This window comes from Anolis sagrei, chromosome 2 (genome assembly GCF_037176765.1).
Source record: "Anolis sagrei isolate rAnoSag1 chromosome 2, rAnoSag1.mat, whole genome shotgun sequence".
NCBI lineage: Eukaryota > Metazoa > Chordata > Lepidosauria > Squamata > Dactyloidae > Anolis > Anolis sagrei.
Window position 1 is genome coordinate 222,158,464 of NC_090022.1, and position 109,347 is coordinate 222,267,810.

General features: G+C 38.9%; 1 protein-coding gene across 2 annotated transcripts; it reads left to right on the plus strand.

The window, feature by feature from the left end:
• The first annotated feature begins 27,447 nt into the window (after nt 1-27,447).
• Nucleotides 27,448-102,263, plus strand: MAMDC2 (MAM domain containing 2). 2 transcript variants are annotated; one of them, XM_060762216.2, is made up of 14 exons: nt 27,450-27,732; nt 30,013-30,126; nt 63,066-63,340; nt 64,973-65,057; nt 66,164-66,301; nt 74,169-74,425; nt 74,669-74,762; nt 75,199-75,345; nt 77,768-78,033; nt 85,759-85,852; nt 94,480-94,632; nt 96,714-96,973; nt 100,298-100,382; nt 101,353-102,263. In XM_060762216.2, exons 1-14 carry the CDS (start codon nt 27,693-27,695, stop codon nt 101,415-101,417), a joined length of 2,073 nt encoding a protein of 690 aa, XP_060618199.2. In that variant the 5' UTR covers nt 27,450-27,692; the 3' UTR covers nt 101,418-102,263. The 2 variants fall into 2 exon arrangements, with proteins under 2 accessions (XP_060618200.2, XP_060618199.2); XM_060762217.2 differs by lacking the exons at nt 100,298-100,382; nt 101,353-102,263 and having other exon boundaries at nt 27,448-27,732; nt 94,480-94,628; nt 96,714-96,840.
• The last annotated feature ends 7,084 nt before the right edge of the window (nt 102,264-109,347 follow it).

Genomic DNA, 109,347 nt, shown 5'->3' on the forward strand with positions numbered 1-109,347 from the left:
CAACATGTGGTATTATAATTAGTCTACACTTACAGATGGAGCAGTACTGTGTATTTCATTGAGACAGCCAGGGGTCAATATTAACATCTGATATAAATTTGCAGATCCATTGCTGCTGAACTCTGAGTTCCACTCAGCATTGCAGCCAACACTCTTTCTAGTCTCAGAGTCAAATCAGATATCAAGGGGATTGTGTATTCCAAGCAGTTAGCATATTTTCTCCTCCAACAATGGGATTTCCTTAGAAACACATGCCTCAATATTTGGATTTGTAAATTAAGCCAATTTTTATCTTCCCGTGACTAAAATACGTAAAGCATACTGGGATGCCCGATATGAAGGTGAGGAAAAAAATATGAGCCATCTCTTACCTTTTAAGAAAGCACTCCAGCACGACTCCCTTATTCACAGAATCAGTAGCCACTTAACAAACTTAACAATGCACCTACTGGACGTAGAAAGGCCCAGAAATGGCAGGATTTATTGGTCTCTTTAGGTCTTCCAGTGCAATTCTAAGATATGCTTCTGGCTTGAGTACAGTCAAAGTATAAAGTTCGCTATTATCAATAGTATCCATGGAATGTCTTGGAACGTATCCCTCGTAGTCTATTTCTTAGTATTTGTTTAGTGTATCATCTAATTTGACACTCAGTGACAATTACATAAATGTAATTGAAGGGCATTGTCAGTATTACTGATGAGGTCACCTTCTATTAAATACATATTTGCTATAAAATATGGCTAGAATGCCATAAATCAACATTTGGCCTGATCTGGAATTAACCTGTGGACTTTGAAAAGAACCAAGATTTTTAAAGGGAAGAGTGAGAGAAAGAATACACAAAAACTCCACCTAGTCATGTTAAATGTATTTACTTTCAAGATCCTGATATTCTGAGTACTTTCAAGAATACTAAAATTTTGATTTTATGACTGCTGCACCTCATCCACCAAATATTCCTTTGAAAACATTTATCTAAGATTTTTAGGTTAATCTTTCTGAAGGCAATGTACAGCAAAACAACTCTATACAGCACAGCTTTCTAAACATTTCATGTTGGTGACATGCTTTTTAGATGTGCATCATTTCATGTCACAGTAATGCAGTTTTACTAGTAAACTGGAGTTTAAATCAATCCCTTTTAAGAGATACAGACACACACACAGAGTGAAATAATGGAATCTATGGGAAGACAACATAAGAAAATATTTCATTTATATTTTAAAATATATGATTTTTAAGAATTTTGTCATTTCTTGTAACATTTGCGTAACACTGCAACCAACACACTAATGTGTCACGACACAGAGTTTAGAAATAATAATAATAATAATAATAATAATAATAATCTTTACTTGTACCCAGCCACCATCTCCCTTATGGGGACTTGGAACGGCTTACATGGGGCCAAGCCTGAACAACAAATTACAATACAGTGGACCAAAAACACAACCGAAAACGCAAACAATAAACAACATCATAATTACATAGAACATATGAATACATAATAATATAAAAATTAAAATAGACACAGACACAGAGACAATGGGTGGGCTACATGTAATTATTAAAACAACTAATTAAAACTAATTAAAAACCCAGACAAGATAAAAGAGAGAAGCTGATAATATGCGGACTAGTACTCATCATGGCAGGGATTGTGGAATCGAGCTCTGCAAACCTACTCCAATTGTTTGGGCTAAAATAGGAGCAAACTGCATTAGGTAGAAACCTAGAAGTAGTGCAGGAAATTCTAATAATAGTAGTTTTTGTTGGTGAAAAGAAAAGGAACAGCAGGAGGGAAGTGGTTTAGGTAACAGCCGATCATATCAAGATTTTCCTGCAGCTTTATACCACTTGAAAGCTCTTTGCCTGTATAACACATTACCTACGTATATTTTTCTCCACGATGTTAATTAAATGTTTTCGTAATGAAACACAAACATTGTGGGCTAAACTTTAAAAATAGCACTTAGGAAGTGAATCAAACAAAAGAACCTCTGTGTTTTTTGTTTTTGAGCTTTTATTAATTCATGGAAAATCAATTAATTTTATGGAAAAATATTTTAAAGCTGGAAATAGAAAATGAATATCATGCCAAGGAACAACTTCTGCTGTGATGGGAGTTTGAAGTCCACACCGAGTAGCAGGCCCGTAGCCAGGATTTCGATTCGGGGGGGGGGGGGGTTGTTTCCGGGGGGGGGGGGGCTGAGTCTGAGTGAAAGAGGGTCTACCCTAGCAAACCTTTTGTATTGTTACCCCAATACCCCCATGCATATGGGATATATTGAGTATGGTGATCAGATCATGATATGAATAAACATAACAGTTTAAATAATGCACCAGTAAGACCTTTTCATGAACCTCCATGAGAATTTCGGGGGGGGGGGGGGGGGCTGAAAATTCAAACTAGAATTTTATTGCTAATTTGTTAAAAAATCAGAATAATTTTTTAGATGGTTATGTTTTCATTTATTAGACATTCAGAACTAAAAGGTTTTTTTGGAGCGCCATGGCCTTTCAAAAATTATAACCTTTTGGAAAACTGGAATCACTATAACCTTCCGGAGAATAATGGCATTCACAACCATTTGAAAATCATAAGCTTCTGTAAAAGTATGATCTTTCAGAGAAGAGCCAAAAACTCACTTTAGTAAAATCTTCTCTTCAGTGGCATATAATCACATGTACTTATGCAAGTCAATTTGGCTTTCAGTTGTTAGACTGATAACCTGGTTGTCTCTGATCTGTTAGGAACAGAGATTATGCCAACACAAAAACAGCAGAGCTTCAGAAGTGTTATTTTCAGTGCCCCAAAACATCTACTCTCCCATAAAATATCTTGTTTCTATATCATGCTCTTGAGACAAAAATAAAGTAGACTTTGTTGGAAGTAACGTATTTGGTTTACTCACAATCTTCATGTATTCAGCATACAGGTACATAACTTGTCAATCCAGTTACAGATAGATTTGAAGTCGTTTCTCTGTGCAGATAACACAGGACATCTTTCCTATAATCAGCAGCAACATGAGTTTGCTCTTAATAGTCTATAGTGTAATAGTGTATCTCTGACTTCTCCAAAATGGAGTCTGAGCTCTGAGCAGTCCCAGATCTGATCATGTGGTCTGAAGCCCCTCCCACAACCTCAAGAAACAGAGAGTAAAGGGAAAGCTGCGTACCAAAACACATGTACATATACAATACAGTAAGCAAACAGAATCATATACAAAAATTGTTAGTGGAGGCTTGAAGAAAGTTGCTATTTCCAAAAAGAAGTTTACTTTTACAGCACACTGACAGATAGAAACATTTGTGTTATAAGAAGACTCTCTTTTTCAATTGCTTGTTCAGAGCCGGAAATTTAGGCTAAAAAACCTTCAACAAACAGCTGTCTAGTCTCACCTTGAAGTCATCCAGCAAGAGAAAGCCTCCCCTGTCAGTACTTGGTTTTATTCTTGCACTGCACCGTTAAAGCATGTTTACTAGTTTAATTGGAGCAGACCATTTTGTAACTGAACCCAATAAGAATAATATTCAGTACTTAGAAAACTTATTTTTGGGGATACAATTCCTAAGATCATCCTGAAATAATGTTTCAAGTATTGGTGGCAGTAGCAGTAGTGTAGTAATACTAAAACCCTTATTTTATTACTTTCTGCTTTCCCTATCTCGGCAGCCTAAAGAAATTTACAGATTTTAAATTTCTATGCACATTAAAACATGTTTTAAACATAATATTTCATTTTTGTTGAGCTGAAAAGATACACAGAAGGCAAACTTGAGTTTGTTTGTTGGTAGTGGTGGTGAAAATCTCTAAACAGAGGGAGGAACAAGCCTGCACTTTCAGTCTTGTATTTCACACCAAAGAAGACTTTCCATCAATTTAGACGGTAATATGAAGGTGGGGAGAGGAAGAAGATGAAAGGGATCAACACATAAGTCCTAGTATTTCTAAGGGTTGTAACAAGCAATACAAATGCACAGTAATTTCTTCTGATTGTTGGTTTGAGCCTGTGTTTTGCTCAGTTGCCAGAACAGCAAAAGGCAACGCTGTTCCCACCATCTATAGCAACAGCACTTTTTTTAAACGCTAAGAAAAAAAGACAAAAATTTGGGCGGTTCAAAGGTAAATGTAAAATTGACCTTATATTGGAAGAATGGTGAGATAAAATCAAATGTATAAGCAAACTAATAAATTGCTAGTTTTTTTTCTAGTAACTGACTACAAATTTATTTAAATAAAAAATACTGGAACCTAAATGAAGTTTTGAAATCAGATAAGGCCTATGGATAGAACTATAGATAAGATATATAAACCCCTTTTCCCAGTTCCAACAGACCTCACCTCTGAGGATGCTTGCCATGGATGCAGGCGAAACGTCAGGAGAAATGCCTCTAGAACATGGCCATATAGCCTGAAAAAACCCACAAGAACTTAGTGATTCCAGCCATGAAAGCCTTCGACAATACACAGAACTATAGATACTTTCTTGCTCAGCCTCTGGTGTTATCTCAAAGCATCACTTACATAAATATACATTTATTTATTTACCGCATATATATATATATATATATATATCACATGTACTGTTTTCTCACCCCTGGTGGGACTCAAAGCAGTGTACATCAAGTAATGGCAAGATTAAATGTCAACATATATACAGAACTGAAGCATAATGAATAAAACAATAACATATAACTATAAATTAAACTATTAAAATCATATTAAACATAGAACATAAACAAGCATTTAGACAATTAAAATACAGAATTAAAAACATCTTAATATTAACATTGAAATTACACAATCCAAAATCGTAATTCAAAACCATTCCAATTGTCAATTGCACTTATTTCCTTTTCATTTATTTTATGAATTACTTTACTGCCCAAAGGCTTGGTCTCATAGCCATGTATTTCCAAAGGCCAGGAGGGAGGGCACTGACCTGATTTCACTGAAGAGGGAGTCCCTAGGCGAGGGACCTCAACTGAGAAGGCCCTGTCTCTCATCCCCACCAACTGTGCCTGCGAAGGAGGCGGGACTGAGAGCAGGGCCTCCTTAATCTCTGAGATGGTTCATAGGAGGAGATGCATTTGGACAGGGAAGCTGGGCTGGAACTGTCTTTATTTGAAGACATTTGTGGTCACTGTCTTCTATATATAATGGGATCTTTTATATCAGATCACCCTTTTTACTGTTTGTGTTTTTGTGAAACAAAATGCGAGTATCATTTTTATAGATTTACGTTGATAACGAAGAAAACGTGTTTGCCTGAATCAGTATGCAAAGACATCTTTGAGAATAAGACCACGTGATCAGGCCCTATCTATGCTGCCAAATACAATCCAGATTATCTGCTTTGAAGTGGATTATATGGTAGTGTAGACTCATATAATCCAGTTTAAAGCACAACATCTGGATTATCCAATTTGATAATCTAGATTATATGGCAGGGTAGAGCAAGCCTCAGTTAAAGATCCCCTTTAAAGAATAAGGAACTGGAAATTTGTTTGATTTCGGCTGGATCTACACTGCCCTATATCCCAGGATCTGATCCCAGATTATCTGGCAGTGGAGATTCATATAGTCCAGTTCAAAGCAGATAATCTAGGATCAAGTGCTGAGATATACGGAAGTGTAGATCCAACCTCAGACAGACCTTAAATTCATCTTTTAATTGTATGGCCTAAATCTAATCAGACTGTAGGTACTATTGGGATTACGGCCCTTCTTTCTCCCCCAAAATGCAGAAGGGAAATACCTTTTAGTGTTAGAATTAAGAATAAACCCATTCAAGAGTGGGAATAACATTTTGCAGCTGGTGCTGACAGTTGCCAGAAAATAGTCTGGGAAACCAAAATGCCCCTAGGAGCTACAACAAATGCCTTAACCCCCTCCCCTAACCCCCTCCTAATACATTTGCCTTATCTGGAGGAGCTTTCAGGCTGAATTAAGGAGTGAACTCCAAATGTTTCCTATTCTTGGAAACTGTCTTACCTGCCCCCAGCATAAACCCAGCCTAACAAACTGGGACCAAATTTATATTACTGGATGATATTAGGTGCAGATGTTTTTCCAGTCATACGCTTAAACAAGAATGTACAAAGAACGAAGCTACAATTCAGTGATACTGATGGTGATATGGAACATAGCTCCAACAATGCTGATTGCAACTTCTGAAGCATTAGCAAAAAGTAAAGAAAGAAGACCTTTCCTGCTCTCTGGTATAATTCCTCTTTTGCTCAAGAATGTCTTCATCAAATGCAAAAATACAGATGACCAAGTGAAAGTATATTTCCTGTCTATTGCGGCCAAGTAAAAAAGAAATCACATAGGAAAACTTCTACTTTGTATTTTGACAAGAGGTTGGAGTTTTGCCTATACCATCATACTCAGTTCTTTTGATGTTGCAGTTTTTATATTTAGCAACTTATGTAATTCATCTTGTCTTCTTCTGAACCTTATCATAGGCTGTAATAATCTTTCATCTTTTTTTTCTATTTCAAGCTAGTCAAGGAAGCCACAGACCAGTCATTTTCTTGGTAGCTTAAACCTGTTTCCAATGCAGCTCAAGTGCACGCACACATATGTTCTTCCAGAAATGCTGGGCAAGTGCTATTGCTTAAAGGGTGGGGAATTTTGGCCAACCGATGGGCAAACCATGGTTTTGAAGCATCACTGAAAGCAGCTGACACTGCAAACCACAGAGACAAATATAGTGTTGATTTTAGTCTAAATAAAAATAGCCAGAGGAAGCAGGCTGGTCTAGTGGCTAGCCATTAAAAAAGCAAGAACAAGTATGTCCAAACAACGGACCTCTTAGCAATGAACGTTCGTTCTAAGCATATTACTCTAGTATCAGATCCTAAATGTCAAATGTACAAAATAATATACAGTAGACTCTCAGTTAACCAGCACCCATAGAGACTGGTAGATGCCAGATAAGTGTAGTTTCTGGTTGCTTGAGATTTACTCTTAAAAATAGACCTAACTAATATTATATTCCATACTATTGGTGAAGGTAAAGGTTTCCCCTTGACATTAAGTCTAGTCATGTCCTACACTGGGGCCGAAGAGCTGGTGCTGTCCATAGTCCTAGGTCATGTGGCTGGCATGACTATATGGTTACCTTCCAGCCAGAGCGGTACCCTTAACGTTAAGTGTCCTACTCTGGGGGGTGGTGCTCATCTCCATTTCTAAGATGAAGAGCTGCCATTGTCCATAGATACCTCCAAGGTCATGTGGCTGGCATGACTGCATGGATTACTGTTACCTTCCAGCTGGAGCGGTACCTGTTGATCTCACATTCGCATGCTTTCGAACCGCTAGGTTGGCAGAAGCTGGGGCTAACACTGGGAGCTCACCCAGCTCCCCGGATTCAAACTGTCGACCTTTTGGATAGCAAGTTCAACAGGTCAGCGGTTTAACCTGCTGCGCCACCGGGGGCTCCCACAAACTCTGCATTGATATTAATATTGAAACACATTACTTAATAGCAAACAAAGACCAATAAAGACAAACTTAACACAATACAATTTTATTGCTTTACTATATTATTAAAAAAAGCTTTTTATGTATGAAATATTATTTATCTGGTTTTTTGCTAATTGCTTGAGAGTTTCAGTTGCTAGAGTTCTGTTTAACTGAAGACCAATCTATACTGCTACATAAAATCCAGATTATCTGCTTTGAACTGGATTATATGAGTCTACACTGCCATATAATCCATTTCAAAGCAGATAATTTGGATTTTACATGGCAGTGTAGATAGGGCCTGAGAATATACTGTAATCTGCAAAAGTAAGGGCCAATTCTACTGCAACCACAAGTAGCATTACTGCTAAATCCCATTCTCCATTGGGAAATATTTTAGAATACAGAAGGACTGGGAAAGGATGCTTTGCTCCCCACTACTACAAAATTTACTTTTCTCTAATTTCCACCATTTTAATTCATATTCTGCACTTCTGCATGTTATGTAAACACAGTTTTTTTAAAAATGAGCAGAATTCCCCCCCCCCGCCCCCAAACAGCCAGTAAAACCAGAAGTGCAAATGTTGAATCACTTCCAAAGCACACATTAGAGTGATTTTCACCCAAAATGCATAATTATGATCTATCACAGGAGTGGAGGGGGGGGGGTGTAATACATTGACAGCCACAGTTGCCCCACCCGAGTCTCAAGTTATTTTGTTTGGCAGAGCTCCCTGGTCTGTAAAACTGTTTGGCTGACAGAAAACAACAGCTGAAACAGGTCCAGCTTTTCTTTTCTTTAGCCATGGCTTTAGGCTACTTATTTGTTGAATTTCTGCCTGCTGCAGATCTGCTGAAGATCATAGAAGCGTTGCCTTAAGAATAGTGACAGTTTCAAGCACAAATGCCATTTCCACTGTTCTAGAAGTGGCATTATGGAGCATGAAGAAATAAGGTGGCAAGTCCTTTCTCACCAATGCAAATGTACTCCATACAAGTGTTTTGCTTTTACACATTGTTACTTGTAGCATCACAATATTGTTTTCATCAGCTTCAAACCTCCATTAAGGCTTGAAAAGGAGAAAGATATCACTCTATGCTACAGTATCATGCATGGAGTGATAATGCATTATTGTGCTATTGCGCAGAGTAATACAGTGCAGATTGTGTGTGACCAGTAGAATGCAACTATGCTTAGGGACATGTGTGCATTGCCCTGTTTGGGAATCTGCAAAAGCTATAGACTTGGATAAATTAAACACAATTTTTGGAATAACAGGAATGAAACTACAGGGGAAAAGCCTTTCCCTCCTTCTTCATGGACTCCCCTGAAGTCCGCCAATGGACCACATTTGCCATTAGATTCCATTTTACTTAAGAATATCTGTATTTGCCTATACATACATAATGAGATATTTTGGAGATGGGACCCAAGGCTAAGCGCAAAAGTCTAAAAGTTGACATTGGTGTTAAAACTAACATGTATAACAGAATATCCCAAGAGGAAGCACCCAGAATAAACATAGTAAACTCCCAATAAAATGTGTGTAAGACATTGAGCACAACAGTCCAAATTCAGGTTTACTTTGCATGCACCAGGGTTGATTGAAGAATGTTTCCAAGCTCCCATCTTCCCATAGTAGCCCTTCCAGCTGCACAATGCTGCAAAAAATAAGGCAGGCTGACTGTGGGAAATAAGAATGGGTTCTCTAAAAATAAAGGAATAGCAGTTTCTGATAGCAGAGGTATTCTTTTTAGATCTGGCATCCATTCCAATTGGTATATGAATAAAAGTACATTAGATCAGTGGTTTCAAGTAACCATTGATTGTCGTAGACCATATGAACGTGGACGCACTGAATCACGCATATTCATTTTGCCACCATTTGATAATATGGGGCCTGATTATCCATAGATTTATGTGTTGCAATTGTTGTAAACAAATAAAAGGTAAAGGTTTCCCCTTCCCATTAAGTCTAGTCAAGTCTGACTCTGGGGAGTGGTGCTCATCTCCATTTCTAAGTTGAAGAGCTGCCGTTGTCTGTAGACACCTCCTAGGTCATGTGGCCAGCATGACTGCATGGACCGCCGTTAACTTTCGGCTGAAGTAGTACCTATTGATCTATGGTACTCACATTTGCATGTATTTGAACTGCTAGGTTGGCAGAAGCTGGGGCTAACAACAGGAGCTCACTCTATTAGCAGATTTGAACCGCTGACCTTCCAATCAGCAAGTTCAGCAGCTTAGCAGTTTAACCTGCTGCGCCACTGCAGCCCCTGCTAAACAAATAATTAGTAGTCAACTGTGTTGGAAAAAGACAATATGTCTCAAATCTCTTCTCAATCAACACTATTTAGTTGAAGATAAGAAGGTTTTAATGTCTTTTGATGTTTCGAAGATTTGTCCTCACCATTATTTGTTACATAAACAATTAGTTTATCAGTATAACTATGCAGAAGTAAAATTAAAGTATAACTACATTTGATTATGGTTATAATTATACAAGAGACAATATCACTGCTTTGGAAGTATATATAGCAGGGGTTCTCACACTTTTAAAGCAGATGACTGGTTCACTGTCCCTCAGACTGTTGGGGGGCCGGACTATATTTTGAGTAAAACAAGGACAAATTCCTATGCACACTGCAGATATATTATTTGTACTGCAAAAAATATGAAAAAACAATACAGTATTTAAAATGATGAACAATTTTAACCAACATAAACTTACCAGTATTTCTATGGGAATGGTGGCCCGGCTTTTGGCTGATCAGATAGTCAAGTTAATTCAGATTGTTGTTGTTGTTGTTGTTGTTGTTGTTGTTGCGTGACTTGAAGTTGTTTCAGACTTAGGGTGACCCTAAGTCTAAAGTTTAGACCAGGGGCCAAGTAAATGACCTTGGAGGGCTGCATCCTGCCCATGGGCCTTAGTTTGAGAACCCCTGATATACAGCTTTAAAATTACTTTTAAGGTTTGTGAAGTCTTGGCTTTGCCTTCTGCTCCTCCTTTGCTTCAGTTCCCCCTGTTTATAGGCCTTCCCAATAGTATAGACCGGGGGTTCTCAAACTTTTTAAACAGAGGGCCAGGTCACAGTCCCTCAAACTGTTGGAGGGCCGGACTATAATTTGGAAAAAAAATGAATTAATTCTTATGCACACTGCACATATCTTATTTGTAGTGTAAAAAAACACTTAAAACAATACAATAATTAAAATTAAGAACAATGTTAACAAATATAAACTTTAGTTTTTCAATTGGAAGTGTGGACCTGCTTTTGGCTGATGAGATAGGGTTGTTGCTGTTGTTGTTATGTGCTTTCAAGTTGTTTCAGACTTAGGTTGATCCTGAGTGAAGGCCAGTAAATGACCTTGGAGGGCCATATTCGGCCCTCAGGTCTTAGTTTGAGGACCCCTGGTGTAGACCTTCCTTTGTATTAGTTTCTGTTTGGAGCTTAAAACACCCTTCAGAGGCCTGTCTCAGTTTATTATTTTTCCCCAGAGCTCTTGGCTGGACTCTACATTCTTTCGGTAGTACTAAGAAATGCCTGTTTGAATTGCTAGGTCTAAGATTTCCAGACAGTATCCAGGTCTCTATAGCTCTACTTTCGGTAGTAGAGCTATAGAGACTTGGACACTGTCTGGAAATCTTAGACCTAGCAATTCAAACAGGCATTTCTTAGTACTACTGCTGCATTACCACCACTTCATAGGACAATTGAAGCTTTTGGTCAGCCCAAGCTTCATATGGAGAGAAGATTAAGGCAGTTTTGAGCTATCGCTTGGCACCAGAAGCAAAAGAGACTTTCAACCACCCCAGCAAGATGTCTTCACCCAACAAGTGCTCCCTTTGTAATGTATTGTTTTAAGTTACCTCAGGATAGTCACAGGTAGTGTTAACCCTTCATTCCCCTTGTTTCAGTAAACTTATTTTGGTTATCTTTTCATCTCGCCCAAAGTGCCTCTGTCTGCTAAGAGTCTTAATTTTAACAGAAGGTGTCAGATAACCCCCGAGTAAAGCCAGACAATATAGTTTCCCCAAAGGCTCGGGCGTGCCATCACAAGGTTAATGGTCATGAGGACTCAATTAAAAGTAGAGGAGGAAGATCATACCGTTTGATGTGCTAGCTCATGCTGTGAGTCATGCTGATGAATTCACATGGGTTTAGTTTTTAAAATTACGCCACCCATATCCACAGGAGTGGTATATGTGGTTTCATTCATCAACATCTGACAAAACATGCCCTCTCTAGGCATTTTATAAGTCCTCCAGTGGGATTATATGGTATTATTACAAAGCACAGAAACATTGGATTACGTCAGAAATGAAAGCCCAGGACTTTATGAAGACAATAATTCAAGATCTAGAACCGGATCTGGATAAGGATCAGTGTGATTTAACAAGTAATTTTCCATGCTCTGTTTGGTCTTCTAGATTTAAACGCTGTTTGATGAATAAGGAGAGGAAGCAATATTCCCCAGAACTAGTTATGCATTTACCTTGTTTTAATGTAGAGCTTTCCAAACATTTCATGTTGGTAACATACCCTTTTAGACATGCATCATTTCACAACACAGTAATTCAGTTTTATTAGCAAACTGGGGGTTAGACCAACCCCTTATAAGAGGCATGAACACATACATTAATTGGAATAATGAAATGCATGGGACACAGCATATCTCATGAAAGGCTTTTATTTATTTATTTTAATATAAACTCAGAGGTTTCTTGCTATGTTTGTGTGGCACACCTACACACTATAGTCGACACACTAATGTGTTGCAACACAGTTTGGAGAGCTCTGGTTCAATGCTTTGGGCAAGAGAATGGGGATCCTGTCAAGAAACAGTAATTGGCATGTCTGATCACAAAAGGGTGGTGAGGTGGTCTGACATTTGCAATGGTCAAAGTGACACCTTTAATAGCAATCTATGGTTACACTGTTTCCCAGTTAAGCATTAGCTCTTCACCTCAAGGGATTAGTATGGTAATAACTATCTCTAAGTTTTACTGATGTGAATTGTTTTTGTACTTCTCTGTCAACAACACAAACATTGAAACACTTTCTATGGAAACTTCCCCTGAGCCAAGTGTTATCATCAAGCACAGAAGCAGTTCTCCCACAAGCACTCTTTTTTGGCAAATATTTGTCAGAGTGTTTCCAATGGATGTGATCATGATGAAATTCAAGCAACTTCTCTCCCCAGCCCATGTCTCTAATAATAGCATGGAGCTTCATGACAACAGCTGGATCACCACTGTGAGCATTAATCATTATGGGAGTAAGTACCATACATCAAACATCATGCCAGTCACATGTACTCAGCAGTTATAAACAGTCTTTTGCTCTCTTTTTTGGTGGCATATATTGGATGTGAAATTCTCCACTTTCTGTTCACAGACCTTGTAGAATAACATTGACTTTGCACTTTCTGAATGGCTGTCTTGTACTTTTGGGGTACAGTCACCCCTCCATTTTTGTGGTTTTGACTTTTGTGGATTAGATTATTCACAGATTTTATTTAAATGTTCGCTCTAGGAATTTCTGATCCTCCAGTGTGGTTCTATGGACATCTTTCTCCAGTTATGCAGGAGATCCTAGAGATTTCTAAAGAAAACACTTCTCTGGGAACCTCTAGGTCCCCCAGTGTGATTATATGATCTGCAACTAGCAGAAGTTAATCATGAGGTCCCAGAGATATCTTCTTCCAGGTTTAAAAAATAGCAATTTCTTTATTCATTTTTTTTACTTGCATCCCCAACCCAAAAAATGTAGAGGACTGATTGTATCTGGAAGTTTTTAGACATATCTTTACAACAGAAACTTTATAATACTATCAGTCCTATTTTCTTATGTAAATATGAAAATACATGAAGACCATATTGCTTACCATCAGTGGTGACATTTGATTTCAGGCTTGCAGAGCAGTTCAAAGATGGAAATACAGAGGCTTTCCTGATGTAGCAGTTGAAGGTAGAATTGCCAATGGAGCAATAAAGTGACCTGACCCACTCACATGCCTTATACAGAAAAACCTTCCTTCTAATATTATTAATGTTTAGCTTCCTCTTTTTTCTACACCAGACACAGCTATATTGGTCAATTAAAAAGTTAGCAAACCTGGGGATCCACAATACTTATTTAGGTGATCCCTCGTTGTCCAAGTAAGATTGTCCTCCAAGTCCGGTGTCCTTGCGATGGGTCTGTAGGTGACTGTGGAGCCCTATTCTTGACCTGCATGTTCTCCCATAGGGAGGGCATCAGTTTCTAGGTGGAAGGCGGTCCTGGCCGGGGTTGGCTTGACGTGCCTTCCTCTTGGCACGTCTCTCTCTTTCGCCCTCCATTCGTGCCTCTTCAAATTCTACAGCACTGTTGGTCACAGCTGACCTCCAGCTAGAGAGCTCAAGGGCTTCCCAGGTCTCGATGTCTATGCTCCTTATTCAAATAACATTTTTACAGTACTGGCTCCTGAAAACAGTCTCCTGCTATCTCAGCATAATCACATGATATGCTTTATGATGACATGCTAGCACTTTCAAGGCTTGTCTGGGAACATAGACATTTTGAAATGTGTTAATTTAGCCATATATACTTTTCTTAAGCCTGTGTCCAATGATTTATGAAACAAACTTTGACAATGGAATAACTGTAAATCTACAGTACTTAGCACGTCTGAAAATTACATCAATAAGGTCCAGATTATTCTCTTCTATTTTTTTTTAAAAAACCAAAACCTTCAGATGAAATCTGTTTGGCTCAAAATGGCAAAAATGAAATACACTGTGAATCAGGTCTTATAAATCATTCCTGTGCTGGCTAGAGGTCTGTGAGAAAGCAAATGATTAGAAATGCTTTGGGAATCAATCTGAACCTTTTATTTTGTTGGAAATTCCAAGGAAAAGAAGACCTTTTATGCAGCACTACAATAATGCAATTTAAAAGCTGTAATAAATGGGAATACCCTTTCCAATCCCTGAGAGCTATTTGTATTTTGGAATTTTGGCTTCTTTTCACCAAAGAGAACAAATTCAATGTAGTGTAAAACACATTTTCTATTGAAAATCCATCAGCCCAACATTCTCAAAGGTTTTCCAATAATCTTTCAGAAAGTTGTCTTCTTTGTTTGGGAGTCCAATAATAGATCTGACCACGTGAGCTGACCCTCATGATTCATTGACAGTGAATGTCTGCATAGCATTTCCCTTCAAATGTGGTCTTCTGTATATTTATTCAGAAGTAAACCAAACTGTGTCTAGTGGAGCTTACTTTGTAACAAGTAGCCTTAATATAGTCCACTTCTGATATTAATGGGTTTTTGTTCCCTGTAGATTCACCTCTTTGTTTTCTGGCTTCTGGACCACCAGCCGAGAGGCAGCTCAAACTTGGGGAGCTTTCAAGACCTGAGCTTCATACATGCTCTCTTGGGAGCCTTTTAGCTCGAAAAACCACAGGTCTCCTGCTCATCTTTGCCAGAATATTTTGTACAACGAAGTACCTCTTGTGTGAAGCTCAGACTCAGCACTTTGCCAATTGCCTTCCTTTTTCCAGCTGACATCAGCTTGGCCCCTTGACTAAGCATCTGCTTTATCCTGTTAGATAGCATTGCTTCATTCCTTCACTCAGCCAGGAGAATGACCTCCCGTTGATTGACCTCTCAAAACTCTGTTCTTGCCTCTTTCCAGGCACATCAAACACAACTGTCGTCACAAAGTGCATTTGTTTTCCCTATTTGCTGGTATATTGTTTCTCAATGTTTCAGTACTTTGGGAGCTTGCGCTTCTTCTAGCTGTCAATTTTAAGTGTTTTGCTCTGGATAAAACCTGATGCCTGTGACATTTAAGAAGGACACAGCAACCCTATTGTATGAAGGTTGAAATTACTCCATGCTTGACTGATTTTGTTGTCCTAAAACAAACAGACAAACAAATCACAGAGAGGACAGTATATATAGTGAGCCAGATGTTGGACACAAAAAGGAAATAGTTACTATAGCCCAAGACCATATATTCTGCACCGGAAAGTTCCCCTGTGAATGGAAAGATTAGCTTAAAAACAAATAAACAAAAAACAAAAACAAAAAAATCTTCCCATTTCCTTAAGGAAGTATGCCAAGATTCTCCAACTTTTATTACGTTAATACTTGAAATAGGTTAGATAGTGCCCTATTCTTGATCTGCATGTTCTCCCGCAGTGAGGGCATCGGTTTCCAGATGGAAGGCGGTCCCGGTCAGGGTTGGCTTGATGTGCCTTCCTCCTGGCACGTTTCTCCCTTTTGCCCTCCATTTATGCCTCTTCGAATTCTGTAGCGCTGCTGGTCACAGCTGACCTCTAGCTAGAGCACTCAAGGGCCAGGGCTTCCCAGTTCTCAGTGTCTATGCCAGAGTTTTAAGGTTGGCTTTGAGCCCATCTTTACATTTCTTTTTCTGTTCAGCAACTTTCCGTTTTCTGTTCTTGAGTTCAGAGTAGAGCAACTGCTTTGGGAGACAGTGGTCGGGCATCCGGATAATGTGGCCAGTCCAGCAGAGTTGATGGTATAGGAGCATCGCTTCAATGCTAGTGGTCTTTGCTTCTTCCAGCATGCTGACATTTGTCCGCCTGCCTTCCCAAGAGATTTGCAGGATTTTTCTGAGGCAATGCTGATGGAATTGTTCCAGGAGTTGAGTGTGACGTCTGTAGACAGTCCACATTTTGCAGGCATATAACAGGGTTGGGAGGACAATAGCTTTATAAACAATCACCTTGGTCTCCCTATGGATGTCCCGGTCCTCAAACTCTTTGCTTCATTCGGAAAAATGCTGCACTCACAGAGTTTAGGCGGTTTTGTATTTCAGTGTCAATGTTGACTTTTGTGGAGAGGGTGACTGCCAAGGTAGTGGAAATGGTCAACATTGTCTAACATTACACCACTAAGCTGTATTTCTGGCATTGCAGAGGAATTGGCTGGTGACTGCTGGGAGAGCACTTTGGTTTTCTCAACATTCAATGGCAGGCCAAGCTTCTCGTATGCTTCTGCGAAGGTGTTTAGAGTGGCTTGTAGGTCTTCTTCTGAATGTGCACAGACTATGTTGTAATCGACATATTGGAGTTCTATAACAGATGTTGTTGTGACCATCGTTTTGACTTTCAGTCTGCTGAGGTTAAATAGCTTGCCATATCTATCTGTCCGATAGAAGATTTCCACTCCGGTGGGAAGCTTCCCATCAACAAGATGAACTATCATAGCAATGAAGATGGAAAATAAGGTTGGGGCAATAACACATCCCTGTTTGACGCCTGATTCCACCTTGAATGGGTCACTTTGGGAGCCATTGCTGTCCATATGTCATCATGGAGGAGCCACAGGATGTTCACAAATTTGTCAGAGCACCCGATTTTTTGAAGGATGGTTTAAAATTACATTATATTAATATAATAAAATATATAATAATATTAATTACTATAACTATTATTATTATTTCTTACCAGCCTCTCCTCAAGGCTTGAGGTGGAGCACAACATAGTTAAAAACACATAATAGAATCCTAGAGTTGGAAGAAGCCTCATTGGCCATCCAGTTCAACCCCCTGCCAAGAAGCAGGAAAACCACATTCAAAGCACCCCCGACAGATGGCCATCCAGCTTCTGTTTAAAAGCCTCCAAAGTAGGAGCCAATACCACACCACAACATCGTTATAAAACATTATGTAAACATACATATTAAAATGTTTTTGTCAGAGATATGTAACTACAAATAAAAGTTATTGTTGTCAGATGGTTTTCTTTTGTTCCTGACTTGCCATCCTGTACTCTTAATCACAATCCATTATTGAATGCCCAAATCTTATCAATTATTTCAGCTGGGACCCTCCACGTGAAAATATATTCTTTATTACAATGTAATGATTTTAGTTGTTATTTGTTGAGTTGCCGTCTCAACTTGAATTTGCAGTCTATTCAATTCTTTTTGGCATGGTTCACTATTAGATCATACTTGAATTTCTACCAATATTACATAGGAGGATGAGAGACAAAGCAGACGGGTTAATTATTTGCAGAAAGGTGCTAGAGTCTGGTCCCCAGAAAGCCTAAATAATCATAGTTCAGCACATGCTGTCGTGGTGTCACATAGAAGATGGGTGGAGCTCTGGATGTGCTGCTTGTACAATCGATGCATATTTTCCCACTGTCACTGGAGAATTATACAAATATAGACACAAGATCTGGACTATTCTGTGTCAACTACACTGGAAGAGAGGGATAAGGGACTTCTCTTGCTCTCATAAGTACCTATGAGCCTCCTAGAAGCAGGGCTAAGCCAACTTTATCATGCTACATGCCACACAATCTATTGCAAAGAAAAGTTACTATTTTCATAATTGAAGATGGGAATCCTCAGGAATTCTCATAGTTGCTCATGAGTTCAGACAAGAATTAGAATCAGAAAAATATAGAGCTGGAACAGACCACAAGGCCACCCAGTCTAACTCTGCCTTAAAGGAATCAAATAACTCATGGCAGATGGTAATCCAACAACTCTCCAAAACATCTCCAAAGAAGGAGGCTCTGAGCGGTGTATTTCATTGACAAATGGTTCTTATTGTCAGGAAGCTCTTCCTAATGTTTTGGTGGAATATATTCCTGTATTTTGAATCCTTTCCTCTGTGTTAGTCTCTTGAGCAGCAGACACTTTTTTCACAAGCACAATACAATTTGCGTCTTCCATAAGAAGCCTTTGAATAATTCTGTGGCATCTTTTGTATTAAGGTATTGAGACGTTTCCTCTCCTTTAAAGGCCGTCACTGGAAAGTTTATTTCCAGCTGTTCTGTGCCATAGCACAATGGGACCATGATTCAATTATCCCCTATGCCCTAGAGCAGATGTGGGAATTTCATGGTCCATCTTCTGGTTATAGTTATTTAGCTACTGAGGGCTGAAGCCCAACAAGATCCGAGAGACTGACATTATGGAGCCATGAAACCATCACTCTATAGTTTAGGAAACAAATTATTTCTAGAATATTGGAAATAATACACATCCAAGAAAAAAGCAAAAAAAAAAAGTTTGTAAGCCCTTAATCCTTACAAAGCTACATCTATGAAAGAGAAGGCCCTTCATGTGTAAAGATATCATTACACACCAGAGTCCTGTTTCCAGTTTCTGTGTATGATGATGAAAGCTGGGCAGGGAAGGAAGCTGATAAGAAGAAATTCTATCTATTTGAAATTTGGTGCTGAAAAAAATATTTCTAGAAATACTAGAATAGATACAGGTTGAGCATTCCTTATCCAGAATTCTGAAATCTGAAATGCGACAAAATTGAATATTATCCACATGGATGGCTGATACAGTAACAAGTAATTTTTGCTTTTTAATATAGTGGTTGATATAGCATTGAATTGTTGCCAACACTGTGAACTGCCCCGAGTCCCCTTCGGGGTTGAGAAGAGTAGTATACAAATATAGCAAATGATGATGATGATGATGATGATGATGATAATATCAGACTACAAGCAGAGGCATAACACTTTTGCTCAGATGATTCATTGGAACCTGTGCCACAAATACCATCTGCCTGTGACAAAGAACTGGTGGGATCACAAGCCGGAAAAAGTTACAGAAAATGGACACGTCAAACTCCTCTGGGACTTCCGAATTCAGACAGATAAGAGTTTTAGAGCACAATACTTCTGACCTCACAATTGTGTTAAAAAACAAAGTATGGATTATTGATGTTTCAGTGACAGCAGGATTGAAGAGAAACAACTGGAAAAGCTGACACGATATGAGGATTTAAAGATCGAACTGCAAAGACTCTGGCACAAGCCAGTCAAGGTGGTCCCAGTGGTGATCGGCATACTGGGTGCAGTGTCTAAAGACCTTGGCCTGCACTTAAATACAATCGGCGCTGACAAGATTACCATCTGTCAGCTGCAAAAGGCCACCATACTGGGGATCTGCACGCATTATTCACCGATACATCATACAGTCCTAGATACTTGGGAAGTATCCGACGTGTGATCCAATACAACAGCCAGCAGAGTGTTTGCTGTGGACTCATCATGTGGTGTTTCAAATAATAATAATGATGATGATGATGGGTGGCTGATACAGTGACACAACATTATTAAAATATTGTGTATAAAACTACATTCAGACTATGTGTATAGGGTGTATAGGAAACATAAATCAATTTCATTTTTAGACTTATGATCTCATCTCCAAGATATTTCATTAGGTATACAGGCAGTCCCCAAGTTACAAACGTCCAACTTACAAGTGGCTCAAAGTTAAGAATGGGTGTGAGATAACAGAAAATGAGAGAAATCTACCCCTCGGAAGGGAAATTCATCCCTGGAAGAATTATTATGAGGAAAAGCTGTCTCCATTTAAGCTTCCTCACCAATCCTTGTTTCCATAATAAGCAATTTTCTCATAAAATTGACCTCAAAGCTTGATCAACTTATCCATGGATCAATGTAAGTACTGTGCCACAAGTCCTATAAAAAATGGAACAATTTTTCACTATGATGATAAATGAGAGTGTAGTCTATCTCAGGACAACCTAGAAGAAGCAAGGATTCCCTGTCCTCTCTTCCACAGTGCTGGTTTTGGTTTTTGGTTTACAGAGAAATATTAATTTAATTCATTTTACCAGTTCAGAAGAGGAATTTCTGAAGATTGTCATGTTTCATGAAGCTTTTGTTAGAGCTTATAAAATTGTCTTTTAAGACTTCAGTTCTCCTCAGCCATGAAACTGTACCTGGTGTTCTTGGTTAAGTCACACTCTCTCATCCTCAGAGGAAGGCAAAAGACAACCTCTCTTTGAACTCCTGTGATTGAGTCGCCTTAGGGTTATCATAAATTGGAAAACATAGACTCAAGCATATTCACAAAGCAAGTTCAAAGTTCAACTTTTAGTCAGGTTTCAGAATTCAGTTGGCAGAACCGCAGTCTACTTCATTAGAATACACACTATACTGTAGATACTTTTGAAGCATATATCTGTTTTGTTTTGCCCCGAGCAACAACTGGCTAAGTGGGAGATCCAGAAGATATGCCAGCATCATAAATCATTTTAATAATCTGAATTATGAGGGAATAGCTATTAAATTTTTGAATGTAGTGGGGCTGTACTTTAAAAATCACATTTAAATATCTACAATGGTTGCATACAAAGGGGCACTGTTGCAGAGCAATGAATGTGGATTTGTTTTGTAGCTAGTAGAAGACTGTGAATTTAAGACTGGTCAAAAGGCAAGTCTGATCTAGCTCTACTAGCTCCTACCCACCTTCAGTCTCAACAGCTGAGGATATTTTTGTTTCTGCTTTCTTATAATTAAAATTCTAAGTTTTAAGGCAAATAAATACAAGAAATGTTCAATTTTCCAAAGCTGATTAGGAATATTTTTATCTATAATATTAGTACCATGTAGTAGGTTAAAACTGTTCACTTGTAATTCGGGATGAACCTGTGAGTGTTGCTAATTGGGCATGAAAACCGAAAGCTAGAATTTACATATAAAATATACTACTTAATTATTGCAGACTTCTGTTTGGTGTGTCTAGACATTTGATGACTAAATTGCTTTTTGATTAGGCTTGTTGGAAACATGTTGTCATGTAATAATACGGAAATACGGTTAACAATTCTCTTTCAGGCAGATGGATTTTTGCCTACACAGTGGTTTGTATCATAAATCAGCAAAGGAGCAACATGTAGCACCTGAATTGAGGGGGGGGGGGATGCCCATCCATGCACATATTCATAGGGAGAATCATTCATAGGTGTTTGATAAACAGCCTACTTCTCAAGTTTATACATACATACATACATATATATATATACATACATACATACATACATCCATACATACATAGAGTGATTTCAGTGTCGCTAAATTATTGGTTTGAGGACCCGGAATGCCAAGCCTCCTAGAAGGCTTAATGAGGTTTATTCTCAATGGCCAGGGAGGATGTCAGTGGAGAGAGCCCTCTAAAGAACCGACATACCTCTCAATGGATACATGAAGTATTTTGCCCAGAGTTTGAAACAAAGAACTTATGCTTCCCTGGGTGTCAATTAGTTCAGTTCGGGTCCAGCCTGTCTTCATGATCGCATCTCCTCCTATGAACTAGTGTGGGCTCTAATATCTGTCGGGGATGAGGGAGAGAGCCTTCTCAGTGGTGGCCCCTGGGCTCTGGAACACCCTCCCCAGGCAAGCCCCCACACTATAGCACTTTCAGAAAGAGCTAAAAACTTGGTTCTTTCAAGCCCTGAGTCCCTACAGGAGATGGTGGCAGGGTATAAATCAAGTTTTATTATTTTTTATTATTACAGGTTGTGGCAGGCTAGAATCTGCAGGCTGGTTGGCTGGGGTGCGCAGTCATTGCTGGTCTGCCTCTCATGAAGTGTGTGTGAAGGAAAGACTGTGGGTGGGTTTGAGGTAATGGATACTAATGATGGTTGTTCCCTCAGCCTGGGGGAGGACCTTGCTCATAAAACAGTGGGTAACAATGGGTGTTAGCCCATCTAACTGGGTTCCCAGGAGAGGGACGAAAGAGAAAATTGGGCATCTTCTGTGGCCTCTGGTTTGGCTTCATTGTTAGGTGTGTGGAGGCATTGTTAGCGGGTTATGGTAACTGTGAGGTTATTTTCTGAAGTCCTAAGTGTGGTGGGATAAGATGCCAATGAAATTCACATAAGGTTACTAGCAGGCAACTTTCTGTTGGCTGTATATCTCAATGGAGCCAGAAATAATAATGCATGATTTGGGAATCTGATTTCTTGATAACACATACACACATATCGTCACTCACAAGCATATGGATATATAGCTATTTCTGTCCATCATTTCAGTAAGTTTGGGTGGAGAGATTTAAATCTTCTCTCCTTAGGCACTGACCATTTTGTACTTCCTCTCCATGTTAATCAGCTGAGCAAGATAGATTTTTTTTTTGTTGCTAAGATGACTGTGTACAATTTTCTCTATTTTAACCATTTTCCTGACAACACATCAAACAACTATTTGCTATTTTGCTGATGAGCATCACCGGCAACAGCAACTTGGCTGAGACACAAGGTTTCCTTTAGCCACTTCTGGTCCAAAGGCCAGAGGTGAGTTACTTATACATAACCTAGTGAACATATCATAGATATAGATCATGATTCCATATTCTTTTTATTTAAAAATGTTTCCACCATGTTATGAAGGTCAGTGCTATTCAAAGTGGTAGTTTGCAAATTAGTGCTGGCCTGTGAGCCATTGCTTTCAGATCCATTGTGAGTTTCTAGGAAACTGCAAATTTGATAATAATATAGCACAAATATGGTGCTTGTCCTGGTACATGGGGGTGGGTGGGTTGCCAGTTGCCACATCAGATTGTTTGAGAAGAAACACTGGTGTAGGTCTGTTTCACATTACATTGCTTGCACAGAAATTACTCCAGTTGATGTTTCCATTAGATTTGGTATGATCACAAGGGAGAAAAACTGGCATTTTTATATGAATGCCACTTCTCCCATTTCTCAAACATGAACCGGCCTATAGGATGCCCTTTACACAGGGGGGTGCGTGCTTCTGGCTGACACGGCACACATATGAGTTACTTGCCACAGACAGTGGACAATTTCCTCAGTTGATTTCACCCTATCTTGAATAGAACAGTACTTATTTTGCAATGTTTTTCTATATTCTAGTCACTACAGCAGATGTTTCGGCTTTAAATTATATTACCCCTGGCTTTGGGTCATGCTGACAAATGAAAGTTATAAGCACTATTTTGGAAGAAGGCTATATTACAGTATTTGGTTACTTCAGATGTAATAGCCTTTAAGTTGATTCATGACTCTTGAGGACTGCTGAGGCATTGTTTTCACAGTCATCTGAAAACAGAATTAAACACATCGGTAGAGTATGGTGAAAAGTAATTCCCTGTGGCAAGGATCCTCCTGTAATATCTGCCTACAATTAAAAGTTTATTACCTTCGAGATTTGCCCATTTTATTGCATCCTGTGGGTGCAATCTGCACAATTGTCTTTATGCTTGCCTTCTCAAAGCCAGTGTCTGCCTCTTCCAGGAACATTTTCCGTACGCAAGTCTTTATGCTATTCTTCAGCAATCTGATGCCCTCCAGATGCTTTGGATTATCCTGTCTGTTAGCCTTGATAATTTGCTATGCTATCTGAGATGTAAAAAACTGTCCCAAACATCTGGAGAGCGCACCATATTGGGGAAACCTGCTTTATACTGTGCCACTTGCTGAAAATACTATTTCCTATCTGGTGAGGATGAGGGTGTAAAGTCTAGGTTTCTGTTCCTTGTTAAATGTATTTACATTGGCACACCTAGGCACAAGATTGCTTTCAGATATTATTTATACACACTGCCCTTTAATTAGCTATCTGGGCAGCTTTCAATAAAACAAATACAGCAGATAAATGTGTAATACATAAGCTTTGTGTAACACTCTCTGTGCTGTGCACCAGAGTAAGGAGTTCCTATCAGTAGCAAACTGCTCTAGAATCCTTCCAAAAAACTAACTTTTTTAGAATCTTTCCTAAAGTGTGAATGTGTTTAGTTATAGACATGCCTTGGTCCTAATCTAGCTCCAGTCATGTTCTGTAATAGTAATTTCAGGTTATAGTCAGATCTCATATCCATAAGCCCTGTGGATTCAATCTCCACTATCATCACTAAACAGATCAAACTGCCTCCTTTCAGATTTTTTTATTTATTGTATCAGGAGCAAACCAAGGGGAACAATTGTGATGTATTTAAAAACTCAAAGTTTATAAACTTGTCATTATATTAAATGTCCTCTGACCAGTAGCTGGCCACTTGGAGTGCCTCTGGTGTTGCTATAAGGAGGTCCTCCATTGTGCATGTGACAGGGCTCAGATTGTCTTGTAATAGGTGGTCTGTGGTTTCCTCTTCTCTGCACTCACATGTCATGGACTCAACTTTGTGGCCCCATTTCTTAAGATTGGCTCTGCATCTCGTGGTGCCAGAGTGCAGTCTGTTCAGCACCTTCCAAGTCGCCCAGTCTTCTGTGTGGCCAGGAGGGCATCCCTCATTTGGTATCAGCCATGTGTTGAAGTTCTGGGTTTTGGCCTGCCACTTTTGGACTCTTGCTTGCTAAGGTGTTCCTGCAAATATCTCTGTAGATCTTAGAAAACTATTTCTTTATTTAAGGTCTCCTTTTCAGATGTTATTGCATCACAACTCCCACTGTCATGATGTCTAATGATGAGGAATACAGGAGTTGAAGCCCTGCATCTGGAGTGCCATGTAAAATTATATGGCAGGCTGGATTCAGCCCATGGGCCTTGAGTTTGACATATGTGTAATAAAGCGAATGGATTTGTGCTATTAAGCCACCTTCATACTGCATTAAACCATCAGTGTAGATGTGCCCGAAGACATATATATTTTGCACTGAAGAAAAAGAAGATAAAAAAGGAACAAAATTAGTGCTCTGTGTCTGCACCACCAAATTATTTTAAAAAATAATATAAAACAAAACCTTAAATCAGCTAACCAAATTCTGTTGTATTGCATATTCCTATGGATAGGTCAAAGATACAATTTGATGAGTGCTATTTCTGTATCATTTCTGTGTAAACCACTGAAGTAATCCAGAAATAGCATTTTCAATTGGGAAAAGGTCTCCATCTGTTGTATACTCACTGCTGGGAAAATGCAGGGCACGCAGGGTGGGTCCACTGCCTCTGAACAATTTTGGATGTCGGAAAAGTGTAGCTAATTGTTGACTATCCTTTTTTGTTACTGTGGGTATTTACCCCCTATTTCCTTGCAACGAGGAGGAGAGGTATTTGTGGAACATTGTGCTTTGTGTACCAAAAGAACGTGGTGGGCTTTGGGTGCTATGTGCCTTGACTTTTTGAAGAGGAAACACCATTCATGTTTCTGTGGTCAGGCAACCGAATGTCTTGAAGCTCAAGAGATATACTGACTGAAAGTATCCCAACAACAAAAGTGGGGGTGTGCATGAAATGCTGGTGAAGTGGAATGTCATGAGTGATCAAAACTTAGAAGAAGGGAACTTCTTCATGTATTGCTTGTGCTGAAAAAGTGAAGGCTGAGCAACCAACCACTACAGAGAACCATTTAACCCTTACTTCAATTCCTGTTGGCCAAGTGTATGTTCCAAAATCTTCCCAAAAATGTATATACAGGCAGTCCCCGAGCTACTAATATCCAACTAATAAACGTCTCATAGTTATAGGAAAGTAAGAGAAAACTAGCCCTAGGAAGGGAAAATCACTCCTGAAAGAGTTATCATGGGAAAAAGGTATCTCCACATCAAGCAAAAAGTGGGTGCTAGAAACAATATCATACGAAAGCTGACTGGCATAACCTGGGGATCATAACCAGACACAGTGAAGACATCTGCCCTTGCGCTATGCTACTCTGCTGCTGAGTATGCATGCCCAGTGTGGAACACATCTCACCATGCTAAAACAGTGGATGTGGATCTTAATGAGACATGCCGCATTATCACGAGGTGTCTGCACCCTACACCACTGGAGAAATTACACTGTCTAGCCGGTATCGCACCACCTGACATCCACCGGGAAGGAGCAGCCAATAGTGAAAGGACCAAGGCAGTGACATCTCCAACCCATCCATTGTTTGGGTATCAGCAAGCATGTCAATGACTTAAATCAAGAAATAGTTTTCTAAGATCTACAGAGACACTCGCTGGAACACCCCAGCAAGCGAGAGTCCAAAAGTGGCAGGCTCAAACCCAGAACCTCAATCAATGGCTGATACCAAATGAGAGACTCTCCCCTGGGCACACAGAAAACTGGCGACTTGGAAGACGCTGAACAGACGGCTCTCTGGCACCACAAGATGCAGAGCCAATCTTAAGAAATGGGGCTACAAAGTGGAATCCACGACATGCGAGTGTGGAGAAGAGCAAACCACTGACCACCTGCTGCAATGCACCCTGAGCCCTGCCACATGCACAATGGAGGACCTCCTTGCAGCAACACCAGAAGCACTCCAAGTGGCCAGCTACTGGTCAAAGGACATTTAATCAACTACCAAGCTTGCAAATTCAGTGTTTTGTCTGTCTGTTTGTTTGTTTTTGTTAAAAATGTAATACAAATGTCTGGTTGCTGATGACACGATAAATAAAAATCTGAAGCTTTATCACAAATAATTGTTTCCACAACAAGCCCAATTTTTCAGACTCCAATTACCACAGGGACAGAAAGTGAGGTGAAATCTTCTGAATAGGAGTACAAACAGCAAAGGAAACACCTCAGGGATGTTAACTCTCCCCTATGCTATCCAAAGCTTTATATATATATATATCAGAAGTTGGCCACTTGGAAGTGCCTCTCCTGTTGCTGTGTGTGTGTGTATATATATATATGTGTGTGTGTGTGTGTGTGGCTGGAGTTATACTATTTATTTATTGTGTCAGAAGCAAATTGAGAACACAGTTATAATGTATAAAAACTACAGAGTTAAAAACTTGGCATTATGCTAAATTTCCTTTGATCAGAAGCTGGCCACTTGGGAGTGCCTCTCCTGTCGCTGTGAGAAGGTCCTCTCTTCATGTCACTGAACACTTGCATAGCTTGAGCCTGAACAAAATTGCAACGGTATCCAAAAGTTTCATGCTCAGCCATCACCCCTTGCACTGCCCAACCAATCAGCTTCATGCACCTTATTTTGCAGTTGACACACATGCTCACTTATTCCTTGCATGCCCTTGGTCAATGCTATGGAATATATTGGGAGTTACAATTTGGAGAGACACCAGCACTCTTTGGCAAAGACCTACAATTCACAGGATTTTATTGAGCCCTGTCAGTTAAAGTGGTATCGAACTGCATTAAATCTACAGCGTAGATGCCCCCTTAAAGGAGGCGGGGAGTGGAGGGCTCCTTCTTGGAGGCAGCTTAGCTAAGCCCTCCTCCCTCCCTTCTCTTCCTTTCCTTCCCCTCCCCTCCTTCTCCAGCCTTTGCTCTCTGGCTGGCTGCCCTTTCCAAAGCTCAACCCCCCCCCCCCCCTTTGCCTTTAAACTGTGGTTGCTTCCACTCAGTGCTCCAAGTCTTTCCTTGACAGAGCAGAGTCTCTCTCAGTCTCTCTACCGGCGGCTCCATTCCCCAGAAGCGGAGGAGGCGGCAGAGGGAGAAACACCCTGGGGCTCTTGGCTTCCTTCACGCCGTTGCTTTTGCCCCATTGAGAGCCCTGCAATGATGGTCCTCCTGCATCTTCTCATGCTGCTGCTCCACGGTAAGGCTGCCTTGTCCTGCACCTTGGAAGAAGCCTTCTCGCTTTCCCACCGTTGTTTCCAATGGAAGCTGCTGACACTCATCACACTAGAGGAAAAATTCACTTAAAATCTGGTTTCTGCCTCCTGCAGAATTTTGGGGTTTGTAGTTTAGTGAGGCTGTTAAAGGCCCCTCCCTAGACTACAAACCTCAGAATTCTGCAGGAGGCAAAAACCGGATTTTAAGTGGCTTTTTTTCTCCAGTGTGATGATATAGAGATGGGAGGGGTGGACTAGATGGCCCTTGTGTGGTATCACTTTAAACTGCTATGGCTCAATCCGAAGGGATCCTGGGAGTTGTAGCTTTGCAAGGTCTTCAGCTTTCTCTTCCAAACGGTGCCTCACCAAACTACAATTCCCATAACTCAGTAGCTTGGGGTTTGGACTAGAATAGAAAGTCCATGTGGCTGCTTCCAAATCGAGGGATGCATTGCAAGAATGGATGGAGATGTAGCTTTATAAGATTTTCATAACGCTATATAGGACTGTAGGTCCCATCTGTAGAGTGGAATGGAGTGGAATGAATGTAGTTTGATAGCAGTTTAACTGCCATGGTTCAGCCCTAGGGGATTCTGGGAGTTGTAGCTTTGCAAGGCCTTTAGCTTTCTCTGCTTCACCAAACTACAACTCCCTCAACTATATAACTTGGTGTTGGACCAGACTAGAAGGTCCTTATGGCCGCTCCCAAATTGAAGGATGCATTGCAAGAACTGAAGGAGATGTAGTTTTATAAGATTTATAACCGCTATATAGGATTGTAGGTCCCATTTGTAGAATGGAGTGGAAGGAATGTAGTTTGACACCACTTGAACTGCCAAGGCTCAACCTCAGGGGATCCTGGGAGTTGTAGCTTTGCAAAGTCTTCAGCTTTCTCTGCCAGACGTTGCTGGTGCCTCACCAAACTACAGCTCCTCCAACTCCATAGCTTGGGGTTTGAACTGGAATAGAGGCTCCTTGTGGCTGCTTCCAAATCGAGGGATGCATTCCAAGAGTTGAAGGAGATGTAGTTTTATAAGATTTCATAAACACTATATAGGACTATAATGTTGAAGGCTTTCATGGCCGGAATTGCTAGGTTGTTGTGAGTTTTCCGGGCTGTATGGCCATGTTCCAGAAGCATTCTCTCCTGATGTTTCACCTGCATCTATGGCAGGCATCCTCAGAGCTTGTGATGCAGGCAAAATGTCAGGAGAGAATGCTTCTCGAACATGGACATACAGCCTGGAAAACTCACCACAATCCAGCTATATAGGACTGTAGAGTGGAATGAATGCAGTTTGACTCCTCTTGAACTTCCAGGGCTCAAAGTTATGGAAAGTCCTTGTATTGCCTTCTCTGCTAAAGAATAGTGGTGTTTCGGAAAACTACAAATCTCAGGATTTGCATAACATGGACCCACGGCAATTAAAGTACAGTCAAACTGCATTGATACTACAGTGAAGATGCATCCTGTGGTTCTTGAACTCTGCAACCACCTTGGTTGTATCTACATTGTAGGATGAATAACGCAGGTTGATACTACTTTAATTGCCTCTGCTCAATGCTATGGAAGGCTGGGGTTTGTTGCACACTTGGTATCTTATGAAACTATAACTCCCTAGATTCTGTAACATTGAGTCATGGCAGTGGAAAGGGATGTCTTTCATTCCACAGTGCAGATCAGGTATGGGCAAACCTGGGCCTTTCAGGTGTTTTGGACTTTAACTCCCACAATTTCTAACGGTTGGGTTCTTGTGAGTTTTCTGGGTTGTATGGCCATGTTCCAGAAGCATTTTCTCCTGCTGTTTTGCCCACATTTATGGCAAGCCTCCTCAGAGGTTGTGAGGTCTGTTGGAAACTAGGCAAGTGGGATTTATATATCTGTGGAATGTCCATGGTGGGAGAAGGTACTCTTGTCTGCCTGAGGCAGGTGTGAATGTTGCAATTGGCCACTTTGATTAGCATCGAATGGCATTGCACTCCAAAGCCTGGCTGCTTCCTGCTTGGGGGAATCCTTTGTTGGGAGATATTAGCTTAAGCGGTTGAGGGGGGAAAGGAAGGGGTCTGAGACTGTTAGGAATTGTGGAAGTTGAAGTCCAAAACACTTGGAGGGCTGAAGTTTCCTCATGCCTGGTGTAGATGCTCCTGTAATAAATAAAGTTTTGTTTGCTTTTCCTCAAAAGCGGATGGCTGACACAGCCCAGCTCTCCGTGTTCAGTGCCAAGGATGGAGGAACTGAGCTGCTTATTATTTTTTGCCTCTAGTTTTGCCGTTTGCCGGAGCTGTTGAACTCCCTGCGGGCTCTTGTGCTTTTGAAGGCAGTACTTGTGGCTATGAATCAGACTTCGCATCCCTGCCGTGGATTTTGAATGGAGAAGGTATGGATAACTTTTGTTTAAAATGTTGCATTTTCATATTGAACAGGGTGGTCTTTGTTTTCCGGATCTGTGTTTGTTACTCTTAACAAGCATGCTTTCTTTTAAAACACATGTATACACGCATATGTTTCTATGCCAAGCCTGTGTTAATGTTTTCTCCTCTTCCCTTTTGTTTCCAATGTAAAAAAAGCAAAGTTTTACAACTCGGAAGCTAGTTGCAAGCCAAATTTTGAAGGCGGATTTGAAAAATGCTCCAGTGGTATTCTGTTTGATCTCAACTGTATTTATTTGGAATGAACTCCTGTGAGGACATTTCTGGGTTCTGTTCCCAAGTACATAAATATAGGAGCTACAGGGCAGATTTGTAAACAATGGCAATACAGCAGCACCTCTGGCACACAAGTAGGTACATTCATACTCAAAGGGAAGGGTTATAACTCAGGGCCCTTCCAGACAGGATGGACAAAACTACAATTCCCAGGATTCCATAGCATTGAGACGTGGGAGTTAAAGCAGTCTCAGACTGCATTAATTCAAGCCCAAGTGGATTGAATCACGACAGTTAAGATGGAATAAGAGCACTAAACAGCTGAGCTTGCTGATCGAAAGGTCTGCAGTTCGAATCCAGGGAGCAGGGTCAGCTCCCACTGTTAGCTCCAGCTTCTGCCAACCTAGCAGTTCGAAAACATGCAAATGTAAGTAGATCAATAAGTACTGCTTCGGCAGGAAGGTAATGGTGCACCCTGCAGTCATTCTGGCTGCATGACCTTGGAGGTATCTATGGACAACGCCAGCTCTTTGACTTAGAATTGGAGATGAGCGCCAACCCCCAGAGCCGGATGCGACTAGACTTAATGCCAAGGGGAAATCTTTACCATACTAAGAGCACTATAATTCTGTAATGTGACTGGAGGGAGCCTATCTATCTATCTGTCTGTCTGTCTGTCTGTCTGTCTATCTTTACACACCGGGGCTCTTTGAGACAGCCATAAATCAAATTTTGATCACATGTGAGATGTTCTCCTGAGCTTCTTCAGATGTTTATTTTGGAATGACTGAAGCAAGTCAAAGGGGTTTATAGAACAAAAATAGGTTTGTAATATGTAACTTGGAACCCCTGGTTGCGCAGTGGGTTAAACCGCTGAGATGCTGACATTGCTTCAAAGATCGCAGGTTTGAATCTAGGGAGCAGGGTGAACTCCTGCTGTTAGCCCTAGCTTCTGCCAACCTAGAAGTTTGAAAACATGCAAATGTGAGTACATAAATAAGTACTGCTTCTGCAGGAAGCTAATGGTGCTCCATGCGGTCATGCTGGCCACATAACCTAGGAGGTATCTACGGACAACGCCAGCTCTTCAGCTTAGAAATGGAGATGAGCACCAACCCCCAGAGTTGAATGCGTCTAGACTTAATGTCAAGGGGAAATCTTTACCTTACTAAGATCACTGCAATTCTGTAATGTGAATGAAGGGAGCCAGAAATCTGACTATCTTTACACAGTTGGGGCTCTTACAGTCAGCCATCAATCAAATTTTGATCAGTTTTGAGATGTTCTTCTCAGCCTTTTCAGATGTTTGTTTTTGAATGACTGAAGCGGGTCAAATGGGTTTATAGACTAAAAAGTGGTTTATAATATGTAACTTAAAAACAAACTGGAACATCCTGAAAAACAAAGTGAAAAACTGAAGTCAGATACAAGCAACAGCAAAAGTCCTTTTGGAAAAGAGCCTCACATGAGTATGTTTTTTTTTACTTGCATTTGAAAGTTCCTTAAATTAAAGTTTCTTTAATGTTTAAATTCAAAGAACACATATGGACATTCCAGGCTTGGGGTTTCAGGGCTACCACACAGGAAAACTGTCCTCCAATGATATGTCAGCCTAGCAATAAAACATGGGGATTGAATAAGTGGCTAGTTTCATGTGGAAGACAAAGCTTTAAATATGGACCTTTTATGATATATTTTCTTTCTACTGAGGGGATACTACAGTCTTTTCAAGAAATGAATGCTCTTCAGTGTCCTATCCTACATATTTTTCAAGGGGTAGGACAGTGGAGGGTGGCATCTGCTGTAACAAAACTATGAATATTTGTTGCTTGTTTGATCTTAACATCATACTGAGGAACATTTCAAATAGTGAAACGAACATCCTTAGAAACAAGATTTGCGCAGTACTAATACAGGACACAAGAAGAATCATGGGCTCAAAACAAAACATTTGTGGAATGAGAGATGGTGAAAAAACCTTAAAGAAAAATACAAGGAAAACTAAAATGAAGATATCTAGTATTTAAGTGTTTAGTGGATTTTTTTCTACCATCATTGTCCTTTTTTATTTTTATAATAGAAGATATTTTTATTATTAACACAGGTAGAATAATGTCTATTTCATCAACCTTTTCATAGTACAAACAACGCATCATTTGATGTGTCCTCAAATGCTTTTTGGATATAACCAAAGCTCCAAGTTCAGAAGCAAGAAAATGTGAATCTGAGTGCCATAGCCAAAGGTCAGAGGGAGGGAGAACTCCTGATGTTTTGGTATAAATCTTTATAAGATGGACTGGATCTGATGATTCTCCAATAGGCTGTTTAAGGAGAGTGTCGGTGTTTTTAAGGAAGATGATGATTGTATGTGGATCAGATCAAGAACCCATTGATAGACGACAGGTCACCCATTATGTTTTCAGTCACTGTATTGCAACCTACCTCCTAGTTGCTTCAAATACCGGAAGCTAAAAAACTGGGGTGGGAAGGGGGAAAAGAGGCTTATCATGATTCCACTTGATCACTTTACATGGATGAGCCCCTTCTTGGTTTGTTGTGTAATAAGTTCTGGAGGCCTGATATATCAGGTATATACAAACAACAACGGATATTGACAAGCTGGAAGGTGTCCAGAGGAGGGCAACTGAAATTATCGAACGTCTGGAGACCCAAAGGTCTGGAGACCGTGCCCTATGAGGCTGTCTTAAAGAGCGAGGTATGGTTAGCGTGCAGAAGAGAAGGTTGAGAGGAGACATTATAGTCTTGTATAAATATGTGAAAGGGTGTCATAAGGAAGAGGGAGCAATCTTGTTTTCTGCTGCCCCGGAAACTAGGACTTGGAGCAGTGGGTTCAAATTACAGGAAAGGAGATTCCCCCTGAACATTAAGAAGAACTTCCTAACCATGAAAGCTGTTCAACAGTGGAACTCTCTGCCTCGGAGTGTGGTGGAAGCTCCTTCCTTGGAAGCTTTTAAACAGGCTGGATGGCCATCTGTCAGGGAAACTTTGATTGTGCTTTTCATGCATGGAAGGGAGTTGGACTAGATCAGTGGTTCTCAACCTTCCGAATGCTGCGACCCTTTAATACAGCTCCTCATGTTGTGATGACCCCCAACCATAACCCTAACATTATGAATCGCCATGTAAATAATGATCTGCAGGATGTATTTTCATTCACTGGAGCAAATTTGGCACAAATACCCAATACGCCCAAATCTGAATACTCGTGGGGTTGGTGGAGAAATTGATTCTATCATTTGGGAGTTGTTGTTGCTGGGATTTATAGTTAACATGTAAACAAAGAGCATTCTGAACCCCACCAACAACGGAATTGAACCAAAGTTGGCACAGAGAACTCCCATAATCAACAGAAAATACTGGTAGGGTTTGATGGGCATTGACCTTGAGTTTGGGAGTTGTAGTTCGCCTACATCCAGAGAGCACTGTGGGCTCAAACAATGATGGATCTGGACCACAGATACTCAATATGCCCAAATGTGAACACTGATGGGGTTTGGGGAAAATAGACTGACATTTGGGAGTTGTAGATACTGGGATTTATAGTTCACCTACAATCAAGGAGCATTCTGAACCCCACCAATGATAGAATTGGGCCAAACTTCCCACACAGAATCCCCATGACTAACAGAAAATACTGTGTTTTATGATGGTCTTTGGCGACCCCTCTGACACCCCTTCGCGACCCCCTCAGGGGTTCCGACCCCCAGGTTGAGAAACACTGGACTAGATGGTCCATGTGGTCTCTCCCAACTCTATGATCCTATTATTCTGACGATGTATTGAGAAATTTAGTAACAGTGCTAGAAGTCTAAAAGAGCCTTTCCAACTTCTGTGATCTCTATACCAACTTTACAACAACCTTGATATTATAGCATGAGAAGTGACATAGTATATGTATTGACTTTGGATATTTTGTAATTAGACTGTGGTTTAAATTTGGCCTTGGACAAGGATTATGTGATGTTCAGCAAGCCATTGCTCTGTCATCTAAATACATGGGAAAGGATATGAACACTGAAGGATGAGTCTTGCCGGTAAGGGCTCACAAATTCTGAATTAGTTTGGGAGCCAACTCCAAATGAAAAATCTGTTGTCTTTTCTATTTTGGGGCTGATGCTGTACGGCTGTCTGAAATGGGATGCAGAGCTTTCTTGTTGCCATTGAGCTACAGTGCAGCAGCCAAAGAAATCCCTGCTACATTTTCCTTCCTTGCATTCAGAAAAGCATAAAGACCAGGTTTGGGACTTTTTTTTGGCCCTGCATGACTAAAACACTAGGTTGGCTTCAGCAGTGGAACCATTTCCAGCCGTCTTCTCAGACTTGGAAAGGGGCTGGGAATGGATTTAGCATGTCATTGCTTGGACAATCCATGTACAATTTTGAATCTCAAAGACTTGGACAAACACTGAAACGTTTCCCATATGCCAAAAGACAGTAACACACTCTCAGTGGCAAGAGAAAAAATATGGAAACATGTCATTGCTGGGTCAATCCATGTACCATTTTGAATCTCCAAGACTTGGACAAACACAAACGTTTCCCATATGCCAAAAAACAATAACACACTCTCAGTGGAAAGAGCAAAAATATGGAAGCCAAATCCTGATATAAAATGAGAACCATTTTGTTGTATGTTCGTTCAGTCACTTCCGACTATTCGTGACCTCATGGACCAGCCTACGCCAGAGCTCCCTGTCGGCCGTCACCACCCCCAGCTCCTTCAAGGTCAATCCAGTCACTTCAAGAATGCCATCCATCCATCTTGCCCTTGGTCGGCCCCTCTTCCTTTTCCTTCCATTGTCTTCTCTAAGCTTTCCTGTCTTCTCATGATGTGGCCAAAGTACTTCATCTTTGCCTCTAATATCCTTCCCTCCAATGGGCAGCCGGGCTTTATTTCCTGAAGTATGGACTGGTTGGATCTTCTTGTGGTCCAAGGCACTCACAGAATTTTCCTCCAGCACCACACTTCGAAACCGTCTATCTTCCTTCACTCAGCCTTCCTTATGGTCCAGCTCTCACATCCATAGGCTATAGTTGTGTAATTAACAATTACATTGGGTGTTTTGTGGTTTCTGGGCCGTATTCTAGCAGCATCTGTGACTGGCATCTACAGAAGATCTGAAAATGCTCTAGCCACAGGTGCAGGCAAAACATCAGGAGAAAATACTGCTAGAACACTGTCATACAGCCCGGAAACCACACAGCACCCCAGTGATTCTGGGCATGAAAGCCTTTGACAGTACATTGAACCATAACATAAATGCTCATTGTTGTTAGATGGAAGATGGAAGGCTGTCCCATCCCCCAAAGAACACCCAGTGCACAGATTACAGTTCATTAGACAACAGGATGAACAAAATTACCCCATGTCAAATGTGCTTATAATTGGAGTACTTGCCAGGAAACATAAAATTGAAATATGTGTTGGATGGCGAGGTGGGACATACATTCATTTTAGCAACTTCTTTGGCTACAGTGCTTGATTTATCATTATAATCCCTTTTGAAGACAGACTTTATCTTTCCTGAAGACATACTGCTTGACTAGAAGCCATGTATCCAAGTGACATCAATTAATCATAGAGTGACTGGAAGACACTGGGGTAGCCTTTGTTTACTGGGTAAATCAGCAGGACATAACAGAAAGAAAATAAAGCCATAGATTTCTGCTCCTTTTTTGCTGCTGAATTTTGTTTTATCTGAAAACCAATTGCATTTGATACAACTAAGTTTCTGTCATTACATTTTTTTAAACCTGCAGATGCTTATTAAAGGACATTTGATTTATTTTAGTTAATAGGTAGGAGTTGGACCTATTTATATTTCCATTCCAGTTTTCCAGCACTTTGTAACTGCAGTAAATTATTTCAGGGGTATATTTATCCTTCAAAAACCTTTTATTGTAGAGAGCTGTTATTTTGGTTTAGATTTCAAAGATGTAAAACCAAGTTGATATGGATGTTGACCAACTGTTGAAAATACAATAAAGATACAGGCGGCTCTTGATTTAGTTGCATTCCTGGAATTGTGATGTACATTGAGAATATTGTGAAGAGAGTAGTCAATTCAGTAGGGAGCCATTGGAAACAATGTGAAACAAGAGTAGAGACCAATTTTATAGAGGTTTGAAGCCTAAAGAGCATTAAAGAGCGGGGTGAGCTCCCACTGTTAGGCCCAGCTTCTGCCAACCTTGCAATTCGAAAACATGTAAATGAGAAAAGATCAATAGGTACCACCTTGGCAGGAATGTAACGGCGCTCCAAGTAGTCATACTGGCCACATGAGCTTGGAGGTGTTTACAGACAACGCTGGCTCTTCAGCTTAGAAATGAAGATGAGCACTAACCCTCAGAGTTGGACACAACTAGACTGATGCCCTGTATTACCTACACAGAGAAAATACTTCTATTTGTAACTAGATTGATAAGCAAAGTATCTGTATGTTGAATACATTAAGTTTGTTACTTTTAAGGAAGTCTGCTTATTCTTGTCTCGAGAGCATGATTTAAAGGCAAATATATTTTAAGAGAGAGTAGATGTTTTTGGGCAACTAAAAGAATACAGACAACGCTGGCTCTTCAGCTTAGAAATGAAGATGAGCACTAACCCTCAGAGTTGGACACAACTAGACTTAATGTCAGGGGAAACCTATACCTTTACTTGACCTTAAAACATAAAATAGCATAGTATATCTTCTTCAAGGCCCCCTTGGTGGTGCAGCGGGTTAAACCGCTGAGCTTCTGAACTTGCTGACCGAAAGGTTGGCAGTTTGAATCTGGGGAGCGGAGTGATCTCCTGCTCTGAAACTCTATTATATATGTTTTGTGCATTGGCATGTCTTCGTCCCTAACAGTTCAAAGACATACCTAGGTACATCTGTTTGACAGCTGAGAAACCTAGTTGCCTTGCATGAATGCTGGTGAATGCCATTTTCCGAATAGGTTATGACTCTAACAGGTCATGGTTTTTGCCAAGATGTTATGGAATCATTCTTCAAATGATTGAAGAGGGTCATCCCTTTCCAAATATCATAAAATTTCCAAGAGGTTCTGAAGGTTTCCATTTTCCAAAGAACTACTTAGTCTGGCACCGTGCCAAATAGCAGGCATATATAAATATATATAAATGTCAAATGTCCTTTTCTTATAGTGCTATTTTCTTTGAAAATTGTCTCTGTGTTTTATTCCCTTTCTGACACATACTTTTTCTATTTGTGTACAAAGGGGCTGGATCTTAGTCCTAAATCAGTGGCTGACAGTCAAATCTAAATTTTAGCGGTCACTTATTTATTGTGTACAGCCAGTACCCAAGTTGCAAACATCTGACTTACAAACATTAATTAAGAAGTGGGGTGAGACAACAGGAAGTGAGAGAAATCTACCCCTCGGAAAGGAAATAATGGGGGGAAAGGTTTCTCTACTGAAGCTTTATTGCCAATCTTTGTTTCTACGAGCCAAATTTTTCAAAATCCAATTATCACGTGGACAGAAAGTGAGTTTGAATCTTCTGAACAGGAGCCCAGATAGCAAAACAAACACTAGCCTTTCCACATGCTAACCAAAATTTATATATACCTTAAAGTAAAGGTAAAGGTTTCACCTGACATTAAGTCTAGTTGTGTCTGACTCTGGGGAGTGGTGCTCATCTCCATTTCTAAGCCAAAGAACCGACATTGTCTGTAGACCCCTCCAAGGTCATGTGGCTAGCATGACTGTATGGAGCGCTGTTACCTTCCCATTGGAGCTGTACCTATTGATCTACTCACATTTGCATGTTTTCGAACTGCTAGGTTGCTAGCAGGAGCTGAGTCTAACAGCGGGAGCTCACCCTGCTCCCTAGATTTGAACTGCCAATCTTTCGATCAGCAAGCTCAGCAGCACAGCGGTTTAAGAGTTAGGGTATATATGTCACCAGGGGGCATATAGACCCCAACACTTATTAAAAAGAGCTACCTTCCCTGAGTGGAGTGGTAAAGAGCAAGTGCTTAGTCTGTCCTCAGCCTAAAAGAAATACTGCTCCTCTTTCTCCACTTATCCACAGGTTGTATCAGAATCCATAATCTGCCCTGAGCTTATACATGAGGTCAGCTTATATATATGCATCCTGTATATGGTATTTGAAAGTTTCCAAAGAAGCCAACAATTGTTTATGGCTGTTCATATGACTTGTGGAGATAACAAGGGAAGTTCCCTGATTTTGTATAAACATTCAAAACAGTTATTAGATTAGTGAAATTACCTGGGCAGAGAATGTAATTTGGTTCAGTTTTTCAATACAGTTGATTTCCTCCCACTTTCACACTTCAAACTAAAGTAAGATTTAATAGCGACCAATTTGATTTGTTCTGGCTGGAGAAGCTAGGTAACTATTGCAAAATGAACATTGTGAATTATACCATCCATATTTCCCAAGAGTTTAGTGACATAAACCACAGATTTTTGAAATTGTGTGTGTGTGTGTACCTTTCTTCTTGTTTCTAATTTACAGCACAGCTATTTGAAAAATCACTCTAAGAGGTGTGAAGGAAAGAAGAATGCAAGATTTGAAAAGTGTGCTAAGATAATAAAACACTTTTTTTATTTATAATAAAAAAGACAAGCATTTGTGCATTTTAAGTCTTGCTGATGTAAATGATAATTCTGGCTCTGCATTTATGCAAAAACATTTTGCCAGGTCTGTCAAATGAACTTATTAGTCTTCAGCAGTTGTGTTCAACCAGAAAGTTTATTAAGTGTCCGTTTCTCTGAATCAATGTACCCAACACTGCCAGGCCTTATGTAAACTGTGCAGTCTTGATATATGGTGCTGTCTTGGTGTCTTTAAACTAGAAATGCTATGTTGAGATCGTCTCAATTTATTGTATTTAAACAGATTTTGTGTTTGTATTTAATCCGTTCTGAGAACTTTGGTTGAGGAACAGTGTACAAATTTGTAAAATAAATACAGATTCCAAATTTGACATCCCATAAATTGAACCCAAATGACCAATATACACAACATGGTTTGTTTAGGTAAAGGTTTTCCCCTGACATTAAGTCCAGTCATGTCCGACTTCACAGTTGGTGCTCATCTCCATTTCTAAGCCGAAGAGCCAGCGTTGTCCGTAGACAACTCCAAGGTCATGTGGCCAGCATGACTGCATGGAGCGCTGTTACCTTCCCATTGGAGCTGTACCTATTGATCTACTCACATTTGCATGTTTTCGAACTGCTAGGTTGGCAGAAGCTAGGGCTAACAGCGGTATCTCACACCGCTCTCAGGATTTCGGTCAGCAAGTTCGGCAGCTCAGAGCTTTAACCAACCAAGCCACTGAGGGCTCCCTATGGCTTGTTTATACTGGCCAATTATTTTGAGTCAGTCCAAGCAGAAATGCTCCAGACTAATTCTAGGATTCCAAAGCATTGAGCCACGGCAGTTAAAGTGGTGTCAAACTACTTTGATTCTGTAGTATAGATTTTTTGTGTGTGTGTCAGGAGCGACTTGAGAAATTGCAAGTCGCTTCTGGTGTGAGAGAATTGGCCGTCTGCAAGGACATTGTCCAGGGGACATCCTGATGTTTTACCATTCTTGTGGGAGGCTTCTCTCATGTCCCCGCATGGGAAGCTGGAGCTGACAGACAGAAGCTCACCCCACACCCCAGATTCGTACCGCCAACCTTTTGGCTGGCAGTCCTGCTGGCACAAGGGTTTAACCCATTGTGCCACTGGGACCACCTATAGTATAGATCAGTGATTCTCAACCTGTGGGTCATGACCCCTTTGAGGGTCGAATGACTCTTTAACAGGGGTCGCCTAAGACCATTGCAAAACACATTTCTGATGGTCTTAGGAAGCTATGGAAGAAATGGGAGTGATGGAGGTGAGGTTTGGAGCCAAGAGGGAAGAGGGGGGTGGAGGAGGAAGAGGAGGAGGAGGAGAGAAGGGAGAAGATGCTGGAGGGGGTCATAAGGAGGGGGGACCCAGGGGAGAGAACAGGGCTTAGAGAGGGGTGGAGCGGCCCCTCCCCTCCATGGCCGAATCCCATGGAGAAAGAGAAGTAACAATGAAAATACATTCTGCATATCAAATATGTCCATTACCATTCATAACAGTAGACAAATTAGAGTTATGAAGTAGCAATGAAAATAATTTTATGGTTGGGGGTCACATGAGGAACTGTATTAAAGGGTCACAGCATTAGGAAGGTTGAGAAACACTGGTGTAGATGTACTCTTTTGAAATTTCCTGTAGAAAAAAAAATGGTATTGAAACCTAGAGCCCGAAACACCCCATTTGCTTTTGCCTTCTATTTGTCTCGTTCAATATAGAAGTAATTCCAGATAGTTGATACTGCTTACTTTTCTTCAAAAGTGTGTTGCAATGTTTTGGACATGTTTAGCTTGGCAAATATATCCGGAGCGGTGCTGATGGACTGCATTTGGAAACAAAAATTGAGAAATGTGCAGGCCTGTCAGAAAATTCTGTTTTAAGTCTTGATAAGGCACATTATTTTCCACAACAATTGCTATGTAAAGTATTAGCAATAAATGGAACTCGGGCTTATTTTTGTAATTACTCATAGGAGTTAGAGACATGCATTATTCTTTCAGATCAAGAGCTTTGGCTGGAGAAACCAGGGAGCTATAGTTGAAAAAAGTAACATTTCCAAAAGTTGCAAATGATTCTAGAAAAGAGAACTGGAGTACTGGGTTGATGTGAGTTTACCGGGCTGTATGGCCATGTTACAGAAGCATTTTCTCCTGATGTTTCACCTGCATCTATGGCAGGCATCCTCAGAGGTTATGAGGTCTGTTGGAAACTAGGCAAGTGGGGTTTATATCTCTGTGGAATGAATGTCCAGGGTGGGAGAAAGAACTCTTGTATGTTTGAGGCAAGTGTGAATGTTGGAATTGACCACCTTGATTAGCATTTAATCGTCTAGCAGTTTCAAGATCTGGCTTCTCACTGCCTTTGTTGGAAGGTGATTAGTTGGCCCTGGTTGTTTCTTGTCTGGAATTCCCCTGTTATTGAGTGTTGTTCTTTATTTACTGCTATGATTTTAGATTTTTTTAAATACTGGTAGCCAGATTTTGTTCATTTTCATGGTTTCTTCCTTTCTGATAAAATTGCTTACATCCTTGTGGATTTCAATTGCTTCTCTGTGTAGTCAGGGCCAGTTAATCACCTCCCAACAAAGAATTCCCCCAGGCAGTAAGCAGCCAGACCTTAAAACTGCTAGATCATTAAATGCTAATCAAGGTGACCAATTTAAACATCCATACCTACCTCAAACAGACAAGCGTTCTTTCTCCCACCCTGAACATTGCAGATATATAAACCCCACTTGCCTAGTTTTCAACAGACTTCACAACATCTGCAGATGCCTGCCATAGATGTGGGCAAAACGGCAGGAGAGAATGCTTTTGGAACATGATCATACAGCCAAGAAAACGCACAACAACCCAGTGATTTCGGCCATGAAAGTCATCGACAATACATAGAACAGGAGTAAAAAGGCTATAGTTATGGCTTTATCCCATTTCTCAAGCTTTTTGTGTGGTGAAAGACACAAACTCAAAGAAATGATACAGCTAATCTCCAATCCTGATGCTTTCAAATAAATGAAAAACAGTACATGGTTGCTGTTAGTCAACTTTTTTTGGGAGGGCAGTGTGCTGTTGAGACACTGGCATTGGAAATGTTGACATTCATGAGTTTATGATAGGAACAGAAAAAGTTATAGGTTTGCTGATAGAACTAAGGGTGGTGGTTGAATGGAGAGTAAGACTGTGTCACTTATTTTCCAAGGGGAAGATCTGATGTCAGCCTCCTTAGAAAGGAAGTTAGATCAAGATCTCAAGCCGCTGCTCTGTGTTGGTCCAGTCTCAGCTCTTTTTGTTCCCTTAACTTTTGTATCACAATTAAAAAAAACCATTTTGCACTTTCATAGTGTTGAGTATTTTGTGTACACTGAGTGATAATGAAATTAAATCCACTTAATTTCCAAGTGATTATACAATGGCATGTAAGAAAGTCAAAGGGGTATGTGTAAATACTTTCCAAGTGCTTTCTGTTGACAGTTTACCAAAAAATAAGGAGCGAGGCTCAAAATGAACTGGAAAAGTCCCTTTTTAAAGATAATGGATGCTCTCTGCACTGGTGATTTACACGGTTCCTTTAAATGTCAAGCAGACCTTGCCTGCCAGACCCTGCTATTTAGTTAAAAACAGGGGTAAGTTAGGGTTGTAGAGAGATAGTAACTAACTACTAGTTTTGCCATGACGAGAGACTTACATTTTGAAACATAAAAACTGGGAATCTATGCATTTAAAGTGCAAACAGGGAGCAGGTGGTATGGCTAGTCTGAATGTTTCATGCTTGTCTGAATGTTTAAATTTTATGCATGTCTTATGTTTAATGGTTTGTAATTGATTTTAAGTTTAATGATTTTAATTGATTTAAGTTTAATGGTTTTTGGTTAATTTAACATTTAATGGTTTATAATTGATTTTAAGTTTAATGGTTTTTAAATTGATTTTACATAGTTATGTAACTTTTATTATTCAGACGTATACATTATAAACTCTCATTATACGTTCCTTTTTTTTTTTTTTTGCTTAAGCCTTCATAAGCAACTGGACTTGACAACATCATCACACTAGAGAATGAATCCACTTGAAATCCGGTTTCTGCTTCCTGCAGAATTCTGGAGTTTGTAGTTTAGGGAGGACCCTTTAACACAGTGGTTCTCAACCTGGAGTCCCCAGATGGTTTTAGCCATCAACTCCCAGAAATCCTGACAGCTGGTAAACTGGCTGGGATTTCTGCGAATTGTAGGCTAAAAACATCTGGGGACCCCAGGTTGAGAACCACTGCAACAGCCTCACTAAACTAGAAACCCCAGAATTCCACAGCAGGCAGAAACCAAATTTAAAGTGGATTCATTCTCTAGTGTGATGAGGTTAGTGGTAGATAGTTTTGAGAAAGTGAGTGAGTTGAGGGCAACAGGATGTACTAGATGTATTTGAGAAAGCGAGTGGTTTCTTGAGAAAATATAACCAATGGAACAGTTTAGTTTACTGTATTGCACAGGCCATTCAGTATTAAAGAAAATACCTCCAAAACAAAACCTTGGTCAGCAGAAATGGTTGTTCGCTTTTCCTTTTGGGAACAAGTGTTCCTCCCCATAAGAATTATGATTAATTTAGAAATGGAATCTGCAGTAACTTAACATGATTTCATTGGTTCTTGTAGGGAGGACTGTTATTTGGCTGTTGTGGTGTTGGTTTTTCCTACTGTAATTACTAACACAACACTGAGTTTCCTGGATAACAGAAATAACTCCATGACTTTCTTTTGGATGTTTTTTGCATTGGTTTTCACCACAAAAACACAAGGAGGAGGTTTTTACTGGCATGTGAACTCAAAAGGAAGGTTCTGATGTTCCTGCTGCGTCTGGATATTGTCTCTTTTCTTAAAATCACATAATGTCTTGCAGAGTATTATTGTGTGAATTTAAGGTTTTATTTTGACTGATTTTAGTGAGTCCTAACATAGGCATTTATTTATTTATTCACTGCCTTTATGTACAGTGTTCCCTCGCTACTTCACGGTTTGCTTTTTGCAGACTCGCTGTTTTGCGGTTTTTCAATAGATAGGAATATATATATACCTGTTACCTGAGAGGACCCCCATGCGGATTTGGTAGTCATGGTTGGTTAAAATAACCCCCTCTGATGTCATGTTTCCCAGTGCAGCCACCGGAAGGCAATGAAGGCATGCACGAGCGGAGGAGGATGGGAAAGAGGAGGGGAAGGAGGGAGCCAAGTGCGCGAAGAGGAGCCATCGGGAAGTGTGGTGTGCAAGGGGAGGAGAGAGGGGAGGAAAGAGAAGGTGAAGGGATTGAGTGAGCTAGAGAGAGGAGGGGGAGAGAGGAGGGGGCAGTCCTACACCCTGCACGTGCGGAGGCAGTACATATATAGTGTCCTTACTTCACGGATTTTCACTTATCGCGGTGGTCCTGGATCGTAACACCCGTGATAAGTGAGGGAACACTACCGCTTTTCTCACCCCAGGGTGGTGGGGTGGTGGTAGTGAGAAGACGTGTGTGCAACAAGTAATGGCAAAATTCAATGCCAACATATATACGAACCAAAGACTAATAACTAAAATGATAACATGTAACTATAAATTAAAACTTACATATTCTTAAAAATAGAACATAAACAGACATTTAAAATTAAAATATAAAATTAAAAACATCTAAATATAGCATTAAAATCACAAAATCCAGGCAATCACACTGAGAGAGCCTCATTACCTTATTTACTCCTCTGTTCTCATTGTTTCAATGTGTTTATTGATTGCAACCTATTGCAGAATAGTCAGAGCATATTTGGCTCTATGAACTGAAACTATCAGATCCCCAACAGCATCAAAGTGTCTTCTTGAAAGCAGTCTTTTTTGTTGTCTGGGTGGGCTGACAGGAGAGAAAGAGTGCTGATAACAGGTGACACGACAGTTTCAGGTCACAGAGTTTTCTCTTTGGGGAATAATGCATGATAGAGCATGCTGAGATATTACTTGCTTCAACTTGCTAAAAGTTTTGGAACAAGGGAATATTTTCAGATATTAGATGACAGAACTCTATTTTAACACCACAGAACTCACATTGTTTGCATAAATTCAGAAGTTCATGCATGATTATTTTGGAATAGAGTCTTAAAAGTCATATCACACAAGACAGATAAATCAGATTTCTATCAGGATAATAGTGCCATGAGTTGAGCTTATCACATGATGCTGTCTCTATTTCGTTGTGGTCCCATGGGAGATGATTTTGAAGCTGATTTTTTAACTAACTCAAAAAAACCTGTTAATTATCTCTTTTTCTGCTTATGTTATGCTATGATTTCTTGTGCAAAAGTTCAATTGCTCTTTTATTCCATTTTTTGGCTAGTCGAGGGGTTGTCTAGTTCAGGTATGCTTATAATAGTGGGAGATGGAGTCTCTTTATTCAGCATTCCTACAAATGGAAGCAGTGGCTCCAACTAACCACCAAAGGGTTACTGTGAGTTTTCTGGGCTGTATGGCCATGTTCCAGAAGCATTCTCTCCTGATGTTTCATCCACATCTGTGGCAGGCATCCTCAGAAACTCCAATAAGTGAAGGAAGAGGCCATGCCTAGCAAGTACTTCTGAGACTTGAGGAAAGCTCTGATGACTGGGTTTGGGGCAGATGGGTGAGTGTTAGATATAGAGTCGTGTTGGAGGACCTAGCAATTCCTAGAGAGAATATGTTGATCAAATCTATGAATAACACTGTGTAACATGATTTTTGTTCCTGAGTTATAAATGTCATTTCCTAATTGGTTCTATTAAAAATGGAAGTTTATTAAACTGCAAAAAACGTTTTGCAGGATATCCTGCCGCACATTTTGCTGTAGCTTTTCAGTGAATATCTAATAGAGTCTCAAGCAATTCAACATAGTTTGTGGCAGCCACAAAAAAACAAAGTTTCTGGAGTATAACAACTACTTTCAAAGTAAGTATTGCACAATCAGACATGAAATAACACTTTCAAACCAGGAACAGAAGATTTTTCAAATTTTGTTACATAGTGTAAATCAAGTTAAATCCACAGATAGGAAGGTCTCACTGTGAGAGGAATTACAAGTTTCAGGTGGCCAGATAATATGACTGGAAGGCGTGCCATTTAAAGCAGGGTGATGATGAGCTAGGATTCCACATGGAGAAGAGAGTGGAGAAAAGCAACATATTCTTAGATGGTGCCTGAAAATAGGACTCAGGAGTGGCCAGCTCTCCTCTTCTTTTCACTGCAAGGAAGAGGGCAGGAGAGGGAAGTCACCTATAAAGTAGTGGCTCCTATACTAGTGCAGTGTTGGTCTCAGCTAAGTTTCTAGGAATCACAGCTCAACTACAACAGAAAAGCTGTACCTTGACCATCCCAATATATAGTATTTTTTCCATAGCCCCACTAAGACTAATAATTTCCTATTTTCATACATTTTGTTATGTTGCTTTTACAGTGGCCCTTTTGTTTAGAATTGCTCACTCATCCATATCATATCACCCTCCATATTTTCTGTTTTCTCCCCAATTTTTTTATTTATCCTATTGCATACTGTATGGAACCTCTCTTTTCATCTTGCTTCCAGATAATTGTCACAAATTGATGCCTCAGCAGTGCTAAAATTGCTCAGATCTCAAAAGAGTTCTTACAGTAAGCATATTACTAGAATAGGAGTTCATTTGTACATCCATAAATGCAGCATCACAGAATTTTAAAAAATGTGGTTTAACATTCTTCCCTGCATATGTTTAGTCAGAAATATATCCCTCTGTTTTGAACAGGATTTGCTCCCTTTGAAATGAGTTTACAGTTGGAAGCTTGGACAGATAAGTACACACGAAAAGCTACTGCAAAGTATAGTTTAAATTATTCACGATAATTTTAGGCACTTAAAATATGGTAGATAACATTTCCTTTTAAAAAAGTTGATTTTTATGTGAAACATTATGTAATACTATATAATATAACCTAAAAGATAGATTCTATTTTTTAAATAATATTTGCCCATTTCTCTTCTGGCTCGAGAAGTTTATAGAATAGCAGTTGCACAGTTCAAATGTATATTTTTCCATTTAGCACTGGATATTATTTACTGTATGTACTTGAGTACAAGCCTAGTTTTTCAGCGTCTTTTTTAGGCTGAAAAAGCTTCCCTTGGCTTATACTCGAGTCAATGTTATTTATTATTTTACTATTATTATTATTATTATTATTATTATTATTATTTGGTAGTATTATTTTACTCTATTTATTATTATTATTATCATTACATTTATTGTTTTATCCTCTTTATTATTAGTGGAAGGATACGTAAGCACATTTACAGTGAAGTTGGACAGTCTTCTCTTAAATAACAGTTACTGTACATGTAAACATAAACATTGAACCTACTGATGCCTCAATTTTATGGGTATCTATTTTTATTTTAAAATTTACCAGTATCTGCTCCATTTCCCATCTTTGGCATATACTCGAGTCAATACATTTTCCCTGTTTTTTGTGGTAAAATTAGGTACCTTGGCTTATATTCGGGTAGGCTTATACTCGAGGATATATGGTATATACTCATGCATAAAACTAGAAATTTTAGTCAAAAATTGATCCTCTTTCCATGGAATGATCCTTGAAGTCCATGGGTGATATAAAAATCCATAGCTTTGACCCCAAAACCTGCCCTCAACTTATACATGAAGTCAACTTATACACAATTAAGTATCCTAATCATAATTATTCATTTCATGTATAATTTTTGCCATAAATACCTTGTCCTTGTGTCTAGGAAATTCTGGGTTCGTTGGAAGCTATTTCCTTCCTTGGCCGATGAATTTATATATATAAGCATATTCAGAGGCAGAAAATTTGAAGACCACACCGTCTACAAATCCTCCAAAACAGAATATATGATTATATATAAAATTGTAAATAAGATGACAGAGTGGAAAATAATTTTGACATCAACTTTTCCTTTTTATGTTGCTTCCAGGAAAGCACAAAAAAACCTTTTCCCTATCATCACAACCATATAAGTCTATTGTACTGAAACAGCCTTATAAAAATAGATGTTATTATCATAACAATCCTTGCCTAACACTTAGTTTAAAATGAGCACCAAAGTAACTATATTTAGGGAATGATCTGTCACTAATAAAATAAAACTTCCACTCATGTTTCCATTCAGCTGCATAAACATGGTCTTGAGAACAATATAAACCTGCAAAATGTATGTCAGGATAAATTCTTAAATTCCTATTAACATTTACTATGACCTAGCAACTCTTATTTTCAGTCCACATATCTTAAAATGACACACACCAGCTTGCTCAGCTGTACTTGCATAAATGTGCCTGATCTAGTTTACATGAAAGTGTGCCAGTTGAAATGGAAAATTTTCATGGCCATTATTTTACATGATTACAAAGAATATTTCTATCATATGAAGCATGCAAAGTGGTGGAGAAATCTGGTTTTATTCACTATTGCTATAATCCAATGGAAGGAGCTAAAAAAGTCCCTTTAAACAGATAAAAAGCTGATTATGAGAAACAGTAACAGACTGTCTAATGCAGTGGTTCTCAACCTGTGGGTACCCAGATGTTTTGGGTATCATCTCCCAAAAAATTTAACAGCTAGTAAACTGGCTGGGATTCCTCGGAGTTGTAGGCCAAAACACCAGGGGACACACAGTTTGAGAATTATTAGTCTAATGGTAGAGATGTTCACTCACCTCTTGGTGCATCTACACTGTAGAATGAATGTAGTTTGACTCCAGTTTAACTGCCATGACTCAGTACTGTAGAATTATGAAAGTTATAATTTTACAAGGCCTTTAGCCTTCTCAGCTAAAGGGTACCTCACCAAACTACAAACCACATTTTTCTCTTTAATAGCACCAAGGTACAAGAGTACATGTGTATGTGTGATTGTGTGCCTGCACCAACAGCAGTATGGGAACCCTAACCACATCCATGTTTTTCCAGCAAATATGGATTGTTGCACCACATATTTATAAATGGTGGCATATGGACACTGATATGTTGAAGCATATGCATTCATATCACCACCATTTAATCATATGGGACATGAATGTCTTGTGTTTTTTCACATTTTCGATAAGCTATGACATTAGATCTCTGTGGATATAGTAGACCTACTTTAATTTCAATTGCCCCATTATTATCTTGTTTGGGTTGTTGTAAGTTTTTTTTGGCTGTATGGCCATATTCCAGAAGAATTCTCTCCTGATGTTTCTCTGCATCTATGGCAGGAATCCTGCATCTTTGGAGGATGCCTGCCATAGATGCAGGCAAAACGTCAGGAGAGAATGCTTATGGAACATGGCTATACAGCCCAAAAAACTTACAACAACCCAGTGATTCTGGCCATGAAAGCCTCCAATGATACAATATCTTTTTTCTCTGGACATTTTGATTTGTTTCCCTGTGAGAATGATACATTTGCTTACATGTGTATGTGTGTTGTAGCATGGAGGACAGAACACCCTCTTTTGAGGATTTACAATGCAGAATCAGATCCCAAAATAACCAGCAGCCTTTTCCATTTGTCTTCTCTGTCATAACAGATTAGATTGAAGCAATCCATAGAGTGGGTGGAATCATTGGGAAGTTATGTTACCGGCTGTGTTGAGGCATTGAAAATGAAACAGTATAATAATAAAGTACTAATGCAGCAGCTGCATATTCCAAAACACTATATATGCACACATTTCCTTCATTATTCATCAGTAATAAACATAGAGAATGAATGGTAGGGACTATTTCTGCTCCTGGTTATGAGGCTGTTATTGTTTACAAGACGAATATTTGTAGTATGGAATGTTAGCTTCAGTTGCATGGATTCCACATGTCTGTTGCCGTGAACAGACAAATTTGGGATTTCAGCCCACCAGTCTGCCACTGACAGCTATTCAGATCCAAGACAGTCAAGCTGGAACAAATCACAGTATAAGACACCATGCAATATCACTATTGCCTTCATAAGGCATCTGTTAAAGGCATGGCACTTAGTTACTGTCACTTACTGGCATTTGTAGGACTGTGTGAATATGGAAAGCCTCAAACAGAATGCTTTAAATGAAACATTTTTTTCATAATAGCTTTTTTTGGTAATCTGAAATGAAGTGGCGATAGAGAAAAAGTGACTGAGATCCAGGACCTTAAAATATAGTTTATTTCATTAACAGACTTAATATAATTCTTTGTCAGATTGTGAACTGTTGGCCTTATGCTATTCATAGAGCTGGGGTTTGGTTTACATTCATCTTCTATGACTGAGAAAGGTAAAGCAGGAGAGGTTTTTGTTTTATCGAGCCAGGAGCGGCTTGAGAAAACTGCAAGTTGCTTCTGGTGTGAGAGAATTGGCTGTCTGTAACGTTGTTGCCCAGGGGATGCCTGGATGTTTTGATGTGTTACCATCCTTATGGGAGGCTTCTCTCATGTCCCCGCATGAGGAGCTATAGCTGATAGAGGGAGTTCATCCGCGCTCTCCCCAGATTCGAACATGCAACCTGTCAGTCCTAAGTCTTGCCGGCACAGGGGTTTAACCCACTGCACTACCGGGGGCTCCTAGCAGGAGAAGTGGGGGAGCAGTTCAGCTTTTCTTTTGAGAGCTAGCAGAGTAACTTTTTTTGGCAGTTGCCGGCGGAGTGATAATTAAAGTTGCTAAATCAACAGCATCTCAAAATGTAACGTAACAATCTGAATCAGAGTTCTTGTGATGTCATAGGACAAGGCAGGCAGCAAGTGTTTGCAAGTGACAACTGCTTTGGGACATGTTGATGGTGCAAATCTGCACAGGGAAAATCCAGGAAAAATCTGACTATCCAGGTAACTTGCGGGGGAGGGGGGAAGGTGTTGACTACTATCTAGTTGGCAATATGCACCTAAAAGCTGCAGTAATTACTGCCATTTCTGTGCCTCATGTCCCAGATAGCCTTCCTTTCGATGCAGCATCAATTGATTTTCCTTCTTGCCTTGGGATTTGTCTTTCTGCCTAAAGACTTGAAGAATTAAAGCAGTTGCCCCTTCCACAAGCTGAATAAAATCCCACTTTATCTGCTTGGAACTGGGATATATGGCAATGTGGACTCAGATAACCAAGTTCAAAGCAGATATTGTGGGATTTTCTGCCTTGATATTCTGGGTTATATGGCTGTGTGGAAGGGTCCTAAGATCTGGCAAGTCAAAATCCCATGATTTAAATATGTGAAAACCTTGGATTGTGCATTGTTGGGTCTACTTCTTGACATTGGTTCTCTACCCTTATAATTCTACATTTGGTAAGGTTAAAAATGGTTGAAACAGTTGTGTTAGAAGAATGACAGGGTTGTATATGATAGGGCATAGCACTAGGGCAAGATACATTTGTCAAGAAGTTTTGTTTTCAAGGCCTAATGTTACATTTTTGAAGTTGTAGGAGAACAGCTAAATGAATGTCTTCATGAACCAAGACTTCTAATACCCACATTTCAATTAATGATGTTGGGTTTTTTTTAAAGAGAAAATATAATTTTTGCACTCTGTTGTTTGGAACATTTGGGATCTGGAAGAGAGGACAGGAAAAGGGTATAATATGATATAATTTCTTGTGAGCTTCCCCTGTGTCTTTGGTACACAAGATGTTTGCTCTAGTTAAAATTGTTTGTCTGAGTGAGTTAAAAGACCAGTGATCTGATCTTGAATTGCTGTTGGAAATGTGCATTATCGCTATGATTTATTTTGTAGAAAAACATGACGTTTGCATTAAGTAGTTCTTCCAGAAGCAGAGTATAACAAGACTGCTTTTACCGAAGGACCACACAGGCACTGTGGCAGTTAGGAATAAACTGTAGCTTGGTTGTGTTTTCATGCGTTTGGGAAGCCACATTCCAGATGCCCGTTCCATTTCTATTTACTATTTTGTATGAATATATGAGACAATTCATTGAACAAGAGTTGGTCAGCATGACATAAAAGAAAGGTGAACAAAATGTATTAGGTGTGTAAATATTTATCCTCTTTTCAGCATCGAGTTGTTCTAAGGACTATGTGTTCTGTCCAGATATTTATTACAATCTTAAGATGAGAAGATAAGGCTCTTCTACTGTCACAAACCCCATAACATCAGTATTTGCCAGTTTATGAGAGGTTAAAACAACCCAAAAAACTCCCAGTAAATTGACTAAAGAACAAAATTTATTATACAGAGGAAATTTTTTTCTTTCAGTTATATTTGTTGAGTTTCCTAATAATTGGGCCAGTCAGAAGGGCGAACTGTCCAGCTAGATGTGCAGAGATGTATAATTAATAGAAAATGCAACAAATTATAATAAAAAAAAAACTAGCCAAGGTGTTTAATTATAGTTCTGGCGATACTCTGGATTGCCAAAAAGAGAAATGAACGGGCCCTAGAGCAGTGGTTCTCAACCTGTGGGTCTCCAGGTGTTTTGGCCTACAACTTCCAGGAATCCCATCCAGTTTACCAGTTGTTAGGATTTCTAGGAATTGAAGGCCAAAACATCTGGGGATCCACAGGTGGAGAATCACTACCCTAGAGCATATCAAGCCTGGACTCTCCTTAGATGCCAAGATAATTTAAACTGAAACTATCCAATTTGGACATTTCATAGGAGGACATGGTTCACTAGCAATAATACTAATGCTTAGCAAGGTAGAAAGCAGTAGGAAAAGACCACATCACAAGTAGGGAAAGAAGACTTATCACCTTGCCCAAAGAATGGTGTTATTAGTGGATGTTATCCTGGTTGAAGCAGTGGCTGTTCTTTTCTACTATCAGAAGCCACCGTCTGTGCCTACAGTAAAGGAAAGTCTTAACTTCTCGACAGAGAAAATGGTTTGGCAGTAGACCCAACTGCTTATAGAGATGGACAGGTCTCGTTCTTTTGACAACTTCACAAAGAGGCTAGAAAGCTAGCAGCTTGGGTTGTTTTAGATCAGGGCTTCTTAAACCTTTCCACTCGTGACCCCTTTCTGCATGATACATTTTTATGTGACCAAGGTATATAGGAATAAAAACAAAACATTTACTGATAATAAATCAACATTTGCAAGTCTTGCTAAAAAGCTGCAATTTCCTTTTTATGAAATATAGCTTTAGCATTTTTGTAGAGTCCACTGTAAACACTGCATGTTGTTGCTAACAGATTAATGTAAACATCTAAAACCACCATTAGGTGGCATTCAGAAACCTTTTACTGTTGCCAAATATTTCAAAAACCCACTTTCAGCCCAGCTCCCCCGCCAACCTAACGGATTGAAAACAGCAATGTGAGTAGATAAATAGGAATCGCATTAAGCGGGGAGGTATTTTAGGCATGGCATTTCGGAGGAAAGTTTACGAACAAAGAAAGCTCTTCAGCAAGAAGATGGAGTTATAGCACCCTCCTCTAGCCGGAACTGAACCCAGCCTCCAAAATATGCCGAATGATGAGAAAAAGCTAAATATATCTCTATCTTTTGTCTGTCTTTTCCTTGTATAATTGGCATTGAATGTTTGCTTATATGTGTTCTCTAATCCTCCCTGAGTCCCCTTCAGGATGAGAAAGGCAGAATATAAGTCCTATTAATTAATTAATTAATTCATTAATTAATTAATATTCCCCTCGTGAACATATAGAATTTGTTACATGTATAGAACATGTATCGGAATTCTGCATCAAGAGGTCTACATGTATCATGTAGCTTTATATCTGTAGCTATGCCTTCCAATGAAGGAAGTGCAACTCACCCCACCATCATTAATTCTAAATTGTCTGGTGTCTGTGTGAGTGAGTAGGGATATGTCCAGCAAATTTTCTGTAGTTGGACATGCATCACAAAAACCTCTAAGGTGATGTCCTTTGAGGTCACCAAAAAAGCATCTGAATATGTGTCATCTAGCTTGCGTCTCCCAGAATACATGAAAATGATCATGACACTGCTTATGAGATGTGATTTTGACTTGGTGGGGTTTTGGTTGTTTGTAATCAGGACAGAATTACAACCCACCATTGACAACAAAAGTGAATTGTTGATGCTTTTAGTTACACCATTGTAACTCACTGACAGGATGCCAGCTGAAGATGAATAGCACTGTAAAAGATTAAATGTGCTATCATGGTATTATCACCAACTGGAATATGAGTGTTTTGTTCACATTCACAGAACATTTCGCATGGTGCATGTACAGGGTGTTACTCCGCTGTCTGTTGCTGCTTGCTGCTGCTACTGCTGAAAGGATTGTTCATTCTTTCCATTATCTAACACCCAGAAAAATATTGTCCTCCTCCCCAAAGAAGAAAACTGAGTTTTCTTCTCACTAATGCCTGGCAGAAACTTAAGGTCATGGGCATAATGAGTGCATATGTGCTTTTAAGTGTAACTAAGGAAAAGAGAGTAACACTTTCCTCTTGACTGGATCTGACTGAATAACTGGTTGAAAACCATGCTTTGTTACCGTTGAAATGAGTGCATCTTACATTTGCTCTAGAAAAGTGTTATTTACAAAGTACCTTGTTCAGCATTAAAAGATGCCTAGGCATATGATGGCAATGGGAAGTGATATCTGTCAGCTATCAACAGGATTACTCCTGCCATTTGTCTGTGTGCAGCAACTGCCTTAGTTAGCAGATGCCTATGGCTGCTCTACTGGAACCTTTATCTGTTGGCATATCTGTACAGCAAACTCTTTGTATATGATTTGTTTTAGGATCCATGAATGCTCAAGTCCTATCATATCCAAAGGGGCAGTAAAATGTTAACCCTTCTGTAAGGGTTCAGCCTGCAATTGTTTCTTTGCCTCAGGCTCCTGAGTTAAATGATCATGGTCCTGCAGAGGTTAACTCAGGAATTTAATGACCAAGTTCCTGCAGACTCACAGGGGTTTGTTTGGAAACGGGGATTTTGGTCAAGAGAGTGCTGTTAGCCAGAATGAAGCTAAGGATTTTGGGATAGTTAATCAGCCTGCTGTAGATGTGTTTGTACAGGCAGAAAAAGAGCTTGAGAGAGACTCTGGGCAGTCAAGGTCAGAATGTGAAAAGAATGCAGTAATTAGCAAACCGAGGGAGGACCAGACACTCTTTGATAGGAGAAGTCAAATCAGTCAACATTGCCACCTGGATGGGGGTAGAAGACAGTCCAAAAGATTAAGAGAAAAAAGGGATCAGGGAGAGGTTTCCCAAGGAAAACAGAATGCTTTTGCCATGGCTATTTGAATAAATATAGGGCCTTTGAAACTTAACTTTTACTGAGATCGACGTCTAGAATGGAGGAGCATCCTTGTCTTGAAATCATGGCATTATGTTCATGCTGAGATTCCTGTTTTTCCTGTTGTTTCTTGCCTTGGATCTATGTTCATGCCTTTGGTTTTAATTCCTCAAGTTAGTTCCTGAATCATTGTGGGACTTTGAATCTTTGGATTATTCTGTATTCACAGACACTACTTCCTGTGGATTCTGCCTTGGATTTTGGGGCATTCCTGCTTCATGAATTTGATGCTTGCTTTATGGCTCACTTTGTTTAACTGACTGTTTTATGGACAATATTCTATTATCCTTTTGAATTTCCTTTACCCTTTTGCTGAAGCTATTTTTATTCTTCAATAAACTGTTTGCTTATAAGAACTTTGGTGCTTATAAGAACTTTGGTGTGCATCCCCAGTCTTTGTGTGCGACACCTTACATAAAACTGCAAAACCAAAGTTGCTTTCTAGAATATTGTGGGGAATATTTTCAAGCTGTGCAAGGTTCTATCCATGGATGCAGCAACTGATTATGGAGGACTGACTACATGATGCACATGGTGTTCTGGTTCTCAAAATTAGCCTTCCGCCTACAATGTGAAGGTGAATACTATCCTTTGACCTGTACTAAATACTAGTACATGGAAAAGGAAGTGAACTCCCATCTTCTCCTTCCCCACAGGCACCATGGCAATCACAGGAATATTTGTGATTTCCTTGGAACTTTCCCCAGTGGTTGGGATCACATCAATGGTGAAACTCATTGTGGTGCTGAAGATTCACATCTGTGTGCAACTGATGGCTACAGGCACAAGCTTTACACTAATACTCAGATGACCATGGGCAAAGATGTGGGGGATGTGGACTGATGCTTGGGTATCAGAAAAATTCATGTGTGAACTGGACCTACTGGTTTCAAAGTTGGTTCCTGGGACAGATCTCTACTTCATTCTTGTCCTCTCCTTTTAATTTGCTGACTGTGTGCTTTTGGCTTAAGAGAACAGTTTCCCTGTTCAGACTTGGAGAAAACTGGAGCGTGCCTATGGTTTATGATTCCAGCTGTTTACATTAGTAGGAGCTTGCAGGCATTCTTAGTTTCCCCAAGTGATTTGTATTTGTTTGTTGTTTTAAATAGCCAATAAAACACATTAAAACAGTAATACTGTATCTAGTATTTATCTGTTCACAGTGATCATAGGTTTGTGGTTTTCTTACATATTTTATTAAATAAAATTAATAAAATGTGAGAAGTTTAATAAAATACATACTTTGTGATAAATCAAATATTGGTTTTTAAAATGCTGGGGATAGTTTCTGGGCACAATTGCGTTGGTTTTGACCAATAAAACCATTCACTGTTTGGATTTAGGTCAGTATGTTGTTAGCCTCCTTAAGTTCCACTGTTGTACTGGTTCCCAACCTTTTTTTGACCAGGGACCACTTTGACCACCGACCACTCTCCAACATTAATCCCAAAAGGGTAACAAATCGGTTTGTGGTCAACTTTGGATTTGGTTTGGTTATTTGGGATGCTGATTCAGAAAATGGCATTGGATAGACCACATCAGCTCTAGTTTCTGATACAGAACATATACCATCCAGCAGTCGCCATCTGCTTGCCCACAGAAAACCATATTTAATAATCTAGAGCTGATGCAGAAGTAGTAGTCTTAGTGACCACTGGTGGTTCACAGACCACAGGTTGGGAACCACTTCATTATTGGGAGAAAGATAAGATATAAATGAAAATGATAATAATAATAACAACAACCACAACAACAACAACAACTAGTAGGTGATATTTTAAATCAGTGGTTCTCAACCTGTGAGTCCCAGATGTTTTGGCCTTCAACTTCCAGAAATCCTAACAGACGGTTGTAGGCCAAAACATCTGGGGACCCACAGGTTGAGAACCACTGGTTTAAACACATGTGTTTTATTCATTTTATTTATCTCTTTTTTAAAAAAGACGTAAGTGTGCACTGATAGTTTTGAAGTTTGTGCTTTTAAACAAACAGACTTGGGGAATTAAAATTATTTTGATGCAGACATGGGAATGTATATGTTCATGCTCAAGGCATTAAAGTGCACAGTAATTACTGTGTCTCAGCAGTGTGCATAAAGTGTATCACTTTTTTGAGATTTATTCACCATGTAATCTTTTTATTTATGAGTAGCAGTATTTAAGTAATTTGACTGTTCAGCATGTGGGCTTTAGTGATTAGGAAGCAATATTTTAAGGGTCTTTCCCCATAATCTCGAATCACTGGAGGTTTTTACTGTGCAATTCTCTTGCCTCTGTCATGGATTTTACAAGAAATGCCTGATAATCAAATTTTACATTTGCAACCCTTTCATGTTTCCTTGCCACTTTTGTCATTTTCCTTTCCACAGAAAATTTGTATCTGATATCTTTATAAGCTTTTGACTGGCAATGCTAGGGTCTGCCCTTCTCAATGCAGAGGAGTTTTTATTTTGTAATGGTACTTAATAATGCTTCTTGATGCTCCTTTGATTTGACACTGTTGAATAAATGATGCTCCTTGATTATTGTTTTCTTTTAGCATTAAATAACAGATTATATAAACTGTCAGCCTTTCTAAATATCCAAAAGACAGCAGATCCCACCTGATCTTGGAAGGTAAGCCAGGTCAACTCTTGTTAGAGAACATCAACAAATACCAGGTGCTATAAGCTCTATGTCAGAGAAAGAAACTGTCCAAACCACTTCTGAGTATTACTTGCCTTTAAAAAACACTTGTAAAATGAATAGGGTTGCTAAAATAACATAAAGGGATGGCCAAACACGTTTTTTTTTTTACGTGTTAGGGGTGACATGAAAAACTGCAAGTTACTTCTGATATAAGAGAATTGGCTGTCTGCAAGGATGTTGCCCAGGGGACGTCCAGATGTTTTACCATCCTTGTGGGAGGCTTCTCTCATGTCCCTGCATGGGGAGCTGGAGCTCACAGAGGGAGCTCAACCCGCTCTCCTCAGATTCGAACCACTGACCTATTGGTTAGCAATCCTGCTGACACAAGGGTTTAACTCATTGCACCACCGGGAGCTCCTACAAACACATGTAAGCCATTTGGATGTTCTCATGTGTTTGCCTGCTGTGATGCAACTGTGACACTAGAGGCCATGCACCTAATATCTTTCTTTAAACAGACTAGTCGAGAAAGAACGAATATTAATTTCAAAAAAGTTAATGCATTATTGGAACTAGTTTCATCATCATTGTCTTTATGCTTGTTACTTGATGTATTACATGGTTTATAGGAATACGTCCACATGGATTCTTAGCTTCCCACTCATGTCTAAAAGTTGCCTTCCTTTAATGATGAAAGTAATGTTATGTTCAAGACATGCCACATTTAGGCTCCAGTTTAAATGAATGATTTTTCAAGATGGAAATGACTCCACTTCCCCATACACATTGTTGCTAGTCATCAGAGGAAAGGCACTCACTATTTTAAAACATTTTAGTGGTTCAGTCATTATAGTAATAATTCTACTGTTTTGGCATGTATATGTGCATTAAGCATTAAATTGAGTGTCCTGATAATAGCAAATATATTCATCTTACACTTTAAAAAGCAACATATATGTAGTTGTGGATTTTGTTGTGTGTCTTTAAGTCATTTCTGACTTATGAACCTTTCACAGAGTTTCTTGGCAAGAGTTGTTCAGGGAGGGCTTGCCTGTGTCTTCCTCTGAGATGGAGAGAATGTGGCTTGCATGAGGTCACTCAGTGGATTTCCATGGCTAAGCAAGGATTGAAATTCTCTGTTTTGGTTTAATAATTGAAGCCACGTTAATTTGCATTTGCTCTGGCTTAAGAGACAGATGGCATAGCCTGCTTTTAATTAAACATGCCATTGTGGTGTTGGCATTAAAATAGGATGAAACCTTTGATGACATATTCTGACAAATGGAATGGTATGAAATGGATTGTTTGCGTGCCGTAGTCTATGTATATTCAACCAAGCATTTAAATTAGGGCCCGGGAATAAGTGATCTACCATGTGCTCTTGCACTGCAGCTTGCATCAATCTAATAGTGAGGGATAATAGTTCCTGTTCATCAGCATCTGTAGGCCCACATGTTTTCTGTGTTTGAATTAATAAATACAATGTTCCCTTGCCCCCTTGCCACTTCGCGATTCGCTTTATGCGGACCCGACCTATTGTCATTTTTTCCTCTCTCCCCCCCCCCCCGAGCCATGCAGGGGAGAGGAGGAAGGAGGAGGAGGAGGGGAGGAGGAGCCGGGCCTCCTCCTCCTCACTGCCTGTGCTCCTGCCAGCTTCGGAGGCCCCTTGGGCACCGTTGATGGTGCTGCCAGGCTGGGATGAGGCCGTATTCCAGCCTGGATGCCTCAGTGGAGCCTCCTCCTCCTCGCTGCCTCTGCTGCTCTGGCCTTGGAGGCCCCTTGGGCACCATTGATGGCACTGCCAGGCTGGGCCAAGGCCTTCGCCCAGCCTGGCAGCGCCATCAACGATGCCCAAGGGGCCTCCGAAGCCAGCAGAAGCACAGGCGGCAAGGAGGAGGAGGCTGCTGCTGAGTGGGTGGAGTGTCCCTATTTCGTGAATTTTCACTTATCGCTCCTGGAACGGAACCCCATGATAACTGAGGGAACACTGTACTTCATTTGGTTATTTGAGATTTCTGTTTAGACAAGCTATGGTACTGTTGTCAGTGTAACAGAACCCTAGAATACAAGGACTTGAATCTACAGTTTGCTTGTATGGCTAAAAGAAAAATAGGATTACAGTAGAGTCTCACTTATCCAACCTTCGCTCATCCACATTCTGTATTATCAAATGCGTTCTGCGTCCTGCCCAGATACACAGCAATTGCAATACATTGCAATGTTTTGGTGCTAAATTCGTAAATAAAATAATTACTACATAATGTTACCATGTATCGAACTGCTTTTTCTGTCGGTTTGTTATAAAACATGATGTTTTGGTGCTTAATTTGTAAAATCATAATGTAATTTGACGGTTAATAGGCTTTTCCTTAATCACTCCTTATTATTGAACATTTTTGCTTATCCAACGTTTTGTTGGCCCATTTATGTTGGATAAGTGAGACTCTACTATTCTAACAAATAATTGCAACATGGTTTTGAAGCATAAACTGCATCAATAACCATATGTTGTTCTTGGATGAAAACATGATTATTTTGGAAGGATAATTTTGTTTTAAATTGATCATTAACTGGCTTTTTGTAAAGCAGTTAGATTTTTAAAAACTATTTACAAACTTTTAAGGGAAAAAACGTGGTGTTTGTCATTTTTCTACCTGGGGGTGTATCCCTTCCTAATTTAGGCTTTTAAGGTATACTTACATCCTATTCATTTTCATTCCATCACATTAGTTTATATAGCTAAGTTGAGGGTAGTTACGGTTTTGAGTGTACTTGGAAATTTATTTTTACAAATTTGCAGGAGTTTGACTCAGATATGAAGATGACTGAAAAATATGAAGACCACAGAAAAATGTTTTCATGCTGTAGTGTCCCACCTGAAGAAACAAGATAATATTTATTTCTGTAAGGAAATCCAAGTATGCAGAAGAATTCAAAACAATATTCTTGTTTATACTCACACTATAAAATTTATAAAATATGTCTTGTAAACATGATTCCCTGTTGTGGTGTGTGTTATAATATATGTGTTGTGTAGTTGATTCTGGCGTGCCTTGAAACTAAAGGGATTAGTTGGCAACTATCCTGAATGAGCCGTCTGCCAGTGAAAAACAAAAATATGTTTCTCTTTGGTATAGGATGTATGTTCTCCCCAGTGACCCATTGCCCTAATTGTATTGGAAAGAGAACACAGTGAATGAAGTAAATGTTGCAGAAGTGTGGCTTGTTAAGGCTGCGCGACTAGTGATGTTTCTACCATTTAATCCATGTTTTTGTACCGTTTTCTTTCATTCGGATGGAACGATACAATAAACCTCCTTCTGGTACAAAAATAACCACGAATTGAAAAGAAAGTTTGAACAGTAACTGTTTGTGTGTGTGCTTATTGTGAACACAGTTTAATTTTTTTATTAATCCCCAGCAAACAAAAAGTAAACCCTCATTTACTCTCCTGTTCCAGGAGGTCATCACTCTTCCTTATCTGCAAATGGGAAGATTTGCAGATAATTGCAAGGCATCCTTAGAATGCCTTGCAACGTGTGCGCGTAGCTCCTCCTCCCTCTTCCTTGGCTCTTGCAGCTACCCTGGCATTGCCTTGGGTCATGGCTGCCTGTTGCTGTTGCTGCCTCCATCTCTCATGCAAGGAAGTTGTCTCCAGCCCCTCCCTCTTCCACCTTTGCATCTCTTACTCTAGAGTAAGCCAGGCAGCAGCAGCAGCAGTAACAACGAGCCAAGGCACCGAGGTCAGCTCCAAGAACCAAGGAAGAGAGGGTAAGAGGTGCAAAGGAGGAAGCAGGAAGGGACTGGAGGCGCCTTGCTTGCATGAGAGAACAAGAGAGGAGGAAGGTGCCCAGTACAGCAGCAACAAGGACCCAAGGCAGCAGCTCTCCAAGACAAACCATGCCATTGCCAAAAATGATGGGAAGGGGAGGGGAATCCCCACCATTGCTGCCAATGTGGGGATTCTCCTCCCCTTCCCATCATTTGACTCGGGGCTGGCCAATGCGCTCTGTGTGTGCTGTGTGTGGAGCATCATTTGGAAGAAATGTTGCTCTCACTGCCCTGCCTCCCTCTGTGTGCTGCTCCTGGAGAAGTTAGAGGGCAGGGCCAGAGGGGGGAAAGAGGGAATGTTTTTAAGGAGATTTTATTTACAGAAAGAAAAAAAATCCCTAAAAATCAAGGGATAACCCAAATGTTATAAATCGTGGTGGGCTAAAGGTGGTAGATGTGCCCTCCATGTGTGGTTGTTTTCACCCCTCTAGCCCTAAAAGCCCGTGAAGGCCGCCCATGTTGACCAGTGGTCCAAAAAAAATTGTTCTTTTGAACCCAGAACAAAAAAGCTCTCTCAGAAAGGTGCCCGTTTTCAGGAGAGGTGCTAGAAAATGAAAACAGGGCCTTATGAATGAAACAAACAGAAACTGATAGCGATTCTATACAAATGCACAAGACTATGCATGACACCTGGCTCCTTTTTGTCTTGGTCCTCCTCTGAAAATACTTGTGTAGTGTGAGTTTACACACCTTTACTGTGAAAGAATCTGCATTAAATTAAGTAGAAATCACCATCCATAAACAAACAAAAGTACAATTAATAACTTTTGTAAACATTTCTGTATTATATATATTCTCAGTCACCCATGGGCTGAGAAAGGCAGTATATAAATACTATCTATCTATCTATCTATCTATCTATAACATTTGGGTAGGAACACTATGTGTATGTATTTCTCAGACCTGCCTGTAGATTGCAATATTTTTGGGAAATGGTTTTATTGTTGCGTTGAGTGATATCTTTGATTTATCCCTGACTTTTTTTCTACTTGGGATATGACTGTATTAAGTGGCCTTAGTCACACGGGCCAAATGAGTTGGGACAGTGGTGAATTAACATCATGGCATCCACATGATGCAAGTGGTCCCCATGTTTCATATGGATGCTATGGGGTTCATTCACCACCATCCCAACTCATTCAAAGCATGTAAATGGACCCTAAATATCTTTTACAATGCTTGGGAGAAATACATTATAACCAACCTTATTTCCTATGGTCTCTTCCAGATGTTATGGGTTGCAGCTCCTAAAATCTCTGACCACTTAGAAATATCTGAAGAGGACTATTTCAGTCATAATGCAAAATTATATGAATTCCACATAGTTTTCCAGGTAATAATGCAATCTTCTTTGTGTTTTTCCAGGTCATTACATTTCTGTGGATACCTCACAAGGTACAGATGGTGACTCAGCTGTATTACTTAGTCCTGAACTCTCTACAGAAGAATGGAGCTGCATTAGACTTATATACCAAATTGACACATCTTCAGCAGAGTTAGCAGCAGATGCTACCACTTTAAACGTGTACCTCAGGGTGGAAGGGGAAAGTTTTGATCATTTACTTTGGACAACTACTGAACCCTCAGAGAGCTGGCTCATTACTAGTCTTGATATACGTAATAGTACTGACAAGTACAGGGTAAGCAGAATTTTGGAACAAAGTACATCATTTAGTCAATTTGAGCTTCTGATCAATTTTATATTGATGTTATTCCTTTCATCCAATGATATTTAAATATATGAACTAAGGCTAATACCTCTGTAGTCTTTGTTACTTCAGTTACACATACAAGAGGGGCAATTTTTGAAGAGCAGTTGAAGATATGTTGGCAAATGTATGTGTATTTTGGTCTTATGCTTAAGGTTGTATTTATCTTCTTTGCTGTAAAAATGTAGTGAACGGGAACACCTTGAGTAGTTGCAACTTTTTTCAGGCATTTGTGAAACGAATGTGGAGAGGGGCAGGATGGCATTGCCAGCATATGAGTGTTCATTACAATATATTCAGAGATTTCTCATGCATACAGCTATGCACATAGGGATTTCCTTCAGATGTTCTAACTAATGTCCCGCCCCCCCTCTCTCTATGAAATGATATATTTAAATATATGAAATAATATATTTAAATATATAAAATATTTCATATAAATATATGAAATACAGCTAATACTTCTGTAGTCTTCGTTACTTCAGTTAGACATACATGGTATTGCCAGCATATGTGTGTACATTACAATGTAGTTGGAGATTCTTCATGCATACAGTTGTGCAAATGGGGATTTCCATCAGATGTTCTAATGACTGTGTCTCAAAATGGATGGATACTTCTGTCTACCTCTTATGTTCATTGTATAAAGATTTGAAAAGAGCTATACAATGTATTTGCATCTTTTGCCTTTCTTAGCAAAACTTGTCAAGAAGTTGCAGTATCCATCAAGGAGGTTGTTCACAGGAACATAAGCAGAGATTCCTTTCCAGCATGATATTTGTAATCAGCATTTATATATAACCCACAAGTCTTTACATCATGAACCTTATTCTGTTTTGTGCTCCCAAGATTTTGAAACAGCAGATTTTCCTAATTCCTTTCCCTCTTTCTCTGAAATCAAATTTTAAAATATTGTAAACTACCGCTTTTCTATTGGAGATATATCACACATGGCATATCAGTTTATGAGACCATGAGTAGAGGGGCTACATAATGGATTTCTATGCATGAAACCATAAGGTTATTTGTATTGTCAAAGGCTTTCATAACCGGAGTCACTGGGTTGCTGTGAGTTTCCGAGCTTTATGGCTATGTTCCAGAAGCATTATCTCCTGACATTTCACCCACATCTATGGCAGGCATCCTCAGAGGTTGAGGGGTCTGTTGGAAACTAGACAAGTGAGGTCTATATAGCTGTGGAATGTCCAGGGTGGGAGAAAAACCTCTTGTCTGCTTGACTCCTCAACCTCTACATGCTGCCCTACATGTGGGTGAAATGTTAGGAGAGAATGCTTCTGGAATATGTTCATACAGCTGGAAAACTCACAGCAACCCATGAGGTTATTATTATTACCTCTCTATGTCTCTCGTGTTGATGTATACACACACACTGGACACATATTTTGGATCTCTGCAACCTGGAGAAAATCAGCAAACCCCTTCTGTATGTTTTCTTCAAGAGAATTTACAACTCCTACAACTTAACATTGTTTCATTTTCACAAATCTTGAGAAAGAAAATCTAGTACCTAACATTTCTCTCTCTCTTTGGTTTCTTTTGCAGATTGTATTAGAAGGTGTGTTGGGAAGAGATATTTTTGCCAGCGTAGCAATTTTTGAAATTAAAATTACTACCGGCTACTGCATAGGTAGGTTGCTTGTTGTAATATTTGCCTATATATTTGTGTTTAATTGTGAAACTACTTTAAAAAAGAATGCTAGTGCAGATATGAACTTAGACAAAAAAATCAAGAAATTTTATTTAACTACTTAGCTACGGCTGCGAGAATAACATATGCAAGAAACAAACATATGGAAGAAATCCCAACAAAAGAAGAATGGTTATTGAAAATGGTAGACATAATGAGCATGGACAATTTAACACAACATTTGAAGAAATACCAAGGCACGACAAACAGAACAACTGATTGGACCTTATTCAAAGACTATCTTAAAGCATGAAAAAAAATGAAAACGATAATATAATATTAAGAAGAAAGAAAAAATGTTTTGATCAATACAAAGAGATGGAGTAAAATACGCTAAGAAACAGACTAAATACCTGAATTAAAGAGTCTGGAAGCCAGCAACACCCCCTTCTACTTTTTTCTTTTCTTTTTTTTCCTTTTTCTTTCTTTTTTCTTCCATTTTTTCCCTACATCCTGAGCTCACGAGAGCCTTCTATCTTTTGTAAAAAGTTTTTCTTTTTGCTTAATAAAAACCATTTGGGAAAAAGAACACTAGTACATATTGATATAATATTAATACACTTATCCACAAGTATTCTAGGAGTCTATTATACTGTTTTTTAAAAATAATAGCAATACTATTTTTAAGACCCTTAAGCCAAAGGCCCTACAACACACATTTTATTAGTTTTAATCAGAGCAAGTGTTATATTTATGCATATTCAATAAGTCTGATCTAGTTGAGATTAACAATAGGATTCAAGTCTTAGATCCTTGTACTTACATAAAAGTCTTGGCTGCTACTACCTCATCTTTTATACTCAATATCTACTGACAGTTTGGTTGTTAGTTGAAAAGGTGGGTGATGATGAAAACAGGTAAGAAGGTGGACGGTTATAGGTTGATTATTTTTCTGAATAAAGTATAATTATTGTGTACTAATGATTACATTTTAAATGATTAAGTATACTGAACTGACTGTGGAAAATACTCCAGTTGTTTAGCAGTGGTGTAATATTTATGGACTGTTTTCTCAAAGACTCAATTATCCTCTTTACAAATTTTAGAATGTAATTTTGAAGAGAACCATCTGTGTGGTTATATGAACCGCTGGAACCCCAATGTGAACTGGTTTGTTGGTGGAGGAAACATTGGAAATTCTCAGTCCATCCTTCCAAGAGATCACACGCTTAATGATGAATTTGGTAAGCAAGAGTTACTCAAAAAGATGCAACAAAGAGAGAAGTTAGTATTAAATGAGAAAAGTGTGACATCTGTTTATTTTATTTAGATAATTTTTACCCCAGTCTTCAGCCAGAAAGGCACTCAGTGGCTTACACAACGTTAATTTGCCCTCAGGTTTACAATCTACATAAGAGAAATAAGATATAATACACAAGACACATATAGTGGAATGTCAGATATTACACTTGGCCTTCAGCATTTGCTGGTGTTAGAGGTACATGATCTCCACAAAGTAGAAAAATAAGACCCCCCCCCTATATTTTTTAACCTGAGAGAATACATCTCTATGTCCTCTATCCTCCACTGGGTGGCTTAGAGCAGTGTTTCTCAACTTTCCTAATGCCGAAAACCCTTAATAAGTTCCTCATGTTATGGTGACCCCCAACCGTAAAGTTATTTTCGTTGCTACTTCATAACTGTAATTTTGCTACTGTTATGAATTGTAATACATATCTGATATGCAGGATGTATTTTCATTCACTGGACCAAATTTGGCACAAATACCTCATATGACCAAATTTGAATACTGTTGGTGTTGGGGGAAGGGGATTGATTTTTTCATTTGGGAGTTGTAGTTGCTGGGATTTATAGTTAACCTACAATCAAAGAGTATTCTGAACTTCACAAATGATGGCATTGAACCAAACTTGGCACACAGAACTCCCATGACCAACAGAAAATACTGGAAGGGTTTGTGGGCATTGAACTTAAGTTTTGGAGTTGTAGTTCACCTACCTCCAGAGAGCACTGTGGACTTAAACAATTATGGATCTGGATCAAAGTTGGCACGAATACTCAATATGCCCAAATGTGAACTCTGGTGGAGTTTGGGGAAAATAGACCTTGACATTTGGAAGTTGTAAATGCTGGGATTTATAGTTAATCTACAAAGAGCATTCTGAATTCCATGAGCAGTAGAATTGGGCCAAACTTCCCAGAATCCCATGACCAACAGAAAATACTGTGTTTTCTGATGGTCCTTGGCGACCCCCCCTCCGGGGGTCTTGACCCCCTTCCAGGTTGAGAAACGCTAGCCTAAAGATTCTTAGAGTGCATATTAATCAAACCTGCAAATAAATCTGCAAAAATTAAACCCACAAGCCTAACTTACATTTAAAAGCATTTTCATTCATAACTTCATCGGATGGAGGGCTTTTTAAAATGAGTTGTCACATTAGAATACAAGTATACCATGAATGACTTTTTAAAGAATTACATAGTGCAGAATTTAGAAAATGTACTTGAAGAAAGAAAAGATGGGAAACTGAAAACTGAATCCATTAATAGCATTTTTAACACAAAGAGGGCATCTCTCTCTCTCTCTCTCTCTCTCTCAAAAAACGCCAACATCCAGACGTTGTTCCAAGAACAATTTCTCCATAATATTATCAGCAATTTATCCTAGAGCAATGGACATGAATAAAATTAAACTCAAATTATCTTAATTTCTGATGAGAACAATAATTCCATTATTAGCTTTCTTCTTTATAATGAAATATGTACCTTCTCTTACAACATTATTAAAAAAATGCTAAAGGTGCTGTTTTAAGAAATACTAGAGTGTAAAACCCACCAATTTATTTTATTGGGAGCATCTGGTTATTGAACCCCATGAAGTGTATTGCACATTCTTGTTTTGGGGAGTTTTTGAGAAGATATTTATATGAGGAGGTTTATTCAAAAAGAGATACAACTCTGCTTTTTCAGTGAGGTGTCCATTCAGGTCCTACTACAGATGCATACAATATGATCTCTGCATCTAGGGGAGATATGTTCCTGAACTTCAAATGGATATACAAAGCTATGGATAATAGCAACACCTATTGAAATTAAGATTCCACAGAGTCACTATGGAAAACCTAGAAAATGCCGAGAGAGGACATATTGGGTGTGGATTAACTAAACAACAGGTGATCATGACCTTACGGGTTGGAGCCAACCTCCCATGGCTAGGATTAAGACATGCATGGCTGGAGAAGGCATATGAAGGTGATTTTCACAAATCCCTTCTCTCTTCAGTGCAGGATCCCATACTGTTGTGGGGGATCCCTTGACCCTTTAAAGCACATTTGGGGCAGAAGGGAATATCTGGATCCAACCACATATCCTTTGGATAAATGAATCAAAATAAATAATATGTCCCTCGGGGAGATAGGGCAGGATAAAAACAAAATATTATTATTATTATTATTATTATTATTAAAAGATAATTTTAAATTTATTTAATTGAAAAAGAGGAATATTAAAATGCTATTCTCTTATATATATATATATATATATATATATATATATATATATATAAAACTTTTTCTCTTGATTTTTTTTTCTTCTCACAAGTATTAAAAGCAAAGTATTTTTCTTCAGAAGGGAGGCATCTACTAAGAGATCATAATAGTGTTTGTACTAAGGTCATGTACACAATATAAAATTAGTGTCTAGTATTTGTAATGATCAAGGGAATATTTGGATATCTTGCATCCCAATTTAGAAGCGAATTCTTTCAAAAACCATATATTTTCTCCTTCAAAAGATTATATTCCTGGTAAAGTTTGTGCCCTCAGTATTTTTTTGCGAAGCAAGGATTAGATGGATTCCTAAAGTCTGAATTAGAAGACTCTTGGGGGATGTTAAACCACAAAGTGTTATATTTGTGCACTGGAAAGATTGAGCGCAACAGATGCATTTGGCTCTCAAATGAAAGCTGATGTCAAATCCAGACTTTGCTTATTTCCATGGCTTTAAAAAATACAATAAAAATTGAGCTTCTCACTTTTGACTGGAAAGCTGTTTAGATCTGATATAATCTGATTTTAGGATTATTTTTTCAGGAGTGGGGTTCCCTGCAGTGTTTGGAAAGGTAGCTCTTGGCAGCCGGGTGTCTCTGCCCGGTCCTCGTCTCAGCCCAGAGATGTGGTGGGCCTCCATATCCCCAGGCTGAGAGGAAAAGTAGACATGTGAGAGAAGAAGGAAACATGCAAGAGGAGAATTATTTATTTATTTACAGTATTTGTATACCGCTTTTCTCACCCTGAGGGGGACTCAAAGCAGTTTACACATAAGTAATGGCAAAATTCAATGCCAGTACAAACAATTACAATTATACACTACAATTAGACATAAATCAAGTTAAAAACAGTACACCCACAAGCAATAAAACGGACAAATAAAAGAGACACATGAAAAAAAAAGACCTTGGGAGTCTTTGTGTACAACAAGTTAAACATGAGCCAACATGATGCGGTGGCAAAAAAGGCAATGGGATTTTGGCCTGCATCAATAGGAGTGTAGTGTCTAGATCCAGGGAAGTCATGCTACCTTTCTATTCTGCCTTGGTTAGAACACATCTGGAATACTGTGTCCAATTCTGGGTACCATAATTGGAGAGAGATGCTGACAAGCTGGAATGTGTCCAGAGGAAGGCAACTAAAATGATCAAGGGTCTGGAGAACAAGCCCTACGAGGAGCGGCTTAAAGAGCTGGGCATGTTTAGCCTACAGAAGAGAAGACTAAGAGGAGATATGATAGCCATTTATAAATATGTGAGAGGAAGTCATAGGGAGGAGGGAGCAAGCTTGTTTTCTGCTGCCCTGGAAACTAGGACACGGAGCAATGGCTTCAAACTACAAGAAAGGAGATTCCACCTGAACATTAGGAAGAACTTCCTAATTGTGAGAGCTGTTCAGCAGTGGAACTCTCTAGCACAAAATGTGGTGGAGGCTCCTTCTATGGAGGCTTTCAAATGGAGACTGGATGGCCATCTGTCAGGGGTGCTTTGAACATGATTGTCCTGCTTCTTGGCAGGGGGTTGGACTGGATGGCCCATGCAGTCCCTTCCAACTCTATGAATCTATGATTCAATGAGAGGAAAAGGAGATATGTAGCTGCCAAGAGCTCTGGAGAGCTCTCAGCATCTGTGTGTCTCTGTCCCGGCACACCTTTTAGCCTGGAGATGTGGTGGGCCATCACATCTGCATGTTGAGAGGAGGACTGAGGCAGACACGGGGCGGGGAAAAGAGCCCAAGGGCTACGTCCGGCCCACAGGCCTGTGTTTACCCACGCCTGGTATAGTGGATAGAAAGTTACCACAGTTAATTGTTTTTTGTTAATACAACTATGTGAGAAAGAGTGCCTCATTAAAAACAGTGCAGAGTTAGCATAACTGTAGTTGTGTACGTTCAGGTTGTCTTCCAGCTTATGGTGACTCTAAGATGAATCTATAATGTTTTTTTCTTGACAAGATTTGTTCAGTAGATGCATTTCTGTGAGAATGAAAGAGTGCACTAAGGACCCAAAAGATAATTTGTTGTGAACGGGACATAAGAAAATAATAATCCAACTATAAATTATAAGCTCTTGAAAAATTTTCTCCTGCTGAGTCAGCGTGAAGAGTTCACAATTCCTTAAATGTCTTCAAAACATCAGGAGGATAAACATGAATAGCAATGTTTGGTGCACGCTTGTGATTATGATGTAGTTCCAAGAAAGATTATTAAAATTAAGTGTGGACAACTTCGTTGAGTCTGGGAGTACAGTTTTTGAGGGCCCAAGTAGTAGTGTTTTTTTTTTTTTATATAAAATTCAAGAATGGTATCACTGTAAATATAGCTAAACAGATAGAAAGTATCAGAGGTATCTATAAAGAAAAAAGCTGTGCTACAAGTATGGAATCAGATGAATGATTTTTGAGTAGCAGATGTGAAGAGACAAAAAGAAAGAAAAAGTGACAATCATACTTATAATAAGAATTCTTACAACTTGAATATTTTAGTAGAAAAACAACTTCTAAAAGGATTTTTAAATTAAACAGGAAGTGGCTTTTAAACGACCTTAAAGTACTCACCTTCCACACTATAAAATATTTCTGTGTAGTTGTTATAAATAGTGACATTTATCTCCTGATGACAATGAAAGCTGACATAGATAATTTATTTAATTTGTTTAGACATGTAGAATTATTTGATATTGTGTCCAAATAGATCACGAGTGGAAATCCTTTCTCTCAAGTAGAAGGGCATCTTTTAATTATAGAAGATACCAGACCTCACAAATTTCTAAGAACTTATTTTATTTATTTATTTAAAACATTTATATTCTGCCCTTCTCACCCCGCAGGGGACGCAGGGCGGAGCACAACATATATATGGCAAAAATTCAATGCCGGGATATAAAACCATAAAAATATACAAACATTAAAATCACTTATATCCACATTAAAAGTTACTTAAAAACCATCTCAGGACACCATTTCGCATCATTGCACTGCCCCAAAGGCTTGGTCCCATAGTCAGTCTTCACCACGTGATCTAATATTGCCAGGAAGGGACCTGTTCTAGTCAAATCCAGATCCTTGAGTATGAAATATCCACTCAAAATAGAAACTGTAAAGGTTACATATTTCAAAGACATGACTATGTTAGTCTGAACCAGTATCCAAAAGGATCTTGTAAATCTTTGAAACTATGTGCCAGAAAGAAAGCTTATGCTACCAACATCTTTCCTTCAGTTATCTCAAAGGTGTAACAAGAGCCCTTTGCATGTAAGAGATAAATATATAAAAGATGCATGCATTAAATGGGGTCAGTTTCCCAAACACAGCATGTAAATTTTACAAAGGGAAAAGATGTGATTTAAACCTGACTTCGGTTCTCATAACAGATGCAATATAACTGTATTTTATACATGATAGCGGTGTTGAGCCTTATCTGGTGAAATCTCTAAATTCGTAATAGGCCTTAATAGAATTTCTATAGTGAGAGAAGAGTTTTAATTTCCAGCTTCTAGTCTTTCTTCATAACTAGTAGAGGCAGAAGAACTTGTGCAAATGAAGCAAATATATACAACTTTTCTGAAATTACATACTTAATGCAAATCCCATTCAACTCATTTCATTTTATATAAACATGTGCATGTATTTAAAATTGTTCCAAGTTCAGTTGAAACATTTCAATTTTTTTGCACCACCAAAAAGGAGGGCTAATAATTAATGACCTGTAGAAAAATAATTACTCTTCTCTTTGAAAAAGTTTGCTCTCTATAATTCAACCTTGTTGTTATTGTTGTTATGGTTTATTCATTCAGTCGCTTCTGACTCTTCATGACCTCATGGACCAGCCCATGCCAGAGCTCCCTGTTGGCTGTCACCACCCCCAGCTCCTTCAAAGTCAAGCCAGTCACTTCAAGGATACCATCCATCCATCTTGTCCTTGGCCGTCCCCTCTTCCTTTTTCCTTCCATTTTCCCAATCATCATAGTCTTCTCTGAGCTTTCCTGTCTTCTCATTATGTGGTCAGAGTACTTCATCTTGGCATCTAATATCCTTCCCTTCAAGGAGCAGTCAGGCAATATTTACTGGAGTATGGACTGGTTTAATTTAACCTAGATTTTGCTAATTATTAGCACTAAAAAAGGAAACAATTTTCAGAACAAATCATGGTCAACATGAAAACTACTGGAGGTGAATGAAGAAGGAGGAATTTGCCAGGGCCATAAAGGAGGTGTTAACTGTCAAGCCAAGTTTTTCTCAGAACCCAAGGTGGAAATGCCCAATAATTAAAGTGAACAGTTTGAAAAACTCCAGCCTGTTATGGCAGCTAGTATTGTAAAATGCTCCTCCCTAGCAACACATAAACCAACACAAACATGTTTAACTATGAAATGTCTTTTCTCTTTCAGTATTTTGAGCCACATTTTATTACATGCACTGATGTGACCAATCTTTGTTTTTTCTCTCAATTTCCTTATGATTTAATTTATTTGTTTTAAAGAGATACTGTATATTCTCCCTGGCCTGAATAGTTCTGGCATACCCTATAATGTGGTCACATCATGCAATATTGGCAAAGCTAGTGATAGATTTGTAGAAGATTCAGAAAGGAATTCCCCTGCTATGTCAAAATAAAGTACAGGCAATCCCCAACTATGTGAGTTAGAACAGGCACATTTTTAAGTGTAACTCTAGCTATGTATGTATGTATGTATGTGTATATATGTGTGTGTGTTTTGGATAGCATAGGGGAGGGTTAACACCCCTGTGATGTTTGTTTTGCTGTCTATACTGCTGTTCGGAATATTTCACCTCACTTTCTGTCTCTGTTATAATTGGATTTTGAAACATTTGGCTTCTTGTGGAAACAAGGATTGGTGATACAGCTTCAGTGGAGATACCTTTTCCCCATAATGACACTTTCAGGAGTGAATTTCCCTTCTGAGGGGTATATTTCTCTCTTTTCCTGTTGTCTCACCCCCATTCTTAACTATAAGTCATTTGTAAGTTGGATGTTTGTAACTTGGGGACTGCGTGTATTGGATATTCTTCATAATTTAAGTTGCTCATTTATTTGACATGGCTTTCACAATGATTTACAATAGATTAACGAGGGGGAAGAAGAGAGCATAATGGCATAATGGTTTGAGTGTTGGACTAGGACTCTGGAAGGCCAGGGCTTGTATCCTTACTTGACCATAGAAACCGTCTGGGTGACCTTGACCACTAGTCTCAGAGGAAGTAAATGGCAAATCCTCTCTGAATAAATCTTGCCAAGAAAACCTGAATGATAGGCTTGAAAATGACTTGAAGGCACCCAACAACAACAGAGGAAAGAATACAAGAAGGATAGTTTTGATTTGTTGCTTTTCTTATCCTGGTTTTGGTAGAAAACCATATTCAAAAAGAGAAAAGAAGTTTTCTAATCTTATTAATGCAGGCATTTTTAAGAAGCTCGCGGCTGTGTAGTCAGAATTTATTATATAAATGTTGTGCATCAAATACCTACTCCACTTTATAGAAGCCATAACTTTGTGGATTAACAAAACTATCTTATTTTTAAGGCCACTACATGTATGTGGACTCTCTCTATGTCAAGCATTTCCAGGAAGTGGCTCAGCTGGTCTCCCCCAGAACAACGGCTCCTATGTCGGGCTGTTTGTCCTTTTATTACCAAGTGCAGCAGGATAATGGCATTGTTTTCACCATCTACATGAGAGATGTAAATGGCTTTTATGAAGAGCTTTGGAAAGCAGGCAGCACCATGAAGAATGGCTGGGTTTTAAGAGAAGTTGATTTCATTGCTCCATACCCAATGGAGGTAAGGTCATCAGATTTGTAGGTTTTCATGTCAGATGGTTTGTCAGTAATATGGTCTGAAAATGATGTTTCTTAATGATTAATTTTTAAAAGAATTCTGATATTATCAGAACCAAAATTTGCACTTGTGGGTAATAATTGGAAACCAAAACATGATGGGAACACATTGAAATGTGTTATGTATGTTGTAATGAAATAAACATGATACAGCAATGAAATAACTGTGCATGTATTTTGTTCCCAGCTTATTTTTGAAGTTGCTTTTAATAGTGCCAAAGGGGGATATATTGCTCTGGATGACATTTCGTACTCTCCCGTTTTCTGTAGCAATCAGACAGGTATGACATTCCTCATGCACTCCTATTTACTTATTTGTTTACTTGTTTCTGGTCTGGTTTGTTGTGTGAATTTGAATATGCTATACTAAATTGCATCCTAGTCAATGCAACCATTCTCAGTACTTAAAATATCCAGTTGCTCTGCTGGTCTGATGAACAGACATGTGTGTTTTGACAGGTGAATATTTTTCTTGTGCAGTCATGATATACTTACCTGTTAGCAACTGACCAGTTAGCAATCAGCAATTTTCTCATTTGTTTTTATTTGTTTTTGCTACATCAGTGTTTGCCATTTTTAAGCCACCTTGAGTCCCACTTGGGGTAGAGAAAAGGAGGGATATAAATAAGGTAAATAAATAAAAAATAAATTTCCTGCTAACCACAAATATTTTTCTCTCCTTCTTCTCTTGCTTTATCTCTTTCTGCTACATCTCAGAAATTTCCTTCAGTCCTATACAGGCAAGCTGCAATTTTGAGGATGATCTTTGCAACTTTTACCAAGATCACATGGATGGCCCTGGGTGGAGCAGGGTGAAAGTAAAGCCTAATGCATACAGACCAGGTGACCATACAACTGGCATGGGTAAGCAGAAAAGCCTCCTCGCGAGAATTAAAAGTCATACAGACCAATAAACTTCCTGAATATTTCAGATCAGATCTCAGTTACCAAAACAAGCGTAATGGGAAACTGGAACACCCCCGAATTTTCCCAACAGGACTTTAGAGAAGAATCCCAGTTGTGTTGAGGTCACTCAACCAAAGTTATAATGAGAAAGGAACCTTGTAATTTTCTTGACCTTCTCTACCCTTACAATGAAAAAGCATTTCATGCTAAATCTTTTCATTGATGATATACACACCTTGAAAGTACAGTCATACACTGATTTTTTCACTTACTGTGCATAAGAAAGGAATAATGAATCTTAAAAAATGCAACACTGTGTTCTGGTGAAACACCCATATTTTTTTAAAACAGCTGAAGCTATTCAAAATGCTTTCTGATTGGAGAATTGTATTCTTTGCTGCTTCCAGGAAAATTACAGTATTAAGGAACTGGCAGGAAGATGGGGACCATGTGGCCTGAAATGCCACTTCTATTGTCCCTTTCCATAGGCTATAGCAGATAAGGCTTATGAATTGCAGTCCAAAAGCATCTTGGTGGTCACAAGTTTCCTACTTCGACCTATATAGGGATTCAAAAGTGAATGATTACGTTTTTCGCAAGTCCACCTAGCACATTCATGGCACAGTTTAGGACTTTCTGGTTCAAGTCGAAAATTCATTAGTGCTCATTCATTACTGGTGAGGTAAATAACTGCTGTTTTATTTATTTACTTATTTTTGTACAAAAGCTCTTGCTTTGGGTGTTAGGTAACTTAACTGGATGGGCTACTCACAATCAATTTGATGTGCATGGAAGACAGCGCCCAAATTGGATTTAATCCTCTTCTGGACTCTTGGACCAGTTCTTAAACACACTTCTGGAATGAGCTTTGTGTATTCCAAGTAGACTGGAATGTACTTAGTCCTAATCTTTTTTTATACTGGCTTTTAAAGCACTTCACTGGGTGTGTTGCAATAACAGATTCCCAGATTAGTTTAGTGTTTACACCTTATTTTTTCAGGTATTTAATATTTAATGTTTATTTTACTTAAGTGATATTTGTCTTTACTGTTCTACTGTAGCACAAATCCTATGCAAAATCATACTACATATTTTTGACATTAATATTGAAATCTGAAATATATACAGAAAATCTATGCATCCAGTCTCCTGTGTAGAATGGATGTATAGCTGCTTCAGCTTATAAAACTCAAAATAGCTTTTCTAATTAAAGAGGAAGGGGGTGGAATGGTACTTCAGAGCCAGTCTAAGTTCTGTGAACAGCATGGTCAGTGGCATAGTAATAGTACCTTCATTTATCATTCTCTTGTATTAATTATTTATTGGTTAGTACAGGTTGAGTATCCCTTATCTGAAATGCTAGGTGCCAGAAATGTTCGGGATTTCAGATTTTTTTGTTTCAGATTTTGAAATACTTATATTTGCATATGTGTGCATAATGAGATATTTTGGAGAAAGTATCAGATGTCTAATAATGAAATTCTTTTTTGTTTCATATACACTTTACACACATATCCTGACAGTAATTTTATACACAATATTTTTTAACAATGTTGTGCACGAAACAAAGTCTGTACACATTGAGCTATCGGGAAGCAAAGAAATCCATGTGGACAACTTTGGATTTTGAAGTGTTTCAGGTTTCACAATTCCAGATGAGAGATACTCAAACTGTAACATATATAACCATTTTTTATAGAATGAGCTCAATGCAGCACATAATTTTCCTCTTTCCAGTGTTATCCGTACTAGCCTGTGCTGAAAATGACTGCATCAAAGTCACCCACTGAATTTCATGGTTCAGTTCAATCTAGAACATGAACTCTTTCCATTCCTGGTGCATGTATTAAAATTTTGGCTTGGGAGAAGTGTACCTGAAGTATATATTTTGTTTCTTGTTTTGGTTCTATGCATGTATATTTTTTTAAAATTGTGTAGCCTTGTATTCTTTTTTTCTTATTGTGCAACTTGTTAAAACTCTGGTGGAGGAGGGAACTGTGTGTTATGTGAAGTTGTGTCACTCCAGTAGTCAGGGAGTGGTGGCTTTGGAACTGATTCACCCTACCAGTCAATCTGATGCTGCCAGGAAGTAGAAAAAGAAATGTTTTTTGCATGCTATCAACATGTGTTAATTTCCAGTGAAATCTGGAAATTGGCTAAGTGCAACTGAAAAAGATACTGATGGCAGAAAATGTATTTAGGACATTTTCTTGCTTCTTAAGAGGCATGATATTATATAATCTGTAGTGGTCATGGCTTGCAAAATTGCCAGTGGAAATTTTCTGTTGTACCAGCATCTGACAAAATGCCTAGACGTGTCCTGCAATGATGAGTAGATGCCAGAAAGCATTAAAATGTTTTTAAATTGTATTTTTTGCAGGTTACTACTTAATGGCAAACACAAAGTTTACCTCGCAGCCTGGGTACATTGGACGTTTATACAGCCCCACTCTGCCAGGAAATATACAGTATTGCCTGCGGTTTTATTATGCCTTACATGGCTTTTTCAAAATGAGGGATACCTTGGCTGTTTACATCTTTGAAGAGAACCATGTGGTTCAAGAAAAAATCTGGTCTGTCTTAGAAACTCCCAGAGGCGTCTGGACTCAGGCTGAAATCACCTTCAAAAAGCCCATGCCTTGCAAGGTAACCACCAATGCTTTTGGTCTGGGCAGTTGTTGTTTTCACTTTGTTCTATGTGACTCATCAGAAACTTCACTAAAAAGGAGATGACAGTAATATTTTCCCCCCACAGATGGAAATGTGACCACAGATATAGCAACCATAAATGCGTAGCATTCTTAACAGAGCTTGGGAAAATTGCTGTTTTAAACTATACTTTCCAGTGTTTCCTAGCCAACATTGTCAGTAGCCATGGTGTCATGGAGGATTCTGGGATCTGTAATCCAAAAAAGTAATTTTTTCCTGGTTGTAAAAGAAACACAGTCTCATATCATCAGACTAAAATGGGTGCCTATTATCTTCTTGGGAAGAGGAATTCTAGCCATTATTTATTTGCTTCAGTTTGAACTTGATCATTTCTCATGCTTTGAAATATAATAATGAACAAAGAAAAGACTCAGCTATATAGAAGAAATACAGCAACCAACTGTGTTTGGTTAGCCGAAGGATGGCGGAAATGGGGTCAAAATTCAATACTTTGTGGAATTAATTGGTCTTGCAAAACCCGCATCAGAACTGGCCTTTGTAATGCAGATGTGATGTGCTAGCTGCAGCTTGTATGAAAGAAGGCCAAGAAATGAAGCTATCAACATCTGTGCATGAAAGGTGCTGTGCATTAAACTCAGAAAATGTTAGTTGAAAGCCAACTGATAAAAATATATAATAGCAGCCACAGGAAGCATTTGACCAATGGCAAGAACTGCTGTCAGTGATAGCATGAACAATATAATTTGACTTTTGTGTCTGAATTTAACAAAGAATATGACTCAACATATGGAGCTCCCAGTGGTGCAGCAGGTTAAACTGCTGAGCTGCTGAACTTGCTGACCAAACGGTTGGTGGCTTGAATCCAGGGAGTGGGGTGAGCCCCAGCTTCTGCCAACCTAGCTGTTTGAAAACATGCAAATGTGAATAGATCAATAGCGAGAAGGTAACAGTGCTCCATGCAGTCATGCCAGCCACATCACCTTGGAGGTGTCTATGAACAACACTGGCTCTTTGGCTTAGAAATGGAGATGAGAACCACCACCCAGAGTCAGACATGACTAGACAATGTCAAGGGGAAACTTTACCTTTTTTAAATGACTCAACATGATGCATGGCAGAAACATGTAGGACATGGTTCATACACTTAGAATCCTGATAGTCTTTCATTCCACTTGTTCTCTTTTCTGTTTACATTAAAGTGGATTTTTTGAAGTGGTTTTTTTGGAAAAAGTATTAACCCAAAGCTACAGGTTTTTTTATTACAAGCCAGTACTGAAAATGTCTAATTATAGAATGACAAGGCAGTATGTCATAGTATGAGAAAGGTTGCAAAATTCTTCACATATTCCTCTGACCAGACTAGTGGCGAGGTAGACTGGGTTTCTTCTGCCTATTAGAAACATAAACACCAATTTCAAAAAGTGTTACATATAGGTGCTGGTGGAGAACCAAAACAGAATGTAACAGGAAATATTCTTGGAAATGTTTAAGGTTCATGTGGCAATGTGAAAGTGGACAATGAAATGTTAACGTTATAGTTCAAAAATCATCAGTGTTGTATGTGGCAGCTAGAAATATGGGAAATGAGTTTTCAAGAATTTTATAGCAAAATCTATGTCTGTTGTGTTTTGCAAAACCCAGACAGGCAATTACAATTTGGAAAAGAGAATATTGAAAAACCTTGACTGGGAGCTTTTACCAAAGATAGCAATGTTGTTGTAATTTACATTGCTATGGCCTCATGTTAAGTGTTTTGCATGAATAAATATGTCGCTAATCATAAAATATACATATTTAATATATGTAACTGAACGTGAATAAAGGACATGTAGATGAGGGCTAAAGAGAATGTGGTCTTGTAGAGCACTACTTCTTAAACTCAATGTTGGGGTCATGAAAAAATTGGCACCAGTAAAAGATTTATGAACACCACCCATTTACACAAATCTGTTAGCAACAATGTGCAGTGTTTACAGTGGAGTTTGCAGGAGATGCTTCAGCTGTACTCCACAAAAAGGAAAATCAGTCTGTTTAGCAAGTCTTCCAAATGTTTATTTGTTATCAGTGTTTGATTTTTATACCTATTTTATATACATAATAATATCTCAGACAGAAAACGTTTAAGAAGAAAACCTACTCTAGAGATTATTGGACTCCAGCTTCAGTAACCCCTATAGCGAGGGGCAGTGGGCACTTTACATCAACATGTGGGATTTCAAATTATGATGACAACAAAAAGGAACACTTAAAATGTTGATATCCACACTGGCAATAAGAAGGACTAAACCATTTTGCTTCCTCTATGCAGATTGTTCCTAACAGTTGGTAAACTGGCTGGGATTTCTGAGAGTTGAAGTCCAAGACAACAGGAGAACCAAAGGTTGGGGACCACTGGCATAGAGGAAGCAAAACTGGTTTGGTCCTCCTTATGGCCAGTGTGGACATTTAGTGTTCCGTTTCATCTCCTATTCATTAATCCTTTGCAGCAAAATGTCCTGCAAGCAAAAATGCTAAGATCATGCTTAGTACTTGTTTGATGTAGGCTGTGATTGATTTTGTGTAACTTTTATATTTTGGCTGTCTGCAAATATCATAAACAGACCCTGGCAGCCAAGTTGACTCTTGGCTATCATTGAATGTCAAATTGAGTGAGAGAATCAGATGTGTTTTTAAAGACTCTTTTTTGAAAACTTGGAAATGGTAAAATGTTTAAATTATTTTTAAAAATAAAAATACGGGCCACAGTTTCTCTTACCGTAAAGAATGCTCTCAAAACAGGTAGGAGATGCTGATCATAATTAAGTATTTTGGTTATGCTTTCTCAGAGCACATTTGTTCTTTGTTTTGAGAAAGATGTAAAGCAGACCAATGAAAGAACTCTGTGTCTAAGGTTATGCAATTTTTTTGGAAGGATTTGTTTGAATTGGCCCTTTGAATCAATCACTGGCACTACAAAATTTTGTACCGGAAACTAGCAACTGAGTTTCTGGCATCAATGAAATATTTAGTGGGAAAAATAACATTTCAAAAAAAATGATAGGTATGATCCAGACATATAAGTGGCAAATTAAGATACATATAATAGAATTACAACAAATATGTATCGAAAATGCAAAAATACAGAGTGTTGACAAGTAGTTATTGGACCCACAACAAAGTAGGCCTTCAACATCCATGTTTAAAACCTGCAATCATGTGCATTACTTAAGATAAAAGGTTTAAAGAAAGGGACACTATATTACTAATTTTACACTGTCGAGTCAGCAGGACAGGATTCTTGTTCTCATTAAGTAGTAGAAGTGTTCAGTTGGTTCATCTACACCAGGGGTCCTCAAACTAAGGTCCAGGGGCCGGATATGGCCCTCCAAGGTCATTTACCCGGTCCTCGCTCAGGGTCAACCTGAGCCTGAAATGATTTTAAAGCACACAACAACAACAACAACAACAACAACAACAACAACAACAATCCTATCTCATCAGTCAAAAGCAGGTCCACACTTCCAATTGAAATACTAATAAGTTTATATTTTGTTCTTCATTTTCATTATTGTATTGTTTTAAAGTGTGTTTTTTTCTCACTACAAATAAGATATGTGCAGTGTGCATAGAAATTCATTCATGTTTTTTTCAAATTATAATCCAGCCCTCCAACAGTTTGAGGGACTGTGACCTGGCCCTCTGTTTAAAAAGTTTGAGGACCCCTGATCTACACTGTATAATTAACACAGTTAGACACCCATCAATGGCTCAAAGCTATGAAATCACTAGAGTTGTGGTTTTACAAAATCTTTAACCTTTTCTGCCAAAGAGACGTCCCATAATATTGAGTCAGGATGATGTTGAACCGCATTAATTCTACAATGTAGATGCAGCCAAGGAGACGATTTAGTTTTGATTGGGCAGTCTCTCTAATTGCTGTGTAACTATATTGTATAAAGTGGTCTGAGAAGTATCCTTCCATTTTGTCTTCCTCTCAGAACTTTGTTCCCACCTTGATTATTCATTCCTGTTTTAAATCTATGGATTGAGAGGGGCTTTTTCATCTGGCAACTGAGGATGCTGGTTATTTGATATCTGTAATCATAGAAACACTTGTAAAGTTATAGTTTTTTTGTATTTGGATACTTTCCACGTGCTGTGTTTTTCAGTGTAAATTCACTGTGCTAATCTAAAATGTCAAGCCGTGCTATTTGCGCTAACAAAATTATCATGCGTTGTTCTATATGATGTCTAATTTACTTTTCTTCCCCCCTTCTCTCTACCTCTCGGTATTTTTGCATTATGTCACTGTTTGAATTTGCTCTTACTGACATATGCTATTCACACACACAAGGAAACTGTCAAAAACTATTTTTCATCATGTGCTACCATTCAAAACAGATGGCTGTAGCATTTATATCTCTACTTACCATGTGCACGAAATGTTTCCATGCCAGTACCATATGTTTCTGGTGGCAGCTGGTACTAGTTCAGGGACACTCCATATCATTGAATCAGATCCCATGCAAGAAGCCAGTACATTTTCTGCTGCCGCTGCTTCTTAAATATGGGGAAATACCTTTTTTTGTTGGAGAAGAAGTTGTAATATCTAGCATAAACAATCATACAGAATGAAATAGCCAGTGGATTTTGGATGTTAGAAACACATGGGTAATAGTTAATAATTTATTTTGTACTAGTTGTCCCCTGCCATGTATTGCTGTGGCCCAGTCTGTGTATATGTGTTTTGTGTGTGTATATATGTGTGTCTATATATTTGTGTATATGTGGTTTTACGCATGCATTGTAATGTATTTTTTTGCTTTTTATGTCTCTTCCACTGTGTTTTTCAGTGCTTTTATGAGTGATAGTCACTATTGGCCTGAAAGGTGTATTGTGTCCAAATTTGGTGTCAATTCACCCAGTGGTTTTTGAGTTATGTTAATCCTATAAATGAACATTACATTTTTATTTATATAGATTTCTATTGACAGAGACAAGAAAAGGATGTTAACAGAAATTTCCCTTGTCATTTTTCAAAATAACTTGACTAGTTTTGGGTTCCACTTTAGGCACCAAGTCTCATGCTAGCACTGCATATATTTCAAATCTTCCACTAACTATTATTTATAGCAGGGGTGTCAAAGTGATTTTCATCAAGAGCCACATCAGCCTTATGGTTGCCTTCAAGGGCTGTTGAATCCACGGATGAAGAGTCTGTGAATACAGAGGTCCAACTATAAATTTTTTACATAGTGGTCATGGCTCTTTAGTTTTTCCCAGTTTGGGTCCCCAGATGTTACTGAACGACAACTCCCATCACCTTTTATTATTCTGTGTATATGTCATGCCAGCTGGGGAATATGGGAATTACATACAACTCAATAGCACTTTTGACTCTGAGGTTGGGGAAAGTTTAAAGGACATTTTAATGTCAGACATCATATCCAGAAATTTAAATTCAAACCCCACTATTCTAAACAGAACAATCTGCAGCCTTCCAGATGTTATTGTATCACAACTCCCATTATATTCAGTCATGATGTCTAATGTTGAAGAATAAAGGCCTACAGACCTTGCATTTAACACATGTGATTTATAGTGTGAAATGGGGTTAATGTTAAAGAGGATGGTAGTAAATGTTTCCTCCAATTAGTCCAAGATAAAGATTTTGCACATAAATAATTATACATTTAAATATGTTTGTTTTTGATTTCTAACAAATGAAATTCTCTGACTCAAGTCAATATACATTTTGCTAATTTTAATTAAAGACCAAATCTAAATATTGTCTTTTTCATGATCTAAGCAAGTTGGTAACATTCAAAGTATACATTTAAATTTGTATTTTCCAGACCTTTTTTTGTAGTAGATCTATATCTTGCCAATCTCGTTATTCTTAAATGTTCATTTATTATGCATTTATTCAGGTTTTTTTTCTGTCACAGAGAAAGCATTCTGTTAGAAGCAGATATAGGTGTAGTTTGAAAAAAAAAGGCAGCTTAGTTAAGGAGAAACTGACATTTTTATTGAGGCTGTATGCCCCAACCAAGACATTGATTTCTCCCCATTTATTTAACTTCCATTCTTATGGATTTGATTAGGAGAGCATTGTTTTGTCTGATCAGTTTAAACAATCTATAGGGAATATTTTTTACATCTATAGACATTTTAATTAAAAATACAGAAATTTTAGTCACCTTATTGAGTGTTCTCCTATCTATACAATTAATATTTCAGACTAACATGTTGAGTATTTAAGCATTTATATCTAGACTTCCAATGGAGGACCTTCTTATAGCAGCACCAGAGGCACTCCAAGTGGCCAGCTATGTCAAGCTTTTAAACTTTGTGTTTCCTCAAATACATTGGCTCTCTCCTGATATGATTGATTGATTGATTGATAGATAGATAGATAGATAGATAGATAGATAGATAGATAGATAGATAGATATCTAGACCAACTATTTGGCCAATTTTTGGGAATATATTTAAGTGTTGATGGATTTCTTTGATTTGATAGTGGCAGGGTCACATTATCTGCAAATACGTTTAACAGAAGTCTTGCTAAACAGACTGATCGTCGATTGTTATACTGAAAAATATCGATCTTCTCTTATTGCAATGGCCAAAGGCTCAGTGGCCATCACGACTTCTCAAATTTTCTATTTTCCAGTCTACCCTTTATCCCAGATGCGGAGTCGGTGTGCTGCCTCATCTTATCTGGATGAAATGGAGAGAGATTAATGTCAAATGGTTATCTATGGGTAACCATTCAATGTAGAATATTACTGAAAAGGTTGAGATTGTGGGATTTTCTAGTGTGTTATAGGTACTTTGTACAGAGTCAGAGTTGATTATCAGTTTGCTCATATAATACATGCGCTACTTTACTAAGGATAGACCACAATGGTGATTAGCTGCCATAGTTCCTGCTGGGTACTGGGCCAAATAGGATCTAGATATCTAATACTTATACTAATCTGAGTAAAATATGATACTGTACACCTAAAGGCTGCTTTTCTGTCAACTACTGATAAGTGGTTGCAGGCTTAAAGCTTAAGGCACTGGTGAGTTGCACAGTTTATTGATGTCAAAAATCTAAAACATCTGTCTCTCATCCAAATACTACTTAGAGCTGAACCTCATTATATTCCAAGATTGGACAGTATCTGGTCCCTTTAGGGTATTTAGGCCCTAACAGGGCTACCTTTCTAGAATTCAGTATATGGTTTATATTGTTCAAAATCCTAAATCAGTATGAATTATGCTCCTTAGTTCTAGTTTTATGACTCTTATTATAGAATCTGGTTTATGATTCACTCATTCTGTTCTTGGGCATTAGCAGCAATCCCTCCAGTGATTCTTTTCCAAGGCTGTGACTAAATTTTATTAATAAATACAAAAGACAGGAAGAGATTTTTTCTAAGTAAGCCCACTACTGGCCAAAGTGGCTAGTACTAGGACTGGCTAGTTATTTGTCAGATATTATATTAATCAATTGATATAAATAGAGATGCTGTTTAATACTAATTTATACTATATATGTTGTGAATTAGACATTTCTTCTTTCTTAAATTGCTTTGGCTCCAATAACTCAGAATCAGAAAACTGAAAAAGTTCAAGAAATTGTTCCTATTATCATATGTGGACGACATTGACTTTTAAAAAGGAGGTCTTCATAGGCTAAGCTGATTAACATATGGTGTCTGTACATTTCAGGTGGTGTTTGTTAGCTGGTGCAGAAGCTTTTGGGATTGTGGCCTAGTGGCATTAGATGATGTTTCAGTGACCATAGGAAGCTGTCATGTGGCTGGTAAGATAATTTTACCTGTGGAATCCAAAGTATGTCTTTGTTACTACTTTTGCCGTGTCCTCAGCCAAGCTTAAATGGAGGCAAGTGTATAGGATGTACACACTTGTTCCATCATAGTATATAAGCAGAAGCATATGCACTGCTGAAAATCCATGACCAGCTCATACATGGCTTCCTCACCAAGTGGGCTTCTACAAGCTATGCAAATAATACCGTATTTTATGGCATATTAGATGACTTTTTAATCCAGGAAAATCCTCCCTGAACTTGGGGGTCATCTAGTACGCAGGGTATAAAATATAATTTCCTGTTTTGGGTCAAGGCGAGGGAGGCGGGCACCTGAAGCTGCAGCAGCTGCTGTGCTCCTCTAGCGCTGCTTGGCTCCCACTACCGGGCTTCAGCTTCACCGAGGGGCTCTTCTACTCCAGGTCCACCTTGGCTGTCAGTGCAGCTGAGGAGGAAAAGGCAATATACTTACCGGACAGCTGCATCACCTTGTTCTTCTCTGCTGCCGCACTGACAGCCGAGGCGGGCCTGGAGTGGAAGAGCCCCTCAATGAGGCTGAAGTTCGGCAGCGGGAACCAAGCAGCACCTGAAGGGCTGTCCTCCAGCGTCGCTTGGCTCCTGCTGCCAAGCTTCAGCGTCATCGAGGGGCTTTTTCACTCCAGGCCTGCCTCGGCTGTCAGTACAGAGGAGGCGATATACTCGCTGGACGGTCAAGATCTATTGGAAGTCCCCAGTGTCAAGACCTTGCATCTAACAGCAACCAGACACAGAGCCTTCACAGCAGTGTCACCATCACTCTGGAATACTCTGCCACCTGAAGTCCGTGCCTTGCAGGACTTACCAGCTTTCCGCAGGGCATGTAAGACATACCTGTTTTGACAGGCTTTTAATGTCTGATATTGCTGTTTTTAAATTGTTTTACATTGCTTTAAATTTTGTTAGATTTTAGCCATTCTTGTAAGCCGCTCTGAGCCCCAGGGGAGTGGCGGTATATAAGTTTAAATAATAATAATAATAATAATAATAATAATAATAACGTCACCTCTTCCTTTTTTTTTTTTTAATTATTTTTATTGCATTTATTCAATTTAACATAAACATTAAGTAAACATACCTTTATCACTAAATTATTCCTATACTCTATAACTATTACAAATTCTTAACTAACTATAAGTCAATTCAGACTTTTCTCAATTTACAAAACAAAATAATAAAAATTAGAATCTGACCAATCCTTATAATCAAGTTACTCATTCACTCTCCAAATACAATATGATAGTAACATATATGCAACATGCACATTCTAGACATGTCCCATCATTCAATCTTATTTTGTTTTGGAAACATAATGATGAGCGCTCTTTGGATATTGACCATGGTCCACTCCTGTTATTTCTCTTTAATACTTTCCCCTCCCCCTCTTCCCCTTCCCCTTAGTTTGTGCCCCCTCCACCAGGACCAGCCAACTCATGTTGTTTCACAATTCCAGAATATCATTGTTTCTCTTGCTGGCTTATACCCCTTTCCCTCATTAAACACATACTCAATAAATTTTCCCCATATTTTCCAAAAATCTGTTTGTTTACATATACCCCTTTTAATTTTAATATTGCAAGTTAGCTTATCATTAATCGCTATATTCCAAATTTCCCTATACCATTCTTCTAATTGAATTTCTTTTTTTTCCTTCCAATTTTTTGCTATTAACAATTTAGCTGCTGTTATCAGATTAGAAACCAATTCCTTTTCTTCTTGTACGGGAATTATATTATCATGTATAAGTAATAAAGCTAATTTTGGTGTAATCTCAGTCTCTATTTTTATTATTGCTCTTATTTCTTTAAATATGCTTTTCCAAAATTTTTGTATAATATAACATGACCACCACATATGTAGATACGTCCCTATTTCCTGACAACCTCTCCAACACTGATTCGAATATTTTTTATCAATCTGATTTAATCTAATAGGGGTTAGATACCACCTCCATATCATTTTGTAGTAATTTTCTTTAATTCTGATAGACATATTTTTTAGTATCCTCATATTCCATATGTTTGCCCATTCTTGATTATTCATTTTCCCCCCCAAGTCTGTTTCCCATACTTCCTTCAAATAATCTTGTTCCTGTTCATTCATTAATAACAGTTTATAGATCTGACTTACTGTGCCTTTTAATGTTATATTCTCTTCTTTAGTCTCCCTTTGAGTTATCATCTTTTCTATTTTTGTGTATTCCCTACCTCCATTATACTTTTTCCTTATATCACTTGACCATTTACCCAATTGTAAATACTTATACCAATCTAAGTCTCCTAATTCCTCTTTTATTCTTTCCATATTTACCATTTTCAGATCCCAGTCTTTTATTTTCATTAAACCTCTTCCATTAAGTTCTACTTCAAGTTCTTTTTTTAAATTTTCTGGGAAGTTTTCTGTCATTAAAACTGGCATGATAGGAGAAATACCTGGCATTAGGGTTTTTTTATATCTTCCCCAAATCTCTAAAATATTTTTTAGAAAGGGATTGCTTAAATTGTTATACCATTTCTTTTTACCCTTTTCTCTATTACCCCTATAAAAAATGTATTCTAATTTCAGTTCTAATTTTTTATCATCTTCTTCTAACCACTCCAAGCTTTTTTGTTTTGCTAAACTTTCCACTATATATCTAATTTGATTTGATTGATAATATAACTTGAGGTTTGGTAATCCAAGACCTCCCTCCTTCTGTGGCTTATACCATAAACTTTTATTTATTCTAGCTTTTTTGTTCCCATTACAATACAGATTTAACATGTTTTGCCAGATTTTTATTTCTTGATCTGAAATTTTTACAGGTAGCATTCTAAATAGAAAATTTAGTTTGGGTAATATCTTCATTTTAATTAATGCTATCCTACCGAACCATGATAATTTGAGCTTATTGTATTCCAGCAATTTCTTATCAATTTCCTTTCTTAATTTGGTTAGATTATTTATTTCTAAATTTTTTAAATCTTTAGTTATATTTATTCCTAAATATTTAATTGTTTCTTTGATTTTAATTTTAATGTTCCCTTCCTGTTTTATGTTTTTTATCTCTTCTTCTCGATAATTAAATATCATCATTTCTGATTTGTTCCAATTAATTTGTAACCCTGTCATTAATCCAAATTCTGTTAAATGAGCCTCAATTTTCTCCCATTGTTTTATTGGATGTTCCATTGATAAAAGGGTGTCATCTGCAAACAAATTTATTTTATATTTCTGTTTTATTCCTATTCCTTTTATACTACTATCATCTCTAATTACATTAGCTAATAGTTCCATTACAATGGCAAATAGAATTGGGGAAAGAGGACATCCCTGTCGCGTGCCTCGTGTTATATCTATTTTCCCTGTTAATCCATCATTCACCATTACTTGGGCACAATTTTTGGAATATAATTTATCAATGAGGTTTCTAAATTTTTCTCCAAATCCAAATTTAGCTAATATTAATTTCATTGTCTGCCAGGATACACTATCAAATGCCTTATAAATATCCAGAGCTAATACTCCTGCCACTAAATTTCTTTTTTTAATACTATGAATTACGTTTAATACCCTACCCATTAAATTGGACATTTGCCTTCCTCCTATAAATCCACACTGATCTTCTTTGATATATTTATATATAAATTTATTCATCCTTTTAGCCAGTATGGCAGTTAATATTTTTGCGTCTTGGTTTATTAATGAGATAGGTCTGTACGATCCTGGGTCTGTAGGGTCTTTATTGGGTTTTAATATCAAAGTGATCAATGACTGTTCCCATGATGGCGGAATTTTTTCTCCTTTTATTATTTTATTATATAGATCTTTTAATTTAGGTATCAATAATGTTTTGAATTTTTTGTAATATTCTGGTCCCAACCCATCCAGCCCTGGAGTCTTTCCAGGTTTTAAATTGTCTATAATTTCCTCAATCTCTTTCTCTGATATTGCTTGTTCCATAATTAATTTATCTCTTTCTTGGATCTTTATTTTACAATGTTTATCTATATACTCTTCAACTTTCTTTCTAGGGGCTTCATTTGCTGTATATAACTCCTGATAGAATTCCTGAAAAATTAATATTTTATCCTCCATTCTCATGCACTGTTTTCCATCTTTATCTTTAATCACAGTTATCAATTTCTTTTGTTTCCTAATTTGTGCTGCATTAGCCAATAACTTAGAGTTTTTATTACTATACTCAAAATACTCTCTGTTTAAATAAATCAAATCTCTCTGTGCTTTTTCAATCCCTCTTTTTTCAAGTTCTTGCCTCTTTGCTATTAATTTTGTATAACTCATTCTATTTTGTTCTGTCATATATCTTCTCTCTAATTCCTTGATTTCTGCCTCTAGTTTTTTTTCTTCTACCTCCTGTTGTTTTTTTAAACTATTATATTCTTTAATAAAGAGTCCTCTGGCCACTGCCTTCATTGTATCCCATACTATTGCGTCAGAACATTGATTATTGTCGTTTATCTCCCAAATTTCCTCTAGTTCTTTTGCTATTTTTCCTGATATTTTGTTATCTTCTAGTACTCTATTATCAATTCTCCATCTTTTAGCTAGCCTATAATTTTTTTTAATTTGTATTATGATACTAATGGGTGCATGATCTGAAATTTTTATAATCTCTATTTCAGCATCTTGAGTTTTGGAAATTAAGTCCTTTGAAACAAAGAAATAATCTATTCTCGAATAATTTTTATGCACTGAGGAATGGAAAGTAAATCTTTTTTCATTACCCTTTATCGTTCTCCAAACATCTATCAATCCCTCTCTAGTTATTACTTTATTAAGTTCTGTTATATTCCTTTCCCCCTTTTCTTTTTTTGTGGGGTGAGATTTATCCAATTTTCTATCCATAACTCCATTGAAGTCCCCTCCTAAAATTACATACCCCTTTTTAATTTCTTCTAACTCTTTAAAAATCAATTCATAAAATTCCTTCTGTTTTGTATTTGGTGCATAAATATTAACCAAAGTATAATCCTCCCCTCCCATAGACCCCTGAATCATCACATATCTTCCCATTTCATCTTTTTTTGTTTGTACCATGCTAAATCCACTACTATTCTTAATTATAATTGCTACTCCTTTTGCTTTCGAAGTGCCCATAGCTTTTTCATATATTATAGTCCCCTTTAATTTCAGTTGATTTAAACCTTCTCGTGATTGATGCGTTTCTTGCAAGAAAAATATGTCCCCTTTAGCTTTAAGAATCTGATTTGTAATCCTCCTCCTTTTTTGACATGATCCAAGCCCGCGACAGTTCCATGAAATCAGTTTAACTCGGTCCAGCATTTGTTCTCATTTTTCTATTTTTTGGTTGGTCCTTGTTAAGAGAATCACCCCAATGTGCTAACCCCCTCCCCTCCCGCCCTTTCTCTCCCCTCCATCCCAAATATCCCTCCCCCTCCTTTCTTCCCCAAACTTCCCCTCTCCCACCGAGCCTTGGAACTTTTTGTCCAAGGTGTGGCTTAATCATAGCCTTTCGGTGGGGGGAGGGGTGGATCCACCCACTCCCGACCAGCAGCCAAACCATAACCTCCTAAGGATTCTATATTTAAATTTTATTCTTCTCTCCAATATATTTATTTTTGTTTCAAAAATATACCTTATTCAGTATAAAGGGTGAAAAAAAATTATCTATCTCCATATCTATATCCATATCCCCATCCATATATGCATTCACACACATTCACATTTTTACATCTCAAATTCACATTAATTCAATATATGTGTATATATACATACAAGCATACACACCCATATGCAAAAACATACACAGCTACTTTTATACATATTCCCAATTATCTTCCTTATCATTTTTACATCTCAAATTCCCCTCCTTTTTATCACATTAATTCAATTATCCCTTTATAATGCTTATTGTTATTATTACAATTTCTTCGTATTTATTACGAAGCCACGTCTTGATGAACGGCAGCTAGAATCCCGAGCTCCTGAAGGAGGAAAATATAATGAGCTAAAACTCCAAAATACAACAGGGTCACAGTGAGTAATCAACTTCTTCAGATGGACTAAGAAATGCAGCACAAGTGAGCAGTATGAATTGATTAAAAAGTGAGAGTTAAAAAGCTAAAAATAGTTACTTTCACTTTCAAACCGCTCCGCTCAGGACGCTCCCGGCAAGAAAATAACTCATGAATTAATGTCTCACAGGAGAGATAAAGACCGTAAATCTAAACTAATTGGTGCAAAAGGTACAGAATACTTCTTAAGGTCCAAAAAACCTTCAGATAGAAGTTTAGAGAGACTGTCTATGCGAACAGCTTCAGAGGCAGAGAGACAAGAAGGAGAAGGAGGAGAAGCTCTAATGGCGTCAAAGCATGACAAAGGACCACTGGGGGAAAAGCAGGGAGCAACTCCCAAACAACCTCAGGAACCCCATGAACCAACAAACTTAGAACTTTCAGGACAATTTAAGACACAAATTGAAGAATTAAAAAATATGATTTTGGAAAGTACCTTAAAGATCACATCCAGTATTAAGAATTTGGAACTACAAGTTGCAGAGCAGGCTGAAAAAACAACTTCTTTAGAAAGAAAGACTAACTCATTGGGGACAAAGATGGAAATAGTGGAACAGAAGTTGGTAACCAACACCAAAGATTTGCATCAGCTACAAATTGTCTCTCACAGACATGATTTGAACTTTATCTCAATGGCAGACAGAGATAGAAGAGTGAATATTAGGATCAGGAACTTTACAGAAACTCAAACAGAGACTTTCAAAAATTTAAGAGAAACAATAATAAATTGGATCCAGGAAATAACGAAGGAGGATTGGCAGCACTCACAGTTTGATCGCATTCATCGAGTTGGAGCCAGGAAAACAATATCCAAACCCAGGGATATTATAATAAGATTTTCAAGTTATTACTATAAAGATCAATTCATGCAAGCCATCAGAAAGCAATCCACCACACAAACAATTCAAGAAAGTAAAATCCAAATTTTTCAGGACTTATGCCCAGAGACAGTGAGCTGGAGAAGGACAATGCGCCCTTGTACCACAATACTCCGCAATAAGGGTATATTGTATAAATGGGGGTACCCTATTTACCTGAAATTCAGACACGCGGGGAAAAACTACAATATAACATCGGTGGATCAAGGAATGAGACTATTGGAAGAACTATTTGAATTACCACAAGGCGCTCTGGATGCAAAACCGAGCAACGTGAAAGAAAGAGAAGCAGGAGATGCAGAGGGAAAGAAGAGTGAGAACTAAAAGGACAAAGTAAAGAAATATGAAGTTAAGAAGAAAAGAAGAAAGAAGAAATAACAAGACAATAAGAAATAAGTATTGTATGGACAGTGATCCTAATTAACGTCACCTCTTCCTCTGCTGCCGCACTGACAGCCGAGGCGGGCCTGGAGTGGAGCCCCGGTGAGGCTGAAGCCGGGCAGCAGGAGCCAAACTGCTGGAGGAGCGCAGCAGTAGCTGCTGCTTCGGGTGCCCTGTTCCAGCGCCTGCCTCCCTTACCTGTAAGAGCTTCCATCTTGTTTTGGATCCAATACTTAGTGCAGCCAAATGATGTAATCGGTTGCCATTGACACTGAACAGCTTACTTTGTCGTAAATTCTTCAAGACATCATACTATGCCCACTTACGGAGCCAGATTGGTATTGTCCTAAAAAACAACAACAACAAAATAGCAAAATCAGAATGACCATGATACCCAAAATGCAGTCCTGATTTTTGCAAATAATCTCTGAGGAAGTAGAGATTGGAAAGTCCTCTTCCAGATCTGCCGTAATTGTGAATTCCTACATGGGAAGGGTTGGACTACATGGCCTTATAGCCACTTCCATTTCTAAAGATTTAGCTTTGGTATTAAAACTTTAAACTCCAGCATGGAAGAAATCCTCATGAATGTTTCATGACAGTTCCGTTCTTACATCTGCAATACTAAGGAAAACACTTAATTTCACAAGGGTTACACCTTAGTACAGATATTATATTTGTCCATTTTGGGCTGAAAATCAGAACTATTTTATTTTGTGTACTGTAATATAATATTGTCTGAAGGGATCCTAAGCCATTTTACATGGTGTTTTTAGAAAGCATAAAACATAATGTGACATTAGTCATTTTTTTTAAAACTTGAACAATAAATTCAACAAATTGTGATAGAACACTGATTTGTGGATATGCCAGATTGATGTAGGTTACATGTAATATTGAAGATATCATTTGATTCACAACACTTCTATTTATTGGGTTGCTGTGAGTTTTCTGGGCTGTCTGGCCATGTTCCAGAAGCATTCTCTCCTGAACTCTTGACTGCTTGAGGCAAGTTCTTTCTCCCACCCTGGACATTCCACAGATATATAAACCTCACTTGTCTAGTTTCCAACAGACTTCAAAACCTCTGAGGATGCCTGTCATAGATGTGGGGGAAACATCAGGAGAGAATGCTTCTGGAACATGGCCATACAGCCTGGAAAACTTACAGCAACCCAGTGATTCCAGCCATGAAAGCCTCCGACAAGACTTCTATATATTCTCTCACACACCTATATCAGACAGGTTCACACACACTAAAATATTAACTGCAGATACTTTGTTGCAGATATACTGCCCGCTTTTTCTGGAGAATGTACTTTTGAGCGAAATGAATGTGGATTCACGCAGCACAAGAGAAACCGGAGTGGGTGGCATAGGAGAAGAGGCCATACGCCAACATCTTACACTGGACCAAAAGGAGACCACACTACTGGGGTAGGTGAGTTGCAGTTTGCATTATGAACTTCAGTTAAGGTCAATGTATAGAAGGCTAAAAATACATTTCAAACCCATTTCTAGCCCTGCGATAGCACTAAATCTTTGCAGACCTCGGAGTCAAACCTCTAGCCTTCTTGAGTTGAACTTGGGATAAAAAGGTTTACCTTTTGTTCTAGTTTATTTTTCCCAGATAGTTATTTTGGTCCTTTTTACATGTGGACTGCACACTGTGATGAGAACTATTACATTAAAAACTCTCTTAATGTTCAGCCTGGACTCCATTTGCCCAACAATAAGAATTGCATGTTCAGGTGTAAGTTCTGCTCCGCAACAGATAAATTGGCAACTATACACATAATTAGATTTGGAAATAAAAGGCCACAGCTTTATTTGGTTACAACTTCTAGTGTCTACAGCATTGGTATGCACATGGGTCTGGATCCAGGTGTCAACCAACCTGATATACTGTAAGTAGTATGTGTGAGATCTGCATTGTTTGTTCTATCCTCCTCCTTCCTTTTGCAAATAGTATTGGTTTGTATTATTCTCCTACCATTACTTTTTTGAGCTTTATGTATAAAAACCAGAAGAGGGTATTTTACATTGAATATATGGTTCTTCTCCCGTTATCATGCAACTTGCTACATACAAAAGGAGGGGAGACTTAAAAATGTTAGCATTGGATTTAAAGAGGAATGTAGGGTGACGCAAGATGGCAGTATATTGAAATGTAGCACATTTTCAAAACTGCTACTGGTTTTCATTGTTAACTATATGATATCAGTTTTTCAAGGACATAATAGTTTGGTTGTTTTGATTGGCCAAGGTTAAGAGGTCCTCTAATCTGCCTGGAATGTACAAGCAGAAGGGAGTCATTATTTATTGAGTCATATATTGTAATTAGTAGATTACAGGCTCTCCTCCTAGTCTGTGTATTTATTATAAGCAGAGAATGGAATCCTGTGGTGCTCTTACACTCACAGATTGGAGTGTATTAATGTGAGTGTGTTTATGTATCAAGCAGAATCAAAAGGTACAGTTTTTGCCTTTGGTTCTGTTTTTCTGACTGTTGGGGGACCTTCAAGAACAGTATAGAACTTGTATGGAGAGATTTCAGTCAGAATCAAGCAGTGGAAATCTCATCTCAGTTCTTTTTGTTTTTTGCATCAGGAGTGACTTGAGAAACTGCAAGTTGCTTCTGGTGTGAGAGAATTGACCATCTGCAAGGACGTTGTTCAGGGGACGCCTGGATGTTTGATATTTTACCATCCTGTGGGAGGCTTCTCTCATGTCCCCGCATGGGGAGCTAGAGCTGAGACCGGAGCTCACCCTGCTCCCTGGATTCGAACTGCCAACCCTGTCGGTCAACAGACCTGTTAAATAGGATGCTGGTCTGCTGAATAAAAAACACATTATATTGCTTTTAATTTGCTTATTACATTTTCTACAAATGTGATCTTTCATTATCATCAGCAATCTGTTTGGAGTATAAATGGCAGTGGCAATACAGTCATTTATTGTTTCTACATGAAGTCTTTTCTTGGAAATATCCAAGAAAAGAAAATTAGACAATGCCACTGGGCTTGTTTTTTCCCCGCCCCGATTAATATATGCTGTCACAGCACCAACTAAACCAATGTGACAGTAAGAGTGCCGTGAAGACATTTATAACTCTATTTTATTTTTTCTTGTTTTAAAAGATAGGAAACCATTAATTAAGACACCACCTTGGTCAGGATAAAAACTAACAGGGACCCTCATTACTAAGCCTCCAGTTGTGTTCACCATGTTTCAACAGAGGAATCTAGAAGGAGGACTTTGATGAAAGGGATTGATCTGTGGGAAGGACCTTGGGAATTTGTAGCATTTGCCTCACATTGTGCTGTGTGATATGTTTTGTGGAGCCACTGTTTTAATTCTTTCTCCAGGTTATTGCAGAAAAGCAGCTTTAAAGACATTTGGCTTGGATGTAACTAGAAAGATATTTACTGAACTATGATCAATATAATTTTTATAGACAGAGAACTTAGGCTCACTAAGTATAAAATTGCAAACTTAAATATATATTTTTCTTTTCCAAAGGATATTATATGTACATTGAGGCATCCCACATGATCTATGGACAAAAGGCACGGCTTATTTCGAGGTTACTACGACGGACCTTTGGACATCAGTGTCTTACGTTTTTTTATCACATGTATGGAGCTGGGACTGGGATATTAAATGTTTATGTGAAGAAGCACGGTGGCAAGGAAGAGACACTCATTTGGAGAAGGCGAGGGGAACAGAGCATCACATGGTTAAGAGGCATAATCGAGTATACCTATGATAAATCTCACCAGGTAAACACATTCTGCACTGAGTAATCCCTTCAGAGGAAACTCTTAAATAACAACTTAAACGTCCTTCAAGCCTGGAAATGTTTATACTTGGGGCAGAGTTGAACAAGTACTGGAGCAAGTTTTGTGCAAGGAAAAGAGCCCCTGGTGGAATCAAGGGTCCTTGATTTACTTATTTTTCACCCTACAATACATCATTGCTGCTTAAACTCTAGGTTCTGACTTCATTTCTCCTTAGTTCAGTGGTTCCCAACCTGTGTGGACTGTGGCCCAGTAGTGGGTCGTGAGAATGAAAATCTGGTCCGTGAACCTCCTTCCTCTTTCTTTTCTTTTCTTTTCTTTTTATTTTATTTCTGCTCCTTTCCACAGAGATGACCAGCCCTGCCCCTTCTGGTGCTAATGCAAGAGAGTGGTCCCTGGTCAAAGTGGTCCTTGGTCAAAGTGATCCTTGGTCAAATGGGCTTTGGTCAAAAAAGGTTGGGAACCACTGCCTTAGCTCAATGTTGGGGCTCTCAAAAATTGTGAAAGGTTTCTGAATGTCGTCTAGTGGCTGTTTTAGACATTTACATGAATCTATTGTGAATTGTTTACAGTGGACTCTGAAGAAGATGCTTCATAAAAAGGAAAATCAGCCTTTTTCATAGACCTTGCAAATGTGTTACAAGTAAATGTTTAATTTTTAAACCTGTTTTATATACCTATATACCTGGGTTCACGCAAACATTTCTCAGGCCAAAAGGGATTGCAAATGGAAAGGTTTAAGAAGCCCAGCAATATACCATATTTTCTGGCATACAAGATGACTGGGGTTATAAGATGACCCCCAACTTTTCAAGATCAAATACAAAGTTAGGGATATGCTCACCACATAAGACTACCCCTCTTCCAACACTATACCCATCTAGTTACAAGAAATTCATAGTACAAACCATGTCAGTGAGGGGCAAGGGAGGCGGAGGAGGGCAGAGGGAGGGAGGGAGGGTATGGGGAGGAGTAGTAGCAGGCTGCATTGTTCCCCGACTCCCAGAATGCCTCAGCTGGCACATCCATGGCACACTGCCACTCGGGGCTGCTGGGAGTCGTCTGGAGGCGCTTCCTTGGGCTAGGCAAGCCCAGTGGCTTGAAAGAAGAGCGGCAAGATTGGCGTGTCAGCAGGGACAGCCCAGTGGGCCATCACTCCCGCCTGATCTCCATGGCAATGCGGCCTGCCACCTCTCCTCGCCGCACCCTCTCCCACTCCGCCCTCCTCCTCCCCCTCCTTCCTTCCTCAGGCTGTGCCAATAAGGGAGTTGGATTTTATTCTTTTCTTTTATTCTTATTCTTTTTATTTTATACCCAACATATTAGACAGCCCCCTGACTTTTCATAAGATTTTCCAGGGTTAAAAAGTCATCAAATACGCTAGAAAATACAGTATTACAATGAACAAGATTGTTACCTGTTTTAAATGTGGAGAACAGGAGTGACATTTTTTGGCTTCATACTTATTACTTTGAATGCTTTCACTCTACCACCCCAGGAATATTTTCACATTGTAGATTTGAGTACCAGTAATCAGGGGTGACTCAACCCATTACGCAAAGTAAGCATTTGCAGTATAGTTAATTTTGCCCAGGGGTGCTCTTGAGGCGCTCTTGAGGCGCTCTTGGGGGAAAATAGACCTTGACATATGTGAGTTGTAGTTACTGGGATGTATAGTTCACCTACAATCAAAGAGCATTCTGAACTCCACCAATGACGGAATTGAACCAAATATGGCACACAGAAATCCCACGACGAGCAGAAAATATATATCCGTGATTGGTGGTGGTGGTGGTGGTGGTACCATTGAAAATTGCCTAGGGTCGCCTCTGCCAGTAATTTAATCTTAAATTGTAGTATGCAGTTTTTTTATTTTGGATTTCCAATTTTAGTAGCATACTGGTTGAGCTCCCTCTGTCAGCTCCAGTTCCCCATGAAGGAACATAAGAGAAGTTTCCCACAAGGATGGTAAAACACCAAAACTTCCGGGTGTCCCCTGGGCACCAGCCTTGCAGCCAGGGGGCTTCAGCCCCCCCCCCCCCCCGAAATTCTCATGGTGGTTCGCGAAAAGGCCTTACTGGTGCATTATTTAAACTGTTATATTTATTCATATCATGATCTGATCACCATACTCAATATATCCCATATGCATGGGGGTATTGGGATAATGATACAAAAGGTTTGCTAGGCTAGACCCTCTTTCACTCAGACTCAGCCCCCCCCCCCCCGAAACTCAGCCCCCCCCGAAACTCCCCCCTGAAAAAAATTCAGCCCCCCCCCCCCCGAAACGAAAGCCTGGCTACGGGCCTGCTTGCAGCTGACCAATTTGCTCACACCAGAAGCAACTTGGCAGTTTCTCAAGTCGCTCCCAACACACACACACACACACAAAAAGCATATTGGAAGCAAAAAAAAAGTGAAATTTAGGAAGAATGTGGGGGGAATTATGCATGGGGAAAAATAAATCCCAAGCATGGGGAAAATTTGGATTATAATGTTTTTCACATTACTCATTTGAAAGACTGGTGAATTGTATGAATGACCAAAATGGAACATGCTGATTCTAGAAACAGGCAAATTCTAGAAAACAGAGAATGAATAAATAAATCTGAGTCATTCTCATTCCTGTGTGTGCTGCTGTGGAGAAAGCCCAAATAAACACAGTGGGGGAAATCCAACATTGCATGTTCAGGCTTCCACATATACAGTGGGATTTTCCTTTCATCCAGTTTTGGTCCAAAATGTTTTGCTTATCACACTGGGCCATTGGTACAACAATATTAGAATAGTCATCAAGAATCCTATGTCAATGTATTTAAATGTTCTGTACATAATGGAATATGACTTCTTACAGGGGAGAACAGTCATTTCATGAAAACATAGCTCTGGATTAGTACCACAGATGGATGGAAGCTTGTTTAAGGAGACTTCCTGACTCCCACCCCACCTTTTGCCATCTGCATCTCTCACTGTTTATATTGAGAGTTGGGGGACTTTTCTGAACTGTGTGTGGCGGCTTTTAAAAACTAATGGGCCAGGGGAAAATTGCCCAACATGTGGCACAGATCTTATGCAAGATGTCTTTGCCTAATTTGAGGCAGAGGAATTCAACCCCATATATCCTATCCCATGTTTTTGCCCCAACTTTCCAGGGAGGGGCACAGAGACAGACAACACTGAAAAATTCATTGCATGTGCTTTCTGTCCTTCCCGTGAGTTAGGTTCAAAGTTATAACAGTTAAAGAAAATCAGAAGAGGATTTCTTCATGTGTTGTTTTTAATAATTGCTTTTTAAAAAACATACAGATCATATTTGAAGCAGTTCGTGGAGTATCAATAAGAGGTGACATTGCTATAGATGACATTTTGTTTCAACGAGGACCTTGTAAAGGTAAATGTAATTTGCTTAAACTTGTGTTTTACCTGATTTTTAGGATGTGACTCACATCATCTATTAAAAAGTACAGTATTTCTCCAGGACTCTACCCTTGAAAGATAATCATACTTGGCCACTGGTGATCGCCTATAGATTCTGATCACAAATATAAATCACAGAAACAATAAAATGAGGCAGTTGCTGCTACTGGCAGTTATGTGTGGATTTTCTGTGGCTCTAAACTTTTGGAAAATGTCGTTCATAACCTTTTGGAAAACACTTTTAGAGAAGAGCCAAAAACCCTTTAGAGTAGAATTTTCTATTTCGGCATACCACCAGATATAATTATGCAAGGCAATGGTTTCACTTGTTAGACTGAATAACCTGTTATCTCTGATCCGTTAGGAAAACAGAGAGCTTTAAAAACTGCAGTACTTTAGAAGTGGTTTTCAGTACCTATATATATATGTTTTCTGTTACACACTCAAGAGACAAAAATGTACACAGGTACAAAAACTCATTAGTCCAGTTTTAAACATCTTTGAGATCATTCTCTGTGCCATCCGGCTAGGGCATCTCTCTTATATTAAATACAGCAATCAACAGGTCACATAGTCAAAAGAAGAGAGAAAGAGAGCCTGTGCTCTGCAGCTCCTATTGTATCGTCTCAGAAACCATAGAGTAAAGGAAGCTGCATACCAGAACATACATACAGGAAAAAGTAAGCAACAGGATAATAGATAAACATTACTAGAGAAGGCTTGTAGAAGATTGTCATTTCCAACATAAACAGATGTTATTATTGCCAATAATTAAAAATTCAATTTTCTCGCCAAATGTTAGCAGTAGCTTAAATTTTACTAATGGGTCATTCTTAAATAAAGAGAGCTACGTTTTTTAGGTTCCATCACACATAGGCTTAGCCTAGATTAAAATGTATGTAATATGTATAGATTGATTAATAATTTTCCTCCTCTCACTCTAGAAATGGGAGAAACCACATTACAGTCTTCTGGATATTCTGCTGATTTTAATGAAATCGAATACTGAACCCTGCAGATGCCGACGAAGCACCAGCTTGCTGATCTATAGAAAAAACTGCACCACTCCCTTCAAACTCTCACTGTTAAAAGTGTTAAATACTGGACACAAAGCCATGGGAAGAAATAAGCAAAGCCTCAGTCATGGCCTTGCTAAAAATGTTACTGACTCAGGGCTTCCCTCACTTTGGTTTCGTTGAATTTTGTCTTGCATGTGACGTCAGTTATTCTAGAGAGTTATTCATTCGCACAGAGTGTGCACTAATGGACAGATATTTTGGGGGCACTATTACAGAAGGTAAAATGGACACAATCATCCATTGTGTTAACAAGATTTGCATTCAGTGAATGTCTTGTCTTGAGCAAATAAAAGTTTTCGTTTTAAAATAATGAAGGAAATGATATTCTGTACATTAATTAAAAATCGTTTCAGCTGTATGTTCATGTCATTAATGTCTTTGTTGTAATACGTACATTGAGTGTTTCATAAACAGGAGGATTTTTTTTCCCATTTCGGTATTGCTCTTTAGCATTTATGGAAATTAATCCATTTGCCAGCCTTGCAGCTAACAGCTGAAGTTTTGTAAGTGTTTCTGTAAATGTTTAATTACAATATGATGAAACAGACCAGCATTTTTTTTAACCGAAAACTCAGTTTGGATTTGTAATCTTTTTGATATACAACGTTTGAGTGATTTGCACAAAATGGTTTTTATATCATGCTTAGCAACAAAATTTGCATTTGGGTCAGAAGTAAATAGCACACACTTTGTTGCTGAATATTTTGTATATTATGTGTGTGCATGTGCCTTTTTTTTACAGTTGCAAACCTCTAATAAAAAGTAATTTTAAATAACATTCACCAGCCTTCTTTGGTGCTGTGTCTTCTTCAACCAGAGAAGGTGATTTTATCACTGCCCTCCATTCTGTAGTAACTTCCAAATCAAACTACTTTAACTGTTCCTTTAAAAGGGTGGTGGGAAAATACAATGAGGTTCAGAATATGGAGCAAGTTTATAAAGCAATGCTTGCTGTGTCATTAGTTGCTGTTGCTGTTGCTTGTTGCTGTTGTTGTTTATTCATTCAGTCACTTCCGACTCTTTGTGATCTCATGGACCAGCCCACAACAGAGCACCCTGTTGGCCGTGGCCACCCCCAGTTCATTCAAAGTCAAGCCAGCCACTGCAAGGATCCCTTGGTCAGCCCCCCTTCCCTTTTCCTTTCATTTTTCCCCAACATCATTTTCTCCGAGCTTTCCTGTCCTCTCATTATGTGGCCAAAGTACTTCATCTTTGCCTCTAATATCCTTCCCTCCGGTGAGCAGTCGGGCATTATTCCCTGGAGTATGGACTAGTTGGATCTTCTCGTGGTCCAAGGCACTCTCAGAATTTTCTTCTAGCACCACAGTTCAAAAGCGTCTACCTTGGTTCACTCAGTCTTCCTTATGGTCCAGCTCTTGCATCTATGGGTTGCTACGGGGAATACCATTGCTTTAACTAAGCGGATCTTCATTGGCAATGTGATGTCTCTACTCTTCACTATTTTATCGAGATTGGTCATTGCTCTCCTTCAAAGAAGTAAACGTCTTTGATTTCCTGGCTGCAGTCTACGTCTGCAGTAATCTTTGTGCCTAGGTCTGTCACTGCCTCCATGTTTTCTCCCTCTATTTGCCAGTTATCAATCAGTCTGGTTGGCATAATCTTGGTTTTTTTATGTTTTAACTGCACCCCAACTTTTGCACTTTCTTCTTTCACTTTGGTTAGAAGGCTCCTCAGCTCCTCCTCGCTTTCAATCATCAAAATGGAATCATCTGCATATCTAAGGTTGTTAATGTTTCTTCCAGCAATTTTAACTCCAGCCTTGGATTTGTCAAGCCCCACACATAACATGTGTTCTTCATACAAGTTGAATAGATTGGGTGAGAGTATACAGCTCTGCCGTACTCCTTTCCCAATCCTAAACCAGTTGGTTGTTCCGTGGTCTGTAGGTGTACTATTGGTCTTGCATTTCAAGGAGTTCAACCAAAGGTAGCTCAAAACATCCAGGAAAACAAACAAACCTCAATTTTGCTGTCAACAAGCACTGATTTTATATAAGGGATGTCATTTTACTATGCCTTTGTATATAATGGATTTTGGTATTCAGTATTCACAGGGGCACGTGGTCATAGTCCTAGTACCAAACCCTAGAGGATACCAAGGGCCCACTGTAATTCAAACTGCTAGAACTACTATTTAAAGACATATAACATTTTGCACACAAGACAACCTCCTCTTATACAAATGTATATTGTTGAAATGGAGGCCCTGTTCAAGATACACCTTTGCTGTCAGAAAATAAGACCTTCTTCTTAGTGGCACTTTGCCCTTTCATATGTATCTTTAACTCTTGACTTCGGCAATTAAAAGGTAAAGTAGCTCAAGATTCCCAACTGGCTTGTTCTCCTTTCCCCACAAAGATGTTGTGCCACATGTCAGTCCAGAACTGTGATTTTGAAGGGAAGCGGATGGGAGACAACCTTTTAAAGGGCAGGAAAGAATGCTGCTTGGTAAGGTTGGAAAGAAAACTTTGGCAATCCAGGGGTAGGGGAAAATGGGAATGGCAAGAGGAAGTGATCTGAAGTGGAAGGAAAGAGTGCCAGAGAGAGAAAGTCACAAGGGAATGATGCTGAAAGAAAGAACTCTGATTCAAAGGAATGCCTTTGTGAGCTGGGGATCAGGCCCCACTGCTTTCTTATACCCAGCCTTTGTCTTCTAGCCCACAGACGGGTGACTCATGAGCCTGAGCTGCTGTTCATGCAGCCATGTGAGTCTTGTTCACTTCCTCCACTCCCTAGCCTATCAGTCTTCAATTAGCCTGATCCAGTTCTGCTAACAAGAAGGAAACAAGCAGGTTTGTTCATAGCAGGGAGGATGGATCTCGATTTATCTGCAGATTCCAAATTATCTAGCAGTGTAGACTAATATAATCCAGTTCAAAGGAAATAATCTGGAATCAGATCCAGGGATATAGGGCAGTGTAGAAGGGGCCGGAGGCTTTTTATGCAATGCTTTTGACACCATTTGTTGGTTATGTCCCAGCAGCAATTCAGTGATTTCTCTGGCCCCATCCACACTGCCATATAATGGATTGAACTTCATTAAACAGCAGTGTAGACTCATGCAATCCAGTTCAATGCAGTTAAACTGCATTCTGAAATTGCATTATATGGCAGTGTAGATGAGGCCTCTGTCTTACATGGCCTAACTGCAGAGAAATTGAGGGATACCAAAAACAGTTTATCAAGTATGCGTGTAACTGCTTAGTGTGCTGCTTGTTTTTGGAATAAATCACAAGCAAATGTAAGATAGTATGACTCTTGCTTTCACATTCTGCGGGAGCATTACTGCTCTAAAGACTGTAAGTTTTTTCAATTAAGATAGCTTGTTTCTAAAGCAGCAAGGAAAGAATGTAATGAATTATTTCTGCAGATGTTCTCAATATAAGTGCTTTTCCTCCATTTGTATTTCATGTTATCCTCAAAGTAACCTTGTAAGGAAAATACAGATTGCCTAAACATATACTCTGTAGTGTGTCAATTAGCTTCTTGGTCAAGTAGAGCAAATATATGTATAACTAGCTGTCCCCTGCCACGCGTTGCTGTGGCCCAGTCTGGTGATCTGGAAAATAAAGTAATGAGAAAGTGTTGGTTTCTAATATATGTAATGTCTTTATGCTTGTGGGTAAACAGTATTTCTTGCTGTTTTTTGTCAGTGTTGATGTGGAGAGTGTCTGGTTTGCCTCCTCTGGAACATGCAACATATCATTGTCCTTCTTTAGGGGTCCCTTTCAAATCTTTGATACTGCATCTGTCATATACATATACGTGTGCGTGTGAATGGCTGGATGGTCTTTTGTCAGGAGGGCTTTGATTATGTTTTCTTGCTCTGGTGAAGGGAGTTGGACTGGATGGCCTTAAGGCAGCCTTTCTCAACGTGGGGAGGGGGGAGGTTGCGAGGGAGTGTCAGAAGGATCGCCAAAGACCACAAGAAAACACAGTGTTTTCTGTTGGTTATGAGGGCTCTGTGTGGGAAGTTTGCCCCAATTCCATCATTGGTGGAGTTCAGAATGCTCCTTGATTGTAGGTGAACTATAAATCCCAGTAACTACAACTCCCAAATGTCAAGGTCTTCCCCCCCCCCCCCCCAAACTCCATCTGTGTGCATATTTGGGCATATTGAGTATTCATGCCAATTTTGGTCCAGATCCATCATTGTTTGAGTTCACAGTGCTCTCTAGATGTAGGTGAACTACAACTCCAAAACCCAAGGTCAATGCCCACCAAACCCTTCTAGTGTTTTCAGTTGGTCATGGGAGTCCTGTGTGCCAAGTTTGGTTCACTTCCATCGTTGGTGGAGGTCAGAATGCTCTTTGATTGTAGATGAAATATAAATCCCAGCAACTGCAACTCCCAAATGACAAAATCATAATTTTTTGAGTGACTCCTTGTATAGTGAGACATTTCCTTGCCAAATTTGGTGTGATTTTGTTCATTGGTTCTTTTGTTTTTAAGGTACTCATTATGCACAGAGCATTTAGATAGATAGATAGATAGATAGATAGATAGATAGATAGATAGATAGATCTTGAGCTTTCCAGTCCACCCATTTATCTCTTACTGCCTATTACAGGGAAAACCAACTGATCTCTAATCCATCTAAAACACAGACATGCGCCTTTCACCTTAAGAACAAACAAGCATCCCGAGCTCTGAGGATTACCTGGGAAGGGATCTCACTGGAGCATTGCAACACACCCAAATACCTGGGAGTCACTTTGGACCGTGCTCTGACCTACAAGAAGCACTGCCTGAACATCAAGCAAAACTTCGCCGAATTAGGCTGAAAAATGCGGTATAGAAATAAAGCAAATAATAAATAAGCAAAAAGTGGGCGCTAGAAACAACATCATACGAAAGCTGACTGGCACAACCTGGGGATCACAACCAGACACAGTGAAGACATCTGCCCTTGCGCTATGCTACTCTGCTGCTGAGTATGCATGCCCAGTGGGGAACACATCTCACCACACTAAAACAGTAGATGTGGCTCTTAATGAGACATGCCGCATTATCACAGGGTGACTGCGCCCCACACCACTGGAGAAATTACACTGCTTAGCCGGTATTGCACCACCTGACATCCCCCGGGAAGTAGCAGCCAAAATTGAAAGGACCAAGGCAGAGACATCTCCAGCTCATCCACTGTTTGGGTATCAGCCAGCACGTCAACGACTTAAATCAAGACATAGTTTTCTTAGCTCTACAGAGACACTCACTGGAACACCCCAGCAAGCAAGAGTCCAAAAGTGGCAGGCCCAAACCCAGCACCTCAATCCATGGGTGATATCAGATGATAGACTCCCCCCTGGGCACACAGAAGACTGGACGACTTGGAAGGCGCTGAAGAAACTGCGCTCTGGCACCACGAGATGCAGAGCCAATCTTAAGAAATGAGGCTACAGGGTGGAATCCTCGGCATGCAAGTGCGGAGAAGAACAAACCACTGACCACCTGCTGCAATGCAACCTGAGCCCTGCCACATGCACAATGGAGGACCTTCTTGTGGCAACACCAGAGGCACTCCAAGTGGCCAGATACTGGTCAAAGGACATTTAACCAACTACCAAGTTTGCAAAATCTGTGTTTTTTTTCCCTTTTTCTTTTTAATCTGTGTGTTTGTTTTGTTCTGTTAGAATTGTAACACAATGGTATGGTTGCTAATGACACGATAAATAAATAATTTATCTCTTTTTCTTCTTTGCAATATCCTTCTATCTCATTTGTCATTACCCCTAATTTCTAAATACATCTTTAAAATATTACATTATTTCCTTTAAGTTCACGTATAAATAAATAAATAAATAAATGTATATGCCCTATACCAGTCACTGAGGATTGACAGTACATCTCATGATATCTTTTTTTTGCAACTGGATATTTTAAATGAAGTCTTAAATGTCTTGCAAAATACTTGTAAAAGAAAGCCAACATGGTGTAGTTTGAACGGCATGGAATCAGGGTTCAAATCCTCACTCAGCCATGGAAACTCACAGGATGACCTTGGGTAAGCCACTCTCTCAGGACCCATCTACACTACCATATAAGCCAGTTTCTGAGTGCAGATTTACTGCATTGAACTGGATTATGGCAGTGTAGACTCATATAATCTAGTTTTAAGCAGGTAATCTGCATTCTGAAACTGAATTACGTGGCAGTGTGGATCCAGCCTCAGAGGAAGGCAAAGTCAAATCCCCTCTGGACTTTGCCACAAAAACCCTATGATACGGTTGCCTTAGACTTCCATAAATTGGAAAGAACTTAAAGACATGCAAGAGTATATTTGGAAAACACAGTGTCACCAGGAACTAATTCGAATACACTGCTGCCACCTGGTGGAAATACAAAGGTTATCTTCTAGATCAACTAAGACCTTGACCTGGAATCATAGAATCATAGAGTTGGAAGAGATCTCATGGGCCATCCAGTCCAACCCCTGCCAAGAAGCAGGAAAATCACATTCAAAGCATCCCTGACAGATGGCCATCCAGTCTCTGTTTCAAAGTCTCCAAAGAAGGAGCCTCCACCACACTCCAGGGCAGAGAGTTCCACTGCTGAACGGCTCTCACAGTCAGGAAGTTCTTCCTAATGTTCAGGTGGAATCTCCTTTCTTGTAGTTTAAAGCCATTGTTCCGCATCCTAGTCTCCAGGGCAGCAGCTTGCTTCCTCTCACATATTTATGCATGGCAATCATGTCTCCTCTCTGTTTTCTCTTCTTCAGGCTAAACATGCTCAGCTCTTTAAGCCACTCCTCATAGGGCTTGTTCTCCAGACCCTTGATCATTCATCCCTTATTAATTTTTGCAGGGGGCTCTGATTTTAAAGTATTCCATCCACAAACCTCTTGGATTCTCCCACTGTTTATTTTTTGTTATAATCCCAAATGTTTATTTTGTCTATCTTTTTCACATAGAAAATTAATAAAGACAGTATAAAAACATCATTATGTTTTTTTGACTGGCAGTGCTGGAGACCATCTTTCTGGAAGCAAATGGCGCAATATGTGCAATCACCATTCAATTGAATTTGAAGATGTCAAGGTGCGTGCTGCGGGTTGAAAGGAAAATGCATAAATCGTAAGAGGGAAAAATATGGACAGAGAACTCAAGACTGAATTGAACTGACCAAGGGAGAAAATTGAGAGTAAAGGATAGACAAAAGACCAGAAAGAAAAATTGTAGGTGGAGAAAAAATTAGAAAAATATAATAATAATAATAATAATAATAATAATAATAATAATAATTTTATTTCTTACCTCTCCCCGGCTTCTTGGCATGGGCCACGAGGTCTCTTCCAACTTTGTGATTCTATGATTCTCTCTTTGTGGCTTTAGGTGAGTTACAGCATAGTAAAAAAACAAACACTGTAAAAAAATTAAAATACATTTTAAATATGTTTCCATAAAAGATACATATTAAAGTGCACTTCTATAAAATACATGCAAAACAGAGTATTGCTTTAAACAGAGGGCAGGTAGAAAGGCACAGTATTTCCATCACTGTATGAAGCAAGGAGCCCCTGGTAGAGCAGTGTGTTAAACCGCTGAGCTGCTGAGCTTGTTGACCGAAAGGTCACAGGCAGGCATGTAGCGGGGGGGGGGGGGGGGGGGGGGCGCTCCGGGGGGCTTCAGCCCCCCCCCCCCCAAATTTTCATGGTGGTTCGTGAAAAGGCCTTACTGGTGCATTATTTAAACTGTTATGTTTATTCCTATCATGATCTGATCACCATGCTCAATATATCCCATATGCATGGGGGTATTGGGGTAATGATACAAAAGGTTTGCTAGGCTAGACCCTCTTTCACTCAGACTCAGCCCCCCCCCGAAACTCAGCCCCCCCCGAA

Coding starts and splice junctions, on each gene's coding strand:
- MAMDC2 (XM_060762216.2), top strand. CDS start 27,693: ATGATGGTCCTCCTGCATCTTCTCATGCTGCTGCTCCACG. Junction 74,426..74,668: donor TTGCTCCATACCCAATGGAG/GTAAGGTCATCA, acceptor TTTTGTTCCCAG/CTTATTTTTGAAGTTGCTTT. Junction 78,034..85,758: donor AAAAGCCCATGCCTTGCAAG/GTAACCACCAAT, acceptor TGTACATTTCAG/GTGGTGTTTGTTAGCTGGTG.